The sequence below is a fragment of the Erinaceus europaeus genome, chromosome 2, assembly GCF_950295315.1.
Source record: "Erinaceus europaeus chromosome 2, mEriEur2.1, whole genome shotgun sequence".
Taxonomy (NCBI): Eukaryota; Metazoa; Chordata; class Mammalia; order Eulipotyphla; family Erinaceidae; genus Erinaceus; species Erinaceus europaeus.
The window spans coordinates 52,442,943-52,587,121 of NC_080163.1; the positions used below are offsets into that span (position 1 = coordinate 52,442,943).

Below are 144,179 nucleotides of genomic sequence, written 5' to 3' on the forward strand. Positions count from 1 at the left end.
CGGGAGGTGGCGCAGTGGATGGAGCATTGGACTCTCAAGCATGAGGTCCTGAGTTCAATCCCCGGCAGCACATGTAACAGAGTGATGTATGGCTGTTTCTTTCTCCTTCTATGTTTCTCACTAATAAATAAGTAAAATCTTTAAAAAATTAAAATAATGATAAACAACAAGGACAACAAAAGGGAAAAAAATAACCTCCAGGAGTAGTGGATTTGTAGTGCAGACACCAAGCCCCAGCAATAACCCTGAAGGCAAAAATAAATAAATAAAATTTAAATTTTATGTACATCTCATATGCCTCACTGCTCTGAAATGGCTTTTTCAGATAAAGTAAGGCAGAGAGAGGTGGAAAGAAAGCACAGCATCCAAGCTCCAAACCAGGTTTGCACATGGTGAAGTAGCAAACAGTTCAAGTAAGCTACTGCCAGCCTATGCATATATATTAATAGATAGATAGATATACAGATAGATGTGTGTATTTTTTTCATTATGTCATTTAGGCTTTTTTAAATTTGTATATAAATCTTTTATTAATGTCAACGTAATAATTTTCAGATTTATCAGCTTTCACAAGTAGATTCTTTTTTTTTCCCTCTTCTCTCTCTGGGTGTGTATATTTATGCATTTTTAATTTAACTAATTAGTTTATTTATTGTGTAGAAACAGAAATTAAGAGAGAAAGAGAGATGGAGAGAGAAAGGTATTTGCAAACTGTTTCACATTCATGAAGATTTCTCCTTGCAGGTGGGGACCAGTGGCTTGAACCTGGGTCTTTGCACATTGTAACATGTCAGCTTTACCAAGTGTACCACTGCCTAGCGCGGCCCTCGTTTAATTTAATGATGGCCTGGCTCAAAGTATGAGCTCAATAAAAATTTTTCAATGAGGGGCTAGGTGATGGCACACCTCGTTAAGCACACATGTTACAATGTGCAAGGACCCAGGCTTGAGTCCCCTGTCCCCACCTGCAGAAAGAAAGCTTTGTGAGTGATGGAGCAGGGCTGCAGGTGTCTCTCTTTCTCCCTCTCTGTCTCTGCTGTCCCTTTCAGTTTCTGGCTGTTTATATCCAATACATAAATAAAGATAATAAAATTATTTTTAAAATAGTTCAATGAAAGGGAGGAAGTTGGGGCCAAGTGGTAGCACACCTGGTTGAAAACAAGGATCAGGGAAAGGCTTTTCAAGTAGTGAAACAGTATTGCAGGTGTCTTTCTGTCTGTCTCCCCCACCCCTTCCCTCTCAATTTCTCTGTCTCCATCCAAACTAAATAAATAAAAAATAATAATAAAATAATTTTAAAGAGAAAAGAAGAAGTTAATGGGCCAATGAGATAGTTCACTTGGGTAGAGCACTTGCTTTGTTGTTCGTTTACCAGAGCACAACTAAACTGTTTTGTGTTGATGCTGGGGATTCAACTTTGGAACTTTGGTGCCTCGGGCATAAAAGTCTTTCCACATAATTTGCAGGCTATCTCAACAGTCCCAAACTCTTGCTTTGTCATTCACATGACCTTCATTCCAGCACAGCTACCTTGGCCCAGAAGGAAATTTTCCAGCTGTCTTTCTATCTGGGAAAAAAAAAAGGCTCCAGTAATGAAGCTTTATGATGGGTGGGTGGGTGATGAAGGAAGAGAAGAGAAGAGGAGAGGAGAGGAGAGGAGAGGAGAGGAGAGGAGAGGAGAGGAGAGGAGAGGAGAGGAGAGGAGAGGAGAGGAGAAGAGAGAGAAGGGAAGGGAAGGGAAGGGAAGGGAAGGGAAGGGAAGGGAAGAGAAGAGAAGAGAAGAGAAGAGAAGAGAAGAGAAGAGAAGAGAAGAGAAGAGAAGAGAAGAGAAGAGAAGAGAAGAGAAGAGAAGAGAAGGGAAGAGAAGAGAAGGGAAGAGAAGAAATGGAGAAATGCAAGAAGTTAAGAAAGAACCCTGAGGTGGGGTGGGAAGAAGGAGCTTCAGGCAACCTACCCAGTAACTCCGCTGCCTGTGGGCTCTTAGACCTACAAATAGTTCCATCATTTTCTATACCCTCTACCTGTAGGTAGTAGCTGTTGCAACATCACTCAGAAAAAGCCCAGGTCCAGCAATGTCCCTTCCTGGATGGCCCTTCAGCACCCTTTTATTTATTTATTTTAAGATTTTATTTCTTTTTTTATATTCATTTATTTATTTTCTCTTTTGTTGCCCTTGTTTTTTTCTTGTTGTTGTAGTTATTATTGTTGTTGTCTTTGTTAGATAGGACAGAGAGAAATGGAGAGAGGAGGGGAAGACAGACAGGGGGAGAGAAAGACACCTGCAGACCTGCTTCACCACTTGTAAAGCGACAACCCTGTAGGTGGGGAGCTGCGGATTCAAACCCGGATCCTTATCCCGGCCCTTGCGCTTCGCACCACGTGCACTTAACCCGCTGTGCTACCACCCGACTCCCTAGATTTTATTTCTTTATTCGTGAGAAAGATAGGAGGAGAGAGAGAAAGAACCAGAAATCACTCTGGTACATGTGCTGCCAGGGATTGAACTCAGGACTTCATGCTTCAGAGTCCAATGCTTTATCTACTGTGCCACCTCCCATACCACTTCAGCACCCTTTTATAGCCATCCATAAGGAAATTTATCCCTCAGAATTTTTTTACGTGAAAGGGTTTTTTTTTCCTTTAAATGTTGTTTTTAAATTTTTTTAAATTGGGGAGTCAGGCAGTAGCCCAGCGGGTTAAGCACATGTGGCGCGAAGAGCAAGGACTGGAGGAAGAATCCCAGTTCAAGCCCCCAGCTCCCCACCTGCAAGGGAGTCACTTCGCAGGCAATGAAGCAGGTCTGCAGGTGTCTGAATTTCTCTCCCGTCTTCCCCTCCTCTCTCTCTTCATTTCTCTCTGTCTAATCCAACAGTGACAACAACAATAATAATTACAACAATAAAAATAACAAGGGCAACAAAAGGGAATAAATAAATACTTTAAAAAAAACAGTCTTTAAAAAAAGTAAGAAAAAAATTTTAATTGTTTTTATTTATTCGGTAGAGACAGCCAGAAATCTGGAGAGAAGGGAGTGATAGAGAGGGAGAGAGAAAGACACCTAGCCCTGCCTCACCACTCACAAAGCTTTCCTTCTACAGGTGGGGACAGGGGGCTTGAACCTGGGTTTTTGAACATTGTAACATGTGTGCTCAACCAGGTGTGCTACCTCCTGACCCCTAGCCCTCAGAATTTAAGTCTCCTGTTTACTTACCACTGGACTATAAACCTAATCAATACTATTTGGCATCATTGATTCATTAGCTTCCAGTGCACATTTGCAAATGAATTTTCCATGCAGCAAATATTTATTGCACTCCATGTTAGGAACCTGATTTAGGGTTAAGACATGCCTGGGAAATGGTGTAGTGGATAAGCTATTGGGCTCTCAGATATTCAGTCCCAAGTTTAATTTCTGGCATTGCATGTGCCAGAGTAATGGTCTGGTTCTTTCTCCTCCCATGCTCTCATTAATAAATTAAAAAAAATTTTTTTCACCAGAACAGTACTCAGCTATGGCTTATGGTGGTGCTGGGAACTGAATCTGGGCCCTTAGAGCCTGGGGTGAGAAAGTGTTTTTTTTTTGGGGGGGGGGCAGATGGTGGCACACCTGGTTGAGCACACATGTTACAATGCTCAAGGACCCAGGTTTGAGCTCCCAGTCCCCACCTACATAGGAAAAGCTTTGTGTTGAAGCAATGTTGCAGGTCTCTCTCTCTCTCTCCCCCATCACTCACTCGCCTCTCAATTTCCAGTTGTCTCTATCAATAACTAAAAAAGATAATGCCAAACAGATTAAAGAATTTTTTTGCATTACCATTATGCTGTCTCCTTAGCCTATAAAATATATTTTTCGATTTCTTTATTGGGGAATTAATGTTTTACATTCAACAGTAAATACAATAGTTTGTACACGCATAACATTTCCCAGTTTTCCATATAACAATAAAACCCCCATTAGGTCCTCTGTCATCCTTCTTGGGTCTGTATTCTCCCCACCCACACCAGAGTCTTGTACTTTGGCGCAATAAGCCTATAAAATATTTTTATAAAATAACTTTTTAAAAAAGATACACCAGGGAACTAAATAGATATGGTCCAGGCCCTCATGGAATTGATGATCTAAAGGTCATCTGCAGCTGGGGAAATGGCTCAACTGTTAGATAGAAAACCAGACTTCTTTTAAATTTTAGTTTTATATTACAGAATTACATGTCAGTAGGGGTTTAAATCCACACCATACCCACCACCAGAGTTCTGAATCTTCAGTCTCCCCACTGCAGTCCACCACAGTTCCCCTAAATTTGTAGGCGTGTTCCAACTGTCATCTCTACAACTATTTGTCCACATGTATACACAGTTGCCACTTTTTTTCCTAATTTAATTCTCTCTTCCTCTCCAAGCCACTCATGACAGCAGAACTACCTCCATATGTCTCTCTCCTTTTCCTTCTGTCTCTGGGTGCTGATGGAGCTGGAGTGCAGAGTCCTTTTATCTTCATCCTATCACTTCTCCCCCCTCTGGGAGTATGGGTCAAGGTTGATTATGGGGAGCAGGAGGTAGGAGTTCTGGCTTCTGTAATTGCTTCTCCACTGAGCATGGGTGTTATCAGGTCTATCCATACCCCCAGCCTGTTTCTATTTTTCCCTAGTGGACCAGAGCTCTGGAGGTGCCAGGGTCCAGGACACATTGGTGAGGTTGTCTGCCCAGAGAAGTCAGAATGGAGTCATGGTAGCACCTATAACCTGGTGTCTGGAAGGTGGCGTGAACTAAGTCATATACTTCAAGTTCCCAGTTTGGTCCCCAATACCTCATGTACCTGAGTGTTGCTCTCACTTCTCTCTCTCATGCAAAAGGACCCAGGGTCCTGAGCCCCCAGCCACACATGAGACCACACAAAGTGAAAACTCCACACAAGGTGAAAACTTCCTAAGTGGTGAAGCAGTGCTTCCTTCTCTCTCTGTTTCTCCCTCTCTTTTACCTTCTAACTGGATCCTTACACCAGTCCTTGCACTTTACACCACATGTGCTTAACCCGCTGCACTACCGCCTGACTCCCCTAAGCCCCTTAGTTTTAATTGTGCCTGCACAATTTCACCTCTTTGGGATGCTTTCCCAAAAGAAGGCCATCATCAGTTAGAAGGTAAAAAGTTAGAAGGTAAAAGAGAGTATGGATCGATCTGCCAATGTCCATGTTCAGTGGAGAAGCAATTACAGAAACCAGACCTTTTACCTTCTGCACCCCACAATGACCTTGGGTCCATACTCCCAGAAGGATAAAGAAAAAGGAAGCTATCAAGGGAGGGAATGGGATATGGAGCTCTGGGTGTGGGAATGGTGTGGAAATATACCCCTCTTATCCTATAGTTTAGTCAATTATTTCCATTTTATAAATACAATTTTTAAAATATATATATATACACACATATATATATATATTTCAGATAGAGACAAAGAAAAATCAAGTATGTGAGAGGGGAGGAGGAAATAGAAAGCAGGGGTAGACAGCATAGTGGTCATGCAAAGAGACTCTCATGCCTGAGGCTCTGAAGTCCCAGGTTCAATCCCCCACACCATCATAAGCCAGAGAAGATCAGTGCTCTGATAAAAAATTTTAAAAATGAACTAAATTTTTAAAAAGCATCTATGTATTGGATAAAGACAGAGAAATCCAGAGAGAAGGGGGAGATGATAAGATAGATACATCTGCAGGCTGTTTCACGAGTCACAAAGCTTCCCCATTGCAAGTAGGGACCAAGGGTTTGAACTGGATCCATGCACATGGTAATATATTCTCTTTACCAGGTGCACCACCACCTACCTAGTCCTGTACTGTGACTTTTTAATTGATGACTATCAATTCTTTGCTAGGTTCTGAGAAATATCCTCTTTATATATGTGAAATTATTTTTACTTTATTTTTATTTCTGATAGAGACAGTGAAATTTAGGGGGTAAGGAGGATAGAGAAAGGGAGAGACAGAGAGACATCTGCAGCTCTACTTTATCACTTGTGAAGCTTTCTTCCTGCAGGTGGGGACCAGGGGCTTGAACCAGGTCCTTGCACACTATAGTGTGTGCACTTAAGCAGGTGTATCACTGCCTGGCCCTGATATGTGAAAGTTTTAATAGAAACGTGTATAGTGGGTAAGAACTCAGGTGCTGGTGCTGGGTTATGGCATACCTGGTTGAGCACACATGTCGCAATGCGCGTGGACCCAGGTTCGAGCCCCCATTCCCCACTTGCAGGGGGAAAGCTTTGTGGGTGGTGAAGCAGTGCTGCAGGTGTCTCTCTGTCACGCTCCCATCTCTACCACCCACTTCCCTCTCAATTTCTGGCTTGTCTCTATCCAATAAAAAAATTAAATAACCCAGGTGCTGAATCAGACCGAGTTCATCATTTACTAGCCACATGACCTCAGGCAATTCAATTATCCACTCTGTAAAACAAGGGTAATAATAGTAACTCATAAGATTGCTATGAGTATTAAAGAAATAATATGTGTATAAATCACACAGATGCATATATGCCTGGCATGTAGTAATCACTTTAAAATGTCAGCTATTTTTATTATGATTTTAGGAAACTCAGTTTATAAAAATTAGTCTGATTAAATAGACTGTGTGTTCCTGCACCCCACAATAATCTTTTCCCCAGTCTAAGTAAGCAAGTTATTACCATATGCATTGCATGGAATCTCTTTGTCAGTTCTCAGAAGAAATCACACTTCTAAATTCCACAACAGAACACACTGCTTGTTTTATTTATTTTTCAAACTCACCTCACCAGTCAGTCCACTCAATTTAACTGAGTCAGCATTTCTAAATTTAGATCCATTAAACTATAATAAGTTTAACCTGTCTCCGAGTTCGTTCCCATTTATTTTGCATGCCTATTTACCTACCATTAGATGACACAGTTCTCAGACAGAAGACACGTGGACACTTATTTTGATGTGTTTGTTCCAAAAGCATATGGCACCCAATGAATATCACTATCACTTTTTTTTTTTTCTTTTAACCAGAGCACTGCTCAGCTCTAGCTTATGGTGGTGTGGGGGATTGAACCTGGGACTTGAGAGCCTCAGGCATGAAAGTCTCTTTGCATAACCATTATGCTATACCCCCACCCCACTGTCACTTTTCTACCCTCTTAGATGCCTTTTACTTACTTTTTTCTTTCCTTACTTTTTTATAAGACAGAGATAAATTGAAAGGGGAAAGGAAGATAGAGGAGACAGAAAAATAGACATCTGCAGATCTGTTTCACCACTTGTGAAGCATCCCCCTTCAGGTGGAGAGTGGTGGCTTGAACCTGTGTCCTTTCACATAGTAATATGTGCACAACTACCTAGAGAAAGTGCACAATCACCTAGCCCTGACACTTTATTTTTATTTTATTTTTTAAATTATTTTTATTTGTTTCTAGTGCATGTGCTGCTGGGGATTGAATTCAACCTCATGTTCAAGAATCCAATGCTCTATCCACTGTACCACCTCCTGGACCACCTGATATCTTTTATTTACTTAATAATTTAATTTAATTTTTTTTCAGAGCACTATTCAGCTCTGCATTATTGTGGTGCTTGAGACTGAACTTGAGACTTTCGGTGCCTCAGGCAGGGAACTTTTTTTGCATAACCATTATGCTGACTTCTTAGCCCAACTTTTTCCTTTTTATTTAAAAAATAATATACATAATTTTGGATAGAGATAGATAAATTGAGAGGGGAGGGGGAAAAAGAGAGAGAGAGAAAGACCAAGACCTACAACACATTTTCACCACTCATGAAGCTTCCCTTTGCAGGTAGAGAGTAGGGTTTGAGCCACAGGCATGAAAAGTTCTGTGCATAACCATAATGCTGTCTCTCTGGGCTCAGTTTTTTTTTTTTTTAATGATACAGTAGGGATAAGGAGGAGGAAAAGGAAGAGTCTTCATAGGATTTGAAGGCTTATCTGATCCTGAGGTGATCCTATGTACACCACTTGATTATAGGAGAGCAGAGAAAAGCTGTGTGCTGTGACTGTGCTCACAGGCTCTGGAGGAAGATGTTTGGGTTTGAGATTCAGTCCCATACTAACTCTATTCCTGCAGCCTCTGGCCTCTTGATCTCCCTCATATATAAAATGTGGATGGGGGAAGACAGTATAATGGTTATGAGAAAAGACTTTCATGCTTGAGGCACCAAAGGCTCCAGGTTCAATCCCTTGCATTACCATAAGCAAAGATGAGCAGTGCTCTGGCAATGAATAAAAACATAAATAAATAAGAATAGGGACCAGGTAGCACAGGGGTAATGCACTTTCATGTTTGTGGTTCCCAAGGTCACAGACTGAACCTCCACCAGTACCATATGCCAGAACTGAACAATGCTCTGGTCTCTCCTTCTCTAACTCTCTGTCCCTCATAAAAAGAAATGAAAATTAAAAATAAAATAAAATTTTTAGTCTTTTTTATTGAGGGGGTTAATGCTTTACAATGGATTCATTATTCATTACATATGCATATAATTTCTAGACCTCCGAGGTTTTCTCCCTTCCCAGAGTCCTTTGTTTTGGTGATAAATAAATAAATATTTTTACAATGATTTTATTTTATTTGACTTTATTTTAAACAATTTATTTATTTATTTATTCATGAGAAAGGATAGAGAAAGAGCCAGACATCACTCTGTTACATGTGCTGCCGGGGATTGAACTCAGGACCTCATGCTTGAGAGTCCAGTGCCTCATCTACTGCACCACCTCCCGGATCACTATATATAATTTTAAAATATATTTATTTATTTATTTATTCTTTTTTGTTGCCCTTGTTTTCTTGTTGTAGTTATTGTTGTGCTATTGTTGTCGCCGTTGTTGGATAGAACCGAGAGAAATTGAGAAAGGAGGGGAAGACAGAGGGGGAGAGAAAGAGAGACACCTGCAGACCTGCTTCACCATTGTGAAGAAGTGACTCCCCTGCAGGTGGGGAGCTGGGAGCTCTAACCCAGATTCTTCCTCCGTTCTTTGCACTTCGCACCACTGCGCTTAACCCGCTGCGATACTACCCAGCTCCCTGTATATAATTTTTTACCAGAATATTGCTCAGCTCTGGTTTATGGTGGTGCAGGGGAGTGAACCTGGGACTTTGAAGCCTCAAACATGAAAGTAAGTCTTTTTGCATCACCGTTATTCTATCTACCCTCCCGTAATTTTTTTAAATATTTAATTAATTTATTTGATAGAGACAGAGAAATCAAGAGGAGCCTGAGGAGATAGAGGAGAGGGACAGAGATACCTGCAGCACTGCTTCACCACTTGTGAAACTTTCCCCTTACAGGTGGGGGCCAGGGACTTGAACCAGGGTCCTTGTGCACTATAGCATGTGCACTCAACCAGGTGAGCCATCACCCGGCCCCCATAAAATATTTTTTTTAAACATGCATAATAGCCTAGGAGGTGGTACAGTGATAAAACTATAGACTATACTTACCTGACAGGGGAGATACCATGAACACCAAGGTAGTTTTCCCAGGGCGAGGTTTATCAATTGTACTCCGGATGTGCTGACCCTTGGGACTTCCCCAATGTGGGAAACTTGATTGCATAATTTGTGGTAGTGTTCACATTCTCCCCTGATTAAAAAATAAATAAATAAAATTCTAGACTTAGAACATGTGGTCCTGAGTTCAGATCTCTGACATCATATAAACTAGAGTATTGCTCTGGTATCTCTCGGTCTCTTTCTGTGTGTCTGTTTCATGAAATAAAATAAATCTCTAAAAAATATATCAAATGGGAAGGTGGGTGGTAGCGCAGAGGGTTAAGTGCACGTGGCGCAAAGCACAAGAACCGGAATAAGGATCCAGGGGAGTCACTTCACTGATGGTGAAGCAGGTCTGCAGGTGTCTGTCTTTCTCTCCCTGCTCTCTGTCTTTCCCTCCTGTCTCCATTTCTCTCTGTCCTAACAATGACGACATCAATAACAACAATAATAACTACAACAACAATGAAAAAACAACAAGGGCAACAAAAGGGAAAATAAGTAAAATTTTAAAAAGACTAAGAAAAAATATATATCAAATGATGGAGCTGGGTGGTAGTGCACCTGGTTGAACACATACATTACATTACATACATTACATACCAGGATTCTGGTTTAAGCTCCAGTACCCCCCTGCAAAGGGGAGTCTTCAAAAGTGGTGAAATTCAGGTGTGTGTGTCTCCCTCTCCCCCTATATCTCACCTTTCCCCCCTCAATTTATCTCTGTCTATCTAAAATAAATAGGGAGATAATTTTTTTTAAAAGGGCGGTAACGCAGTGGGTTAAGCACACATGGCACAAAGCACAAGGGCCGGCATAAAGATCCCGGTTTGAACCCCCGCTCCCCGCTCCCCACTTGCAGGGGGTCGCTTCACAAGTGGTGAAGTAGGTCTGTAAGTGTCTATCTTTCTCTCTCCCTCTCTGTTTTCCCCTCCTCTCTTGATTTCTCTCTGACTTATCCAACAACAGTAACAACAATGATAAACAACAAGGGCAACAAAACGGGGGGGAAGCCTCCAGGAGCAGTGGATTTGTAGTGCAGGCACTGAGCCCCAGCAAAAACTCTGGAGATTTAAAAAAAAAAAAAATCAAATGACTGTGGTCCAGGAGGTCTATTAGTGAATGAAGACTTGGACCCTCAGGCATGAGGTCTCGAGTTCAATCACTGTCAACACATGTACCAGAGTGATGTCTAGTTCTTTCTCTCCTCCTATCTTTCTCATTAATAAGTACATAAATAAATAAAATATTTTTTTTTAAAAATGGAATGACCCAGGAGGTGGCACAGTGGAGAGAGCACTGAACTCTCAAGCATGAGGTCCTGAGTTGAAACCATGGCATCTAGTATGCCAGAGTGAGACTCTGATATTCTCTCTCTCTCTCTCTCTCTCGCTATCTAATGTTAATAAATAAAATTTAAACTGGGAGTTTGGTGGTAGCGCAGCGGGTTAAGCACAGGTGATGCAAAGTTCAAGGACCAGCTTAAGGATCCCGGTTCAAGCCTCCGACTCCCCACCTGCAGGTAAGTTGCTTCACAGGCAGTGAAGCAGGTCTGCAGGTGTCTGTCTTTCTCTCCCCCCTCTGTCTTCCCCTCCTCTCTCCATTTCTCTCTGTCCTATCCAACAATGATGACATCAGTAACAATAAAACAACAATAATAACTATAACAAGGGCAACAAAAGAGAATAAATAAATATTTTTTAAAAGATATAAAAAATTAAATTTAAACTTCAAAAATGTTTTAAAATTATTTCTTTATTGGTAGAGACAGAGAAATTGATTGGTAAGGGAAAGAGAAACGGAAAAAGAGACCTACAGTAATGCTTCACTACTCATGAAGCTTTCCCCTACAGGTGGGGACTTGGGGGCTTGAGATTATACTAACTGGGAGCACATTATAGTATGCCTGGCTCCTTCAAAAATATATTGATGCTAGAAAAACCTGCCTCTTAGACTTGCTGCAAGAATAAAACAAGCCACAGTAAGCAAAGTGACTAGCACAGGCATGGGTAGGAAGAGAATAACAGAATTCGGTGTGATTAGTGTCATGGTCTAGATATATGTGGTAACATCCCCCCCACCCCCAGTCACCACCAAATTCGTATAATAAAATATTAACTTTGGGGCCTGGGTGGTGGCTTATCCATTAGAACACACAGATTACCATGTGTGAACATCCAGGTTCAAGTACCCAATCTCTACCTACAGTGGAGGAAGCTTCAGGAGCAGTTCTGTTAGTGTCTCTTCTTCCCTGTGTCTTCTCTTCCTCCCTCTCCCTCTCCCTCTCCCTCTCCCTCTCCCTCTCCCTCTCCCTCTCCCTCTCCCTCTCCCTCTCACCCTTTTTTTTCTCGAGGGTTATTGTTGGGGCTCAATGCCTGCACTATGAATCCACTGCTCCTGAAGGCCATTTTTTCCATCTTGTTGCCCTTGTTGCTATTGCTGTTGGAGAGGACAGAGAGAAGTTGAAAGAGGAGGGCAAGACAGAGAGGAGGAAAGAAAGATAGACACCTACAGACCTACTTCACTGCTTGTGTATCGACTCCCCTCTGCAGGTGGGGAGCCGGGGGCTCAAACCAGGATCCTTACACCGGTCCTTGTGCTTCATGCCATGTGCGCTTTATCTGCTATGCTACCGCCCAGCCCCACTTCTCTCCTTTTTAAAATTATTTATTTATTTATTTATATTGGATAGAGACAGAGAGAAATTGAGAAGGGAGAAGGAGATAGAGAGGGAGAGGGAGAGAGAGGACAGGGGTAGATAGTATAATGGTTATGCAAAATGACTCTCATGTCTGAGACTCTAAAGTCCAAGGTTCAGTCCCCACACCACCATAAGCCAGAGCTGAGCAGTGCTCTGGAAAAGAGAGAGAGAGAGAGAGAGAGAGAGAAAGAGAATCTGCAATCCTGTTTCACTACTTGTGAAGTTTGCCCCCTGCAGGTAGGGACCAGGGACCTGAACCTGGGTCTTTGTGCACTCTAATGTGTGCGCTTAACCAGATGATACTACCTGCCCCCCCTTCTCCCTCTCTATTTTTTTCTCTCTGTATCTCACATCTATCAAGTTAGTAAAAAAATGAAATTTCAACTTTTTAACACCATGTTACCACTCTGCTCTAGCTGTTGATAGTGCTAAGGGACAAAATCTGAATTTTTTTTTTTTAAATCAGAGCTACTCAGCTCTGATTTACGCAGGTGGGAGGGATTGAATCTGGGATCTTGGAGCCTCAGGCATGAGAGTGTACATAACTATATGCTATCTCCTCTGCCTAAAACAGCCACTTAACTAATGTAAATTATTAGTCAGAATAACATGGGCCAGGAATAAATTGATATTTTAATTATGAAGACTTTTATATTAACCAAGCTAACCAAATTAGAGAAGTTACACTTTCCCAGAACACAAATTTGGAGAAATCCTAGTTGCCTGGATTTTTTCAAAGTAGTGATATTTGTAATTTTTAAGAATTAGAAGTCACTCACTTATGCTAAGCCACTCCAGACTCAGGAGTGATAAACTTCAGCCTGCCACCCTGTCAACATTCCACAGAGTATTTTGGGTCATGTCATGGGTTTATATAGGAAATGTGACACTTGAGTCATCAAAATTCTGCTTGTAGTTCCTAAATAGCTTACCTGTCCAAACTGCCACCACCATTACATCACCATTGTGAAGAGTCCAAGGGTTCCTTACAAAATAGAAGGGAAGGGGACCAAGCACACACATAGTACAATGAGCAAGGACTCAGGCTTAAGTGCCCACTCCCCATCTGCCGCAGAGATGCTTCGCAAGCAGTGAAGCAGGTCTGCAGGTGTCTTTCTCTCTACCTCCCCTCCCTTCTCAATTTCTCTCTGTCCTATCAAGTAAAATGGAAAAAAAAGAAAAAAATAGAAGGAAGGTGGAGTCAAGATAAAGCTCACCAGTAGAGTGCACACTTTGCCATGGGAGAGGACCCAGATTCAAGCACCTTGTATCAGATGGGAGCACAATACTCTAAAGGTGCTGGGCTGTCTCTCCTCTCTATATACTATTCCATTTACTCCTGTTTCTCTCCCTCTCTGTCTTTGTCTTGAATTTAGAAAAAGGAAAAAAAATGGCCAGGGAGATGGCAAACTGAATTAATGGTTGATTCTCAAACAAGCATAAAGTCCTGAGTTTGGTCCCCAGCAACATACTCTAGTTCTCCCTCCTCATCCTTGTAAATAGATAAATCTTTAAAAAAAAAAAAAAAAAGAGGAATGTAGCTGAGTAAATTACTCTGCCACCAAGTTTTAGATGCTACCATGATGCCAACATGGTTTCCCTAGGCAGACAACCTTACCAATGTGTCCTGGAACCCCACCTCTCCAGAGCCCTGACACACTAGGGAAAGATAGAAATAGGCTGGGAGTATGGGACAACCTGCCAACACTCATTATCCAGCAAAGAAACAATTACAGAAGCCAGACCTCTCACCTTCTGTATCCCATAATGATCCTGGGTCCATGCTCCCAGAGTGATGCAGAATAGGAAAACTTCCAATGGAGGGGATGGGATTCTGAGGTCTGGTGACAGGAATTGTGTGGAATCATACCCATTATCTTGTCAATCATTATTAAATCAATAAAAAGTAAAAGTAAAATAAACCATTAAAGAAAAGGAAGGGGGATGAGTGGTGACACACCTGGTTGAGTGCACATGTTACAATGCTCAAGGACTCGGGTTCGAGCCCCTAGTCCCCACCTGCTGGGGGAAAGCTTCATGAGTGGTGAAGCAGGACTGCAGGTGTCTCTCTGTCTCTCTTCCTTTCTATATTCCCCCCTTGATTTCTGGCTGTTTCTATCCAATAAATAAGTAAATAAAATTAAAAAATGTTTTTAAAAGGAAGAATGTGTGTGTCAAAGCAGAACTTGGACTGGATTTGGTGTATTGAACCAAAGTAAAGGACTCTGGGGCAGTGGGGAGGGGGAGTGTTCAGGTCCTGGAACAGGATGACGGAGGAGGATCTAGGTGTGTGTGGGGGTAGAGTGTTATGTGAAAAAGTGAGAAATGTTACACATGTACTAACTACTGTATTTTATTGTAGACTCTAAACCATAGAGAAAAAAAAAGAATGTGTATGAGGGAGGTGGGTATGTACAGGGAGTAGTGGAATTATGCTGGTATCAAAAAGAAAAAAAACAAAACAGAAAGCAGGACACAAAAGAAAGGGAGGAAAAAAGGAACAGGAAAAGATAAGATAATCAATAACATATTATTAGAATTCCAATTTGGTGATTATATTTTTCAAATATATTTTATGCATTTATAATATTTAGTATCCCCATTTTAAAGTGAAGTTAGAAATTAAACTATAAATTGTGGCATAATTATGGCCACACCTTTTTTTTGTCTCTTAATTGACTAGGATACTGAAACACATACACACGTGTGTGTGTGTATACATATATATGTACGTATGTATATGATTTATTTTAATTACTCAATAAGAAAAAGAGAAAGTCTGGCAAAATACCTCACTTGAATAGTGTGCTTGCTTTGTTATGGATATGACCCAGGTTCAAGCCTCATACCACACTGAAAGAACCTCTAGTACTAAAGTATTTTCTTCTCTATCTTTCTCTTTCTATCTGACAAAAGCCAATCTGGGGTAGTGATACCCAATAATGAGAAAATAAAAATAAAAAATGAAGTGAGGAGAGGAAGGAAGGGATAGAGAGAGAGAGAGAGAGAGAGAGAGAGAGAAGGAGAGAAGGAAGGAGGGAAGGAAAGAGAAAAGAGAAAGAGAGAGACCAGAACACCATTTGATCATATACAGTACCAAACATTGAACTTCTTGGCATCACTGGTTTTTTGTTTTTTTGTTTGGTGTGTGTGTGTGTGTGTGTGTGTGTGTGTGTGTGTGTGTGTGTTTTAACATGATTCACAAAATTATGGGATAACAGTATAATCCCACACCATTCCCACCACCAGAGTTCTGTGTCTCCATTCCCTCCATTGAAAACTATAGTAGTTCTCTCAGGCCACAGATGTGGATTGACAGTTATTTATATGACTACATGTCTATATTTATATATATTTGCTCTTTTTTTGTCCTATGGACCTGACTTCTCTTCCTTTCTGAGTCACACTTACACTACACCTAGTACTACTTCTGAATGTCCTTCTTTTTTCCTCTTCTCTCTCTGGGTCCTGATGGAATTAGAATTCAGATGACCCTTTGGATATCTTCCCCTAACATTTCTCTCCCTCTGGGAGTATAGACCAAAGTTCTTTATGAGTTGCAGAAGGTGAGAGTTCTGGCCTTGGTAATTGCTTTTCTGTTGGACATAGATATTGGTATGTTGATCCATATCCCCTGCCTGTTCCTATCTTTACCTAGTGGGGTAGAGTTGTAGAGAGGTTCCAGAGCACATTGGTAAGATCGTTTGCCTAGAGAAGTCAGAATGGAACCATAGTACCATATGCAATTTGGTTGCTGAAGGACAATAAGATATAAAGCGGGACAAACTGTTTAATAAACAGGAACCAAATGTAGCAATAGAACAGATGAGATTAGAGATCCTGGGGTGGAAAGAAGCTAAGAAGTCTATTTTAGGTATGTTCCTAGGGGCCCATGACTTCAGTAGTGTTTGCCTAACCTCAGAAGCTAACATGCAGGTGGACTAAAAATATTGTCTGGGAAGATTAACTATTTTTTTACATTTTATTTGATAGGACAGAGAGAAATTGAGAGGGGAGGGGGAGATAGAAGGGAAAAAGACACCTACAGACCTGCTTCACTACTTGTAAAGCGACATGCACTGCTAGGGATCAAACTCAGGATCTAATGCTTGAGAGGTCAATAGTTTACCCACTATTTAACCTCCCATGCAGAGGTTATTTTATTTATTACATTCAAGAGAGTGTCACATAGTTCAGGAGGTAGTACAATGGATAAAGTGTTGTACTCTCAAGTATTAGGCCCCTAGCTTGTTCCCTATACCTGAGTGATATTGGCTCTCATTCTCTCCCTTTTACCTCTCTCATAAACAAACAAATAAATAAGTAAATAAATAAATAGCCAGGCGATGGCTCTTCTGGTTGAGTGTACATATTACAATGCTCAAGGACCCAGGTTCAACCCCTGGCCTCCACCTGCTTCATAAGTGGTGAAGCAGTACTGCAAGTGTCTCTCTTTTCCTCTCTCTCTCTTTCTCTCAATTTTCTCTTTCTCTATCCAATAAAAAAATAAAATATTGGGGTCTGGGCGGTAGCGCAGTGGTTTAAGTGCACATGGTGCAAAGCACAAGGACCAATGTAAGGATCTTGGTTCAAGCCCCCAGGTCCCCACCTGCAGGTGAGTTGCTTCACAGGCAGTGAAGCAGGTCTGCAGGTGTCTGTCTTTCTCTCCCCCTGTCTTCCCCATCCTGTCTCCATTTCTCTCTGTCCTATCAGCAATGACAGCAATGATAACAACAATAATAACAACAACAATGATAAATAACAAGGGCAACAAAAGAGAAAAAATGGCCCCCAGGAGCAGTGGATTTGTAGTGCAGGCACTGAGCCCCAGCAATAACCCTGGAGGCAAAGTAAATAAATAAATAAATAAAATATTGAAAATAAATGAAAAAAAAATTTTTAATATGTCACATGAGTGAGAAAGAAGTCAGAGCAACAGTTTGATATACTTGGTGTTGGGGATAGAACCAGGAACCTTAGGCATATAATTTCACTGCCCTACTAGTTATCTTCCCAGTCACTGCATAATAATAATAAATAATAATAATAATTTATTGAATATGTTTCACCTAACATATAGATGTTTGTTGTCAGTTCCTTCTGATAAAAAAAAGGTCAATACTAGGGCTTCTCTGCTCCTGGCCAGATTTTTCAATTATATGGGAGAGACAGAGAAATACAACATAGAGGGGGCCAGGCTCAAACTGGGCAAAGCAGGCACTCTCCCAAGTGAGTTATCTTTTTACAGTCCCCAAATGTATGCCTATATTTTTCTGTATCCTCCACGCCTATTGCAGTGCTTTGCATAGAATAGATTGTCAATCAATATTTTTTGGAAGAAAAGTTGAATGCAGTAAACAAATGCAGTTAATCCATGCAAAGTTGTCTTGGCCAAGTACCTGGCACAAAAAGGGTATATGTTGTTATTATTACTTCATGTATTCAAATCCCAAGGGATTTATTCAATCTAAAGAAGACAGGACATTTCTTTTTTTTTAAATTTTTTATTTAAGAAAGGATTAATGAACAAAACCATAAGGTAGGAGGGGTACAACTCCACACAATTCCCACCACCCAATCTCCATAACCCACCCCCTCCCCTGATAGCTTTCCCATTTCTAATAGCAAAGTAATCACAGGACTAGAGTCCAGTCAGCCCACTACTTTTGTTTCTTGTTGCCAACAAAAAAATTAAAAAGTCACTACTACAGTGAACCTTTGTAAATTTCTCCTGTATCTCTTTCTAATCTATAAGGATGAGAGACCTGGATCCTGATGCCGGTCTAGTAGAAATCGACAAAACCTTTCAAGAATGCACCAGTGCCAGGGAAGTAGATGACTTTGACATCTGAAGTTCCAAAGTCTCAGGTTCAATTCCCTGCACCATCATAAGCTAGAGCTAAGTAGTTCTCTGGGGAAAAAATCCAGAAAAACAAAGAATGGGGGGGGGGGGAGGATTCTATGTGCAAACCCACTCCTTAACTCTGGCTTATGGTGCTGTGGGGGGACTGAACCTGGAACTCTGGACCCTCAGACTCCTACGTGGTGGCTACAGGATTGAACCAGGTCTTCATGCATGGTAAAGTGTGTTGAGCTATATCCCGGTCCCCAGTCCACACCATCACTCTGATTTCATTTATTTATTATTACTTTTTAGCAGAGCACCATTCAGTTGTGGCTTACAGTGGCGTGCTTTGGTGCCTCAGGCATGAAAGTGTTGAGTAAAACTGCTATGCTACTTCCTGTCTCATCATTCTCGTTTGCTCCTTTTATTGTTTTTTTGTTTTTTCCTCTTTTTCTTTCTTCTCCTTTTATCTTTACCAGAGCACTGCTTAGCTCCAGCTTTTTATGGTGGTACTGGGTATTGAACCTGAGACCTTTGGTGCCTCAGGTATGAAAGTCATTCTTGTTTTCAATGATATTCAGAGGACCAAGAATCAAACCCAGGGGATTAAACCCTACTGTTGACTCATCACCACAACCCTACAATTTCTGTTTATTTGCTTGTTATATGAACAGAACACCACTCATCTCTGGTTATTGGTGTTGATGGAGGTTGAACCTGGGACTTACCTTTCACATGCAAGACTGTAATTTTTTTTTTTCCTCCAGGGTTATCACTGGGGCTCTGTGCCTGTACTATGAATCCACTGCTCCTGGAGGCAATTTTTCCCATTTTGTTGCCCTTGTTATTATTGTTGTTGATATTGTTGTTGTTATTGTGCAGTTAGATAGGACAGAAAGAAATCAAGAGAGGAGGGGAAGATTGAGAGTGAGGGAGAGAGGGACCAGGTGGTGGTGCACCAGATTAAGTACATACACAGTGGTGTGCTGTTGTTTTTGCCGGGCTGGCTTCACGGGCGGGTAACAGACGACCAGGGACTCATGGCTGGGTTGTACGCAGTATTTATTTATTCATGCAGGACGCAGTGCAATCTACACCAAGCTAAGCTAAACTAAAAACTACAAACAATCTTGTCCTTATAAATATACTAGCCCAGTAGGGTGGGAACAGGATGCGAGGCAGAGAGGGTGGAGAGAAAAGTGACTGGTGAAAATCAGGGTATGACAAGGAGAGGGGGCGGAGCAGGTGAGAATTCTACCACTAAACCACCAATGCCCTGGAGGGAAGGTGGTGCTTGTTAACAGAGGTTATGTAAATAGAATGAAGTGGTTATGTAAATAGAATAGTGTTAAGCAGGGGGGATTAAACTAATGAAACAGAAGGGGTTTTTAGAAGCATACCAACAGTGTGCAAGTACATGGATTCAAGCCCCTGACCCCCACCTGTAGGGGGAAAGCTTCATGGTGGTGAAGTAGGGGTGCAGGTGTCTCTCTGTTTCTCTATCTCCTTCTCCCCTCTCAATTTCTTGTTGTCTCTATCTAATGATTAATTAATTAATTAATTAAATTTATAAAAAGAGAGAGGGAGAAAGATAGACACCTGCAGACCTGCTTCACCTCTTGTGAAGCGACTCCTCTTCAGGTGGGGAGTGGGGGCTAAAACCAGGATCTTTACGAAGTCCTTGCACTTAGTGCCATGTACACTTAGCCTGCTGCGCTACCACCTGGCTTCCAAGACTGCAATTTTTCTTTAAATATTTATTTTAGGTGCTGGGTGGTGGAGCACCAAATAGAATACAAACATTACTATAAGCCAGGACCTCGGTTCAAACCTCTGGCCTCCACTTGCAAGGGGAAGGCTTCACAAAGCATGGAGCAGTACTGCAGATGTCACTCCTTCTCTCTTCATTTTTCTCTCTCTCTCTCTCTGTCTTTCATCCTCTATCAAAAAGAAAAAAATAAGTGGTCCAGGAGGTGGTGCAGTGGATAAAGTATTGGACTCTCAAGCTATAAGGTCTTGAGTTCGATCCCCAGCAGCATATGTTACAAGAGTGATCTCTGGTTCTTTCTCTCTCTCCTCCTATCTTTCTCATGAATAAATAAAATCTTTAAAAAAAGAAAAGAAGAGAAAAAAAGAATAAAATAGCTTCTAGGAATGATGGAGTCCTGCAGGCAGCAAATCCCAGTGATAACCCTTGTGCCAAAATTTTTTATTTATTTATTATTAGTTTTTATTGTCTCCAGGTCTCACTGCACTGGGATGACAGAGAAACTATGAGAGAAAAGAGGCAGTGAAAGTATTAGTCTCTCAAGAACAATGTCCTGAGTTCAGTCCCTGGCACTGCATATTTCAAAGTGATGCTCTGGATTTCAAAGTGATATCTCTGTGTCTTATCTCACTTGTATTTTTTAAAATATTTATTTATTCCCTTTTGTTGCCCTTGTTTATCATCATTGTTATTATTGTTGTTGTTATTGATGTCATTGTTGTTGGATAGGACAGAGAGAAATCGAGAGAGGAGGGGAAGACAGAGAAGGGGAGAGAAAGACAGACACCTGCAGACCTGTGAAGCGACTCCCCTGCAGGTGGGGAGCCGGGGGCTTGAACCAGGATCTTTACGCCGGTCCTTGTGCTTTGTGCCATGTGCATTTAACCTGCTGCGCTACTGCCTGACTCCCTCTTGTATTATTTTTAACCTGTTACTGGTCAACTCCGGCATATGGTGGCAGTGGGGATTGTTCCTTCTACCTTGGAGACACAGGTATGAAAGTCTTTTGCATATCCATTAAGCCACTTTCCTTACCCTAATAGATTATCTATTGTGATAAAAGAGAAAAGGAGAGAATCACATTATCACAGTATCCTGGGGATCCTACTTGGAATCTCACACCCTCAGATATTGCCCGGCCACTGCAAAGCATTTTTTTTTTTAATTTGAAAATGACTTTACTAAGACAATTAAATATTTTTAAATGTGTATAAAACTAAACAAACATCTGTCCTATTGAGAGTCCTTTAAGTTCTATTATACATAATATCTGTTCTTAGATTTCCTTCAGCCTGTGCTTTGTTTGCTTGTTTGTTTTTTATTACATTTCTTCAATGGCATTGAAAGCTTAGTTCATGAAGACTCATGCACTGAAATTTACCCAGAAGTGCATCTGGTTGTGAACTTATTCTCTGTAAGCAGGATAAAATTTAGTCATACTGAAGTGATATCACTGAAAATGGTAAAGAACTCCAAAACCCTACCTCCTTATAAATACAGTTTATGGTTTTTTATTTATTTTAGAGGCAGAATTAAGAAGGGAGAGGGAGAGAGAAAGAGTGACACCTGCAGCATTGTCTCACTCCTTGTGAACCTTTCCCATAGCAGGTGGGGATTGGGGGTTTGAACCTGGGTTCTTACACATTATAAATTGTGCACTCTACACCACCACCTGTTAACACTTTTCATAGCTTGCCTTTTTTTCCCACCTGACTTGGATGTTCCTCTCAGGGAAATCAACTCAGGTGACATTAGTTGAAAGAATTTGAAGGCAAATATTTTCATTTCAGCCACTTGAAGCAAAGAATAACTAGAAAAGCCAACAACCAGAGAAGGAAAGGATTAGGAAAAGAAATATTTGGAGTAATGGAAACTTCGAAAAGCAAAGCCTTTTTGTTGTTGTTGTTGTTATCTATTACTATTGTCTACTATACAGGGGTAGTGAGAACAAGAGGCAACACATTGCTAAACTACCTAGTAAATATCCAGCACAACATATGTACTCAGCAATGTTGGCTAGGCTAGGATGATCATTTTCAGTGCTTGACTGCTACACTGAATTTCTGAAAGGCGATAAATGCATGAAGTTTTCAAACTTGTGTCTCTGTATAGCCCATATTATTGAAAATAATGCTTCATTCATTGACTGCAGATGAGTCCATTCTGTGTATGTTACTGATGAAAGTATATGGAAAATTCTGGTCATGGCTACTGACAAAATCTGCACAAACTATGAAGATATGAAGCAAGCCAGGCTTGAGAGTGGGATTGATTATTATGTGCCATTTACCACGGAAGAGCAATTCTTCTACACATATTATTTTATTAAGATACAGTTTTGTGGTCTGGGAGGTGGTGTAGTGGATAAAACATTGAGCTCTCAGGGATCAGGTGGTGGCACACCTGGTTAAGTGCGTGTGTTACAGTGCACAAGGACCCAGATTCAAGCCCCTGGTCCCCTGCTTCACCACTCGTGAAGCTTTCACTCTGCAGGTGTTTGTCTGTCTCTCTCTTTCCCTTCCTTTTCAATTTCTGTCTGTCTCTGTCCAATAATAAATAAATAATGTTAAAAAAAAACCATTGAGCTCTCAATCACAAGGTTATGAGTTTGATCCCTGGCATTCCACGTGCCTGAGTGGTTCTCTGGTGCCTCCTCTCTTATTCTCTCTCTCAATAAAAATAATACATATTCTTTTTTTTTTTTTACATTTATTCCCTTCTGTTGCCCTTATTGTTTCATTGTTGTTGTTATTGATGTCGTTGTTGTTGGATAGGACAGAGAGAAATGGAGAAAGGAGGGAAAGACAGAGAGGGGGAGAGAAAGATAGACACCTGTAGACCTGGTTCACTGATTGTGAAGCGACCCCCCTGCAGGTGGGGCTCGAACCGGGATTCTCCTGCTGGTCCTCGCGCTTCGAGCCACCTGCACTTAACATGCTGTGCTACTGCCTGACTCCCAAAAAATATATATTCTAAGGTGGGAGAGACAGCTTAATGGTTATGCAAAAAAGACTCTTATGCCTGAGGCTCTGAGGTCTGAGATTCAATACCCTATACCACCATAAGCCAGAGCTAAACAGTGTTCTGGTAAAAACAAATAAATATTTTAAACAAAGATAATGTTTGGAGATCTATGTTTACATTCAAGGCATTAATATTGATACTAAGATATATATATTTATTATCACCAAAATAATTTATTTTTGTTTTTTACCAGAGCACTGCTTAGTTCTGGCTACTAGTATTACTGGGAATTAAACCTGGAACGTCTTGAATGTAAGTCCTGTGAAATACTGCTGTACCATCTCCCTAGCCCTTAGAAAAACTATATGGGGTGGGGACAGGTGGTGGTGCCCCTGGTTAAGTACACACATTAATTATTATAGTGCGTAAGGACCTGAGTTCAAACCCCTGATCTTTACCTGTAGGATGAAAGCTTTACAAGTGGTGAAACAGGGTTGCAGGTGTTTCTTTGTCTTTCTCCCTTTCTATCTCCCACTCCCCTCTCAATTTCTCTCTGTCTCTATCCAATAAAAAATAAATAAAATGTGAGCTCAGACCTACAGGGATGCAGAGGTTACATAGGCTGCTGTGCTGAATTGGGCCCCAGATCAAACCAGTGGGGCTTACAGTTAACAATATTTATATACTTTTCCCATATCTGGGAGCTAGCTACTCTCTTCCCTGATCCAGCTTTTTAGTCCTTTTTCAATTTTGACACCATCTCCCTAGACAATACCTTGGGTCCACCTGCATATTAGTTGTCAGACTCAGGCAAAAACTAGTAAAGTTATGGGCCCCTTGGAATATACCTAAAATAGACCTACTAGCTTTTTCCAAAATGGAGACCCTAAATTTTCATCTGAAATATTCCAGACTTTAGGTTCATTATTAGTCAATAATTTGTTCTGCTTTATATCTTAACTCTTTTTCAGCCACCAGGTTCCAGATGTCTGTCCAGTTTCCAGGTTGATGCCAACCTGACTTCCCTGGGCAGACAACCCCACCAAGATGTCCTGGAACACTGCCTCCCCAGAGCTCTGCTTCACTAGGGAAAGAGACAGGCTGGGAGTATGGATTGACCTAACAATGCTCACGCTCAGTGGGGAAGCAATTACAGAAGCCAGACCTTCCACTTTCTGCACCCCATACTGATCCTAGGTCCATGGTCCTAGAGGGATAAAGAATAGGAAAACTTTCAAGACAGGGGATGGGCTACAGAGTTCTGGTGGTGGGAATTGTGTGGAAATGTACCCCTCTTATCCTATAGTCTTGTCAATTATTTCCATTTTATAAATAAATTAAAAAATGTTAAAATAAATAAATAATATATATACTTAAAAAAACAATATGGGCAACGAAAGAAGAGTTTGGCGCCATGTCTCACACCATTTTGTTGGTACAGCTTACCAAGAGGCCAGAAGGCAGAACTTATGCAGACTACGAATCTGTGAATGAATGCATGGAAGGTGTTTGTAAAATGTATGAAGAACATCTGAAAAGAATGAATCCCAACAGTCCCTCTATCACATACGACATCAGTCAGTTGTTTGATTTTATTGATGATCTGGCAGACCTCAGCTGTCTTGTTTACCGAGCTGATACCCAGACATACCAACCTTATAACAACGATTGGAATAAAGAGAAGATCTACGTGCTTCTTCGTCGACAGGCCCAACAGGCTGGGAAATAAGCTGGAAGCATGAGGGGCATGGGGTTGGGTTCAGAACACAGATGTGGACAGCCTCCTATAGTGAAGGTTTTGTATTACGGTAACCCTGTTTCCATTGTGGTACATTCTAACCAATACAGACTGTGTTAGAGAAAATGTGAGGATCTTGTTCAAGCTAAAGTCCTCTTGCCCCTTTCTCCCACTTTTTTTTTTTTTTTACTTCAATCATTTCTATGATGTTTTAGATGGAGGTGATTCTTTGTCAGTTTATGTTGGTTCCAGTCCTTCCAATTGTTCATATCTACTATAATACTCATTACATTAACCCTTCTACAAGGTGGAGTGGGAGGTGGGGGGGTGACAATAGTTCATTGTGTCCTCAAGCTAAAAGTGTTAGTGGAAAAACAAATAAATGTTCTTTAGTTACATTTAAAAAATAAAACAAAACAAAACAAAAAACAATATGGGGGGGGGCCACAGTGGTATACTTGGTTGAACATACATGTTATAATGTGCAAGGTCCAAGGTTTAAGCCCGCAGTCCCTACCTGCTGGGGAAAGCTTAAGGATCAGTGAATCAAAAACTGCAGTTCTCTCCCCCTCCCTCCCCATCCCACCCCACCTCAATTTCTCTATGTTCTATCAAATACATAAATAAATACATAAGTAAATAAATAAATAAATACTTAAAGAAAAAAGAAAAACGATGTAAAGGTTTTGCTATTTGAAAATATATATATATATATAGGGTAGTTATGGCCCATGAGTGGCTAGAGCTTTGGACTTAAAATCATGAGGTCCAGTGGGGTAGATATCATTATGGTTATGCAAAAAGACTCTCATGCCTGAGGCGCTGAAGTTCTAGGTTCAACCCCACCCCACCCCCCACAACTCTAAACTTGCACTGATCAGTGCTCTGGTAAAAAATAATTAAATGGGGCCGGGTGGTAGCACACCTGGCTGAACGCACATGTTGCAGTGCACAAGGACTGGGGTTTGAGTCCCCGGTTCCCACCTGCAGGAGGGAAAGCTTTATGAATGGTGAAGCAAGGCTGCAGGTGTCTATCTCTCTCTCCCTCTCCCCTCTCGATTTCTGACTGTCTTTATCCAATAAATATAAATAATTTTTAAAAAATGTTTAAAATAAATAAATAAGATAAAATAAAATAAATTCAAAAGCATGAAGTTGATTCTGATCACCAGTATGGCTATGCTAGTGATGCTCTGGTTCTCTTAATCCTCCTCACTCTCTTGTTACTAAATAAATAAAAACCATTTAGGGGCTGGTTGCCAGGTGCAAGGATCCAGGTTCAAACTTCCACTCCTCAAATGTAGGGGGTGAAACTTCATTAGCTATGAAGCAGGGCTGTAGGTATCTCTAAATTTCCCTCTCTCCAACCCCTCTCAATTTCCCCCTCCCTGTACTATCAAACAAAAATAAATAAATTTGGGGCCAGATGGTGGTGTGCCAGGTCTAGAGCTCACACGCTATAATGCAGAAGGAACTGGGTTCATGCCCCAAAGCCCACCTGTAGGGGGAAAGCTTCATGAATAGTAAATCAGTGCTATAAGTGTCTTTCTGTCTCTTCCTCTCTATCTCCCCACTTTCCTTTTAATTTCTCACTGTCTCTCTCTAATAAATAAGTAAATAAATAAATAAAAAAATATTTTTAAAAAGTAAAAAAAAAAAACTTTAGGAGAGAGAGAAGAGAGAAAGAACCAGTCAGTGTGTTACTCTGGTCCATGTGATATCAGGGGTCAACCTTGGGACCTCTTTTTTGAGAGTTCAACACCTTATCCACTGTGCTACCTTCTGGACTGCTAAATAAATAAATCTAAAAAAAAAAGAAAAAAAAAAAAGGAAAGGAAAAACAAAGAAAAAAGAGAATAAAAACCCAAACCCAAACATCATTACTATAACCATGTCTATTCTGCTCCCTGTAATGTGTTGGCTATAAGATGTGATTGGTCTCAAAAAAAAAAAAAAGTGCTTGGTCTCTAAGGAGATGGTAACTTTGAGTTGGTTGGTTCTACACACAGCAGAACTCATATATTACCATGCACAAGGATGGAGTTCAAGCCCTTGCTCCCCAACTGCAGGGGTGAAGCTTCACAAGCATTAAAGCAATGCTATAGGTCTCTCTCTCTCTCTCTCCTTCTCTCCCTTCTCCCCCCTTCCCTATCACTTTTTGTCTCTATTAAAGAAAAAGGAAGAGTTGTAAAAATGTATGCTACAATAAAGGGAAAAAAGGATGCTGAAATTTTTGCAGAGGAGTGACTTATTGTGATAAGCATACTTTTTTTTTTAACTTTTATTACACTATCACGTTTTGCCTAGTTTCAGGCCTAGACAAATCACTTTTACATTTCTCTATTTTAGATATCTGTATTATTATCATCTCTTCAGTGGAAATGGAAAGAAAATGTGCATAAGCGTGCTCGTCCCAGGCTTGAGCCCAAAGGAAAATTTAGTACTGTGGTTTCTTTCCCCCTTTCTTTCTTCTTCTCTGTTTCACTTTTTTTTAATTTCTTTATTGGGGAATTAATGTTTTACATTCAACAGTAAATACAATAGTTTGTACATGCATAACATTCCCCAGTTTCCCATATAACAATACTGTCTCACTTTCTCTATCAGAAAAAAATCATCCCAGAGTGGTGAAGGCCCAGAGATAAATAACTAAATAAGAAAGAAAATATGAATAAGTATGAAGTAAAAAGAAGAGAGAGGGACAATAAAGTAACAGTTGACTATGAGACAGCTGTGAACACTCAAACACTAGTAGCTACTTCTGCTCCATAAAGACATGTGATACTGGGGTAATTCAGTCTCTCTGGGCTTTTTTCATTTGTAAAGTTTTTTTTTTTTTTTTTTTAAAACAAAATCTTTTTAGTTATTATTGGATAGAGAAAGGGAAATTGAAGGAAGGGGGAGGTAGAGAGGCAAAGAGACAGAGAGATAACCTGTAACACTGCTTCACTGTATATGAAGTTTACCCCTGCAGGTGTGAATTAGGGGCTCAAGTCTGCATCCTAGTGCAGTGCAATATGTGCGCTTAACCAGGTGTGCCACCACCTGGCCCATTTTTTTTTGGGGGGGGGGAGGTGTTGTCAGCATGGGGGATTAATAAACTGGTTTCTGGCCTTTAATTTTGTAACATGTGCACTCAACCAGGTGTGCCACTGCCTGCCCCTCTAAATATATTTACTTATTGAATAGAGACAGAAAAATCCAGAGGGGAGGGGAAGATAGAGAAGGAGAAAGACAGATACTTGTAGCATTACTTTACTGCTTGTGATGCTTTCCCCTTGCAGGTGGGGGTTGGGGGCCTGAGCCTGTCTCTTATTTATTTTATTTAAAAAAATTAGGAGCAGGCAGGGGTAGATAGTATAATGGTTATGCAAAGAGACTCTCATACCTGAGGCTTCAAAGTCACAGGTTCAAATCCTTCACACCACTATAAGTCACAGCTGAGCAGCATTCTGGTTTAAAAAAAAAAAATTAGAGACCAGGTGGTGGCATACCTGGTTGAGTGCACATGCTACAATGCACAAGGACCCTGTGCTCTCACCTGCAGTGGCAAAGCTACACAAGTAGTGAAGCAGTTTTGCAGGTGTCTCTCTCTCTCTCTCTTTTTCTCTATCTCCCCTACCCCCTCTCGATTTCTCCCTGTCTCTACCCAAATAAATACATAAAATATTATTGTTACTATTTTTTTTTTATAATGAGGGCACTGCTCAGCTCTTGTTTATGATGGTGCTGGGAATTGAATTTGGGATCTTGGAGCTTAAGGCATAAAAGTCTTTTCGTATAACCACAATACCATCTCCCCAGCCCAGCTAGTTGGTTTTTAAGTACATTTTTTTAAAACTTATTTTTTATTTTATTTATTTATTCCCTTTTGTTGCCCTTGTTGTTTTATTGTTGTTGTTATTGATGTCGTTGTTGTTGGATAGGAAAGAGAGAAATGGAGAGAGGAAGGGAAGACAGAGAAGGGGAGAGAAAGATAGACACCTGCAGACCTGCTTCAGTGCCTGTGAAGCTACTCCCCTGCAGGTGGGGAGCCTGGGTCTAGAACCGGATCCTTAAGCCGGTCCTTGCACTTTGCATCACCTGTGGTTAACTCGCTGTGCTACAGCCCGACTCCCTAAGTACATTTTTGTCTTTATTTATGTAAGGAATCCATACATAAACTGTGGCCAGCAAGATAAGTCCTGTTTTTGTACATCTGCCAGGTAACAATCACTTTTACACTTCAAAGTGGATAAAAACCTAGTATTTCTCCCCCCCCCCTTTTTTTCATTTTGTGGAGTTGACCTTGTACATGTATAGCTTCACTGCTCTGGGGACACTTTTTCATTTAAGCAGACAGAAAGAGGGAGAGACATCTCAGTACTAGAGCTTTCCCTGGTGTTCTGATAGCCCCATGGAGTGCTGGTTCAAATTTGCTCCTTTGACTCTACAGATACATCTATTAATACCTTGAAATTCCCACAGAGGAATGACTTATTGACATAAAGGCAATTCCTGTTTTCTTTCTTCAGGACTAATATGTTCACGAGGCTTGAGGATCTGGCAGTTTTTATCCACTACACCACCTCCCACCCAGGCTGCAGATATTTCTTGGTATGTGACATTTATCTAAATAAAAAAAAAAAAAAAAGTTGAAACACTGGGGCTGGGTGGTAACAGACCTTGTTGAATGCACTTCTTACAGAGCACAAAGACAGAAGTACAAGCCCCCAGTCCCCACCTGCAGGAAGAAAGCTTCTCTACTAGAGAAGGAGTGCTGCAGGTCACTCTATCTCCTTCTATATATCACCTTTCCTTGAAATTTCTGGCTGTTTCTATATAATAAATAAAGATAATTAAAAAAAAAAAGAAAAAGAAAAAATTCACTTGTTTTATTGGGACCCAGTCACAGTTGTTACCTATGACCAGTTTCATGGCAAGACAACAGATTTGAATAGGTGCCAGAGAAATCATGGCCCACAAACCAAAACTACTATCTAAACCTTTGCAGAAAAAGTTTGTCTATACCTGTTCTATGTACATGTAGTCTATCTGCTTAATTTGGGTTAACTCTTTTATATGAGGTGTGTGCTCAACAGGTTGTTTTTTTTTTCCAAAATGTAATTATTATGATGCATAATTCCATAAACTGTTCAGCTTTTTAAGAAGAAAAAAGCTGTTTTTGCTCTAGTGGCTTACACAGGACTGGCATACTGCAGGTGCTCAGTACTTGTTGATTAAATATTTTAACACCAGTGCCAAGTGAGTAATCAAAAGACTCCAAAGGAATTAATTTTTTCATTTACTATGAATTAAAGTGCACATTTTGGTAATTTCGATTTAAAATTTAAGAAACTTTTTTTTTTTTTTTTTTTTTGCTGACTTGGAAAAAAGCCTCTTCCGAATTTTAGATACGCAGGAGAAAAAAAATACTAAAATAGATGTTTCTCTTAAGTAAAGCATATATTTAAAGTACTAGTAAAATTTGAAATGGCTTCAGCTTTTTATATCCATGTGCGCCACGTTTTAAAAAGGACGATTGTTGGAGTCCAAGGCATGGTTGTCAGTAACATTCCTCATAATTTAAGCACGGTGGCAAAAAAAAAAGAAAAAGAAAAAAAAAAACCACCATCATGAGCGCCGATCTAAATGAATGTAAAAGGCAAAAAAGTAAAATTTTGCATTCTGTGCAGTGTGTCGAACGTGAAGGCTTTGCACGTTGTGTTGCAGATTTACTACCGCTGAGTCATTTCGGGACACCAGTGTGTTTCCTGGAATAAAAAAAAAAGAGAGAGAGAGAAAGGAAGGAACCAGGCTGAAGGGCTCGTCGGGTTCCCCCCAGGCAATCCGTACGGGCAGCAAACACCGGTATTTCGCCGCGGATGGCGGCGTGGTCTAAAAAAGGTGACGCGTCCCCTTTAAGAGGCACAGCACCTTCTCCAAGATACCATCTTGCACCAAGAGTTCACGTAAACTCTCTACCTACCTTGCTAAAAAAAAAAAAAAAAAAATCCCTCCTCTTTAACTGGGTACGACCGGCCGGCGGGGGGCGAGCGAGCCTTTTGATTGGCTATGCGCGCACGGCCCTCTCTCTACTATTGGTTCTCACACACGCCAATAAGGTGCTATCTCCCGCCCGCCTGAGCCGTCGGGCTAGATTGAGTGAGGGCTCTTGGGTTAGTTCCTGTTAGGCCCCAGCCGGGCTAGTAGGTTGAAGTCTCCGAAGATGCCTAGTGGATTGAGGCGCCGGGAGCTGTGAAGAGAGGGCGTGAGGCAGCGGCGGCGGCGGCGGCTGGAGAGACCCGCGGCGGGGCTGAGGAGAAGCGGCGGCCGAGCCCGCCTCCCCTGCACCATGCTCATAGAGGATGTGGATGCCCTCAAGTCCTGGCTGGCTAAGTTACTGGAGCCGATGTGAGTGAGCCGGGGGCCGGAGGCCGGGGGTCGGGGGGCCGGCGAGCGTGGGCGTTGGGGGGGGGGCGACCGGCGGGGGCGTGGGGGAGGGGAGGCGGCGTGGGGCGGCGGCGTCTCCCCGGGAGTCCTCGCCCCATTGTGGGGGTGGAGGGTGGGGGGGGACCGCAGAGGCGGGGCGGCCGCGGGACCCTGGGGCCGGGCGGGGCAAAGGGCAGCGCGGGTCTGGGGGCGAGAGAGGGAATTTTCAAATCTTGCTGAGGGCGCGGGGTGGGGGGACGGACGGACGGACAGACAGCGAGTCTGTTGAGGGACTTATTTTTAATTTTGTGTGTGTGTGTGTGTGTGTGTGTGTGAGAGAGAGAGAGAGAGGGAGAGAGAGAGAGAGACAGACACTGTGGCCGGAGGGCTCCCCAGATGTCGGGGAGGTTCAGAGCAACATGATTCCCTGGGTGAAAAAGCTCGAGGATTCGGGGGTGTCTGTGTGTCTGTATGTCTGTGTGGTGGTGGTGGTGGTGGGGGGGGACACGGGGGCAGAGAGGACTGCGCTTTGGGGTTCAGAGGTCTCAAGGAGCAGCAGTGCTGAAAGGCTGGGGGGAAACACCCGGGGAGCGGGGGGGGGGCATTTAGGAATTATCAAATAATTGTTATTGACGAGTCGAGAGAGCTCAGAGTTGATCACTTTTGTTTTGTTTTTAAGTGAGTTTCTATTGGGTCACTGAAAAAATTTTTTTTTTTTTAAGTCAAGAGAAGAGGTACAAGGGTCTGTGTGCACTTGTGTTTTGTGAGGTGGAGGCCCGCTGAGGCCGGGCGGGTGTGTGAGGTGGAGCTCGGGATTGAACCCCGGACCTCTGGGGCCTCAGGCAGGCAAGTTGTGTCCCTCGCAGGTTGAAGCTGCTGCCGAGGGCCCCTCTAGGCATGAAAAGAGACAGGTGTTGGGAGGGATGAATGGAGTTGAGAGATGAGTCTTCCTGATCATCTTTGAAAAAACTGAGGATGTTGGGGTACAGGATAGTGGTTTGAGTTGTCCCTGGCCCAGAAGGTGGCAGCAGTGGACTCTGTGAAGCATGAGGTGCTGAGTTCAGTTCCCCGCAGCAGCACATGTACCGGAGTGATGTCTGGTTCTTTCTCTTTTCCTCCTTTATCATTAATAAGTAAATACAATCTTAGAGGAGAGAGAGAATGAGAGATGTCAGTCTTTCAAAAATACCTCGGGTAGTGTTGGTTGTAGACTTGGTGAGACTTAAAAGGGGTAGAAGAGCTAGTACTTTTTTTTTTTTCTTAAAGATTTTACTTATTTATTAATGAGAAAGATAGGAGAGAAAGAACCAGACATCACTGGAAATGTGCTGCCGGGGATCAAACTCAGGACCTCATGCTTTATCCACTGCACCACCTCCCAGACCACGAGGTAGCCGGTAGCCGTGTTTTTGTTTTTTTCCTTCAACTTTAACTTGACAGGACAGAGAGAAATTGAGAGGAAAAGGGGTTTGAGAGAGAGAAGAAAGAGACTTGGCAGCACTGCTTCATGGCTCATGAAGCTTCCCCTCTGCAGGTGGGGACCAGGGACCTGAGCTCTGGGGTCCTTGGGCATGGGAACGTGGCATCTAAGTAGGTGTGCCACGGCCTGGCCTGAGATAAGAGTGTTTTATAATGATTTTAAGGGAGTAGCATGGTAGTGGTTGTTTGGGACATGGTAGGTCATCTTAGTGGTCATCTCTGAAACATTTCTTCCAGTGGGGAAACTGGAGGGAGAATCAGAGATAATCGTCAACCCTCTTGAGGGAGTAGGGCAAGTGTGGGAATCATTTCCTGACCATCTTTCACTTCTATTTTGTTGTAAGATTTATATTTTCTTTTCATAGGTTAAGCTATTTATTAACAGGAAAGATTGCCTGTATTGTATTGCCTGGGATGGAACTCAGGATCTCATACATACCTGAGTATCCACCACCTTGTCCACTGGGCCTTAAAGACGGATGCATTTATCTGTTTATTTACGAGAGAATTCGAGCATCATTCTAGCATATGTGATGCCAGGGCTTGGACTCAATACCTCATACTAGCAAACCCTTTTCTCTACCCACTGGCTTTCCTCATTTCTGCTTCTATATCCTGTGGAACTTTTGGCTGAAAGAAAAGGGGCTGCAGAAAAGATGAGTCAGTAGCCCAGGAGGTGGCGCCATTGCTGGAGTGCTGAACTTGAAAGCATGGGGTCCTGAGTTAGATCTGTGGCATCATGTGGGCCATAGTGATGCTCTGGTCACCCCTCTCTCTCCTCCTTTCCCAAGTTAGTCAATCTTTTATTTTTCTTTCTTTTTAAATTTCATTATTGGGGGATTAATGGCATACAGTCAACAGTAAATATTTTTCTTTTAAGTAACTGCTCAGAGTACCGCTTGGCTCTGGCTTGTGATGCAGGGGATTGAACCTGGGATCTTTGGTGCCTCTGGCATGAAAGTCTTTTTGCTCAATAAATCTTTTTTTTTTTTTCTTCCCCAGTAAATCTTACACACACACACACACACACACACACACACACACACACACACATATATATATATAGGAAAGTTTTTGATTCTTAAGGTCAGGTTACTTTAGTGGGAAAATTTGAGTTTCTCCGCAGCAGAAATAAGGGGAAATTTGCGAGCTGTAGAGTGAAGTTGGTACTGTAGGGAGACAGCTACTTCCCTGTTTATCTATTTCCTGGTCCTCCTGAGAAATCTTGTTAACCAACTTTCATTGTTTTGCTGCTGTGGTTTCTTGGGGTGGGAAGAGTGTCAGTCACAAAAGTAGTCCAGTGTGTGGGCCTTGTGAAGGTAGGACGTGCAGGGGAGGCTGTATTAGAAGTTTATATCTGAAGTTGCATTTGCATTTAAGGTTGAGGATCGTATTTATAAAGCACAGGAATAAATACAGGTGGTCTCAGGGTTTCTGAATTTCACATTTGTGACTGTTAGTGAAATGATTCTGGGTATACCTGACAGCTTTGTAGAATATGGTCCTTGTGAGTGCATGTATTAGTTTGATAAAAAAAAATGTTTTGAAAAAAAATGTTTCGGGACTGGGAGATAGCTCACCTAGTAGAGCACACACATACTTATATGCAAGGACTTGGGGTTTGAACCCTTGCCTACCACATGGGAGAACTACACAATTGGAAACCTTCATGAGAGTGAAACAGTGCTTTGGTGTGTCTCTTATCCCCTCCCTCCTTCTCCCCCTGCTTCCCTCTCTTTTCACCTTTTTTTTAAATTAATTTTTTATTGCCCTTGTTGTTGCCCTTGTTTTATTGTTGTAGTTATTATTGTTATTGATGTTGTCATTGTTGGATAGGACAGAGAGAAATGGAGAGTGAAGGGGAAGACAGAGGGGGAGAGAAAGATAGACACCTGCAGACCTGCTTCACTGCCTGTGAAGCAACTCCCCTGCAGGTGGGGAGTGGGGATGAACCAGGATCCATTATGCCCGTCCTGCGCTTTGCGCCACATGTGCTTAAACCTCTGCGCTACTGCCTGACTCCCTCTTTTCACCTTTTATCTGGGGAAATAAAAAAGTACACCAGCTAAGTCCTGGCAGCAGGAAAAAAAGTTTTGGAGCAGGATGGTGATGGACTGTTGATGGTGAGAAATAATGAAATTGTATTAGAAGAAAAAAAAGGGCTGTGTCTAAAAAATTCTTCACTAAGACCCAGTAGGTGGCACAGTGGATAAAGCATTGGACAAACGAGAAGTCCTGAGTTTGATTCCTGGCATTACATGTGCCAGAGATGCTCTGGTCCTTTCTAACCCATCTCATTGATTAATAAGTAAAGTCTTAAAGGTTTTTTTTTTTTTTAACTAGAGCTCTGGCGTATGGTGTTACAGGGGATTGAACCTGGGACTTTTGGAGCCTCAGGCATGAGAGTCTTTTTGCATAACCTTTATGCTATCTAACCCCACCCACAAGTTTTTTGTTGTTGTTGTTTTGTTTTGTTTTTATTTGTGATCTGGGAGGTGGCATAGTGATTAAAGTGTAGTACAATAAAGCATGAGTTTGAATTCAGTCCCTGCCATTACTTGTATCAAAGTGATGCTCTGATTCATTCTTTCTCTTAAATAAATACAAAAAAAAAGTTAGCTTATTTGGATAGTGTGCTGCTTTGCTATGTCCTCAACCCAGGTTGAACCTGACCTGTGTTTTGAAGGAAGCTTTGGTACTGTGGTCTCTATAATCCAGGCCCCTCCCATAACCCCCCACCCCCCCTTCTGAAGAAGTCAATCCTAAACAGTAAAGTCTCAGAGATCACCAAAAGTAAATAAGTAGATAAATAGTTGTTTTGTTTTTTTGCCTTCAGGGTTATTGCTGAGGCCCAGTGCCTGCACTTTGAATCCACTGTTCCTGGAGGCCAATTTTTCCCTTTTGTTGCCCCCCCCTTTTTATCATTGTTATTGCTGTCATTGTTGGATATGACAGAGATAAATGGAGAGAGGAGGGGGTATAAAGAGAGGGGGAAAGAGACACCTGCAGACCTGCTTTACCACTTGTGAAGCGACCCTCCTGCACTTGGGGAGCCGGGGCTTGAACCGGGATCTTTATACTGGTTCTTGCGCTTCACACTATGTGAGCTTAAATTGCTGCATTACCACTCGGCCCCCAGATAGGTTTATTTTTATTTTTTATTATTTATTTATTTATTTTCCCTTTTGTTGCCCTTGTTTTTTTTTTGTTGTTGTTGTTAATTGATGTCGTCGTTGTTAGGACAGAAATGGAGAGATAATGGGGAAGACGGGGAGAGAAAGATAGACACCTGCAGACCTGCTTCACCACCTGTGAAGTGACTCCCCTGCAGGTGGGGAGCCGGGCCTGGATCCAGGATCCTTACCGGTCCTTGTGCTTCGCGCCACCTGCACTTAACCCACTGCGCTAACGACTCTCATAGGTTTATTTTTAATAATTACATTAATTTTATTTTAAAAATATTTACTTTTGATGAGAAAGATTCCAAGAGAAAGATAGAGTAAAGCTCAGCTCTGGTTTATGGCGGTGCTGAGGATTGAACCTGGATCCTCAGTGCCTCAGGTATGAAAGTCTTTTTCATAACTATTATGCTGTCTTCCTAGCTCTATTTTAAATAATAATAATACTACTAGCAGAGTACCAGAGTATCACTCTGGCACATGTTTTGCCTGAGATCAGACTTAGTATAAGTCCAGTATGTTAACTACCGTCCAGGCAAATTTATTTTTACCAGAGCACTGTTAAGCTTTGGTTTATGGTGGTGCTGGCGATTGAATTTGGGACCTCAGAATACTCTGGTGTGAAAGTGTTTTGCATAAAAATTATGCTCTCTGTCCTATTTTAATTTTTTATATTTATTTTTATATTACAGAATTACATGTCAGCAGGGGTTTAAATCCACACCATACCCACCACCAGAGTTCTGAATCTTCAGTCTCCCCACTGCAGTCCACCACAGTTCCCCTAAGGTTGTACACATAGGCCAACCATCATTTCTACAGCTATCTGTCCACATGTATACATAGTTGCCACTTTTTTTCCTCATTCAATCATCTCTTCCTCTCCAAGCTACTTCTGACAATAGAACTACCTCCATATGTCCCTCTCCTTTTCCTTCTGTCTCTTGGTGCTGATGGAGCTGGAGTGCAGAGTCCTTATCTTCATCCTGTCACTTCTCCCCCCTCTGGGAGTATGGGTCAAGGTTGTTTATGGGGAGCAGAAGGTAGGAGTTCTGGCTTCTGTCATTGCTTCTCCACTGAGCATGGGTGTTATCAGGTCTATCCATACCCCCAGCCTGTTTCTATTTTTCCCTAGTGGACCAGAGCTCTGTAGGTGCCAGGGTCCCGGACACATTGGTGAGGTTGTCTGCCCAGAGAAGTCAGAATGGAGTCATGGTAGCACCTGTAACTTGGTGTCTGGAACATGGCATGACCTAAATTGAGACAAAATAGTTAATGAACAGGAACCAGAAAGTGGGATTAGAGTGGATGAGATTAGGAACTTTAGGGTAGAAGAAAGCTAGGAAATCCATTTTAAATGATTTATTAATGAGAAAGATAGGAGCAACAGAGAACCACATATAACTCTGGTACATGTGCTGCTGGGGATTGAATGCAGGACCTCATGTTTGAGAGTCTAACACTTTATCCACTGCACCACCTCCCAGACCATGGGAGTGCAGCACTTTATTCACTGTGCCTAGTGGGCTGCTAAAAATTTTTTTTTTTTAATTTATTTTCCGTTTTGTTGCCCTTGTTTAACATTGTTGTGGTTATTGATGTCATTGTTGTTGGTTAGGAGAGAGAGAAATGGAGAGAGGAGGGGAAGACAGGGAGAGAGAAAGAGACACCTGCAGACCTGCTTCACTGCTTGTGAAGCGACTCCTCTGCAGGTGGGGGGGCTCGTCCTTGTACTTTGCGCCACGTGCACTTAACCTGCTGCGCCACCGCCCGACTCCCTAAAAAATTCTTTTTTAAAGATAATTACTGGACCTGGTCTTGATAGCTCACCTGGTTGAGTACATCCTTTAGATTATCATGTGTGAGGACTGGGAGTCCAGTCCCTGATCATCACATGGGAGCACCATGCAAAGGAGAAGATTCATGAGCAATGTAGTGGTGCTATGTGCCACTTCACCCCCTACCCCCCTTCCTATCATACTCTTATAATGGGGGGAAGGTCTACCAGTAGCAGTGGAGTTGAGTAGGTACAAAGAGCCAATGAAATCCTGGGAACAATCAGAAAAGAGAATTATTAATTGTTATCATTGCTCCTGCCTGCTAACTTAACAGATAGAATGATACCACAGTCCTGAAGCTTCTTCCCCCAGTGCTATAGTACTCCCGTGTGGTATACTGGATGCTTGAACCTGGGTCTTGTGCAGGCCCCTTCCCAAGTATGCTACTAGCCATCACAAAGCAAATTAATCTTTAAAAAAAAATTTTTTTTTTTATGACAGTGAGATGGAATAAGAGGAGACTAGAGCTCTGCTCAACTCTGTCATAACCAGACATTGAAACTCTGGGCTTTTTTTTTGTTTGTTTGTTTTGTTTTAAACCTCTGGGGTTTGGAGCCTGTAGGTTTTGTGCTATAAGAAGCTGACTTTTTTCAGATAAGGGAGAGAGAGGGAGAGAGATATAGAGAGAGAAAGAAGAAGAGTAAAGATAACCACAGCACTGAAGCTTCCATCAGTGTAGTATGGGCCAGGCTTGAATCTGGGTCATATGCATGGCAAAACTGCTTCCTCCCAAGTGAGCTATCTTGCTGGAGCGAGTGAGCTCTAGAAATATTAAATGTGTTAATTTTTTGCTATCTTAAAGATGAGGGTGGACAGAGAACTAGCCTGACAGGTAATGCATGTGCTTCTCTGTGTGTACATGGCCAAGATTCAAACCTTTGTACCACATAGGAGGTAGCAGGGGGTGGTCAGATTGTGAGGGGTCTAGTTCTGTGTTTTCTCTTTCTCTCTGATTGAAAAGTGGTCCAGAAACAGTGCAGTTGTGCATGTATAAAACCCCCTGCTCATCAAAGAAAAATTAAAATAATTTTTTTTTTGGGTCATCACTAGGGCTTTACTACTCTGGGCCAACTTTTTTTTTTTTTTTTTTTTAAGTTTTATTTATTTATTGGATAGAGACAGCCAGAAATTGAGAGGAAGGGGAAGCTAGAGAGGGAGATAGACAGAGAGACACCTGCAGCTGCGCTTCATCACCCATGAAGCTTTACCCTGCAGGTTTGAACCTGGGTCCTTGTGCATTGTAACGTGTGCTCAGCTAGGTGCTCAACCACCTGGCTGGACCAATTTTCTTTTAGCTAGAGAGTAACAAGTATCTCGAGAAGAGTTACCTTACAGGCCCTCATTATTTTTTTTTTTCTTTTTCAATTTTGGTTCTGCAGATTACCTGGATCCTTGGGCATGTATATTTTAAATCTCTACTAGGTGACAAGTTTTAGCATTATAAACAGAAAACACAAGGGCATAGAAGATAACTCACCTAGTAGAGGAGTACATGTATAGCACCAAGTGGAGATGCCAAGTTTTACTCTCGGGCATGAAGTCCCAAGTTTGATCCTTAGTGTCCATGTGGAAAAAAAAAAAAAGTCCAAAGGCTGTGTCTTCTTTCTGCCTATGCTCTATGCCTATGCAAAGAAAAGCACACCAAGCAAAGCAGTGTAATACAGGTAGATGACCCCATTGGCAATCAGAAAAAACAAAAAGACAAATACCTAGGAGCTAGAAGGGGCCACACCTGGCTAAACTGACATGCCACAGTGTGCAAGGACATGGGTTGTAGCCTTCTCTCCCCTCCTTACCTACGGGGCGGGGGGGGGAAGCTTCACAAGTAGTATGGTAGGGCTGCAGATGTCTCTCTTACTCTCCCTTTCTGTCTCCCCTTTTCCTCTCAACTTTGCTCTGTATACAATAAAACCAAACACTATCCAGACTTGAACTTTTTGTTGTTGTCTCCTGGGCTTCACTGCTCTATTTTTTTTTTAATATTTATTTATTCATTCCCTTTTGCTGCCCTTGTTTTATTATTGTTGTCATTGTTGGATAGAATAGAGAGAAATGGAGAGAGGAGGGGAAGACAGAGAGGGGGAGAGAAAGATAGACACCTGCAGACCTGCTTTACCACCTATGAAGTGACTCCCCTGCAGGTGGAGAGCTGGGGGCTCGGACCAGGATCCTTACGCCGGTCCTTGCGCCACCTTAACCTGCTGCGTTACCACCTGACTCCCCTCTGGTCTGGAGCAAGACAGGTGGAGAGAGAAAGGGAAAGAAATCACAGTCCTAAAGCGTCCTTTACTGCAGTGGGGGCTGGGCATGAACCTGGGTCATGCACATGGCAAAACAAAGCATTATTCCAACAGTAAAATTTTTTTGCTTCATTTTTTTTTTTTTTACAAGAGCACTGATCAGCTTTGGTTTATGGTGATGTGGGGATTAAGCCTGGGACTTTGGAACCTCAGACATGAGAATTTCTTTGCATAACCATGAATGCTTTCTACCCCGTCCCTATTTGTGTTATTTTTAATTTATATGACATCAGTGTACATTACTAATAGAATTTTAGGGTGAGGAGATAAGATAGCACAGGGGTTATGCCAAAGATTTCATGCCCGAGCTCCTAGCTCAGTCTCCTGTATAACTTTAGATAAATCAGAATTGAGCAGTGTTGTGTTAGAAATAAAGAAAATAAGCAGGTCTGCAGGTGTTTATCTTTTTCTCCCCTTCTCTGTCTTCCCCTCCTCTCTCCATTTCTGTCTTATCCAACAATGGCGACAACAATACAACAATAAAACCAGGGCAACAAAAAGGAATAAATAAATATTTAAAAAAGGAAATAAAATAAAAGGGGCCTCTAAGCTAATACAGTGGATGAGGAGTTGGACTTGAAAGCATAAAGGGAAAGGAGGGGAAGGGAGGGGAAATCTGGCTGTCTCATAAACGTCTTTAAAAATTTCTGGGGAGTTGGGCGTTAGTGCACACGTTAAGCACACATGGTGTGAATTGCAAGGACTGGCATAAGGATCTCGGTTCCAGCCTCCGGCTCCCCACCTGCAAGAGAGTCGCTTCACAGGCAGTGAAGCAGGTCTGCGTGTGTCTTTCTCCCTCTCTGTCTTCCCATCCTTTCTTCATTTCTCTCTGTCCCATTTAACAATGACGACATCAGTAACAACAACGGTAAAAAATAAGGGCAGCAAAAGGGAAAATAAATGAATAAATATAAAAAAATTTCTTGTGTCTAGTTTCACACCTATATGTGAGTCTGTAAGATGCACCACCAACAAAATTCCAGTGAAATTTTTTTTTTTCCTTTTTTGCCTCTAGGGTTATTCCTGGGGCTCAGTGTCTGTACTATGAATCCATTGCTCCTGCGGCCATTTATTCTATTTTGTTGTTTTTGTTCTTATTGCTGCTGTTTTGTTGGATAGGACAGAAAGAAGTTGAGAGACGAGGGCAAGAGAAAGACACCTACAGACCTGCTTTACTGCTTGTGAAGCAACCCCCTCTGCAGGTGGGGAGCCAGGGGCTCAAACCTTATGCTTTGCACTGTATGCCCATAACCCACTGCGCTACCGCCTGGCTCCTTTTTTTCTTCTTGACAAGAGTACTAACTACTCAGATTTGATTTATTGTGGTGTTGGGTATTGAGTCTGATACCCTTTGGTTCCTCAGGGTAAACGTTTTTTTTTTTTTGGTCACTATGGTTATCTCTGGATTTCTGAGCCAGTGCTATGAATCCACCACTCCTGGTGGCCATTGAGAGGGGAAGGGGAAACAGAGAGAAAGATAAGACTCCCCTGCAGTTAGGGAGTGGGGGCTTGAACCTATGCTAAATTGATGCTCTGGTTCTCATATATATATATATATTTTAAAGAACTTTCTAAAATATTTTACTCCTAGTAGTGTTATTTCCTATGAGGTAGAGAGCTTACTACAAGAGAAGCCAGTGTACTACTGTACTACCACTACACTACCTCACCAACCTTAGAATAATGGTCTTTGTTTGCTTTAACATATGTGGTGTGGAGCCAGAGGCCTTATCCTGCCGGTTCTGTGCTCTGTCACTGAATTTACCTTTCATGTTATTATTATTATTTTTCTTCAGAGTCATTAGTGAATTTGGATAGGAGCTTTCTGGATATATATTCTGAAACTGCATAGATAAACTAATTCTCTGCTCTTTACTATTTTGTTTATTTTAATGAAAGAGAGATACAGAGAGAGAGAGAAAGAGAGACAGAGATCAGAGCACTGCTCAGCTCTGGCTTTTGATGGTATTGGCAATTGAACCTGACACCTCAGAGCCTTAGGTATGAGTCTTCCATAAACATACTGTCTCCTCAGTCCTAAAATGTTTGTTTCTTGGAAAGAGACAAATTGAGAGGGGAGGAGGAAATAGATCAGCAGCGCCACTCCTGCTTATGGAGATTTCCTCTGGCAGGTGGAGACTGGGGGCATAACAGGTGCACTATACTGGGTATACCACCATCTGACCCCATTGTAATTTTATTTATTATTTTCCCTTTTGTTGCCCTTGTCATTTTTTTATTGTTGTAGTTACTGTTGTTGTTATTATTGATGTCACTGTTGGATAGGAGAGAGATGGAGAGAGGAGGGGAAGACAGAGAGGAGAGAGAAAGATAGACACCTGCAGATCTGCTTCACCACTGGTGAAGCGACTCCTCTGCAGGTGGGGAGCTGGGTGCTCGAAACTGGGATCCTTAACGCCGGTCCTTGCACTTTGTGCCACCTGCACTTAACCTGATGCGCTACTGCCCAACTCCCCCCATTGTAAGTTTCATGAGTAAAGTTTTCTTTGAAATATAATAAGATTAGGGTGGGGGAGATAATAAAATCGTTATGCAAACAAATACCTGAGGCTTCGAGAGGTCTCAGGTTTAAAAACCTGTACTAACATAAGCCAGAGCTGAGCAGTGCTCTGTTAAAAAAAAAAAAAAGAGTTTAGTATTTCCTTTTTAAAAGAAACTTATTTGTTTAATAGAGACATAAATTGAGAGGGAAGAGAGAGAGAGAGAAAGGGAAAGGTAGTGGGCCATGCTTCAACGCTTGATGATTCCCCTTCCCCCTTGCCAGGTAGGAACTGGGGGCTTGAACATAGGTTCCTATGCATAGTAACCTGGTGCGCCACTATTCAGCCCCTTTATTTTTTATTTATTTTTAATATTTCCTTTTTGTTGCTCTTATTTTTTTTATCGTTGTAGTTATTGTTGCTACTGATGTCATCGTTGTTGGATAAGAAAGAGAGAAATGGAGAGAGGAGGGGAAGACAGAGGGGAGAGAAAGATAGACACCTGCAGACCTGCTTCACTGCCTGTGAAGCAACTCTCCTGCAGGTGGGGAGCCAGGGGCTCAAACCGGTATCCTCATGCCAGTCCTTGCACTTTTCGCCACCTGCGCTTAACCCACTGCGCTACCGCCTGACTCCCTCCCTTTATTTTTTAATGAGAGAGACCAGAGCACTGATCAGCTGTGTTTTAAGGTGGTGCTGGGGATTAAACCTGTGACCTTAGATCCTCAGGCATGAAAGTCTTTTCTTTTGCATAACCATTTTGCTGTCTTCTCAGACCTTTTCTTGGTTGTTTTGAATTATATGTTTAACTTAAAACACACATCATCCCTTTTCTATTAGTTTCTAAAATTTATCTTTCTTGTCACTGGGGCTGCTCTAGGCTGACTTTTTCATCCAGAAAGACAGAGATACCAGCACTGAAGTATTCTGTAGTGCAGTAGGGTCTGTATATGACAAAGCAAGCACAGTATGTGTGTGAGCTATCTTGCCAGCTCACTTCATGTTTAAAAATTTTTAAAAATATTCTTTTTTCGATTTATTGCAATATATAACACACACACAACACAGTCACATATATTTTTGTTCCTGTTATGTTGTCAAGGGAGATTATTTTTTGTTTAGGTATCCTAAAATGTAACAAATGATTTGCTAAGTGGCTTATATTTTAAGTTTACTTTGTGCATATTCTAATTTTAAGGACATATTCCAGGCAGATTGACATGTTGCTACAACATAGCATTTCAGAGCAGTTGTTAGGCTTTCAAGTAATGTAGTTACTGTGGATACATTGGAATCAAGCTCTGGGTGGGCAGATGATTTCCTTTTGCACTTTCTTCTTTAGCTTTTATTTATGGTTAATCAGTTTTAACTTTTCATTAAAAAGTCTGCATACTTTAGTCATTTTTAAGAATGCTATGGGGAGTCAGGCAGTAGCGCAGCGAGTTAAACGCACATAATGCAAAGCGCAAGGACCGGCTAAGGATCCCAGTTTGAGCCCTTGTCTCCCCCCTGCAGGGAAGTCGCTTCACAAGTAGTGAAGCAGGTCTGCAGGTGTCTATCTTTTTCTCTCTCTGTCTTCCCTTCCTCTCTCCATTTCTGTTTGTCCTATCCAACAACGACAATATCAACAACAACAATAACTACAACAATAAAAACACAAGGGCAGGGAGTCGGGCTGTAGCGCAGTGGGCTAAGCGCAAAGCACAAGGACCAGCATAAGGATCCCAGTTCGAACCCCGGCTCCCTACCTGCAAGGGAGTCCCTTCACAGGTGGTGAAGCAGGTCTGCAGGTGTCTATCTTTCTCTCCTCCTCTCTGTCTTCCCCTCCCTCTCTCCATTTCTCTCTGTCCTATCCAACAACGACAACAACAATAATAACTATAACAATAAAACAACAAGGGCAACAAAAAGAAACTGAAAGGTAAAGGAAAGATAGATACTTTTAGGGGTCCCAGGTGGTGGTGCCCCTGGTTAAATGCACACATTACAGTGTACAAGGACTCAAGTCATGCCCCTGCTCCCTACCTGCAGGTAGAAAGCTTCATAAGTGGTGAAGGCTGCAGATGTCTCTCTGTCTCTTTCCCTCTCTGTCTCCCCCCTCTCCTCTCAATTTCTCTTTGTCTCTAATAAAACAAATTTAAAACTCAGAGAGAGAGAGAGACTTGTAATGCTTTTACCCCTCATGAAGCTTCTTCCCTGTAGGTGGGGACCAGGGGCTTAAACCCCCAATTTCACTGTCACATGTGCCACATGTGCTTAACCTGCTGTGTTACTTCCCGACTTCCTCTTACTTACTTTTAAAAATGACTTACTTATTAATCCAAAAGTGAGAACCAGAGCATCACTCTGACATATCCTATGTTGATAATTGAACTTGGGACCTCTGTCATACATGTTCAGCACTTCACCTCCAGGGCCACTCTATTTATTTAAAAGTATTTTATTTATGTTAATGAGAGAGACCAGAACCCTGGCTTATAGTGGGGATTGAACCTGGGACCTCAAAGCCTCAGGCATGTGAATTATTTGCATAACCATTATGCTATCGCCTGAGTTCCATTTTTAAGGCTTATTTATTTGTGAGGAAGAGTTCTCTGAGAGAGAGAGACAGACAGACAGACACACACTCTCTCCTACACATCCTCTGATTAGTGATGCTGGGGCTTGAATCAAGGGCCTTATGCATGGGAGAAAGACTCTTTAGATGTTGAGCCACCTCTCTGGCAACAGTATTGTCAGCACCAGAGAATGAGCTTAGATACGTGTCACCATTTCTGAGGGGCCTCCTAGGTTGGTCTTTTCATAATCCTTCTGCCCCCCCTGCACATGTCTTTCCCTACCTTCTCATACCACCCCCCCCCGTTATTATCTTTATTGCATAGAGATGGCCAGAAATCCAGAGAGAAGGGGGAGATGGGGGAGGGACAAAGGGAGGGAGGAAGAGAGAGGGAGAGGGAAAGAGAAAGAGAGGTTTATAGACCTGCTTCATAATTTGCAATGCTTTCTCCCTTGTAGGTGAGGACTGGGGGTTTGAACCCAGGTCCTTGCACATTATAACATGTGTGCTGAACCAGGTGTGCCACCACCCAGACCCTGACTTTTTCATTCTCTATCAGAGGGTGAAGGAGAGACAGCAGAAAGTTAGGACACCCTAGTACCAGTCTTAACTCTGTATGCTGCTGTCCATGGTGTTTCCTGGGCTTGAGCCCGGCCTCACACAAAGGAAGAGGCTTACTGACTACAGAGTGAGCTAGCTATCTTTAGGCCTGGCCCTAGTGTAGTCATTTTTTTTTTTTTTTTGGGTCATCTTTGGGGTTTTACTCCTGGGCTGACTTTTTACAGATAGAGGGAGGCAGAGAGGGGAGAAGGAAAACAGCACAAATCTTCCTATAGTGTAGTGAGGATCAGGCTACAACCTGAGTTGTACACATGTCATAGTAGCTCACTATCCAAGTGATATTTTTTTAAAATATAGTTTTGACCTCTAGCTTTGCAAAGTACGGTTGGTTTCATCAGTGACATCATTGTTTGGAAAAAAATGTTTAAAAATGTTTGTTTTCTTTATCTAGCTGTGATGCTGACCCTTCAGCCTTAGCCAACTATGTTGTAGCACTGGTCAAGAAGGACAAACCTGAGAAGGAATTGAAAGCCTTTTGTGCTGATCAACTTGATGTCTTTTTACAAAAAGGTAATTATTGTGGGCCTCAAATATTTGGGTAAAAATTTAAAAATTAAAACTTGATAATGAAATCTGGAGTCATAAGCTTGAATAGGAATAAAGTGGTCAGAGTTGTTTAAAGACTTAAATATTCCCTCTCATGCTTAATTATTTATCACATTTTTGGCAGAACTATCACTCCCCCCCTTTTCTGCTTCTTTCTTTTATGGAGACAGTGATAACTGTAATCCTTTTTAGGTGGCTGTGTTCTTTGTAGTTTATGGCAGAGCCTTGTTGATGTTTGGGTGTAACTATTTTTAATTGTTTACTAACACTAGAGGGGGAAGAGATAAACCTAGTATCACTGTTGTATATGTGGTGCCAGGGATTGAACACAGAACCTCATTTTTGAGGCCAATGCTTTATCTACCTTGCCTCCTTGATTAAGAATAATAAAGCTGCTTACTCTTACTGTCATTAGGACAATGAAGCTATCCTTTTCCCTTCTCCTTGGCTGGGGCTTAAGAAGTAGACTTCTCCTCTGTGTCCATCTTCTCATGAACTTACTCCTTTTCATATTCTACAGAGGATTCCTTTTTTTTGCTTTAAAAAACCTTTTAGTCTATGGCTATACCACCCTGAACATGCCCGGTTTCATCTAAAAAAAACTTTAAATATTTTTTATTGGTGATTTAATAATGATTAATAACAATTGTAGGATAAGAGGATTCCAATTTCATAAAATTCCTACCACCAGAGTTTCATAACCTATCCCCTCTATTGGAAGGTTCCCAATTCTTTTATTGTTTTTAATTTTTTTAAAATATATATATATATTTTTTTCCCTTTTGTTCTTGTTTTATTGTTATGGTTATTGTTGTTGTTATTAATGTCATTGTTGTTGGATAGGACAGAGGAGTGGAGAAAGAATGGGAAGATAGAGAGGGCAAGAGAAAGATAGACACCTGCAGACCTGCTTTACTGTGAAGTGACTCCTCTGCAGGTGGGGAACTGGGGGCTTGAACCAGGGTCCTTAACGTCAGTCCTTGCGCTTGTGAAGTGATCGAGACACCCCTCCCACCCCCCACAGGTGGCGAGCCAGGGGCTTGAACCGAGATCCTTCTGTGGGTCCTTACACTTTGTACGATGTATACTTAACCCCATGCGCTACTGCCTGGCCCCTTAGCCAAAATTCTTTATGGGGTGCAGAAAGTGGAAGGTCTGACTTGTGTAATTGCTTCTCTGTTGACAGTTGATCCATACCCCCAGCCTGTTTTTATCTTTCCCTAGTGGAGTAGGGCTCTGGGGAGGTCAGATTCCAGGACACATTGATAAGGTCATCTGCCCAGGGAGGTCAGGATGGTGTCATGGTAGCATCTGCAACTCAGTGGCTGAAAAGTGGTAAGATAGAAAGCAGGACAAAGTGTTTAATAATCACTTACTTAAAGGTAAGAGTAGAGCAGATGGAACTAATGGTCTCTGTGTGAGAAGAAGCTAGGAAGTCTATTTTAGTTATATTCCAGAGGGCCCATAACTTTAGTAGTTTTTGTCTGAGCCCTAGGAAGATGGTGTCAGAGTTGGAAATAGAACTAGAGAATGGATCAGGGTAGAGAGTATCTTCCCAATATGAGGAAAGTATATAAAAACTGTTAATTGTAAACCCCATTGATCTGACCTAGGACGTGCATATATATAATATATATTTAGCACAGGAGCCTGTGTAACCTCTGTATCACTGTTAGTCTGAGCTCACAGTCCATGCTCGCTGCTAGGAACATTTCTAGGCTGCACTCATTTCAGGATTAGTCTTCCTTAAGTGGCCCAGCCTCCCTTCAGAGAGTGGGGCAGTCCCTACCATTGCTGTTCTACATTGAGGGCAAGGTCCTGTAGAGGCCCACAAGAGGGTTTATGATGATGATCCTAAAGGAGATGACCAGTGATGATGGAAAGAGGGATCAATTAGAGGTTTAGGCCATATATATATATATATATATATATATTTATTTATTTATTTATTTATTTATTTATATATATATGAATCCAAGGATTCCCTGACTGGAGCCCCAGATGATGGGGTGGTCTGATAGTGACCAAAAGGGCTATCATTAAAGTGTGCTGGTCTCTTGCCCTTGTCCAGCTTTCTACAAAGGATTCTACCTGAGAGCATCCCATGCTGCTTCTCTGACTTCATCTACTATTCTCCCTCTTTGTACTTTTTAAGACATAATGCACCACGGAGCTATTTTTTCTGTATGGCAAAAGCATGTTCTCTGCACAGGGCTTTTGAACTGTCTTTACCCTTGCTTGGAACTTGGTACTCCTTTGAGGTTTCTTCTTTCTTCTTAAATGTCATCTTCGTCTTATAAATAATATAGGCTGGGGAGATAGCATAATAGTCACTCAAAAAGACTTCTCACGCCTGAGGCTCTGAGGTCTCAGGTTCAGTAACTACCAGAGCTGAATAGTACTCTGGTTAAAAAATAATAATTACCACCTGCAGGGGAGCCGCTTCACAGGCGGTGAAGCAGGTCTGCAGGTGTCTTATCTTTCTCTACCCATCTCTGTCTTCCCCTCCTCTCTCCATTTCTCTCTGTCCTATATAACAATGACGACATCAATCACAACAACAAAAATAACTACAACAATAAAACAACAGGGGCAACAAAAGGGAATAAAGTAAGTATTTAAAAAATAATTAAAAAAATATATATCTGTACTATGAATTTCCCATGTCCCTCTTCATTCTTTGTCTCAGCTTTGCTTTACTTATTTATTTTGCTTTATATTTTATTATTTTTCTTTTTCCTTTTGTTTCTATTTTTTTTCTGTTTTTTTGTTTATTTTTGTTCTGTTTTAAATATTTATTCCCTTTTGTTGTTTTATTATTATAGTTATTGATGTCGTCATTGTTGGATAGGACAGAGAGAAATGGAGAGAGAAGGGGAAGACAGAGAGAGGGAGAGAAAGATAGATACCTGCAGACCTGCTTCACCGCTTGTGAAGCGACCACCCTGCAGGTGGGGAGCCGGGGTTCGAATCAAGATCCTTATGCCGGTTCTTGCGCTTTGCGCCACGTATGCTTAACCGGCTCTGCTGCCGCCTGACTTCCTTTTTTTTCTTTTTTGTTTTAACCAGAACACTTCTCAGTTGTTTTTGATGGTGCTGGTGATAGAACCTAGGACATTTGGTACCTTAGGCATGAAAGTATTTTTGCATAACCATCATGCTATATTCCTAGCCTTATTTATTTTTCATGGCATGCATCTCAGACCCTGTGTATTACATGTTTGTCTTTTCACCTGTGTGTTTCTCGCCCTTCCTTCCTTTCCCCTGATTCCTATTGATATTTTTTTGTCATGAGTAGAGAGTTGGAACCTATAGTGCTTGGGTGTGTGTTTATTTTTTTTTCTTAATTTGGTGCTGGTTCTAAGAGTCCACTGCTCCTGGTGGCCATCCCTCCCCCCTTTTTTCTCCTTCTTTATTGGATAAGGGAACAGGGAAATAGAAGATAGAGATGGACTGATTGACTTTTAGCACTGCTTTACCACTTGTGAAGCTTCCCTTTGCAGGCAGGGTCTGGGGGCTTGAACCTGGGTCCTTTAGCACTGTAATGTGTGTGCTTTATCAGGTGTGCCAGTACCTTGCGCCCCATATTGAACCCGGGGTTTTAGTTCTGCTCCCCACCTGCTAGGGGCAGGGTAGGCAGGGTAGGACTTTACAAGTGGTGGAGTAGGTCTAAAGGTGTCTTTTCTCTCTTTCTCTCTATAATTTGCAGGGACTGAGATGCATGTCATGAAAAATAAATAAAATAAGGCTAGGAGTATAGTATAATGGGTATACAAAAAGACTTCCATGCCTAAGGCACCAAAAATTCCTGGGTCAGCAACTCCCCTGCAGGTGGGGAGCCGGGGGCTCGAACCAGGATCCTTACGCTGGTCCTTGCACTTTGTGCCACGTGTTCTTAACCTGCTGTGCTACTGCTCGACTCCCATGATGGGTAGTTTTTATCTTTTCTAATCACTAGCCTCTATCAGCCTTTGAACCCTTAAATATACCTAGTGTGTGACTCATGATCTGTTTTTTTTCCCTTGATTCCAGGACTTCACTGGACCTAGTGCTTCCACATTTCCACTGCTCCTGTAGACTATTTCTCCCTTTCCACCCCAGATAGTTTGAAAGGCAGAGAGAGAGAGGAGAAGGAGAGGCAGGATGGAGGGGTGGGGGCAGGAATATACACCAGTGTACTGCTTCAGCACTTGTGAAGCTTCCTATTTGCTTGGTCCTCCCATTATTGACCAGGGGCTCAAACTCAGGTCCCCAAAAACATAGTATAAAGTGTGTGCTCTAGTGGGTGAGTCATTTCCTGGCTTTTGGGAACTGATTTTTAAGTTCAGCTTTATTTTAAATTATTATTGGTGATTTTTAAGACTAAAATCACAGAAGTATAGTTGCACACCACACCCAGCACCAAAGGTGTGTGTGTGGCTGGCTGGCTGGCTTTATCTATCTGTCTGTCTCTCCTTCCTCTCCCTCCCTCCCTCCCCCCCTCCCACTGACAACCCCTATAGTTTTCAAGAACTGTTTGGCTACTTTTAAAACTATCCTGGACTGGCAAAATAGCTCACTTGGATACTGCTGCGTCTTTTTCATGCACTTAGGTTCAAATCCAATCCCCACTGTACTGGAGGAAACTTCAGTACTGTGGTGTCATACCTTCATGTAGTAGTGAAAGCCCAGTGATGACAAGGGGGAAAAAAAAAGACTATATTCTATAAACAGTCTCATGTAACTAGTACTTACTGTATTAGAGAGCATAGTTCTGTAGATTTTAATGTAAGTTTATATTACATTAACATTCTTTTGAGTAAATATATTCTTTTAAATATGCTTAAAAATACAATCTGAGGGGCCGGGTGGTGGCGCACCTGGTTGAGAGCACATGTTACAGTGCTCAAGGACCCGGGTTTGAACCCCTGGCCCCTCACCTGCAGGGGGAAAGCTTTGCGAGTGGTGAAGCAGGCCTGCAGGTGTCTCTGACTCTCTCCCCTATCTCCTTCCTTCTCCATTTCTGACTGTAGCTATCCAATAAATAAAGAAAATAAAAAATCAAACAAAATCTTGAGTATTATTTAATATTAAATTTTGATGGTATTTCTATTTTTTTTTTCCCTCTTACTTCTTCTGGGGTTATTCCTAGGGCTTGGTGCCTTTACCATGAATCTACTGCTCTAGAAGCTTCTACCCCCCTTTTGTTGCCCTTGCTGTTTTTTTGTTGTCCTTGTAGTGATTATTACTGTTATTGATGTCATTGTTGTTGAATGGGACAGAGATGGAGAGAGGAGGGGAAGACAAGGGGAGAGAAAGATAGACATTTAATGCAGACCTGCTTCATTGCTTGTCAAGTGGTCCCCTCCCCCTGCAGGTAGGGAGTTGGGAGCTGGAACCGGAATCCTTAAACAAGTCCTTGGGCTTCTGATGGTATTTTCATTGCATTTGCGTTAAGCATTTCCAATTTTTAGGACTAAATTAGCTATTACATTGTTTTAATTGCTGGAGATTGAATTGAGGAGCTTATATATGCAGAACAGAACTATTTTCTCAGCCCTTCTATGTTCATTATAAAAAAAATCTGTATTATTTTAATTACATAAAATTCATATGAGAGAGTGTGAGAAGTCAGTGTCGTTCTGTCACATGCAGTACTGGAGACCAAGCCTGTCACCTTAGGCCACCTAGTCCTGTGCTTTAATGATCCCCTCTCTACGTCCCACAGTGTCTTTTTTTTTTTTTTAAGAACTTTTAATTTAATTTTATTTTTAAATCAGTTCTCTCCCCCTTTTGTCGCCCTTGTTTTCTTATTGTTGTTGTAGTTGTTGTTGTTGATATTGTTGTTGTTGGATAGTACAGAGAAGAGGGGAAGACAGACAGGGAAGAGAAAGATAGACACCTGCAGACCTGCTTCACTGCTTGTGAAGTCACCCCCCTACAGGTGGGGAGCCAGGGGCTCGAACCGGGATCCTTACACGCGCCCTTGCACTTTGCACCATGTGCACTTAAGCCGCTATGCTACCACCTGACTCCCGCATTATACTTTTACTGTGTTCTTTGCTTAAGGCAGAACCAATGAAAGTTATTTAAATTTGAGTTGAATAATAAAATAATTTTTTTGACATTTACAATTTAATAAATTCATCTGGTTCTTTCATTGAATTAGTCTAGAAAATCACAAATTATAACAGTAAGTAAAACATATACAAAAAACTTTCATATTGCTCTCATGTCACTTTTTTCCGCTTTAGAAGAGATCTGTCTGTTAATGAGAGATAGAACCAGAGAACCAGAATCAGAGCCCATGTGGTGGCCATATATCAAATCTTAAGCCAGCTTGGGACCTTGTGGCTTATGAGGTGGCACAGTGTAAGAGTGCAGGACTTGTACACATGAGGTCCTGGGTTCTATCAGTAACATTACATGTGCCAGAATGCTGCTCTGGTTCTGAATCCATTTTAAAAATAAAACAAAAACAGCAGTCCGGTGGTAGCGCACGTGGTGCAAAGCGCAAGGACCGGAGGTGGGATCTGGGTTTGAGCCCCCGGCTCCCCACCTGCAGGAGAGTCGTTTCACAGGCGGTGAAGCAGGTCTGCAGGTGTCTATCTTTCTCTCCCCGTCTCTGTCTTCCCCATCTCTCTCCATTTCTCTTTCCTATCTAACAACGACAACATTAGTAACAACTACAATAAAAAAAAAAAAAGAGCAACAAACGGGAAAATAAATAAATATAAAAAATTTACAAAAAAAGAACATAAAAAGAAAAAACTAATACAGCACATGGGCAAAGTTCAGCCTTGTATCTTTTATACCACCTTCTGTGCCACTCTCATGGCATTCTTTTTTTTTTTTTCCCAAATATTTATTTATTCCTTTTGTTTTATTGTGATAGTTACTATTGATGTCGTCGTTGGATAGGACAGAGAGAAATGGAGAGAGGAGGGGAAGACGGGGGGGGGGGGAGAAAGACACCTGCAGACCTGCTTCACCGCCTGTGAAGTGACTCCTCTGCAGGTGGGGAGCCAGGGGCTCAAACCGGGATCCTGACACTGGTCCTTGTGGTTTGCTTTGCGCCACCTGCACTACTGTCCGACTCCCGTGGCATTCTTTTTTTTAACTGATTTTAAAATACATTTTTTGGGGTGGTGGTGCACCCAATAAAGCGTGAAAGGATGCTGGCTCCCCACCTGCAGGGGGCGAAGCTTCACAGGTAGTAAAGTAACAAGTGTCAGTGTGTGTCTCCCCCCCATCTCCTTCTACCTCAAGTACCTTCTCTAATAATAAAGTAGAAATTTTGATTTATTAAAAAATAAATTTAAAAATTGGGTTTATTCACTGATTTGAGGAGAGGAAGAGAAGCAGAGTATCAGTCTGGCACATCAGAAACCAGGAATTATTCACTGATTTGAGGAGAGGAAGAGAAGCAGAGTATCAGTCTGGCACATCAGAAACCAGGGATTGAATTCAGGACTTCATGTTTGAGAGTTCATGACTCTTTATCTACTGTGCCACCTCCTGGGCCTCTATTGCACCAAACCAATGGACTTCGGGAAGGGATAGGGTGGAAGCCCTAGTGCATGACGGGGGAAAGGCAGCTAAGTTGGGGGTGAGAGTGTTTTATAGATATACTGGGAGGTGAGAAATTGTACTCATGTGCCAGCAATTGTACTCTACTCTCATTGAAAGTCACAAAATAGAGCAGTTAAGAGTAAAGCACATACACAAAAACTTTTAATATCATTCTTGTTTCTTTTTTTCTTTTTTTTTTTTTTTTTCCTGTTTTAACAGAGATCTGTTAATGAGAGGGAGAACTAGAGCACCACTGTGGCACATGTGGTGGCCATATACCAGATCTTCCAATGAAGTGATTTGGCAAGAAAACAAAATTAGAGTAGTTATTTTTAATTATTATTTTAAATACTTATTTACTTGTTGGAGAGAAATCTAGAGGAAAGGGGAGATAGAGTGGGAGAAAGAGAAAAACACCTGCAGCACTATTTCACCACTTGTGAAGTTTTCTCCCCATATGTGGCAACCAGGGGTTTGAACTTGGGTCCTTTTGCATGGTAATGTGTGAATTTTACCAAGTGTGCCACTGCCTGGCTCCTTTAAATAGTGCTTTTTAGTAGGTGGTGCGGTTAGTGCGAAATAACAAGGTATGCAGTCAGAAGTCTTTTACTTGATAATCTGTTTCCTTCTCACATATATTATACTATTTTTTAAAATGCAGATTCTTTAAATATACACCTAGTTTCTGGATTTTGAGATCTTTTGGTATCTTTACTCGTTGTTGTAGCTACTGTATATGTTGTATGGTAGCCCCATAGTTTAAATGGTCTTTTATTTAGGGAATTCGACTCACTGTTATTCTTTTACAATTATATACCACACAATTATTCTTGCATATATTACCAACTTGCATGCATACAATTAAGGAATTAAAAAACCCAGAACTGGGATTCTTTCCCAATAGACTTCTTTTTAATTTCACCAACAGTGTGTGTTCTGCCATTTGAGTATGTTGTTAAACTTTTTTGTTTGGATAATGCTTTTTATTTCTTTTCTTTAGAAACTTCAGGTTTTGTGGATAAACTATTTGAGAGTCTTTATACTAAGAACTACCTTCCACCTTTGGAACCAGTTAAACTTGAGCCAAAACCACCAGTACAAGAAAAAGAAGAAATTAAAGAAGAGGTAATACAGAATTCTTACTTGTTTGGGAAGGTTTTCTTAGATTATGTTCCCAGTATCATTGTTCAGATTTATCTTTCAGAAGCATTACTGAAGCTTGGGTCTTGATACAGATTTTTTATCAGGGATCCTTGGACTTAAAATTGTAAGAAATTCAGGTAGCTTTGTTTATAGAGATGTAAGAGTTTTTTTTTTTTTTTTTTTTTTTTTTTGAGAATTAAGTTGTTTTTTTTAAACTAGAGTTTTGTTTCACTCTGTGGTGGTGTTAGCAATTGTATAAATATTACACTATTTCCCCAGCCCATTAAGAGAAGTTTTATTTATTTTATTCTGTTTTTCTTTTTTTAAAAAAATATTTACTTATTATTTATTAACTTTTTGTTGACCTTGTTTTATATTTTTCTATGCAGAAATGCCTCATGACTTTTCCAACAACCCAGTAGTTACTTTTAGAGAAAGAAACTTAGTTAAATAGAAAAGCTAGACTAAAACTGAGTTGATAATGAAATCAAGTGAGATCATTTACTAATACACTTTTATTCACTACTTTAAAAAGATATTTATTTATTTATGAGAGAGGAAACTAGAAGCAGAACATCACTCTGGTATATGCCATGCTAGGGATAGAGCTCGGGACCTCATGCTTGTAGAGTCCAAAGCCTTACTTACAGCTGTGCCACCTTCTTGATTGACTATAATCAAAAATCTTAAGTTTTTCCTGGAGCTAGTATTTTATGCACATTTTCATTTCCCTGGTCACTTTTTGTTTCACTTGGAGATAAACACAAGTAGCAGTGCTGTAGCACTGAAGCTTTTTATTGTGCTATAGCACCTCTCAAGTTGTGTTTGGGCTTCAACCTGGACTGTTTGTGTAGCAAGGCATGCGTCCTGCCCAGTGAATTACCACTCTGGCCTCGCATGATTTTCAGACTACTGATTTAATAGCAAGCAAGGGGAGGAAGAGAATTAGAACTATTACATCACTCTAGCATATTTAGTATAGGGAATCAAACTCAGAACCTTACCCATTCAAGTTCAGTGCTCTACCTGCTGCACCAACTCCCAGACCACAGTTGTAATTTTAAATATGGCTGTCAGCCTAGAAATAAGGGACAAAAAACTCTTACAATGTTGGCATATAATAGCATAATGTATAGTTATAGGGTCTGGAGAGGTGCCTCAGTGGTAGTGTGCATGTGCACTTAAGTGCAATTCCAGGCAGCACATAAAAACAAGAAAGATGGGTGCCAGGAGACAGCACACCTAGCTGAGTGAACGCTTTACCATGCTCAAGGACCTGGTTTTGACATCTCTCTCCCCATAGAAGGACAGTACAAAGACAAGGTTTTAGAAGTGATGGAGCTGTGATGTGCTGTTTCCCCTTTTGTCTTTCTTTCCTTCTGTATCTGTCTGAGAAAAAAAAAAAGAGGAAAAAAGTGCATTATTGGATGGTGTAGCAGCACAGGCATGAAACCCTGGCAAGACAAAGAAAACAAAGCAAAAAGAAAGCCATGGAGTGTCATAAATGACTGAGTGATTCTCTGGTCTTCCTTTCTGTCTCCCTATACCTTCCCCCAATAAAAATAAAAAAGAAAATCATAAAACCAAACAAAACAAAATTAAAAAAAAAAAAGAAGAAGAAGAAGTTTGTACACAGTAACTTAATTGACCTAAGAAGGAAACTTTTTTTCAGGGGGAGAGAAAAAAAGAGAGTCAAGAAGACATAGATTATAGTACCTCTCTACCATCCATGGGGCTCCATCTGGTGCTTTCATGATATTAGAATTTGAGCCCAAGTCCTCACACATGATACTATGCTTTCTTCCCTACCCATGAGTATAATTTCTTAACTCTGATAGTTGTCTGAACACTACTGCCACCCCCAACTTAACTTTCTTCACCATTGTGCTTTGAGTTCTCAGTATATCCTTGTGATACCAGAGATAGTACTTGATACCTCATGCTTGAGAGTTTTTTAAAAAATATTTTAAAATTATTTTTATTTATTGGATAGAGACAGCCAGAAATTGAAAGGAGGGGGAGCTAGACACCTGCTGCTCTGCTTCTCCACTTACAAAGCTTTCCCCTGCAGGTGGGGACCAGGGGCTTGAACCCCGGTTCTATGCGTGCCGTAACGTGCACTCAACTACGTGCACCACCACCTGGCCCCTCATGCTTGAGAGTTTAACATAGTATCCACTGTGTTGTTTCCTGGGACACTTTAATATTTTAATGACCTGAAAGTTGGTGCTGGACTCAAGCATTGGGTCCAAAGTGTGTAGGATACCAAGGAATGATCCCAGGAGTAATGCCCTGTTCTCTTACCTTTTTCTCTATTATTAATAAATAGTAAAAAGTCTTCAAAAGTTAATATTTTAAACTTGATATTTATTATTTCTTTTTATTTGTGTCCTGTTGCTCCAGAAAGATTATTAGGTATCATAATTTATAAAGGGATATTTTCTGATGTTTTCTTATAGGTATTTCAGGAGCCAGCAGAGGAAGAACGAGATGGCAGAAAAAAGAAATATCCTAGTCCCCAGAAGATTCGTTCAGAATCTAGTGAACGAAGGTTTGTTTATCTTTAATTAGGAAGATACTGATACTCACTTTTTAGTTACTTTAAGAACCATTAAAGGAAATTAAAAAAAAAAAACAACGCTAATTTCTAACCACTAATATGATAGTGTTACCTTTCTTTGATTTTTCTGTTTTTTCTTTTTTTTTAAACCTTTGTCTTAGTTCTTCCTTTTATAAACAGTCATTATTATGTGTTTTCCCCAAGAGCTCAGAGGTGGGAGCATTCTCCTTAGAGAACATTAATGAAATGTTCCATTTGGTTAGGGGTGCTCAGTCTCAAAACCGTTTGTAGCATTATATCTTGCAAATAGTGAAGTTTATGTGTTGAATCACTAGCCCACCAAAAGAAAACTTGTCTTTGTTTAGGAGATCCTTGTTTCGAACATTTATTTCTTTTCTAATTTAAAATTTCTGTTTTCCTCCTACCCCTCTCCAGATTTTGGATTCACCTCTATTTTTCCCCACCCAGTGTAGTTGCGGGAATGATTTTTTTCTTTCTTTCATGTAATGGGTTAGAGGAGTAATGTGGTAGTTTTATAGCTTCACAGGCGTTATGAATTTTGATGAATCAAGGAAAGTGTTGCCTGCTACCAGTTTGTTTACAGATTTGAGTTCTGTAGTGTACATATGGCTTTTATATCCGTACATTATAGGACACGTGAGAAGAAAAGAGAAGACGGCAAGTGGAGAGACTATGACCGTTACTATGAGCGGAATGAATTGTACCGTGATAAATATGACTGGAGAAGAGGCAGGAGTAAGAGTCGTAGTAAGAGCCGAGGCCTGAGTCGGAGCCGAAGCCGAAGTAGGGGCCGCAGCAAAGACCGGGATCCAAATAGGAATGTTGGTGAGTTGGTCAGATTTCCCTTTAGAAGCTCTGAAGCTGCTTATCTTCCTTTATCAAAAACACATAAGAACAAAGTGTCTGAGCATGTGAAAATTGGACTTATTTTTTCCCTTTCTTTATTTAAAGACTTATTTAATGAGAGAGGGAAGGAAGATAGGTAGGTCAGAACATTGCTCCAGCATAAGCCAGGAGTAAAAATCCAGGATCTCAAGCCCCCACTGAGCCACTGTCCTAGCTACTAAGTATTGGTTTTATTACAAAGACAGGATTCTTTGCATAGAATGGAGTCAAGGAGTTTGACCAAACAAGAAGCTGCTCATAAGTGTACCTTATGACATGCCTTGATTTAAGTCTTTTAATTTATTTTTAAATTATGATTTAAATAAGTATCCTTTAATAATAAAGGATACTAGGAAGAGGATTGTTGCCCACCTTCCTCACCACCTCACCCTCCAGCTCTTAATTTGGTTTGTTGTCAGGTTGTGTAATATTTATAACATTAAAAAAAAAAAAAAAAGAATGAGTAGATAACTGAGAATCCCAACCACTGATATCCACGGATACCAGATTTTAAGTCAGTTCTTAGTGTTCTTATTAGTGGAGAAATCGGCCTTTATTATGTATTGATATTGATGTTATAAATAAAAAGGTGATTTTACAGAAGTTACTGTTAAAATTTGTCACTTTGTTAATGTCCTTTTGTACCTATTATTAATGAGAGCACTTTAAACCCAGGGTTTTTTTTTTTTTTTTTTTTTTAATTTAAACCAGAACACTGTTCTAGTGTGGCTTATGGGGTACAAGGGATTGCACCTAGGACCTTTGGTGCCTCAGGCATGAAAGTCTTTTTGCATAAATATTACTTAGTCTCCTCAGCCTGAGAGCACTTTGAAATATGCCCCATTCAGTACATTGACTTCAGTATTTTTCTTTCTTCCTTTGTAAGAAAATACAGTCTAAGAACATAAATATGTGATCTATTTTTTGTTACTATCTTTAAGCAGAGCACAGGGAAAGATCAAAGTTTAAGAGTGAAAGAAATGACTTGGAGAGCTCCTATGTACCTGTATCTGCACCACCTCCAAACTCTTCTGAGCAGTATTCCTCTGGGGCACAGTCTATTCCCAGCACCGTTACTGTGATAGCACCTGCGCACCACTCTGAAAACACAACAGAGAGTTGGTCTAATTACTATAATAATCACAGCTCTTCCAATTCTTTTGGCCGAAACCCACCACCAAAGAGGCGCTGCAGAGATTATGATGGTAAAAATTCTCTTTATTTTGTTCTTCTTACTATTCCCTAAGTCTAATAAATGTTGCTTCTATTGCATACTCTTAAAAATCACAGCCTAAACTTTGCTAGAGGTGGGTAAATGAGGAGGAGAATCTCTTGGCATTTTCTGCTTGTTTTATTCGGTTTAATAGTTAGACTCTAATTAAGAAAATATTCAGGTCAGACCCTTTAGTTTTTTGTTCTTAAAATTTAAACACTATAAGGTACTATAAAATTTGGTAGACACTAGCGGTTGTCGTTTGTGTGGTGTGTAGCACTGGGAATTTGTTAGCATGTGTAAATCATGATTTTAAAGTGAGTATGTTTTTTTTGTTTGTTTTGTTTTAAAGTATCTTAAACATGTAGAAGCTGACAATATAATTAACCCTAGTCCAGTATGCCAGTGACATTTCATTAACACTTGTATAGATACTATGCATATATACATTATGTAGGGAATATAATCAAATTATAATTCAGAAGTCTTCTCATTCTTATCCAGGCCTCCTATCTCAGAGATCTGCTTCCCAAGAACAATTTCTTCTATAACTTTACCAAAACAGTCTATGCATGCATGCAGAAACAAATACATATAGTTGCCTCTGCTTTTTAAAGATAAATGTTTACCTACTAATCTCTCTCTTCTGAATTATGTTCTATTCATTTAGCAATATTTTATTTTATTTTTATTATTTGATAGAGACAGAAGTTGAGAAAGAAGGGGGACGTAGAGAGACAGAGAGACACCTGAGGTCCTGCTTTACCACTCGTGAAGCTTTCACCCTGCAGATAGGGACCAGGGGCTTGAACCTGCATGCTTGTGCACTGTAATATGTACACTTAACCAGGTATACCACCGCCTGTCCCCACAATATTTCCTGATAGTGATTTATTTATTTAGAGACAGGAAGGGGGAGTGAGAGAGAGACAGACAGACAGACACGGATAGACAGACACACCACAGCTCTGAAGCTCCCTTTAATGCAATTGGGGCCAGGCTCAAATTTGGGTCATGCACTTGGCAAAGCAGCACAAGCACACTACCCAGCTGAGCTTTTTGCTGCCTCCGTAATCATCTTACTAGTTAACACATAAAGAACTTCTTTACCTTTTTTTTTTTTTTTTTTTTGCCTCCAGGGTTATCAGTGGGGCTTGGTGCCTGCATTATGAATCCACTGCTCCTGGAGGCCATTTTTTCCCTTTTCTTACCCATGTTTATCGTTGTTGTTGTTATTATTGTTACTGTTGTTGGGTAGGACTGAGAGAAATCGAGAGAGGAGGGTAAGACACGGGGAGAGATAGAGATAGACACCTGCAGACCTGCTTCATTGCTTGTGAGGCGACCCCCCCCTCCCCCGCCCCGCAGGTGGTGAGCTAAGGGCTCGAACTGGGATCTTAGCTCCGGTCTTTGTGTTTTGCATCATATGCACTTAGCCTTCTATGCTACCACCCAGCCCCCCTTCCTTACTGTTTATTTTATTTTATTTTTTTTAGGTTTCTTTTCTATCTGTAGATTAAAAAAATGTGTTTAAATCTTTCCTTTTTGATGCACTTTTAAATGTTTTATTATTTTGCTACCATTTACAGTGCTGTAATAATGTCTTGGGACATATTTATTTAAATAGTTTAACAATTCAACTTGTAGATGTGGCAAGATGGTAATTTTGGTATAATGTGGTAAAAATAGGTAGTTGAAGTTTTATCTAAATCAGCTACTTTTATTCTCTCCCATCTTTCCCTTGATCTCTCTCTTTTTTAAACCAAACCAGAGCACTGCTCAGTTGTGGCTTTTGGTGGTGCAGGGGGTTGAACCTGGGAGCCTCAGGCTTGAGAGTCTGTTTGCATAACCATTATGCTACCTCCCTTACCTATATCTTTTTTTTAAACCAGAGCATTGCTCAACATTGGTTTATGGTGGTATAGGGGATTGAACCTGAGCCTTAGGCAAGAAAGTCTTTTTGCATAACCAGTATGCCGTTTGTCCCCACCCTTTCCTTTCATCAACTTATTTGTAGGTATTGTGGTTTTTTTTGTTTTAAGATTTTTATTTATTTATTAATGAGAAAGATAGGAGAGATTGAAAGAACCAGACATCACTCTGGTATATGTGCTGCCGGGGATTGAACTCAGGGCCTCATGCTTGAGAGTCCGATGCTTTATCCACTGCGCCACCTCCAGGACCACTTTTTTTTTTAAACCAGAGCACTGTTCAGCTCTAGAGTCTGGGGATGTGGGGGATTAAACCCGGGACTTTGGAGCCTTAGGTGTAAGAGTCTCTTTGCATAACCATTATGTTATCTACCTCCATCCTTAATATTTTTTTTAAAATACTGGAGTTATTATTATGAAAAGTTATTAATAGTAGGTGGGTTAATCTTATATTGGTTAGTTGCCTGCTCTTTTGTGTAGTAAGTAGACTGTACACTTACCTCAGAATAATGTTAAGAAAGATTTCTTAACAGATCAGACTGGCATATTTTTTAAGGACTTGTTTCTGAACTCTAGGTGGATCATAAATAGTACCTTTAAAAATTTTTTAAATTTATTTTCTTATTGGATAGGACAGGGAAGAATTGAGAGGGGAGGGGGGATCCAGAGTGGGGAGAGAGACACGTGCAGATCTGTTTCACCACTTGTGAAGCTTTCCCCATGCCGGTGGGGAGCAGGGGCTTGAACCTGGGTCCTTACAACATTTATACTAACATGTTCATTTAACCAGGTGTGCCACACGCCCCCTTTTTAAAATTGAGGCAATCTTGGCTTACAAACTAAGTTTCAGATGTACAACTTTACACTTTGTAACTATAAATACCATACCACACCTCCCCTTAAATTTCTAGTTACTGCCTACCACCTCCTCTATCTATATCACACCTCTCCTCCACTTTTCTTCTTCCATGGTGACCAATTTTTTTTTTTTTTTTTTTTTTAATTCTTACAGAAAGAGGATTTTGTGTCCTTGGTGACCTTTGTCAGTTTGATCATGGAAATGATCCCTTGGTTGTTGATGAAGTTGCTCTGCCAAGCATGATTCCTTTCCCTCCACCTCCTCCTGGGCTTCCTCCTCCACCACCTCCTGCAATGTTAATGCCTCCAATGCCAGGCCCAGGCCCAGGCCCAGGCCCTGGACCTGGTCCAGGCCCAGGCCCAGGTCCAGGTCCTGGACACAATATGAGACTTCCTGTTCCCCAAGGACATGGCCAGCCTCCACCTTCTGTTGTGCTTCCCATACCAAGTAAGTATATATTTATTGAATATGCATTTCTTTATTGGAGAATTACATTTAGAAGAACACATCTTCTTAAGTTGACTTGACACTAAATTTAAATTTTTAGGGGGGAGGGTAAGGGAAGACCTGGGAGGTGGTACAGTGGTAGAGCTCTGGTCTAATAGACTAAATGAGGTTCTAGTTTCTACGCCCAGCACTGCATATGTCAAAGTGAGACTCTGGTCTTTGTCTTTCTCTTCTCCCTTTCAAAAACATTTATTTATTTTTACATATGAGAAAGTTTCACATGAGTCAGAGAAAGACAAGTCAGAGTCCAGCATGTGATGCTGAGGATTGTTTGAGGAATCTCAGGCACTTAAGTCCAGTGTTCTACCACTTGAGCTGTTTTCCCTAACACACACACACACACACACACACACACACACACACACACACACACACACACACACACACACACTCTGTCTCTGGTTTTCTCTGTCTCTGTCTCTCTCTCACACACACTCTTCTCCCTCCATCCCCTCCATAATAATAATAATAATAATAATAATAATAATAATAATTTTATATATATATATATTTTTTTAAAGCTTGGTAAGATAGCAAAATTGGGAATGCACCTACTTAGCCATGCATGCAACCCAGGTTTGAGTCCTGGACCCCATGGCAAAAGAAAGTCCAGTACTGTGGTGTCTTGCCAAGCCTCCTTATATCTGAAAAAGTTGGCCCAGAGTGGTGAAGCCATGGCAAGGACAAATAAAATTTTGGAGCAACCAGGGAAGTAGTTCAGCGGTAGAGTGTAGGACTTGTCATTTGTATGGTTCGTCCATAGTTTGTTTTTCACCAGAGCATTGCTTAGCTCTGGCTAATGGTGGTGCTTGGGATTAACATGGGACCTCTGAACCTCAGGCATAAAAACTTGGTGGAACACACTTTACTCTTTACTCTGGTGATGATGTGTGGGCCACAGGCATCATGCAAAGGTGAAGCTTACTGTGAGTAGAAGGGTGCTGTAGTGTCTCTTACCTATCTGGGAGCAGTGGAGTTGTCCACACACTGGTGTCCCCTTAAAATCAGTGGATCTTTTTCCCCAGAGTATTGCCTAGATCTGGTTTGTGATAGTGCTGGGGATTGAACCTGGAACTTTAGAGACCTAGGTGTGAAAGTCTTTTGCATAACCTTAAAAAAAAGTCAGTATTGGGTGCTAGGTGGTGCTGTACCTTGTTGAGTACACATGTTACATTGTACAAGGCCCAGGGTTCAAGCCCCTGGTCCCCACCTAAAGCTTTGCAAGTGGTGAAGCAGTACTACAGTGTCTCTTTCTGTCTTCTTCTCTATCTTTCCCTTCCCTCTTGATTTCTGGCTCTCTCTATCCAATAAATAAATATAATAATAATAAAAGGCAATATTTAAAATGAAATTGCCAGTGCCAATATTTTAATGAACTTTCCCAGCCTTTAAATCTCTTAAAAATAATGATATAAGTGTTTAAAGTTAATTATTTTATTATAGAATGTTTTTTAAGTATACAATGAGGTAGAACAATCATTTCTACCACATGTTCCATCCATACAGTTTGAATTGTTATCAATATTTATTTTTTACTCATTTACCCTCCCTCTCATTTTCACATACACTTTTTTATATTTGCTTATTTTCAGAGATACATATATTAATCTGAATCTTTGTTTATGAGTAATGTATATATATATATATTTTAAATTTATTTCTTTATTGGGGAATTAATGTTTTACATTCAGTAGTAAATACAATAGTTTGTACATGCATAACATTCCCCAGTTTCCCATTTAACAATACAACCCCCTATATATATATATATTTTAACTGCTACGAGAAGTTATTGCTTGGGCTCAGTGCCTGCACAGTGAATCCATTGCTCTTGGTGGCTGTCTTTTCTTTTTCTCTTTCTCTTTATTTAGAGATAGAAATTTGGGGAGAGAGAAAGAGAAAACACCTGCAACACAACTTCACTGTTCATGAAGTTTCCCCTCCTTCAGGTGGGGGACCAGGGACTTAAACCTGTGTCCTTGTGCATGGTAATCTGTGCACTCAGTTGTATGTGCCACTGCCAGTTCTTTATTATTATTTAGGGTCAACTCCCCCCCCCCCATGGAGATGTACTACCTTAGAGTTGCCAGTCTCACCCAGTTTTCTACCTCTCCCCATTGTTTTTTGTTTGTTTGTTTTAGAGAGAGAGAGATGAAGCACTGTCTCATCACCAGCTCCTCCCTGGTGCTGTCTTTTTATGGTGCTCCCAAATTGTGCAGAGGCTCAAATCTAAGGGCTCATGTACAATAAGATAATACTCTGTCCTAGTGAGCTGTCTCCCAGCCCTGCTGCAGCTTTTTTTTCTAAACAATCAGTATGCTACTCACGAAAATTAAAGTTAAGAAATGTTGAAAATGATAATTTAAGAAACTTTCTACTTTTTAATGTGTCAAGGGGGAATGAGCCAAGGATTTTATGGATATGCAATAACTTGGATAGTGAAAGAAGCCTGTCTAGATGTTATTTCAGTATGAGATCATCTTATTAAAATTTAAACTCAAAAGTGAAACAAGACGAACAAGAAACCAAAATAGTTAAATTCCAGATGTTATTTCTCCTCAGTCTTCTGCTATAAATTATTTTAAACAGAAAGATTGAAACAATTGTACATTGGCTACAAATACGTTAACTATTTATTTTCTTCAGTCAACGTTAATTTTTATTGTCATGTAGCCTTCTACTCCTGAATTTTGATTCTTGCAGATACCAGTACATCTAATGTGTTTATAGAATTGGCCATCATCCCATAAACTTAATTCAACTTTTTTCCCAGCTAAATCCTACCCCCCACCCTTAGAAGCAGTAATTTCTTTGTCTTTTTTTTCCCTTTTTTTCCCCCACTCTCCCTCTTTGGCCTACATTAGTTTTGTTTAAAACTGAAATGCTGTTTAGATAATCTGCATTTATGTGGCCTAGGTGGTGGTGAGCCTGGTTCAGTGCTCATATTACAGTGCTCAAGGACCCAGATTTAAGCCCTTGGTCCCTATATGGGTGGGGGGGGCACTTCAGGAGTGGTGAAGTAGTGCTGTGGGTGTCTCTTTCTCTCTCTTTCAATCACCCCTCCCCTCTTAATTTCTCTGTCTATTAAAATATATGAACAAATAAAATAATAACTGCAGTTATGAATTTCTTTTCCTGAACTTTAATTCTAGTCTCTGCCAAAGTTTAGATAGACATATTCAAGTTAGTATATTGAGTACTTTTTCAGGTAGAAACTACTAACGCCCATCTCTCATTTTTGTCTGTAGGACCACCAATAACACAGTCAAGCTTGATAAACAACCGTGACCCGCCTGGAACAAGTGCAGTGCCCAATCTTGCACCAGTGGGAGCAAGACTACCTCCTCCTTTACCCCAGAACCTCCTTTATACAGTATCAGAACGTAAGTGAATGTTTCACCTAGAACTCCTGGGTTGTAGAATAGCCACATTTTTTCATATCATACGTTAAAAAAATGTAATTTATATCCTGATGCACTGTGCCATGTAAAAACTATTCACAAGGCTTGATACTATATGATTCTGCTATATAGTTCAAATTTCAAATTTCTTGTGTGATAATGATCAAGAATAAGTTTTCTGTGTTGAAGAAACACTGTTGTAGTGTTAGCAACTTGTACTTTCTTTTTTAGGAACTACATTTGAAGCGTCTCTGCAAAAAGTACTCCTTTGATAGAATTTCTAAAATATAAGACTATCACAGTAGGTCAGATAAAATATTCCTAGTGAGCTGAAGATAGCGTGATTTAAATTATTGATAGAATATTTAGGACTGACAGATACCTTGCTTGGCAGAGCACACCCTCACTATAAGTGAGGCCTTAGTTTGAGCCCTTTCCACATGTAGGAGTAATCTGAATGTCAGAGTGGCACTGTGATGTCTTTTCTCTGTTTCTCATGTCTTGTCATTTTCCTCCTTGAAAATAATGACCAAAAAAAAAAACAACACACCAGGACTGGGAACTGTCTTTAGCCAGTAGTATTACATATGCCACAGGTTCTATGTTCATTGCTTGGCACTGGATGTTAAAAGTAACTAATGAATGTTTTACAAACTTTTATATTACTGGTTAGACTGTGACAGTTAATTTTTTAAAATTTTTAAAATAATTTTTTAATAATTTTCTCTTTTCCTTAAAAAAATTTTTTTTTTACTTATTTATTACTGGATAGAGATAGAAATTGAGAGAGGAGAAGGGATAGAGAGGAGAAAGAGCTTTCCCCCTGCAGGTGGGGACCAGGGGCTTGAACCTGGGTCCTTATGCACTGTAGTGCGTGCTCTCAACCAGGTGCACCACCACCTGGCCCAAAGAGTTAATGTTTACCTGTATGTAAACATTGTTTTTATTTAAATTCAAATTGTCTTTTTAATTTATTTTTAGTTTACTAAAACTTTTTTCTTTTTCGTTTTCTCTCTTTTTTTTTTCTCTTCTAGTTTACTAAAACTTTTAAGAAATTCCTTTCTTCACAAATATAGAAGTAAGTGTGTTGATATCAGATTGCAGGGGAGGAGGCAGGGACCCAGGTTCAAGCTCCTACTTCCCACTTGTAGGTCTCTTTCTCTTTCCCTCCTATCTACTACTTCTCTCTCAATTTATCTCTGTCCTATCAAATAAAGTAGAAAGGAGAAAAAGAAAAAATGGCCACCTGTAGCAGTGGATTCATCGTGGAGGCACTGATCCTCAGTGATAACCCTGGTGGCAAAATAATCAGACTGTGAGATTTTCTTTATAGAGCCAGATCACTTTATGAATATATTCATATTCATGTAACAGTGTTTATCATGAAGTTTGTTCTGCCGACTAAACATCATCTCTGTCTTACAGAGAAATGATTCAGCAAAGTAATTGAACTCAGATTAAAATCCTGTTTCCCCATTACTTACTGCCAATTGTCATTTCTGTTTTTTCTTTTTTTTTTTAAATATTTATTTTATTTATTTATTCCCTTTTGTTGCCCTTGTTGTTTTATTGTTGTAGTTATTATTGTTGTTGTCGTTGTTGGATAGGACAGAGAGAAATGGAGAGAGGAGGGGAAGATAGAGAAGAGGAGAGAAAGATAGACACCTGCAGACCTGCTTCACCGCCTGTGAAGCGACTCCTCTGCAGGTGGGGAGCCGGGGTTCGAACCGGGATCCTTATGCCGGTCCTTGTGCTTTGCGCCACCTGCGCTTAACCCACTGTGCTACAGCCCGACTCCCCATTTCTGTTTTTTCAGCTTTATCTTCTGTAACATGGAAATAAGAACATTGCTCATGCTGTTAAAGTTGTTTTGGGTAATAGAGAAAGCAATATATTTCAAGCATCTAAAGCAGCACCTGGCATCTAGTGATTTATATAGTAGGACTATTGTATACTATACAATAGTATACTATAGTTACAGTTTTTTATGCCCACATTCTGTAGTCAGCCCACCCATCCCATTCATCCATCCATCCCTCTCCCCTCCTTTCCACGTACTCTTCCTCTTCCCAATCCTTCCCTCTTTCCTTCCCTTCTTCAATACCACCCCCCCCCTTTCTTACCAGAGCACTACTCAGCTCTGGCTCCTGGTAGTGCCAGGGATTGAACCTAGGACCTTGAAGTTTCAGGCATGAAAGTTTTGTTTTTTTTCTGGTACTAGTTAACTCCCCCAGCTTTTTTGAATTACATTTTTTTAAAATTTATCTTTTCTGAAATCTGAATAAAATGTATTACTTTTCCTTAGCTCTTCCCTCATCTCTCCTTATTTTCTTTGTCAGTGAAAATTTCAGCTACCTAATCATCAATTGAAATCTAGATGTGGCTGACTCATTTCTTTGTTTTTATATCCAATGAATTAAATATTTTCTCTTTGTGCTTAAAATATCTTTTCTCTCTATTCATACAGTGATTTCTGCCCTTGTCCACATTGAATTACTTCACATTTGGGTTACTCACACAACCTTTTTTTCCCCCCACTTCATTTTATTGAGGAAACAGACCTAGGTTCTGTCATATACAGTTTTTTTCTTTTATCCTACCAAGGTCCCAAATTTCCAAGTACATGAAGAATATTCCTTTTTTTTTTTTTTATATAAATTCTTAACAAAAACCATTTACTAATAAATGAGGTATAATTGCATTACACCTACTATTTAATTTTAATATGTATGTAATCATATTCAGCTGAACCTTAGAAAAGAAACATCTGACTTTCTTGTTTCATACTAGCACTTAAGTCTTCTAGTTTGGTGCATGTTTCACATCTCATTTTGTATTTATGTGAAGTTTTAAACATACATAGAAGTAAAGTTGTCTAATAAACTTCCATATTCTCATATCACAACTTCAAGATATATTAGTACTGTTTCATTTTGTCCCCTTAAATCAGCTCAACATTTATTAATGTCTTTGGACTTAAAAAAAAAAGCTGCATTTTTATCTGAGGGTGTTGCAAGTGGCATATTTTCATACTGTTAATATTAGCATTGTGACTCATAACAAAAACGCCATTTTATTTTTAATTTTTAAAATTGGTAATTGCTATTTATTTTAAAATTGTTAAATTCAACGTTGCAGCTCACTGTGAAGGTTCCATTTTTACTTTAGAGAAATATGGAAGTTATATTTATTTAATCCACTTAGTTACTACTCATTAAGGTAGCAAATATTTGTGTGCCTGCTAATGTACCAAGGATGTACTAGGAGCTAGTGTACTAGGAAATAGAAATCAAGAGGCATGGGGGAGAAGATGGGGGATAGGGGGGTGGGGAGAGGCAGACCTGCAGCATTGTAACGTGCATTTAAATTTGTGCGCCACAGCCCAATCACTAGCCCTGCAAAAGTTTTAATTACAAGATATTTTATTGCCATTTAAATTCATACCATAGAAAATGTAAGTGAAGGACAGCAATTATACTATTGAGAAAATTTTTATAGAAAACTCAAATTTGGATTTTATGGAGGCAAGACTGGGAGTCTGCTCAGTATCAGGTACAGAGAATATACAGATAAATAATTAACAAGAAGCTAAAAATCTTGTAGTGGGAAAGAAATAGGTGTTTATAAACTTGCAAAATCCAAAATACTATTGCAGTGTATTTTACTAAGTGGACAGAATACTTGAAATGCCAGTGACATACAAAGAAAATAATTTTGTCAAAAGTAAACTTCATCAAGTCTTTAGTTATGATTTGTTCTGGAATAGAACAATTGAATGTTAAAAGAAAAATAGTTTCCCCTTTATTAAACTGAGTGGGGTTTTTGTGGTTTCTGATAGTAGTGTTTAAGTATTAATAGCAAATGTTCATAGAAAAAAAAAAAAAAAAGGAAATCAAGGGCCATGGGGGTAGATAAGCCTATTGGTTATGCAAAGAGACTCTCATACCTGAGGTTCCAAAGTCTCAGGTTCAGTCCCCTGAACCACCATAAGCCAGAGCTGAGCAGTGCTCTGGTAAAATAATCAATGTTAACAGTTAAAAAAATCTGTTTGAAATTTTGTTCTGGTTGAGCTAAAATGTGACACATATTCTTGAAGGAGACTTTGAGGAGATGTGGGGACGGGAAGTGAGTGACTCAGTGGTAGAGCATATGCATGCATTGCACCTGTGGGTCTCTGGATTGATTCTCAGTATTGCATGAAATGAATGGGTTCTGTTTACTCTAATAGGAAAATGAAGCCAAACTAAACTACAATGAAATGTACAGTGAGATTAACTAGATGGGAAGATAGCAATATCATACAGTTAAAAAACATTTTACTCAGATTTTCAGCCACTGACTGTATTTTTACCATTTTCACAGGATCTTTTTAAAGTACATTCTTTCTGCCTTAAATTTGGTTTGTCTCTTCTGCTACTTTGAAGAAGACATGCATATTAGAAATATTTTATAATTGTTAAGTTTATTGTACTAGTTTTGTGGAAAAAATTAAAAGATAAGGTCTGTACTATCCTTGATAAGATTGAAGCTGTTAGTCTTCAAATGAATTTATGTAATTTTTCTCAAAGTATATTTCCTACTACCAGCTATTTAAAGCTACTAAAATGCTATATAAGCATTAGTAGTTCTTGTTATCCTAAAAAAGTGCTTCATCTAATTTTTGAATGTTTGACATTTCTCTATGCCAAATCATACTCAAATCACTATTTAAAAAAATTTCTTTGTTGGGGGATTAATGGTTTACAGTTGACAGTAAAATGCAATAGTTTTTACATATATAACATTTCCCAGTTTTCCACATAACAATTCAACCCCCACTAGGTCTTCCTCTGTCATCATCATGTTCTAGGACCTGAACCTCCCCCTACCCCAGAGGCTTTTACTTTACTTTGATGCAATATACTAACTCCAAATTGCTGTATTTTTTTATAGTTTTTCTTCTCTGGTGTTTTACTTGGATTTGCGTTGCATTAGTTGTTGTGTTACTCATTTCATCATCTTACAGTATGCCATCCAAAGAAAAAAATTTGTCAGTGGGTTATTTTATTCCTTTAAATGATTTTGTTCCTATTAGAAATCTGGGATCATTTATCTCTTGGAACTTTTGAATGTGTGCCAGGGACTTTGGATTCTTATAGAAAAGATAATATAACTGGTAAATAGGATCAATATTTGTAAGATAATGTCATTTTAGTTTTTCTAAATTAAACTTTTAGTTCAAATTTTATTTACTTATTTTCCCTTTTGTTGCCCTTTTGTTTTAGTTGTTATTGATGTCATTGTTGTTAGAACAGAGAGAAATGGAGAGAGGAGGGGAAGACAGTTTATTATTGTCACATACCCAATCATTGCTACTTCCCAGTTGTATTGTAATGAAGCTGGAAAAAGCTTACAACCCAATATCACAGAAAGCTAAATTCTGCTATACCAGCTTTTACATCTATAAAGAATCTTGCATTATTGCCTGGGGTCTGTTAAATCAGTCTCTTTCTTTCCAGAGAGTGCCAGCCTTTCATACAACTGGAAGTGGGAGAGGACAGGAAAGTCAGGGACTGGGTTTTGGACATTCAGGTGAGGGAATGGAAGACTCCCAAACCTTTGCATCTCCCCCTCTTCTCCCAGTTTTTTCTACCTTTAGAGCTATCCGCTCCTCAGAACTCCCTCCTAGAACAAAAGTACATAATGAGCTCTAACCAGTCTTTTCCTGTGTTAAAAAAAAAAAAAAAAGAATGCTATCAGCTAGGTGGTGAGGTTGAATTTCTTTTATTTCCAGAATCTGTTTGAGCATACTAACTGCTTTACTTAAATTTAATCCAATTTGTCAGTGTCTGGCCACGCCCTCTCCCCAGGTCCATTTAAAATAGTCCAAACCTAGTCTTTTGTCACCCAACTTCAACAAATGTCCTTGAGGATCTGGCTCAAAAACACATTAAATTTAGTTGATATGTTTCTTAAATCTTAATGATTTCCCCTCCATACTTTTCCCCTACCATGTTGTTGAAACAGATCATTTATCCTGAAGAATTTTTTCATGTTCTGGACTAAGACACATTGTATCTCCTGTTGTCATTTAACACATTTCCCAATCTCCTGTATTTCCTTGAAGTTGGAGATTTAAGTGAGAGACTTCACTTTTCTGGACTTAAATTTATTTGATGTGGCTGTATACTTCCTATTGCAACATATCATGTGCATAATATCAAGTTGTCTCCTTTTTTGTTATACTTATTGACCAGTATACAAGTGTATTTTTCCTGATAGCCTTAACAAATTTAGTAACATTGCCTAGACCTGTTGCTTCCTTAGGCTCTATGAAAGTGTTAAATTCAATTCTATAATTTCTTCTACATTTATTGACTATGCTCTACAGATAGTCACTTGGTTACTGCAGATAGTCACTTGTAGTGTAATTTTTTATAAGAAAATAGGAATTATGTATTTACTGTTGAATGTAAAACATTAATTCCCCAATAAAGAAATAAATTAAAAAAAAGAAAAAAAAGAAAATAGGAATTATATTTGCTTTCTTTTATTGGGGGTCAATAATTTACAGTGTATTCTTTAACATAGGCACAACCTCTTTTTTTTTTTTTTTAAGAATTTGAATTCAAACTATACTATAAATATGCAAAGAAACTGGGCAAATACTGCCATTGAGACGAATGGTCATAAATTACACTTATTAAAGCTTCTTTGATGATAAGGTGGAATTACAAGGCACAGCGTCTCTTTTAATGATACTTTTAAAGATGCAATGATTCTCCCTTTGGAAAACAGCAGAAACCCAACTAGTTTTGAAAGTTGGCTTTCTGCTGTTTTCCAAAGGGAGCATAATAGTGTAATTTATGACCATTCATCTAAATGACAGTATTTGCCCAGTTTCTTTGCATATTTATAGTATAGTTTGAATTGAAATTCTAAAAAAAAAAACAACAAAGAGGTTGTGCCTATGTTAAAGACTACACTGTAAATTATTAACCCCTCAAAAAAGTAAAAGAAAGCATGGATTTGACCTTATGGAGTCTCAACATTTTTAGTTCCATTAGTTCATTTTGATGTTTAGATTGTCTCATTTGTGACCCCAGTAGAGATCTCTCTCTTTAGTGATTCCTACAGGTCATTTTAATTTTGACATGCTCTTGTTTGTGTCTTGCTTTGGGGAAAAAGTATACTACCATGTGGCTTATGGACCTAGAATATCCTTTTTATTTAAGGAGCCTTTTTTTTTTTAAAGAATTTTTTTAAATAATTTTTATTTATTTATTTATTTTCCCTTTTTTGTTGTCCTTGTTTCACATTGTTGTGGTTATTGATGTCGTTGTTGGTGGATAGGACAGAGAGAAATGGAGAGAGGGGGAGAGAAAGACAGACACCTGCAGACCTGCTTCACCGCCTGTGAAGGGACTTCCTTGCAGGTGGGGACCTGGGGCTGGAACCGGGATCCTTCCGCCGGTCCTTGCGTTTGCGCAATGTGTGCTTAACCCGCTGCGCCACTGCCCAACTCCCGAGCCGTTCATTTTTTAAATAGTATTCAAAGGCATTAGTATGCATTGTTTAAGAAAATCAGACTTCATTTGAATAAACACTCATCTTTCTGATGATGAGTGGCTGAATGTATGGTCTTTTTAAAAAGATATTATGTAAACTAATTTGAAAGTTATTAAATAGACTTAATCCACTGAGTTCTGTATTCTAAGTTTACACAAGGCACACGGATTGAGATTGCACTTCCCATTTTTCTCTTTAAAAATTATTTTTATTTTTACTATCTTTTTAAATATTCCCTTTTTGTTGCCCTTTTTTATTGTTATTATTGATGTCTTCGTTGTTAGGGCAGAGAGAAATGGAGAGAGGAGGGGAAGATGGGGAGGGAAAGATAGATTCCTGCAGACCTGCTTCACTGCCTGTGAAGCGACTCCCCTGCAGGTAGGGAGGGGTGGGGGGGGGCTTGAACCGGGATCCTTATGCCAGTCCTTGCGCTTTGCTCCATGTGCTGCACTACTGCCCGACTCCCTACTATCTTTATTAATTGGATAGAGACAGCCAGAAATCTAGAGGGAAGGGAGTGATGAAGAGGGAGAGAGAGACACCTGCAACCACTCGTAAGCTTTTCTCCTGCAGGTGGGACTGTTTCTTTCTAAATGTTTAGCCACAGTATACATTACTTCATTCTGTAAGAAATTATCATTATTAAAGTTATTTCTGGGTTATAGAAGAGACATCAGATTGGTTTTATAGTGACTCTTTTATGTGAATTTCTAAAAGATTGATGCCTGTGTGATCTATCATCTTTACTTTTTACATGCAAAGACAAAGGTATCAAAAGTTTAGCCTGTCTGTTTCTTTTACTGGGAAGTTCAGTGTTTGCTTTGTGGCTTTCCTATTATGGTATATTGAAGATTTATTAGGAAATTTGCAGTTTTTATGGCCATTTAATTATCTGCAAAGTTACAAATTTGCTTTATTTTTGTCTTGTCATCAGGTCTATGGCAGACTTTGCTTATAAAATATTAAGTCTTATGAATAGTTCTCATGTGGAATACTTTTCAGTGAAAAGGGAACTATCAAATGACCAATCAATAGGAAGTTATGCATTATGATTTCTTGCCATTTTTTAAATCCTGTTCCGTAAAATTTAACTTTCTTGCATCAGTACATATGAACTGTACATGTGCTTTCTTCAAAAAATGGTTCTTAATGTCTGAGGTAGTTTCATGTGTATAGTAATTGACCTGCTTATATGGACTTTTGTCTTTTTCTTTTCTTTGTTTTTCTCACCTGTGTGTTGAATAACATTTTTTTTCTTTTGAATATTTCTTACTCTTAGTATGCTTATGTTTTATTCTAATTCCTTCATTCTCCTTTTTTTATATTCCTAGTTATGGGAGTACAGTTTGTACAAATCTGAAGATGTTAGCTTAGGGAGAAGTATTAATATTTTTCTATGGAGCCCTAGTCTTCAAATTCACAGGTTTCATTGCATGTAAAACTCATTATATATATATGAATAAAATCAGGGTTCCTTTGAAAACTTCATATGGTTAATCTTTTGGATAAAATCAGCATTATTCCATTTAAGATTTAAGAAGATGGAGAACACTAATTCATATATCTAATTCTTCCTCTTTATACTTCAGTACATCCTAATCATAGGTGCATGTCTATTTCTTGAGTTAGAATCTCAGTAACATCTTCCTTAACTACTATTCTTGCTGATGTGATTTCTCTGTTCTTGACTCCAAGTCTCAGCAAGAGTATCATTACTTAAGAGGAGCTCATGACTTTCAATCCCAGCTGCCCTCCTATTCTTTCCTCTATAGGACAGCCCATGTACTCTCGTGAACATGGCGCTGCTGCATCTGAGCGACTTCAGTTGGGGACACCGCCTCCTCTGTTGGCAGCTCGTTTGGTGCCACCTCGAAACCTCATGGGATCCTCCATTGGGTACCATACCTCAGTCTCCAGTCCCACCCCTCTGGTCCCAGGTAAGCTTTGCTACAGATGACCATCCACCACTCTGATCTCTTGTAATGTAAACTGACCAGTCTAAGAGGTGGCCTGGCATCCTGATCTGTTGTCTCAAATTCCCATTCAAACTCCTACTGAATTTTGTTTTCTGTTCCTCTGCTTCTTTGTCCCTAGTGACTACTAGATGATTAGGCCTCATGTGTGTCTATCATCTCTTGTGTTCGCTGTATTTACTTTCAGTACCTTAGTAACACAGTCATGCTACTTGAACAAGTTTATAATCTGATAGATGAGAAGAGAATATTTATTTGAATGTTTGCTAATGAGTATTTTTTTATAAGAAAAACTAAGTATATTTTTCTTTTCAAACAAAACCATTTAGTTTCTTCTGATCATTGGATGAGTGTGTCTTTTCCCCCTTTGCCTCTCATATGGACTATGTTCAGTGAGATTCTTGAAAACTTTTCCTCTTCTATTGAGTAATACAGTCTGAAGATCTTTGGAGCTTTGTGGCTGTCTTACAAGGTTTTAACATGTCTGTCTCACTTTGGTTTTAGGTCTCAGTTCATCATCATTAGCTAAAGAACTTTTTAAGTTTCTAAAAGTTTTGTGTATTTCTAGGAATCATAGAATAAGGTTATCTGACTTACGTAATATTCTTTATAAGTTAATGTGAGATAAACTGGATTTTTCTGTCGGCTGTTAAGTGGTAAATTGAAAACTTTTAAAATCATAATTTGCTGATCTTATTATCTGAATCATAGAAGTGATTGACCAGCAATAAAGATAAAATCTACTTTATCTTGTAGTGTAAATGGCATAAGGAATTGTATATTGTATTGAAATGTACTATACAAATGACATAAGGAATTTTTCTACTGAGGATAAAAAAAGAGACCCAAGGACTTCTAAATCACAATTAAAAAAATATTTATTAACAAAAGAGTAAGAGAACCAGATCATCATTCTGGCTCATACAGTGATGGGGGTTGAACTTGAGACCTCATGCTGCTGCTCCCCCCATTTAATATTTATTTACTTACTTTGGATAGAGACAGAGAGAAATTGAGAGGAGGAGGGGGATATACAGAGAAAAACAGGTACATGAAGCACTACTTCACCACTTGTGAAGTTTCACCCTCTGAAGATAGGCACCGAGGACTTGAGCCTGGGTCCTTACACACTATAATGCATGATCTCAACCAGGTGTGTGACCACCCGGGCTCCTCATGTTGTTGCTGCCGCTGTTCCTTTTATATTTTTGCCACCCGGAAAATCACTGGGACTCAACACCTGTAGGACTCTACTACTCCTGGTGTATTTATTTATTTATTATTGGATAGAGACAGAGAAATTGAGAGGGGTAGGGAAGATAGAGAGGCAAAGAGACAGATACCTGCAGACCTGCTTCACCGGCCGTGAAGCTTTCCCCCTGCAGATGGGTTTGAGGGACTTGAACCTGGGTCCTTCATTGCACGGTATAGTGTGTGCACTTAGCTAGGTGCACCACTACCTGGCACTCTTTTTTTTTAAAGACAGAGTGAGGGAGAGAGAGAGAGATAGGGAGCTTTGAGAGATACTGTGGTATTTTTAAAAATTTATTTATTCTCTTTTGATGCCCCTGTTGTTTTATTGTTGTAGTTACTATCGTTGTCATCATTGTTGGGTAGGACAGAGGGAAATGAAAAGAGGAGGGGGAAGAAAGATAAGACACCTGCAGACTTGTGAAGAGACTCCCCTGCAGGTGGGGAGCTGGGGCCTGGAACCAGGATCCTTACTCTGGGATCCTTGTGCTTTGCGCCACCTGCGCTTAACCTACTGCACTGCTGCCCAACTTCCACTCCAGTGCTTTTTGAAATGTGTGCTTCCTACATGTGTTCCTGTATGGTGAACCAGGAATCAGATCTGCTCCTTGAATCTAGAAATGTTTGTTTTACTGGGTAAACCACCTCTGTGCTCTGAGACTTCATTTTTAAAAATAGGGAGTCGGGCGGTAGTGTAGCAGGTTAAGCGCATGTGGTACAAAGCTCAAGGACCGGCTTAAGGATCCTGGTTTGAACCCCCGGCTCCCCACCTGCAGGGGAGTCATTTCACAGGTGGTGAAGCAGGTCTGCAGGTGTCTATCTCTCTCGCCCTGTCTTCCCCTCCTCTCTCCATTTCTCTCTGTCCTATCCAACAATGACGACATCAATAACAATAACCAATAACTACCACAATAAAAACAACAAGGTAAACAAGAGGGAAAATAAATATTAAAAAATAAAGTTTAATCCTGTAACTACTGTACCACTTCCCAGGTCACTCTAAATCACAGTTGTAAAAGCCATATCTTTAATCAATCCTAACCAATTTTAAAAATTTTGTGTAGGACTAAAATGATTTATACCATTTGGAGAGTGACAAATTAAAAAAATGAAAATTATTTGTTATTGAAAGAAGATGCTGGGAATCGAATTTGTTTGAGAGTACTGGACTGTCAAATCCAAAATTTAAAAAACAGTAACAGAATAGCCATATAGCTTTAGAATTCTAAAGATTATATTTTAGTTGTAGAGAAAGTACAGGAAACATGATACAAATGACATTGTTGAAGGAGGAGGGCAAGAGGAAATAATGAGTGTGTGTGTTTTCATGAGCTCGTGCTGCTGACTGAACCCTGGGCCTCAGAGATGTAAAAACATGTGCTCTACCACTGAACATTGACCGCGACCATTATTACTGTTATAAAGTTGATTTTACTTAGCTGTTGTCAATAAAATATTTCATGTACGAAATTATCTCTCCATTTTGAAATACTGTTAACCAAAGTGACAGATTAATCTGCGCCCCTCCCCCCACCCCCCACTGAAGAGTGCCTAGAAACTGGTGAGATATGATAGTTAACAGACGAATTTGAATCAGTTATTTACGGATGATGTGTATGTGAAAAATTTCTTTAAAATGCACACTAGTTTGGAAAAATTAACATAGGATAAAAATGATTAGGTAATTGAATCAAGACACTAATTGGTATTCAAGAGCGAATTTGTATATCTTATATTTGTAACGTGAGAATTTTTATTTCTTATACTTCGAATTGGTAATACTTTAATTCAAAGAACATCAGAAAAGTGTATTGTTGTATATGTTGGAGAAAGTTCATTTTTTTTTGTAGTTTATAATAATGAAAAATAATATAGGGAGAGACCAGAGTACTGCTCACCTCTCGCTTATGGTGGTTCTAGGGATTGAACATGAGATTTCAGAGCCTCAGGCATAAAAGTCTTTTTGTGTGATCATTATGCTATCTCCTCCACCCTTATTCTTATTTGTTAATGTGATTTGTTTTGTTTTCTCTCAGATACGTATGAGCCAGATGGTTATAATCCAGAAGCTCCTAGTATTACCAGTTCTGGTAGATCTCAATACAGACAGTTTTTTTCAAGAACACAGACACAACGCCCAAATTTAATTGGTTTAACATCTGGAGATATGGATGCAAATCCGAGAGGTGAGAATACTTTGAACTTTTTCTGCTGCTATTGTATAAGTCTTGTATAGCATTTCTGATTTTACTAAGTATAATAGTACTTACGAACTACCTCTTTGAAGAAATTTTTTTGTAGAATTATTATTTATTTATTCATGAAGAAGATAGGAGGAGAGAGAAAGAAAGAACTAGACATCACTCTGGTACATGTGCTGCCAGGCATTCAACGCAGGATCTCCTGCTTGAGAGTGAGTGCGCCACCTTCTGGACCACAAAGAGAATTTTCAAAAAAATATTTTATTTATTCCCTTTTGTTGCCCTTTGTTGTTTTTTATTGTTGTAGTTATTATTGTTGTTATTGATATCGTTGTTGTTGGATAGGACAGAGAGAAATGGAGAGAGGAGGGGAAGACAAAGATGGGGAGAGAAAGACTCCTGCAGACCTGCTTCACTGCCTATGAAGTGACTTCCCTATAGGCAGGGAGCCGGGGGCTTGAACCGGGATCCTTACTCTGGTCCTTGCATTTTGAGCCATTTGCACTTAACCTGCTGCACTATCGCCTGACTCCCCACAAAGAGAATATTTAGCAACCTTATCTTCAAATTTTATTTCAAAACTATAATTAGAATATGTTTGTTTTTAAATGAAAATACTAGTGTTGTTTAATTGCTTTTTTTTGGTAACTCAGGCTGTTTTAGCAATCTGCTGGACAAAATGCTAAGTGTAGCAAGATAAAATAAATAAAAGGTGTCTTGCTTTCAAAGAACTGATCAGTTAAGAATCCTCTTTGGGGGGGGTCAGGTGGTAGTGCAGTCGGTTAAGCACACATGGCGCAAGGACCAAGATAAGGATCCTGATAAGAGCCTCTGGCTTCCCACCTGTGTGTGGGGTGGATTTGCTTCATGGGCGGTGAAGCAGGTCTGCAGGTGTCTATTTTTCTCTCCCCCTCTGTCTCCCCTCTTCTCTCAATTTCTCTCTTTCCAATCCAACAACAACAACAAGGGCAACAAAATGGGAACAATGGCCTCCAGGAGCAGTAGATTCATAGTGCAGGCACCAAGCCTCAACAATAACCCCGGAGGGGAAAAAAAAAAAAGAAACCTCTTTGTATCATAATAGCTGTGTTTCACACTTTAATAACAAGATTTATCTGTTTCTTATGAACTAGAGTTTCACATGAAAGAAACTAAAGCACTGCAGGGCTTGAACTGGGAGCATCAATACAGTTAAAGTTCTGTATTTCTCTCTTTTCTTCCCTCTCCCCATCTCTCTCCCTCCTCCCCCCTCTCCACCTTCCTTTCCTTGATTCTCACCCCCCCTGGTTTATTTTCATAATCAGCAGAGATTAGAGCACTGCTTGCTTGACCCTGACATATGGAGTACTGAGAACTAAGTCTGGACCTCAGACACTCCAGTCTAATGTGCTTCTACGTGCTCTCCCCCAGCCCTTCTAGTTGAGTAGTTTTTGGTCATTGCCAGGGCCACTTTTTTTCAGGTGAGAGAGACAGACAGACAGACACCAGCTCTGGCATATGGTGGTACCGGAGATTGAATCTAGGCCCTCAAACTTACATGTTTTGGTGCTCTACCACTGTTGTCTCCCTTGCTCATCTTTTCTCTCCCTCTCTTTTTCTTTTCTTTTTGGGTCTCTTTTCCCACTTAAAGGCATTTAAAATTAAATCTAAAATATCATGACACTTTGTAGTTTGTAGTTTATAGCTGACAATAAGATGTAGTCTTCAGAGACTGGGTGGTGGACCACCTGGTAGAGTGTACACATTCCAGTGTTGAAGACCTGAGTTCAAGCCTCTGGCCCCCCACCGGCAGGGAGGAAGTTTCACAAGTGCTTAGAACAGTGCTCCAGGTATTGTTCTCTCTCCATCTCCTTCCTTTCCTCTCAGATGGTAGTGCAATGGGTTAAGCACACATGACATGAAGTTCAAGGACCAGCATAAAGATCCCAATTCGAGCCCCTGGCTCCCCACCTGTGTATGTGTGTTTGTGGGGTCGCTTCACAAGTGGTGAAGCAAGTCTGTAGGCATCTTATCTCTCTCCCCATCTGTCTTCATCTCTCTCGATTTCTCTCTGTCCTATCCAGCAACAATGACAGCAGTGGCAACAATAACAAGGGCAACAAAATGGGAGAAAATGGCCTCTAGGAGCATTGGATTTGTAGTGCAGGCACTGAGCTCCAGTGATAACCGTGGAGGCAAAATAAATAAAGCTTGGATATTGTTTAAATTATTACTATTGTTCATCATTGGTGCTTTACTGTACCAGGTCTGTATTTTTTCACATAGAAAGACAGAAACAAAGCTGGAGAGAGAGCATAGTGACTATCATGCCTTAAAACCTGAGGATCCAAGGTCCCAGGTTCAGTCCTCATAACCGCCATAAGCCAGAGCTGGGCAGTGCTCTGGTCTTTTCTCTTTGTATCTCTCTACCCCCCCCCAAAAAAAAAAAGGGGGGGAGAGAGGGGTAAAAAAATCCATATCACTGAAGCATTCCTTAAAACATTGGGGACCAAACTTGTACCTGGGATGTGACCAGGAGAAAGCAAGTGCACCAACTCTTAAAAAAATTTATTAATAGGGACCAAATGGTGGTACACTTGGTTAAGCGCACACACTATAGTGTGCAAAGGACCCAGGTTCAAGCTCCTGGTCCCCACCTGCAGAGGGAAAGCTTCACGAGTGGTCAAGCAGGGCTACAGGTGTCACTCTGTCACTTTCCCTCTTTGTCTCCTCCCCTCTCTTTTCTCTCTGTCTCTATCCAATAATAAATAAAAATATTTTTTAAAGAAAATTATCAATATTTTATAATTTTTATTATTATATGATTTATTTATTCTTACCAAAGCACTGCTTAGTTCTGGCTTATATGAACACTGGCAACTAAACCTAGGACCTTTGGAGCCTCAAGCATGAAAGATTATACCATTTGAGCTATCTTATTGACCTTGTGTATTCTGTGTTAAAAGAAGGAAAAGTAGCTGGAGAAATAGCTTAACCTCATGCCTGAGGTTTCCAGTTCAATCTCTAGCATCCTATGTACCTGAGGGATACTTTGCCTTTATCCCCCTTCTATCTCTCTCTCTGTCTCTGTCTCTCTCTTACACACGCACACGCACACACACCTTCATGTGTGACTCTCGCCTGTTATAAATTAATCATTTCAAACAAAAGAAAACCAGTGCAGCACTTAAAGAAAAAGGAGGCAATTGATATTTACTGAAAAGAAAATTTATGTTTGGTGCTATTCACAAGTGTTGGTCTTGGGGCTTAGATACTTTGTAATTTGAAATTCTCCAAATATGATGCATTGTAAGTAAATGCTACTTTTTTTTTTCTCTCCCAACAGCTGCTAACATTGTCATCCAAACTGAACCACCAGTTCCTGTTTCAATTAATAGCAATATAACCAGAGTAGTTCTTGAACCAGATAGTCGAAAAAGAGCCCTGAGTGGTTTGGAAGGGCAACTCCCAAAGAAACCTTGGCTGGGAAAGTAAGATAATTTTCTAAATTACTGACATTTAATTGGTGTTTTTCTTACTCTCTTGTGTTTGCTTTAGTAAACTTGTAAGAGGTGTCATTATTAGACTGCTTTAAAAGTTGTAGTGGTGAGAGTTGGATGGTAGCGCAACAGGTTAAGCACATGTGGTGCCAAGCACAAGGACTGGCCTAAGGATCCTGGTTTGAGCCCTCGTCTCCCCACCTGCAGGGGAGTCGCTTCACAGGCGGTGAAGCAGGTTTGCGGGTGTCTTTCTTTCCTCTCTCCATTTCTCTCTGTCCTATCCAACAATGACAACATCAATAACAACAATAATAACTACAACAATAATACAAAACAAGGGCAACAAAAGGGAAAATAATAAATATTAAAATTTTTTTTAAAAAGTTGTAGTGGTAGCAGAATACTCATGGTGAACATTAGTAATTTTTTTTTTTTTTTGCTTTGTGTTTTTAAATTTTTTCTTGTATCTGATAGGACAGAGAGAATTTGAGAGGGGAAGGAGAAATATGGATAGAAACAGAGGGAGACATGCAGTACTGCTTTACTGCTGTCAAGCTTCTCTCTTGCAGGTGTACACCTGGGTCCTTGCACATGGTAATGTGTGTGCTTAACCAGGTGTGCTACTCTGGCCCTTATGGATATTAGTAGTTTGTACTTGTTTGTTGACCTAACCCGATTATTAAGAATTACTGAAATCTTGGGAAATGAATAGGAAAGAACAGTAGTATACCATTTAAAAATAAAATAAAAATATTATTCTACCCTTGCCTTAATCTTAGACTCCTTAATAATCATGGCATATTTTTTAGCATACATTTTTGAATATAATCTCTTGGGCTTTTACTTTTTATGATTGTTAAGATTTTCTTTTCTACTTATTCTGTTTCCATGTGATAAGGATGATATGAATAAAGCTGCATTCTACATCGATGTACCTATTGACTGGCATTAAGGCAAGAGGTTTAACCAACATCGACTAATCTTTCTTTCAGGCAAGGGAATAATAATCAGAGTAAACCAGGATTCTTGAGAAAGAATCAGTATACAAATACCAAATTAGAAGTCAAGAAAATCCCTCAGGAATTAAATAATATTACCAAGCTCAATGAACACTTCAGCAAATTTGGAACTATTGTTAACATCCAGGTAAATGTGACTGTGTTGGTGACAGAATTCATGTCTTTCATGCTTATGTAAAAGTACTCCTGTTATCTCAGCTTGCTTAAATGAGCTAGTGATTAGTCTTGGTTGAGTGCTAACTGTTCTAAATATCACTATATATCCGTATTGCCACTTTTATGATAGAATTGAATTTATTGTGATTTCATTTGCTTTTTAAATGGAACCTCTTCTTAACAAACAGCAGACTAGTTAGAGTATTTTTGCTCTAATTTTAATTTCTGGACAAGTGAGCTTTTTCTGCTTTACAAGAATTCTAACTAAGTAAAATAATGTTTTAACTTTATCTACTAACAGATTTTTATATTTAGGGAATGAGAGACTGACTAAAGATGGCTTTAAACTTAAGAATTTTAGTGGACCATGCTATTTTTAGTGTACCATGCTGAAGTAAATCATGTCTTTAACATTGCTATCTACTTCTTAAATTTATGTAATTGTGGTTGAGAGTTAATCTGTAATTGAAGTTATCTTATTTTTTGCACTGCTCAGCTTAGATTTATTGTGGTATGGGGAATGAATCTGGGACTTTGGAGGCACAGGCATGAGAATTTCTTTGCTATCTTATGCTATTTTCCTTGCCTGAAGGTTACTTGACTTTAAAGATTTATGTGTTACTTAGAGTAGAAGGAAAGAGAATCAGAGCATCACTGGCACATGCAATGTCAGGAATCAAATTTGGGACTCATGTTTAAGAGTTTAACATTTTATTCAGTGACCACCTCTGGATTGCTGGAAGACATTTTTTTATTATTAATTTCTTTATAGGGAATTAATGTTTTTACATTCAACAGTAAATACAATAGTTTGTACATGCATAACATTCCCCAGTTGGAAGACATTTTTGAATTGGAATCTGCACACAAACAAGCAAACAAGTCAGTATGGCTTGGGAGGTGGCACAGAGGCTAGAGTGCTCACTAGTTTGAATTTTGTCTCATCATCTCTGATATTTAGTATTGCTATCAAACCAAACTATAATATGTAAAATTGAGTTTAAGAAGGAAATATTGGGGGGTGTCCAGTTGGTATAAATGGGGTTCTGGTTTAGGTGTAGTGCTGGCTTTATTTCTCATAAAACAATTTTTCTCCCATTTTTTAAGAGAAGATAGTATTGTAGGATATAGTATTTAAATAATTATTTCTGAGAGACTCTAAGCAATATTTATTTTTTTCTAAATGCATAGTAGTACATGTTTAATTTTATAGATCATTGGAAATACATGAAACCAAAGAAGGACTGGAGAGATTTCTCAGCGGTACATCTCCAGACTTAGGTGCCTGCTAACCTAGAGGATCCTTTTTTTTTTTTTAATCTCCTTATTGGGGGATTAATGGTCTGCTGTCAACAGTAATGTACAGTAGTTTGTACGTGTGTAACAATGCTCATTTTTCCACATAATAGTTCAACCCCCCCATAGGTCCTCCACCCCAGAATTTTTTACTTTGGTGTAATGCACCATAGAGGGTCCCAATTTTAATTCCAGCATCCCATCATATTCCAGAGCTGAGCAGTGCTCCGGTATCTCTTAGATAAGTTATTTTTTTAAAAAAAAAATGCAAATTACGTTTATTTTACCACTTAGCAATGACAATCATTAATTTTTGGTGAAAAGCAATAATTGTATTATGATGAATACACCTGGACATCTGCATTCTGTTTAAAAGTGCTTCACAAACTTAAACACACAAATGCAGTTAGTCCTTTCATAACTACTTTCTTTCTCTGAAATCTTTTCTAATTAATTCCTATGCTACTTAGAAAATTTTAGATGGATTAGTGTAGATGACCGTATCACTTAGTTGATTCAGATTGCTATAAGAAATAATATAGACTAGTTGGCTTAAACAACAACTGATTTGGGATAGATGCCCTAGATTGGCTTGTATAGAACATCTGGCCAGTTGGCCATAGACAGCCCAAGAAATCATCTGGTCTGACCCTGCTGAGGAAATGATAGGTGGAACTTGAAACTCAATAAATATAGGAGTTTTTTTTTTAATAGCAACACTAAAATAATTAAAATTTTAAAAAATATTTATTCCCTTTTGTTGCCCTTGTTTCATTGTTGTAGTTATTATTGATGTCGTTGTTGGATAGGATAGAAAGAAATGGAGAGAGGAGGAGAAGACAGAGAGGAGGAAAGAAAGATAGACACCTGCAGACCTGATTCACCGCTTGTGAAGTGACCCCCTTGCAGGTGGGGAGCCGGGGTCTCGAACCGGGATCCTTACACTGGTCCTTGCGCTTTGTGCCACCTGCGCTTAACCCGCAGCGCTACCGCCCGACTCCCTAAAATACTAATTTTTAAGTTGATATTTTTGTTTGACCGAAATGATACTATTTTTACTTTGGCAGAAATAAGACTTCCCAACAGAAACAGGACTTCTGTTCTTGATCATGGTGCTGGTCAATTTATTTCCTGATAAGAGAATTTTCTGACTTGCAGGGGTGTCTCTTTTTGCTGTGTCCTCATTGTGTGGAAGGAGAGGGAGAAAAGGAAAAGACAGATCTTATAAAGCCACCATTTCCAGTGTTGGGGGACTAGAGCCCCTGTTTATGATCTCATTTAATCCTAACTACCTCCTAAAAGCCCAATCTGTAGATAACAGTCATTTTGGGGTGGGCTTCAGCAAATTAATTTTGGGGAACTGTGCATAGTAATGGACTATAATTTATTGCTATTTTGTTGAGATTTTACTAGTTTATAGAAAAATGATACTGTGGTGGGTGGGGTAGATAGTATAATGGTTATGCAAATAGACTCTCATGCCTGAGGCTCCAAAGTCTCAGTCTCAGGTTCAAAACCCCCCACCCGGGAGTCGGGCTGTAGCGCAGCAGGTTAAGTGCAGGTGGTGCAAAGCACAAGCACCGGCATAAGGATCCCGGTTCGAGCCCCAGCTCCCCACCTGCAGGGGAGTTGCTTTACAAGCGGTGAAGCAGGTCTGCAGGTGTCTGTCTTTCTCTCCTCCTCTCTGTCTTCCCCTCCTCTCTCCATTTCTCTCTGTCCTATCCAACAACAATGACAGCAATGATAACTATAACAATAAAACAACAAGGGCAACAAAAGGGAATAAATAAATAAAATTAAAAAAAAAAAAACCCACCCCCCACGATAAACCAGAGCTGAGCTTAAAAAAAAAATAAAAACGGAAGAAAAAATGATACTGTGGGTAAACCTTTCATATTTTTATGGTATATTCCTGAGTTAAAGGTATTATTAGGACTTTTTATTTGAACTGCCAAATGATTCTCCAAAAGAATTGTGCCAATACTTTCAAATGCAGTATATGAAAGCTCTTCCATCACTATGATACAAATAAATTAAATGAATTAAAAAAAAATTTCAGGGAGTCGGGCTGTAGTACAGCGGGTTAAGCGCAGGTGGCGCAAAGCACAAGGACCGGCATAAGGATCCCGGTTCGAACCCCGGCTCCCCACCTGCAGGGGAGTCGCTTCACAGGCGGTGAATCAGGTCTGCAGGTGTCTATCTTTCTCTCCCCCTCTCTGTCTTCCCCTCCTCTCTCCATTTCTCTCTGTCCTATCCAACAACGATGACAACAACAATAATAACTACAACAATAAAACAACAAGGGCAACAAAAGGGAATAAATAAATAAAATATTTTTAAAAAAATTTCAGTTGGAAAATTTAAAAAATTAATTTTGTAATTTTTTTTTTTTTTGTAACTTCTACATGGTCAGTTTTTAGTTCTTTGGGTTTACCTGTACATGTCCTAGCTAACTTCTGTAAGTACATTTATAGTAATGCATTTAACTTTTATTTTTTTTTTTTAACTTCTTGACAGGTTGCATTTAAGGGAGATCCTGAAGCAGCTCTAATCCAGTATCTGACCAATGAGGAGGCACGGAAAGCCATTTCCAGCACTGAAGCAGTTCTAAACAACCGGTTCATTCGAGTCTTGTGGCATAGGGAAAATAATGAGCAACCAGCACTACAGTCTCCAACACAGCTGCTTTTGCAACAGCAGCAAACACTTACTCACCTATCACAACAGCACCATCACCTGCCACAGCACCTTCAACAACAGCAGGTGTTGGTAGCCCAGTCTCCTCCCTCAACAGTCCATGGAGGTATCCAGAAGGTAATTTAAAAAAAAAATTATTTATTTAAGAAAGGAGACATTAACAAAGTCATAGGATGGGGGGGGGGGGTTACAACTACACACAATTCCCGCCACCCAATCTCCATATCCCATCCCCAGTAGCTTTCCCATTCTCTATACCTCTGGGAGCATGGACCCAGGGTTGTGGGTTACAGAGGTGGAAGGCCTGGCTTCTGTAATTGCTTCCCTGCTGAACATGGGTGTTGACTGGTTGGTGGGTCCATACTCCCAGTCTGCCTCTCTCTTTCCCTAGCAGGGTGGGTCTCTGGGGAAGCAGAGCTCCAGGATGTATATTGGTGGGCAGAAGGTAATTTTGTGTTTCAGAAGGATGTAGATGTTCGCTGTTCATTACTTGTAGATCAGCAGTTCCCTCTCCCTGAATGATTTTTATTTTATTATTATTATTTTTTCTTTTCTTCCTCTGAGCACTGCTGGCTGATGGTGGCGCTGGGGATTGAAACTGGGAACTCTGAACCTAGGCTTGGAAGTTGTTGGCCTGACCATTATGTTGTCTCCTCAGCCTTAGATCAGCAATTTTCAGTTTATGCTTATTGGATCTTCTGTATCAGAGACATTCATCTTGATCTATAGGCTAGTGTTATCTAGTCTCTAAGAAGCTTAATATATATACATGAAATTTCTTAGGCCTTACCCAAGTTGAATCACTATGGATAGAGCTTAGAATCTGTGTTTTAAGATTTCTAGGTGGTTCTTATATACTCTTAAGATCTGAGGAATGTTTTTTTACATCAGAATCACTTATTTGGGTACCAGTTTCCAGGCCTTACCTTACCAAACCTATAGTCAGTAGCCAGATATGGGAACCATAAATGTGTGTGCTTAAGAAATGCTCTTCAGTAATTCTTCTCAGAATTAAAGTATAATAGCTGTTTACCAGTAAACAACTGAATCTGGAATGTCTTCATAGTTTCATGTTAAAATCAGCGATCTTAATCCTTTTTTTCCTATGTTTTCCCTTGTAGAAAAATACTGTTCCATTTAAAATTGAAAGGAAGTTCCAGGAGAATGATATTTTGTTTACTATAGTCATTCTCTGCCTACTGCCTAAAATTGATCGTAGCACGTAGTGTTCAAATATTTGAAAGATTAGCTTAAACAAGGAAAGAGTAAGCTAACCCAGAGCACTTCAGATGTTGATACCCTCCATCAAGATGACCTGTTATTTTGATTAAGTGTATTCTGATTAAAATACATATAATGGGTATATAGCTTATTGTATGAGGTTCTGGGATTTGATCTCTGGCACCAAAAAATAAATAGTAAAAATGAAAAAGTTTTTTTATATATATACTACAGAATCCCACTGTTCTAGGTTTTTTCTTTTTCTTTCTTTTTTTCTTTACCAGAGCACTATTCAGCTCTGACTTACGGTGGTGCAGGGTTTGAACTTGGGACTTTGGAGTCTCAGGCATGAGAATCTGTTTACATAACCATTATGCTGTCTACCACTCACCCCTTACAATTCTGTTCATTTGCACCTAACACTACATTTCCTTTTGTCTGTGTCCCACTTAATGTTAGGTCCCAAACATCATTGCTTCTTTAGATAATAGCTAAATAGTGTGTATAAGAGTGGTTGGTGGGGGCCCAGGTTGTGGCACACCTGGTTGAGCGCACATGTTACTGTGTGCAAGATCCTAGGTTCGAGCCCCCCAGTCCCCTCCTGCAGAGGGAAGGCTTCACAAGTGGTGAAGCAGGGCTGCAGGTGTCTCTCTTTCTCTCTCCTTCTCTCTCACCTCCTCCCCTCTCAATTTCTGACTGTCTCTATCCAGCAAATAAATAAAGATTAAAAAAAAGTGGTTGGTACCCTCAATTCTGTGATTCATTAGATTGTATTATGTTAGGGTAACCCACTATTGCGTTATGTTTTGAAAGTGACCATACCATCCTGCTTTTCTTACCAAGATGATATCAATTAAAGCCTTTGAAGCTTTCAAAAGCATTACACATGAAGTGAACATTAAAAACTATTCACTATATGGATATATACACATAGATACTTTCTGTTAGATGTTTCATACTTCTGATACAAGTATGTATGATAGTCATTTGTATACCATCATTTCAACACACACACACACACACACACACACACACACACTCACACACTTTTTTTGTTTGTTGCCAGAGCACTGCTCAATTCTAGCTTATAGTGAGTGATGCAGGGGATTAAACCTGAAACTGGAATGAGTCTTTTGCATAATTGTTATACTATGTCCACCACCTTCACAAAAGAAAAATTAATGAAGCACTTTTCATTATCTTCCTTCAGGGGAGCCACTACCCTAAATTTATACATAATAAAATCATTAAAACTTATCAAAGCCTGAAGATGGCATAGTGGATAGGGCCCTGAACCATGGAAACATGATGTCCTGAGACATTCCATGTGTCAGAGTGACTCTGATCCTTCCTTTCTCTTCCACTATTTTGTGTTCATAAAATAAAAACTTTTAACACACATGCATGTATTTTATATATGCAGATGATGAGCAAACCTCAGACATCAGGTGCATATGTTCTTAATAAAGTTCCTATTAAACATCGTCTTGGACATACAAGTGGAAATCAAAGTGATGTGCACTTACTGAATCAGTCAGGTGGTGCTGGAGATGATTGCCAGGTATGTATTTCTGTGAACTTCAGATAAATGTAGAATTCTTTAGTGGCAAAGAATTAACAACTTGATTATTAGTATAGATTTATAATTTATCACTTTCTTTATCAAGGTAAGTATGCTAGCTTTATTTCCATTATATTTCCTTGTTCTGCCAGATTTTTTTTTTTTTAATTCACAACTAACTAGGAATTTGAGGGTTTTTTTGTGTGTGTGTGTGTGCTTTCAAGGATTATCACTGGGGCTCAGTGCCTGCACTATGAATCAACTGCTCCCGGAGGCCATTTTTCCCCATTGTTGTGCCAGGGGCCAGCCCCAGAGGTTATTAGAGTATACTGAAAGATGAGGGGCGTCAGCAAAAATGAGAGGAGAGATAATGTCAACTGCTTCAAGAGCAGGAGAGAGACACCTCGGCCGTGCTCAGGCAGAACTTTATTTTATAGTCTCACAAGGTTTAGATCATTAAAACAAAAATCACCAAGGTATAGATTATTAAAATAAAAATCACCAAGGCTTTGGTCACTAATACATAAATCACCAAGGCTTTGATTATTAATACAAAAATCACCAAGGCTTTGATTATTGAAACAAAAATCACCAAGTAAGAACAGCACATGAAGGGAACATCTCCTGCTTTGTGGAACATTCACATTCCAGGGGCACTTTTCTCCTTAGAGATCACATCACAGTTTCTATGTCTTTTGTTACTCCTGTGCCTGTGTGCAAGGCAGATGTCCTATTGATTAAGATTAATATTCTACTTGTATGTTTATGCCATTCTCTTGCCCCTATGCATCAGAAGCCATGGTTCATAGAAAGTTCAAGCTTGTTATGTTTCTAGGGACCTTAAACAAATTGAGCAGCTCATTTTTTCATAAAATCTGTTCCATTGTTTGATCAGGGAGTTTTGTTTTGTTCCTTACTGAGAAGGCACTAAGGTGATGCTGACCTGGCCAGCCTCTTCATAAAGTTAAGCTCTCTAACTGGAAACCATTCTTTCTTGTATGCTCACTATGTGACCTAGGTTCTTCTGTATTATAAGCAAGTGGGAGCATAGTGGTGGGTGGTAGATTAAAAGGCCCATTGTATCTAGGTGGGTACCATAACTTTCCACTTATTAATTATGCTATGTAAAGTGGCCCCTTCACTGTGGGAATCACCAATCTTTCTCTATATTTTAGGGGGAATACTAAAGGAAGTGGTGTAGATAAAGGGGAAACGATTCTTCCTCTTGGAGTCTCCTGAAAAATTCTACATTACTGATATTGCTTGTTCCATTATGATCAATCTTACAGTCACTATTTTTGTTATTGGTCAGGCTCTGAGCCTGGCCATAGGTAAATATTATTAAAGCCACACAGAGCTTAATCCCAAGCCCATACATGGCAGAAGGTAAGATGGTTTCAGTTTGGCCTGGCGAGTCCAGCTGTGCTGAACTTCCTGCGAAGCTGGTACTGTGTCAGGCAGCTCGCATGGTGATACCTGCACCATCGCTCCCTTTGTAATTTGGTAAATGAAACTTTCTTTTTTTTTTTTTTTTGCCTTTTTTTTTTTTTATTGTTGTAGTCGTCGTTGTTGGACAGGACAGAGAGAAATGGAGAGAGGAGGGGAAGACAGAGAGGAGGAGAGAAAGACAGACACCTGCAGACCTGCTTCACCGCCTGTGAAGCGACTCCCCTGCAGGTGGGGAGCCTGGGTTCCAACCGGGATCCTTATGCCGGCCCTTGTGCTTTGCGCCACCTGCGCTTAACCCGCTGCGCTACAGCCGGACTCCCTAAATGAAACTTTCTTGTTTCCATATAAATGGCTTTGATGCTACGACCTAGCACTCACTAAGCTCTTATGGTTATTTTTTGTTCTAATTTAAATCATTTAAAATGATTGATTATCGCTAAGCAAGCTTCCTAGAGTATCTATTGTTTCTAAAAGGTCAATTTCTATGAAGCAAATTAACAGTACTCCCTATTCTATAAGCCCCAAGGCTGTGGTAAAAACCCACTGCTTTCTATATATTTTCCCCTAACTTTTTCTGCCTGGGGTGTAGGTACTGGGGTTATAAGGGGGGGGGGGGGCAAACAATTCCTTCACAATCAGCTTATCTGATAATTGGCCAATTATGTTTTAAACCTCTTTAGTCTGGGGGTCTTTAAGGGTTTGGTTTGTTTTGTTAAATAGCATTCCCCTTAGGAACTTTCTTTTTCCTTAGGTGTCATTTGGAAATAACCAATAAATTTTATAAAATAGCTAATAATACCCAATGCTAACAATATGAGTAATAGAACAAAAAGGTGGAGAAGTTTTGGTTCAGTCCAGGGCCTCTGGCCTTTCAGAGGCCCCCACCATGCTCGGACCTTGTCAGATAGCTGGTGTGACACTGCTTTCACCATTGTTGCCCTTGTTATAGCTGTTTTTGTTGGATAGGACAGAGAAATTGAGAAAAGAGAAGACGGGGAGAAAAAGATAAGATACCTACAGACCTGCTTCATTGCTCGTGAAAGTGACCCCCCCCATGGGTGGGGCTTGAACTGGGATCCTTGAGCTTCGCACCATGTATGCTTAACTACTGCCCAGCTCCCTGGAATTTGAGATTCTTAGCCATTAATATGCATTTTTCTTTATTGGTCCTTTTTTTTTTTTTTTTTTTAACTTATACGGAGAGAAAGACCAGAGAACTGCTCAGCTCTGCTTTATGGAGGTGCTAGGTATTGGATTGGGACTTTTGGGCGTAAGCATGAAAGTCATTTCCATAACCATTATGCTGTTTCCCCAACTGAACTGCATTCCTTACTAAGGATGTGCTGCTTTGCCATGTGTGCAACCCAATTTTGAGCCTGACCACCACTTCACTGAACAGAGTTTTGATACTGTGCCTTCTTTCGCTTCCTCACTCCTTGCTTTTCTCTAACTGAAAAAGTTGGCCTAGAGAGATGAAACCGAGATGGTGACCAAAATCAAAGGGGATCAAGGGCAGTGGCACACCTAGTTAAGCACTCATAGAACTAAGCACAAGGATCTAGGTTCAGGCCCCTGGGCTCTCCACCTGCAGGGGAAATGCTTCACAAGCTTTGAAGCGTGTCTACAGATGTCTTTCTCCCTGTCTCCCCCTCTTTCAATTTCTGTCTGTCCTATCCAATAAAATGGAAAAAATGTTCGATTGGTAGTGCCAGCACCGACCCTAGTAATAACTCTGGAGACAAAACAAATAAAATATATGTATACACAAATACGTATAAAGAAAAATATGTGATTGTAATCAGAGACTAAATGTTACTGTTAAAATTTAAAATTTGTGGGGGATGGCCAGTAGTTCAGTGGGTTAAGCACACGTGGCACAAAGCACATGGACCGGCACACAAACAGAACCGGCTTAGGGATCCTGGTTCGAGCCCCCAGCTCCCCACGTACAGTGGGGGTCACTTTACAAGTGGTGAAGCAGGTCTGCAGGTGTCTGTCTTTCTCTCTCCCTCTCTGTCTTTCCCCTCCTCTCTCGATTTCTCTCTGCCCTATCCAATGACAGCAACAATAATTATAAACAACAAAAGCAATATATTAAAAAGGAAAAAAATAGCCTCCTGGAGCAGTGCATTCGTAGTGCAGGCACCATGCCCCAGCAGTAACCCTGGAGGAGAGAGGGAAAAAAAAAAAATTAAAATTTGTGTTTGGCTCTTAGTGACAGTTGAAGTTACATATGAGAAAATAGGTTTTGTAACTAAAGCTTTTTAATGTAAACCTAGAAATACTTGATCTTTCAAAAAATTATTCACAGTATTTCTAGACTATGGTGACTGTTGTTGGGGTGTGGGGATTAGCACAGAACTTTGGTGGTAGGTGTGGTGTGGAAATCTTAAAAGCCATTATCAGTTGCTAATATCATTAAATAAATTATTTCTAGCATCTGACCTAATCTCTTTTCTGCTTTATAGATATTTTCAAGTCCAGGACATCCAAAAATGGTTTACAGCACCTCAAACTTAAAGACACCTTCAAAACTTTGTTCAGGGTCTAAATCTCATGATGTTCAAGAAGTTCTTAAAAAGAAACAGGTAACAGCTTTACTTCTCCACTCCATAACGATGTAAATATTCACTGAATTAAGCAATTAATTTATCCTTGAACAGTTTAGTTGTTAAGGAGATACGTTATTTAGCTGCTTCTTGATATAGAATAACTGGAAAAAAATATGAAATTTTTTTTCATTTGTTTTTCTGTGACTATATCAAATATATATATATACTTTTTTTGCCAATACAGGGCATAGAACTTTGATGCTCTGGTTGGAAAGAAATGTGGTTTTGACTTACATACACCATGGTGTGGGGTGTGAAATCATACCCCTGAAATCTTATATAAAAAACTACTAGATCACTTATCAAAAATGAAAAAAAAAAAAAAAAAGTAAAGCACCATCACCAACAACACAAAAAGCATACAGTGAGCTTCCCTTTGGAGAGAAACACTTGTCTCCTCTTTCCTGTGCACCCCCCTTCCACTTTTTCTCTTTTTACCTTAGCACTGCTTAGCTCTGCCTTCTGGTGGGGCTGGAGATTGAGTTTGAAGCCTCAGACACTAACGGTTTTTTTTTTTTTTTTTGGTTGTTGTTTGTTTTATATAGCCATTATACTATCTCCCCAGCCCCATGAGAAGCAGGTACTCTTTTAATTAGTGGCTTAATAATGATTTACAAAATTGAGAGAACAGGGCTATGATTCTATACTATTCCAATGAGCAGAGTTCTGTGTCCCCATCCCCTCTTTGGAAACTATAGTGCTTCTCCCAAGGTCACAGATGTGGGTTGACTTATTTCTTTTTTTAAATTTAATTTTATCATTTATTTTCCCTTTTGTTGCCCTTGTTTTTTAGTTGTAGTTATTGTTGTTGTCGTTGTTGGATAGGACAGAAATTGAGAGAGGAGGGGAAGACGGGGAGAGAAAGACAGACACACCTGCAGACCTGTGAAGCGACTTCCCCTACAGGTTGGAAGCCGGGGCCTCGAACCGGGATCCTTACACTGGTCCTTGTGCTTTGCACTACGTGCACATAACCCACTGCACTACCGCCCGACTCCCTATTATTTCTATAACTATATTTATATGTTTGCCCATTTTCCTATGTTCCTGCCTTCTCTTCCTTTCTAAGTCACACCTATACCGATCGCTACTTTCAAATGTCCTTTTTTCCTCTTTTCTCTCTGCATCTTGATGGAATTGGAGTTCAGAGCCCTCTGGTCATCTTCCTAACATTTCTCCTCCTATGGGGGTATGGACCAGAATTATTTGGGGGGTTCAGAATGTGGGAGTTCTAGTTTCTGTAATTGCTTCTCTGTTGGACATGTGCATTGGCATCCATACTCCCAGCTTGTGTCTGTTCCTAGTGGGAAAAGGCTCTGGGGAGGTGAGATTCCAGGGCACATTAGTGAGGTCATCTGTCCAGGGAGTTCAGGACAGAATCATAGAAGCATCTGCAACTTGTTTGCTAAAAGGCAGTTAAGATATGGAGTGTGACAAAATGTTTAATAAACGACCAAAAAGTCGGAATAGAGCAGATGAGAATGGGGATCTTCCGGTGAAGAGAAGCTAGGGAGACTATTTTAGGTATGTCCTAGGGGCCCATGACTTAGTAATTTTTGTTTGAGCTTGATAGCTAACATGGAGGTGGACTAAAAATATTGTCTGCGAATATAGTAGGTCAGAGTTGAGAAAAGAACTAGCAAGCTGGAATAGAGTACGGAGTAGCTCCCAAACTAGAAGAGATTATATAAATACAATTAACTGTTTGCCACAGCATTCTTACTCAAGGCTCATATATAATCACATTTGGTGCAGGAGCTTGTGTAACCTCTGAGTCTCTGTCAGTCTTAGCTCCATGGTCACATCTGGGAACATTCTAGGCTGCACTCTTTTCAGGACCAGTCTTTTCTCTAGTGGTAGAGTAGGATGACCCAGCCTCCCTTCAGAGAGTGCGGCAGTCCCTTCCATTTCAAAGCAGACATGCCTGTTACATTGTTTTCACTTTTGATTCCTTTCTGACTGTAAGCTAGATAATGTTTCACATTATAACATTTCTTTAGTTACATATATAATTCTTAGTTTTATTATTAGTTTTGAGTAGGATCTGTCAAGTAAGATATTTATTATTGTCTTAATGCAATTGGATATTTAATTAACAGATATGTGAAGCAACAGTTTCCTACTAGAAATCTATAGGTTTAGCTATTTATACCCAATAACTGTGCTTCACTTTAATTTTTAAACAAAACAAGGATTTGATTTATTACATTAAAAGACTTTTAAAAGTGTTCCACAATTTTGAAGTTATTTTTAAAGATTTTATTTACTTATGAATGATAGGCAGAGAAAGAGAATCAGGTAACATTCTGGTATGTGTGCTGCTGGGAATTGAACTCAGAAACTTATGCAAGAGAGTCCAGTGCTTTATTCACTATACCACCACCCAGACCACAAAATTACTATTGTTTGACTAGAGTGTCACTTATCTCTGGTTACTTGCTACATTTTGATTGGAAGGAAAATTTATCTTATATAGGAATGACTTAGAAGAAATAAATTGAGAATATGTCAATAGAAAATATCTTTGGCAAATTTTCTTATATAATACTAATTTTTCCCTATCTGTTCATATAGGAAGCACTGAAACTACAACAAGATATGAGAAAAAGAAAGCAAGAAATGTTAGAAAAGCAGATTGAATGCCAAAAGGTAAGATGAGCTCATTTTAGCTTGCTGGAATTAATGTATGTGAATTTTGTAAAGATATTTCTAGTAGTAAAGCTATTATGAGTTATTTATATTAAAATTTACTATTACTTGGTTTTGGCTTATTTTGTAGATGTTAATATCTAAACTAGAAAGAAACAAAAATATGAAACCAGAAGAGAGAGCAAATATAATGAAGACTTTGAAAGAACTTGGAGAAAAGATCTCACAATTGAAAGATGAATTAAAAACATCTTCTGCAGTCTCCACACCATCTAAAATAAAGACAAAAACGGAGGTATGTACATTTTTTTTTAGTAATAATTTTTTTTTTTTTTAACCAGAGCACTCATCAGCTCTGGCTTATGGTGGTGCGGGGGATTGAACCTGGGACTTTGGAGCCTCAGGCATGAGAGTCTGTTTGCGTAACCATTATGCTATCTACCCCCGCAGCATTTTTTTTCTAATGCTGTAGTAACTTGTAAGTAAAAACATCACTCCTGATATTCAAATAGTACTACTGATTTTTGACATGAGTTAAAATATGTCATGTTAGTTGAAAAGAACGTTTCTTAAATCCATTTAACACTAATTTGGTACTGAAGTTGAAAAAGGAAGTCACTTGAAACAAGTTCAAATTTGTTAATTTCCATTTGATTATGCACTCTAGGAGAATTCTTATTTTACTTAGTGGTTCCTTTATTTAGTTTTTTTTTTTCTCAATTAAAAAAAAAACTATTTCATGAGAAGGAGACAAAGACACACACACCAGAGAACTGCTCAGCTCTGACTTATGGTATTGCTGGGGAATTGAATCTAGGACCTAGGAGCCTCAGGCATGAAAGTCAGAACCATTAAACTGTCTCCCCATCCCACAATTTTCCTGTGGGATTTTACATTACTTTCCAACTGCATGAGAATTGGGAATAACTTTTTAGTGAGATGTATAGTTTATGTATAATATATTACATTTGAAATTGATTTTCTGTTCTATAGGAGTGTAAAGTATTTCAATAAAATTGTTTAATAAAAATGTTAGTTTCATTGAAATGTCACTTGATTGTAAACTGAAACATTTGCACATTAAAAAAAAGGTGGCATTTGGAGAGTGGAAATCTCATATAGCTATGTCACCTAAAAACTGTTAATTTATCTCCTACCCAGAGAGTAGCAGTAGTTAATAGGATTGTATTTGAAAGAATTATGTAACTAAAATATTAACATCTTTACTATTAATGAATTTTTGCCATACAATTAACTTTGCATCAGTATGTTGCATTTCAAGTAGCTTATTATGTGAAAATTACTTTTCAGCTCATCTCAGCTAGCATTCTGAGGTCTGATTTTTAAGCCACTGAGGAGTAATATTGCTTATTATTTTTAACTAATGTTATAGTTTCTACTTTCAGTATTAATGCCTGTAAAATTACTTTTCCTAAAACAACTTTGTTTGTTGCATCCTCTTATTCTCTGAAATATGTCTTTCCAGATCCATATATCTGGAAAGATAGCTTTTAGGGTAAAATGTGTGCCTGGCTATGTGCTTGACTCACATGAGAATTCCAGGACACCTGTTCAATACTGTAGTTTCACTGTCTCTGCCAGATTGGGCGTGTGCAAAGACAACCCAGGAATAGGGAAATTATACATGCATAAAGCTCTGGCTCTACTAAAGAATAAAAATATGTGTTCTATAACATTGAATGAGATCTTTACATTATTCAAATAATGGACTATTTAAAATAATCCATTTTTATTCTTAATTTTTCCAAAGGCACAGAAAGAACTATTAGACACTGAATTGGACCTTCACAAAAGGCTATCCTCAGGTGAAGACACAACTGAATTGCGGAAAAAGCTCAATCAGTTACAGGTTGAGGTGAGATTTAAGAGTCTTTTGCTAATCCACTACATTTACCATCTCAAACGATAATTTTCTCTTCTATTTTCCAAGGTTTTGTTTAATGATTTACATTATATTTTACTTTGTTGTTGTTTGCAGGCTGTACGACTAGGTATTTTATCTGTAGGTAGAGGAAAGACCATGTCTTCTCAAGGTCGAGGAAGAGGCCGTGGTCGTGGAGGAAGAGGAAGGGGCTCACTAAATCACATGGTTGTAGACCACCGTCCCAAAGCACTGACCGTTGGGGGATTCATGGAGGAGGAAAAAGATGAATTACTTCAGCATTTCTCAGTAAGTTTTTTTTTTAATATATATATTTTTATATTTATTTTTATTTATTTATTCCCTTTTGTTGCCCTTGTTTTATTGTTGTAGTTATTATTGTTGTCATTGTTGTTGGATAGGACAGAGAGAAATGGAGAGGGGAGGGGGAAGACAGAGAGAGGGAGAGAAAGATAGATACCTGCAGACCTGCTTCACCGCTTGTGAAGCGACACCCCTGCAGGTGGGGAGCCAGGGCTTGAACCATGATCCTTATGCGGGTCCTTGTGCTTAGCGCCACCTGCACTAAACCCGCTGCGCTACAGCCTGACTCCCTCTCAGTAAGTTTTTAAAGTAGCAAGTACTCCTTAAAACTCTGTAGTTGGCATTTTTTGCTGCATTCTGTATAAATATGAAATGCTTTATAGATTAGAAAATTAAGTTGTAAAAACATGGATATTAGTCATTTCTTATTAATATATTTGAAGGTCAAGAGGCAGCACTTGTTCTGTAATTCTATAATATTCCACGTAAATGCATTTATAGTGACATGTTGTTCTGCAGCTATATTTGATTCTGTGTTTTAGTGTTATTACTTGGTTATTTACTAGGTGTTTATAACCAGTGCATGAATATAATCTGGGATAGAGCCAAAATTCAAAGGAAGAACGTATTAGGATGAGAGATATTTTTAGTTTTAGTCTATATATACTGATGACCACTAATTTTCGGTGAACATATAAATACAAATTTGCTCTAGGCCAGAACTATATATACAGAATCCAGATCATTACTCTGTATATGTAGTTCTGGGACTCAAAAGTCAGGGCCTCACTTACTTCATTTCATTTTTTTAAAGATTTATTTTACATGGCATAGAGTTTCCCATGAGAGAGGAAGAGAGAAGTAAGGACACTACCCTGGGCTATATGCTAGAATTTGAACTAGGAGCCACAGACTTACCCAGTTGCTCTCATTTAGCATTATTTGTGCTAGGGTATTTTCTTTTTTAAAGAATTTATTTATTTATTCATGTGAAAGAACCAGACATGATTCTGGTACATGTTTTGCCGGGGACCGAACTCGGGACTTCATGGTTGAGAAGCCAATGCTTTATCCACTGTAGCACCTCCTAGACCACCTGAGGCATTTTCATAGATAATCATTTAACCTTAAATATCTGTATAAAGTGCATCTGAAATCCTATGTGTACGAATGGGACAACTCAAGCATACAGTTAATAATGGTAAAACTAAAATAATACACAGTTGAGGGGCCGGGTGGTGGCACACCTGGTTGAGCACACACGTTACAGTGCACAAAGACCCAGGTTTGAGCCCCCAGTCCCCACCTGCAGTGGGAAAGCTTTGCAAGCAGTGTTGCAGGTGTCTCTCTGTCTCCTGCCCCCACCCCTTGGGAGGGAGGCCTCGATAACTACTATTAATCCCACTGCTCCTGCTGATCGTTTTACCCCCCCACCTTTTTTCTTTTTGTCTTAGAGAAAGGAAGACACAAAACAGATACTTGCAGTACCTGTTTCACTCACTCCCTACAGGTGGGGTACAGGGACTTGAACCTGGGTTCTTGTGCATGGTAATGTGTCTGTTTATAACCAAGTGTGTTACCGCCTGAGGTAGGAATGAATTTTTTCACCCCAAAACTGGGGTAAAGGTGAATATAGTTATACTGAAAAAATTTTATACTTTTGTAATGTTAAATTAGTTAAATAAGGTGTAAATATGTGAGATGACAGATAAGAAAGTTTCCAACAGTACAGAAGTGAAATGGTAAGTGGTGAAACCATTTGGCTTTGTTTGGACTCAGTGATTAGACTGTGTGTGTGTTAAAGGATAGAATAAGGGCAAAGAAGTTCTATTCACTTTACTTGATGCTCCCTTCTCGAGTTTATTGAAATATAATTGAATTATAACACTATTAGTTTAAGGTGAATAACAGTGGCATTATGTATTATAATGATACTGTGAATATTGCTAGAGAATATTCATCACCTGTCACAATTTTTTCTTGTGATGAGAACTTTTAGAATCTACTCTCTTAGCTGCTGTATTTTTAGAAGGTAGCAAACGATTTGATACATAAAGACTTGAACAAATTAGACTATATAATTTAAGCAGATTTTTAATTAAAAGAGACTTTATGTTTTCTAGTCATCTTTAGACATTGTAGAGTCTACCTTATATATTCTCCCCAACCCACTACACATTTCAAATAACATATATTGAAGAAATCATTAGCCTGACTGTTTTTTTAAAAATTTGTTTTAGAGTACAAACCAAGGGTCAAAATTCAAAGATCGTCGGTTACAAATATCATGGCACAAGGCCAAAGTGCCTTCTGTATCCACTGAGACTGAGGAAGAAGAAGTCAAGGAGGAGGTAAATTTAATGACTGAAAAATAAGACTTGAATTAGATTGCTTTCCAATTGTAGTTTTATTGATATTAAATGTAAATATAAAAACTAAATTATTTTATGCATATGCTTAAGTGTAATCTAGAAGCTTATTGTTGAAGAATAAGAACAAGTAAAGAAATGTAAAAAAAAAAAAACACTTGGTGTCAGAGAAACTATTTGCGGGGGCCAGGTGGTGACACACCTGCTTAAGTGCACATATTACAATACACAAGGACCCAGGTTCGAGACCCTGCCCCCACCTTCAGGGGAAAGCTTTGCAAGTGGTGAAGCAGGACTGTAGGTGTTTCTCTGTCTCTGTTTCTCTATCACCTCTTCCCCTCTTAATTTCTGGCTGTCTCTATCCAGTAAATAAAGATAATTAAGAAAAAAAGAGAGAGATAAACTATTTGCATTTGTTTTTACTCAATCTGGGTTGTAGAAATTTTTATTTTGGCATGAGGATATGGATTATATGACATGAACAAACTAAATTTTGGTCTCTTTAGCTGTTTGTTTATTCAGATTCCTTAAGTAATAGATTTGAGATTATTTTCCTTTTTTATACAATGGGTTAAAACAAGAGTGTGAGAAATTGTACATAAGAGAAAAAGAAAGCTAATGACCTATACAGGTACTAAATAATATAGTCCTTTGAAATGTACATGACAATCTGTTGTCTTCTCTTTTTCGTTTAAAATGAACAGAACATTACAAGTTATACCTGATTTATTATAATTTTGTTTTAAAATGATGTTTTAACATTTATAGTTGACCAAGTCATTTATTTATTTATTATTGAATAGAGATAGAAAGGGGAGACAGAAAGAGAGACACTTAAAGCACTGTTTTACAGCTCATGAAGCTTCCCTCTTGCAGGTGGGATCCAGGGGTTTGAACGAGGTCCTTCCTGATTGTACTATGTGTGCTTAACTGGGACGTCACTGCCCAGCCCTTGTCCTTGCTCATTGTGACATGTGTGCTCAACCAGGTGCACCTCCACCTGGCTCTGCTCAAGGATCTTCTTACTCACTGAGTAATTCGACATAACAAAAGCAGAAACACTTGTTTCCTTTTCTTTTTCCTTTTCCTTTTCTTTACTTGCCAGAGCACTGCACAACTCAGGCTCATGGTGGTGGTGTCAGGGATTCAACCTATTTTGGAGCCTCAGGCATGAAAGTCTTCTGCATAACCAATATGTTATATTCCCCACCCAACATGCCACTATTTAAAAAATTTTGGGGGAGTCGGGCAGTAGCCCAGTGGGTTAAGCGCAGGTGGCACAAAGCACAAGGACTGGCGTAAGGATTCAGTTCGAGCCCCTGGCTCCCTACCTGCAGGGGAGTCGCTTCACAAATGGTGAAGCAGGTCTGCAGGTGTCTATCTTTCTCTTTCCCTCCTCTCTCCATTTCTCTCTGTCTTATCCAACGATGATGACGACATTGATAACAACAACAATAAAACAACAAGGGCAACAAAAGGGAATAAGTAAATAAATATTTTAAAAAATTGTATTAGTGATTTAATATTGACTTAAAAAATTATAATAGGGGTATAATTCCATACCTTCTCCATCACTAGAGCTCTGTGACCCCATTTCCTTCATCGGAAACTGCATTACTTATCCCAAGATCACAGATATGGGTTGACTATTGTTTCTGTAACTATCTATCTATATTTATATATATATATATTTATATTTGCGTCCCCCTTTTTCTGTTTTTCTTTTCCTAAGTCACACCTACTACTTCTGAGTGTTGTTTCCTCCATCCCCCCAGGTCCTGATGGAATTGCAGTTCAGAGCTCTCTAGTCATCTTTCCCTACACTTCACATTTCTAAAAGAAGAAAGTCTCGGGCTGGGTGGTGGCACCCTTGGTTGAATGCACATGTTACAGTGCGCAAGGACCTGGGTTTGAGCCCTCTGCTCCCCACCTGCAGGGGGGAGGGGAAGCTTTGCGAGTAATGAAGCAGGTCTGTAGGTGTCTCTGTCTTTTTTCCTTTCTATCTCCCCTTTCCCTCTCAATTTCTGACTATCCAATAAATAAAGATAAATAAAAACAAATAAAGAGGGAAGTCTCAATTCATTGGGCATGTTTTGAATGTCCATGTTATGGAGTAAGTTAGTATATTCTCCATTCACAGGTAATGAGTATTACAAGAAAAGATTTAGGGGTCTAGTCACTCATACCTCCTTACTTAAAGCAAATGGAATAAAATTGAACTTTACCAAACACTGTACTTTATAGTTTTTTTTCCCTTTAATTTTCCCTAAAGAACACTATATTACTTATTTCCATGATGACTTTAGACTGGAAATCTGTTTAAATTAGCTTATTTAGTAGGAAAGAATACATACACACAAATATATCCATATATATAATGTTTTTTGTATTGAAAAATGAGTCGTTTTTTTTTTTAAAGAATTTATTCATGAGAAAGTTAGGAGGGAAGAGTCAGACATAATTCTGGTGCATGTGCTGCTGGAGATCGAACTCGGGACCTCATAGTTGAGAATCCAGTGCTTTATCCACTGCGCCACCTCCTGGACCGCCTTTTTTTTTTTTTGGGGGGGGGGACATTTCACTTAAATATTCTTATTAAGAGGGTGATTGAAAGTAAAGTATAGTAGTCTTATATTAAAAGATAGTATTAGGGCTGGGGGGACAGTGTAATGGTTATGTAAAATGACTTTCATGCCTGAGGCCCCAAAGGGCCCAGGTTCACCCCCCTGCAACATTAAACTGGTAAGTAGTACAAACAGTGCTCTGGCTTTTCTCTTTTATCTCTCTCATGAAGAAAAATAACATACATACACACATATGTGTGTGTATATATATATATATATATACATATATATATATGTATATATATATATATATTTAAAAAAACAAAATGATAGTGTACTTCCAGAATGGGAATTGTGCAAAAGAGGACTACCAAAAATATTTGAATGAATCACTTTGTAAATCCAATGTGGGCTTGGTATGCTGGTCTGTCCCTTGGTTTCTAAAATGCCATATCTAAGTAACTAATTAAATTTTACCTTTTCTTACTTAGGAAACAGAAACCTCAGATTTGTTTCTGCATGATGATGACGATGAAGATGAAGATGAATATGAATCTCGTTCATGGCGAAGATGAAATCTATTGCGAGCTGTGTAATTTTTAGGAATATTGTTTAGAAGAACAGCTTTTTAAAATTATTTAAAGAAGTCAATGAGCCAAAAAAATTTTTTTATTTTTCTTTTCAACACAGTAGGTTTAAAGACAGCAAGTTTGCTATTTAAACACATCTCATAACTGTTCATGATATTAAAGCACCAAAGGCCTAGTGACTTTTACACACTTGTGAAGATCCACAGGAATGACATGAATAATCTCTAGAGCCTTATTTCCCACACCACCTGTTTCTCTTGCTATTGGTGTTGGATTCTGATGTAAATGACAGGGTGTTCAGAAATTTTATTTTGATTATAATTTGCTGATAAAATTTCATTAAATGTCAAAATTGCCTGTTATCTCTTAACTCTCAACTATTATGGATGGGTTGTCAGACAGTAGAAGATATTTGTAATTAAAATGCCCTTTTACTTTCAAGAGTTCTTGAAAGAAAAGTAAATTTGTTTTATTTATTTATTATTAGTATTATTTTTAAACTGTGGAGCAGCCCAATTTGTATTCAATCTGAATTTTGGTGGAGGTTTTGAGTTCAGTAGTAAATGCCATTTATAGACTCTATTCGTAAATGCTGTAAGGCATTGGTAGTTAGTTCCATGATACTTCTATTCTTTCATAGTAGTAACTCTCCTGAACTTCTGCTATTGCTATTTCATGAGCTTTGATACAGTTGGTCCTTTTTATTAATAGTCTTAAACTATAAAAGGCTTTGACTTGTTGCCCCTTTCCTCATCCTATTTTCTTCTGCCCTTTAAATTCATAGATCTGATTTACCCAGTACTGAAATAAGTAATTCTCTCGGGCCACTAAAAGTCAATCCCTAATAAAAAGTTTAAACCAGCACCTTGATATATATGTGGTATTTTGATGAGAATAATGGAAGGGTTTGTAGAAGAGAGAAGGTCACTGGCTTTCCCCCCCCTTTTCTTTCCTTTTTGTTTTGTTTCAAGCTAGTTATAATAACACAGGGGTTAAAAGTTCTTTTTCCTAAGTTTAAACCATGATGGTGCAGTGACTAAGGGAAGGGTTGGGGATGCTATTAATAAATGGGAGTCATAACTTGACTTTGATCAGATGAACTTATATTTTCATTATTTTATAGTTTATCACTATCCATGAACATCCTTGAGTAGTCAATTCCCATCACTGTGTGCATTTTTACTGTACACTGTATAGAGTCTGTTAAGTAAATCTATATGTAAATTTATGTCCTTGTGTTCTGAATGTTAGATGGAAAAGCAGAGGAGCAACACTACACTGTATTTACCCCTGGGGGAAATATGATAAATGTATATAGGATGTCAGTTTTCCCAAGCATATGCACATCTATTTTATGTATGCGTGAAGTGAAATTTTAAACTTCTTGTTGGCTTCAGAAGATTCATTGTGATTACTACATTAAGGATTTTGTTTCTTGAGATAAAGATGTTTCTCAAAATATAAACTATTCACTAAGAAACATAAAATCATCAGAAATCTAGATTTACTGAGCTACAAGAAGTCCCATGTTCTGTTGTCTTTCTTTGCATTTCCCTGGAATGATATGTCAAGCCAGTATCATTTTTAAGTTTATGAAATTTTCTTTTCATAATAACTTCCTCTTTCAAGATTATTATTACATTTCTTATAACACTGAAGCTAAATAAGCTTATAAAAGAAGGAAAATATTACAGTGGGGTACCTAGAATAAGCAATCTTGCTCCTTCCTCCTCCATCATCTCTAATGAAATTTTCTTGATGTCTGTGACTCAGTCGGTATATATTTTGAAAGATTCATTGTGGTGAATATTTTGAGTCCTGACAAGTTTAAACGTGATAGAGGGAACAAAGGATTTATATATTTTTTGTACAAAGTTTTTCTTAAACTGTATAATTTTGTAAATAATTTGTTTTTTTCTTTTTCTTTTTTTTTTTTTTTGTGTGTGTGTGTACTAAAACTACCAGCGTATAGATTTCAATAAGAATTGTTGTATTTTTGTATTTGGAAACTGAAAATTACAGTAAATTAATGGAGCTGTAAGAAAATTTTCAGTAGACTGACAGTTCAACAGAATGAGATTCCTTTTCATATGATTTTTTAACCTAAAATTAACATCTTAACTATACTCTCCATTCAGAGAATTGAGGATTTGTTTGACTTTTCAGTTTTTGGGGAGAGGAAGATAAAAGAGACGGCTTTAAGAACAGATACTTGACATTTGAGGCCTTAGTATAAAATCAGTTTTTAATAGATCTTAAATAGGAGTAAAGTGCTTCAAGAAAGCTTTTTTTTTTTTTTTTTTTAAATATGGCTAAATAGAGTATTAGACATTTTAAATTAAAGTTATATAAAGTAGTTGAATAATTATTTTTCCCCTTTGGATTATTATTATTTTTAACCCCCATCATCAATATAAGTATTAGAGTTTCTCTTAAAGGCATGTAACTACCATGACTTTTTTTCTTGTATATTTCCATTTGCAGAAATAGCATTTCACATATGAGGCAAATTCTATACTTGTAAATTTGTATGGTATTTATAAGAAGTTGATGAACAATAACAGCTACCAATTTGGTCAGGTTAGTCTGGTTTGCTAGAGAATTATTGCCCAAGCATAGAAACATAACCCCAGGAAATGCAGAATTTCCTTCAACTTCTTCATATTATAACACTGGGAAAACATCACTGGCTGAGATGATAAATTAGAAGACAGTCTTGGTAGGTTCATGGTGGTGGATCATTATTTCAAAAAGAAGGAAAAAAATCATGTGAAAAGGAATAGTGGTTCCTCTTGATGTATAGTATGCCTGTATTATAGTTTTTACAAAATTGTGAACTTGTGTAATAGTATAATAGATATTGTTGAATTTCTAACTGTTTATACATTTAAATTCATATATGTAATGTTTTGTTTTATTGATTACAATCTGAATTTCTAAGAAGCATGTTGACTTTTGCAATAAAGATGCAATATGGAATGGTTCACAATTGGAAAAAGAAAAAAGATGAAAGTATTACAAATTTAAAAGAATTTGAAAATTTTATGAACCATTCCAAAAATTATAACAATCACTAAAAGAGCTGTAATTCTGGCTTGTTCTGGAAAGTGTGTGTGTGTGTGTGCGCGTGCACGTGTGCGTGCGTGCGTGTAAGAATGGATGAGGAATGGACATGTGTGTCTTTTTAACTTGGATTCGTCTACATGAAAGGATGTCATTAAGTTTGAATTTTGGTGCTGAAGTCACTGGCTATTGAATATTCATTAGAGTAACTCAAGGTAATATTGAAAATGAAAAAAGATACTAAAGTGTTGCTAGTAAGTAACTTGATAGCTATATTTCTTTGCTCATAGGTGGGTCTTCATAGCCCAGATATGAAACAGTTTTTTTCCCCAAGTAATGGTTTTACAAAACAGTTGTTGATACACAGGTACAATTTCTCATCTCTTTCACCACCATTGTAAAACATGAGTTTTAAAAAAGATTTATTGATATTTATTAATGAGAGGAGAAGGGAAGAAGAACCAGAATATCACTGGCATTTGTGATGCTGGGGATTGAACTCAAGCTTGAACAGTCCAATGCTTTATCCATTGTTGTTACCTTCTGAGCCACAAAATAAAATTTTATGAAAGCAGTTATTTTATTCTTAGAGAAGACTGAAAATTTACTGGGTGATTTGGCTACTGAAGGTAGATGAAACTACAGGAGTGGGTGGCCCCACTGTTGGAAAGCCAAGATTCGCAGACTTGTAGGTAGTAGAACTTTTGTCTCAAGCTTTATTTCCTCCTGGCTGAGGGTCTTAGTGAATATAGATGGCTACCATTCTGCCCGCCATTTGACAGAATGACCTTGTCCTGCAGGAGCATCTTTGGCGTCACCATATGAAAACAGTTGCTTTAATATTATCTTGAAGATACTCTCTGCCTGCCAACAGTAGAAAACACAGTTTTTTTTACATGGAATAGAGAGAGAAGGGAAAGAACACCTTGAAGAGATACATCAGTCTCATATGATGAAAAAAATATATAAATTTCTTCTAATGAGATACAGACCAGAGCACTGCTCAGCTTTGGCTTGCGGTGGTGCTGGGGATTGAACCTGGGAACTCAGAGCCTCAGGCACCAATGTCTTGCATAACCATTATAATACCTTTCCAGCCCATAATGAATATTTTTAAGGACTTATGGAAGGACCAGGTGGTGAGGGAACAGGAATGTCACAGGTAGGGACCTGGGGCTTGAACCTCAGTCCTTGTTCATGGTAATGTGTGCTCTACCAGTGCACCACTACCCAGCCCCGAAAAGAACATCTAAAAATATTAGTCACTTTACAGGGGGGAGTTTGATTTATAAGATTGCAGTCACAGGTAAAGTTTTACATCTCTTCATGCTAGGTGTCAGTACACCACGTCTTCCACCAGCTTCTGTCCTCCATGGGACACCCACCTCCATTTAGTTTTACTCTTTTTTTTCCCTTTGTTTTGTAAGCCCTACCTATGAACAATGATCATCCAGTGTTTATCCCTTCTGGCTTATTTCTCAACATGATTCAACTTTCATCCAGAGAGAAATTTTCATCATACCTTACAGCTGAGCAATATTATATATGTGTATGTATATTATGTGTGTATTAACTATAATTTTCTAGAACTAATGTATATTAGAAACATATAGGGTAAATTATATATCACAACTTCCTTAACCACTCATCTATTGTTGAATATTTGGCTTGTTTCCAAATTTGGGTGGTTGCAAATAGTACTGGCATGAACACAAAGGTGTAAAGATCTCTGGGTGTCAGTTTTTATATTACTTAGATTCCTAGAAGAGGAATTGCTAAATTGTATGGTAGGACCATTTTCATATTTTGAGGAATCCAGACTTTTTCACAGAGTTGGACCAATTTACATGCCCACTAACAACACAGCAGGGTTTCTTTTCCACCTTGTCCTCATCAGCATTTGTTTGTTCTTTTTAATGTATGAGTCTCACAAGTGTGAGGCAGTACCTTACATTGATTTACATTTTCCTATTAACCAGTGACTGAGCACTTTTTTCCCCCCAAAGCTTGTTGGCTATCTGAATCTTTGTTGAAAAGTCTGTTCATGTTTGCTTCCCATTTTTTTTTCTTGCTAAATTTTGTGAATTCTTCATATATGTTGGTTGTAAGCCCTTTGATGGATAGCATGTAAAAAGTCTTTTTCCTATTCAGTAGGATGTCTGGCTTAGTGATGGTTTCTTCTGCTGTGCAGAAGCTTTCCAGTTTGTAGGAGACCTGTTGGTTCATATTTGCTTTTTTTTTCCCCCATACATACAAATCTGAAGACATTTCCATAGCAGACATCTGTTATGCCAATGTTTTCTTCTATGTATTTTATGTTTCTGGGCAAATCTGGTCCAAATTTGAGTTGTCTTTTTTGAGGGGTGATGTGTGATGGTCCTGTTTCTTGTGTATATTGTAACCCAGTTTCCCCAACATTATTGAAATGATTCTCCTTTTTCTACTTAATGTTCTGGGTCCCTTTGTTACATATTAACTGTCCATAAGAGTGAGTGAGTAAGTGAGGGAGTGTGTGTGTGTGTGTGTGTGTGTGTGTGTGTGGTTTATTTCTAGGCTTTCAGTTCTATTCCATTGATCTATGTATGTATGTTCCAGTACTACATAGTTCTTGTTATTACAGCCCTGTGATATATGTGAAGTTAGGAAGTGTGATGTGTCTATTTTTTCCTATCAGGATTGCTTTGGCAATTCTGGGTCTTTTTTGGTGCCAGATAAATGTCTATATCATTTGTCTTATTCCCTTAATGAACTTAAGAGGAATTTGACAGAGATTGCATTGAATCTGTATATTGCACTGGGTAAGATTGTCATTCTCACATTTTAAATTCTAATCCACAACCTCTGTTTCTTCTCATTATTTTAATTATTACCAGAGCACACTATTCAGCTCTGGTTTATGGTGGTGCAGTGGATTGAACCTGGGACTTTGAAGCCTCAGGCATGAGAGTCTTTGCATAATCATTATGCTATCCCCCTTATCTGTGACTCATTCATTCACTTTTTCTTTTTTACTTTTTTTTTTTTACTTAGTGATTTAGTATTGATTTACAAAACCATAAGATAATGGGTCTAATTCCACACCATGCCCACCACCACAGTTCTGTGTTCCCATTCTTTCCATTGGAAACTGCATTAGTTCTCCCTAGGTGACAGATATGGGTGGACTATTTTTTTCTTTATTATTATTATTTATTTATAAAAAGGAAACATTGACAAGGCCATAGGATAAGAGGGGTACAGTTCCACACAATGCCCACCACCAGAACTCCGTATCCCATCCCCTCCCCTGATAGCTTTCCTATTCTTTATCCATCTGGGAGTATGGACCCAAGGTCATTGTGGGATGCAGAAGGTGGAAGGTCTGGCTTCTGTAATTGCTTCCCCGATGAACATGGGTGTTGAAAGGTCGATCCATACTCCCAGCCTGCCTCTCTCCCTAGTGGGGTGGGGTTCTGGGGAAGCGGGGCTCCAGGACACATTGGTGGGGTCATCTGTCCAGGGAAGTCTGGTTGTCATCATGCTAGCATCTGGCACCTCATGGTTGAAGAGTTAACATATAAAACCAAACAAGTTGTTGACTAATCATGAACCTAAAGACTGGAGTAGTGCAGATGAAGAGTTGGGGGAGGGGGGGTCTCTGTTCTGTAGATAACTAGTAGGCATATTTTAGTTATATTCCAAAGGGCCTGTGCTATATTAGGTTTTTTTCGGTTTTTTTTTTTTTCTTTCCCTCAGCCTGAAATCTGATATGCATTTGGGTCCTAATTATTGTCTGGGGAGATGATGTCATGGCTGGAAAAAGGACCAGAAAGCTGGATCTGGGAAGAGAGTAGCTCTCTAATATGGGAAAGGGGTATAAATATTGTTGACTGTAAACCCCATCGATTTGATGTGATCTGGGGCCCATATTCAGCTTAGAAGCCTATGTGATCTCCCTGTAGATCCAACCTCACATTCTGTGGTCATGAGTAGGAACATTCCAAGCTGCCCCAATATTAGGACCCATCTTCTTCAGGTGTAGCATAGAGTATGTTGTCCAGCCTCTCTTCAGAGGATGGAACAGTCTCTACCATTGTTGATCCAAGTTGAGGACAAGGTCCTATGGGGGTCCACAAAGGGTCTGGTTTTGTTCTTCCTGATATAGATGACCGGTAACAATGGAGAGAAGGATTTATTTAAGGTCTAGGCCCAACATGTCTGTTTGGGAATCTCAGGACTCCATGACTAGGGGCCCAGGGTGGAATATATATAAAAATCCAAATTTTCTCTTCCTTTCTAAGTCACACCTACACCTATTACTAAGATACCTGAGTGTCCTTCCTTTTTTGTCCTCTTAGGGTCATGATGGAATTGGGTGGGGTTCAGAGCCCACTGGTCATCTTGCCCTAACACTTCTCCCCCTCTGGGAATATGGATCAAAAATTATTTTTGGGGTGCAGAATATAGGAGTTCTGGTTTGTGTAACTGCTTCTTTGATGGACATGGGTGTTAGCAGGTTGATCCATACCTATTTGTTTTTTACTTTTTTATTCATTGGATTGACAGCCAGAAATTGAGAGGAAAGGGGGTGATAGGGAGAGACAGATACCACTTGGAAAGCTTTCCCCTTGCAGGTGGGACGAGGGGCTTGGACATGGGTCCTTGCACATTGTAATGTGTGCTCAACAATGTGCACCACCATCTGGCCCCTCCCAGCCTGTTTATATTCCTAGTGGGATAGGGTTCTGGAGGGCTGAGATTCTGGGACACATTGATTAGGTCATCTGCCAAGGAAGTTCAGGATGGAATCATAATAGCATCTGTAACTTGGTAACTAAAAGGCAGTAAGATATAAAGCAAGACCAAAATGTTTAATAAACCAAAAAGGAATAGAACAGATGAGAATGGGGATTTTAGAGTGGAAAAAAGCTAGGAAATCAATTTTAGGTATGTCTCTCCAGGTCCATGACTTTAGTAATTTCTGCTTGAGCTTGATAGCTAACATGGAAGTGAGCTAAATATATTGTCTGGGAAGATGTTTGAGAATAGAACTAGAAAGCTGGATTAGGGCAGAGAGTAGCTCCCAAATATAAGGAACATATATGAATACTATTAACTGAAAACCCCATCGCTCTGAGCCTAGGGCCCATATCTAATCATATTTAGCATAAGAGCCTGAGTAACCTCTGCATCCCTGTCAGTCTGACCTCACAGTCCATGGTCACAGCTAGGGACATTCTAGGCTGCACTCATTTGAGAAGTATTTCATTGTGTATACATACCACAATTTACTCAACCACTCATCTGTTGTTGGACACTTGGGTTGCTTCCAAGTTTTGGCTATTACAAATAGGGCTGCTATGAACATAGGTATACACAGATCTTTTTGTATGGGTTTGTTTGGTTCCTTAAGATGTATCCCCATGAGAGGAATTGCTGGATCACAGGGTAGGTCCATTTCTAGCCTTCTGAGAGTTCTCCAGACTGCTCACTGCAGGGGTTGGAGCAATTTACATTCCCACCAGCAGTGCAGTAGGGTTCTTTTGTCCCCACAATCTTTCCAGCATTTCACAGAGTCACTTCACAGGCTACTAGTTCTTCAAGCAGTATTTAGGGTAGGAGTACTTAATTGTTCAAAATTGCTTATTCTTTATTTAGCTGTGAGATTTTGATTCATTTTCCCAATATTGAATTATCTAATGAACTAATAATATAGATTATTCCCAATTCATTTGGTTTCCTGAGGATGATTTGACTTCAAAATCAGTGCTGTGACATGTTCAGTTTGAGTTCTTAGACCAAACACTTCCTATTTCCTTATGTAAACATTTCAGTTCCTTTAGGAGCTATAGGTTCTTCTTGTTTCGATTTTTTTAATTTTTAAAAATTTTATTAGTAATTTAATACTGATTTACATAATAACAGGGCTACAGCTCTGTACTGTTCCCACCACCAGAGTTCTGTATTCCCATTCTCTCCATTGTAAATGTTCCAAGTTTGTAACTGAGCCTGTAGAGGGCTCCAGAAGGCAAAATTTAGTTAGCAAGGATGACATTTTACTGTGAAAAACACCTTTTTGCTTGGCTAGCCAACACACATGCACACATGGAAGCCTGTTTAAAAAGCATCACCTTTACCACCCACACTTCATATTTTTTCTAAAAAAGAAAAGTTTTTTTTATTTTTCGTTTCAGCGTAGGCACCACATGGGGTAGAGTGGTACTAGGACTTCTCTCTTACACACATATGATTTAACTAATGAAACAAATCTTAGAAAAATGTATTATGTCATTTAGAATGCTACTTCTGAGGGACTAGGGTGACAGACTACTGCTCATGTATTCAAAATTGAATACAGCTAGGAGTTTTTTTTTCCTTTCACAGCAACATTAAGTGCAAAATTTTCGTCCAGCACTGGTGCAGCGGGTTAAGCGCATGTGGCAAAATTTTCACTTGATAATTAACTCTGTATGGCCTGTGAATGGTACTATAAGTATCCAAACAACCCGTGGCAGAAAAGAGGGAAGTTCCCCATCCCTGATTGACTATAATTCACACTATGTCTATGAAGTATACAACTACTGCCAGTAGTGATGGTCCAAATCTCTAAATGAAAACAGGAAAGATAACACATACTGTGTACTGTTCTTACATTGCTGAAGGTTTTCTCACCATGTCTAATATATCAGCTAGGCTCTCTGCCCCCCACACCACCCCCCAGATATGGCATTTCTGAGAAGTGAATAGGAGCCTGCAACTCACAAATAGTTTTCCAAAAATATTAGGAACTCACTATAGAGGCTTGCCATAAAAATACAGTCCTTTCATAAATGGTCTAGTTTCTAAGTAGATTTTAATAATTTACTTCAATCTTTAAAGATGTTACTTTGGCTATAGTTGATTTATCAATAATAGGCACTTGAAAATATAAAAGTAAGAGTGAATGAAACTCCTTTGACATACTTGGGGCTCTAGGAAACTGCACAGTACCATTCTGTTGAGATGGTGGCAAATAATTTTCACATGAGTGGCTAAAGTGCAGAAATGTATAATTTATTAGGATTTAAGTAAATCACAAAGGTAGAACTAATTGGCTGAAATTTCTCAAAAGATAAAAAAGTGTAAGTCTAAGAAACTAAGTCCTGTATATAAAATTCTTCCCACCTTTAATATCTCAAAGCAAAGCATGTTGCTAATATATTTTTAACATTTGTTGACAGTAAAATGATTTTTAATCACTTCATTGGGGAAATAATGATTTTTTTTCTTCCACCAGTGTTCTCATAACTCCATTGCTACCAAAAGCCATCTTTTAAATTTTCTTTTCATATTTCTTTCTCTCTCTTTTTTTTTTTTTGGATAGAAATTAAGAGGGAAATAGATACTGATAGAAAGAGAGACACCTGCACCCCGGCTTCATTGCATAAAGCTGGGGAAATAATATTTTTTATTTTTTATATTTTTTATTTATTTATTACTGAGTAAAGACAGAGAGGACTTGAGAGGGGAGGGGGAAACAGAGGGAGAGCATTACCTGTAGCCCTGCTTCAACACTCTTGAAGCGTTCCCCCCTGCAGATGGTGACCAGGGACTTGAACCTGTATCCTTGTGCCCTGTAATATAAGTACTTAACCAGGTGCACCACCACCTGGCCCCAGGAAATGATCATTTACAAGATAGTTGTTGCCACATGAATACAGTTTCATATCTCCGCATGACAGGTGTCTGTGTATCACTCTTCCCATAAACTGAGGCTTCTTCCACTATCTTGAACGGGATCCCAAAAACCCTACCATCGTTTTTCCCTCTGGCTTTGCTACAATAAACCACATCTAACCATAATTCTACCTTGTAGATAGTAAAATAATTTTAAAAGACTTATTTATTCAATTATTTTTATGAGAGAGGAGGCAAGGGCACAACTAAACTTGGGTCCTCTGGGACCACAAACACAAGACTTATCTTCTATTGCTGACAGCCCAGTCCCTCAGAAGTTATCATTTTGAACGATATAATTCATTTTTTTATATTTATTTTATTTATTCCCTTTTGTTGCCCTTGTTGTTTTATTGTTGTAGTTATTATTGTTGTTGTTGTTGTTGGATAGGACAGAGAGAAATGGAGAGAGGAGGGGAAGACAGAGGGGGGAGAGAAAGATAGACACCTGCAGACCTGCTTCACCGCCTGTGAAGCGACTCCCCTGCAGGTGGGGAGCTGGGGTTCGAACCGGGATCCTAATGCCGGTCCTTGTGCTTTGCGCCACCTGCGCTTAACCCGCTGCGCTACAGCCGGACTCCCCGATATAATTCATTTTTTAAAACAAGAAAATACTTTTTCTAAAAACATACACAGCTGCAAGAGAACATGTGTTTTTTTGTTTGTTTGTTTCCCTAATGGAACACCATATTATCTATGGAAATAGTCCCGGGAGTCCCATGGTAGCACAGTGAGTTAAGTGCAGGTGGCGCGAAGTGCAAGGGTCGGCGTAAGGATCCCGGTTCGAGCCCCTGGCTCCCCACCTGAAGGGGGGGGTCGCTTCACAGGCGGTGAAGCAGGTCTACAGGTGTCTATCTTTCTCTCTCCCCTCTGTCTTCCCCTCCTCTCTCGATTTCTCTCTGTTCTATCCAAGAATGATGACATTAATAACAATAACTACAACAACAATAAAAAACAAGGGTAACAAAAGGAAAAATAAATATAATAAGAAAATGAAAAAAAAATAGTCCCAAGAGCCCATAAAATATTTTCTGGGTGGCCCAAGAGGTGGCACAGTAGAGAAAGCAACTGAACTCTCAAGCCTGAGGTCTTGGGTTCAGTTCTCAGTATTGCATATACCAGAATATTGCTTTGGTTGTTTAAAAAATTTTTTAAAATTATTTTTTATTTATTTATTGGACAGAGACAGTCAGAAACAAAACAATGACATGTCTCTATAAACAAAACAATGACATGAAAATCAGTTTTATTCACTGAGAATATATCCTTTTAAACAAGTTAATGGCATACATATAACTATAAGAGAACACTGCTATTCTCAGCACTTTTTGTCTAGGAAATTCAGTATACTACATGAAAGCATCAGTAAATTAAAATATGTAAACTTATTTATGTACAACAGAATTTTCCTTCACACTGGGGTTAAAAGGAAGGAGGCACCAGAAATATTGAAAAACACAAAGAAGCAAGGGAGAAATATTGTAGGATTATCATAATTCAGTTTGCCACAGGGAAAATACTTAAGATAACGTTGAAAATAAAATAAACATAGATTATGATATAGCCAAATTATTGTGAAATGTATCAAATTGGCTGGCTGTACATTGTAGAGGTCACAAAAATATTACTTTAAAATGGTTCCTCACAAATTAGCATATATAAACTCTGTTCTTTATGATTTTTCAATATGCTACCTAAAAACATCGTGATGCTCCCCAAGGGAGTCTGAGTCCAATTCCAGGTAGATGAGACAGATGGAGTCAGAATGGCATTGTTTGACAGACACTAATTTAAAGGACCAGTGACATTCAACAAACTTGCAATATTCCCTTTTATTAGAAACAGTAGAACACAGAGGTTAAAGGCATAAGTTCTGAAATGAGACCCATATTCAAACTCTGGTCCCACCACTAAAGACTGATCTCTGGAACAATCCACATGTAATCTTGCCAAAACTACTTTCAAAGTTGAGCACTTCATAGTGCTGAAGAGAGTACTGCAGGTGTCTCTTTCTCACACTCTGTCCATATATATATATATATATATATATATATATATATATATATATATATATATATATCCCTCCTTTATAAACTATTCTCTGTCCCATCAAATAAAGAAAAATATGGCCACTGAGATTGGATTTGTTGAGCACCAGTATTAACCCTGGTGACAAGAAAGTAAATAAGTAAATAAATAAAGTAAGTAAATAAATAAAAATAATTTAAAAGTTAAGATATTTGAAATATGATTAAAAAAATGTGTTGTATGGCCTGGGAGGCTGCCATGACCTGTAGCATCCACACTTGCATGCATGAAGGAGATGTTTGGAGTTCAGTCACTGGCATCATTGTTGCACATGCCAGAGTAATGCTTTGGTTCTCTTACTCCTTTTGTTCTCCTTTTCCCTCTCATATTAAAAAAAATAAATCTTAGGGAGTCAGGTGGTAGTGCAGCAAGCCGGTTAAGCGCACGTGGCGCAAAGCACAAGGACCGGCATAAGCATCCCAGTTCGAGTCCCCGGCTCCCCACCTGCTTGTAATGCTTCCTAAGGATTTTTTTTTTTTTTTTTAATCAGAACACTGCTCAGCTCTGTAAAGTGCTGCCAAGGATTGAACCTGGAACCTCAAAGCCTCTGGTATGAAGGTCTTTTATATAATTATACTATCTCTCAGGTTAAGGTTTATTTTTTTTAATATTTATTTATTTATTTTTGTTGCCCTTGTTGTTTTGTTGTTGTAATTATTATTGTTGTTCTTATTGATATCATTGTTGGATAGGACAGAGAGAAATGGAGAGAGGAGGGGAAGACAGAGAGGGAGAGAAAAAGACAGACACCTGCAGACCTGCTTCACTACCTGTGAGGCGACTCCCCTGTAGGTGGGGAGCCCGGGGCTCAAACCGTGATCCTTCCACTGGTCCTTGAGCTCTGTGCCACGTGCGCTTTACCCGCCCGCCGTGCTACCGCCGGATTCCCAGTTTTTAAATTTTTTAAAAATTACCTTTATTTGTTGGATAGAGACTGTCAGAAATCGAGAGAAGAGGGGGAGATAGGGTGAAAGACAGAGACACCTGCAGCACTGCTTCACCACTCGTGATGCTTTCCTTCTGCAGGTGGGGACCGAGGCTTTGAACCTGAGTCCTCCTGCACTGTAACACATGCGCTCAAACAGGTGCATCATCACCAGGCAGGCCCCTTACACATTTTCATTTATAAAGAAAAGGTGCACATTTAGAAAAATAAATGTCAAGGGTCGGGCGGTAGTGCAGCTGGTTGAGCGGAAGTGGCGCAAAACTCAAGGACCAGCGTAAGGGTCCAGTTGGGCCCGGCTCTCCACCCGCAGGGGAGTCGCTTCACAGGTGGTGAAGCAGGTCTGCAGGTGTCTATTTTTTTCTCCCTCTCTCTGTCTTCCCCTCCTCAATTTCTCTCTGTTCTATCCAACAATGAACGACATCAACAACAACAATAATAACCACAACAAGGTTACAACAACAAGGGCAACAAAAGGGGGGGGGGATAGCCTCCAGGAGCAGTGGATTCATGGTGCAGGCATTGAGCCCCAGCAATAACCCCGGAGGCAAATAAATAAATAAATAAATAAATGTTTAGAAATTGTCGTTTTGAACAGCTTAACAGGTAATTTAGGTTTTGCTGCAAAATGACACAAAACAAACAAACAAAAAAAGTGTGAGAAGTTTCATTAATCAGCTATCATTTCTATGTTCACTCCCCTACCTGCTTTTCTTTCTTGAGCATGTAAAGTGCTTGTAATCCTATTTCAGACTAAATGGCATTCTGCCTTGTGAGAATTTACGTGTTTGTACAGGCCCTGCAACAAAATAAACATTCCTTGATGTTAGAAATGGGGGGGGGGGGTTTGAGAAGCTGGCAGTATCGCAGTGGGTTAAGCACACATGGAGTGAGGCCCAAGGACCAATGACGAAGGACCAAGGACTGCTGTAAGGATCCCGGTTTGAGTCCTCCGCTCCCCACCTGCTGGGGGTGGGGGTGGGGGCGGGTGTGTGTGTGTCACTTCAGAAGCAGTGAAGCAGGTCTGCAGTTGTCTTTCTTTTTTTTTTTTTTTAATAAAATTTTTTAATTAATTAATTTATTTATTTATTTTCCCTTTTGTTGCCCTTGTTGTTTTTCTTTTTTCTTTTTTCCTTGTTGTTTTTTATTGGTGTTATAGTTATTGTTGTAGTAGTTATTATTGTTGTTGGATAGGACAGAGAGAAATAGAGAGACAGGGGAAGACAGGGGGAGAGAAAGACACCTGCAGACTTGCTTCACCTCCTGTGAAGCGACTCCCCTGCAGGTGGGGAGCCAGGGGCTCGAACCGGGATCCTTATGCAGGTTCTTGTGCTTTGCAACACGTGCGCTTAACCTGCAGTTGTCTTTCTTTCCCCCTTTCTGTCTTCTCTCGATTTCTCTGTCCTATCCAACAACAATAATAATAACAAAGTCAACAAAAATGGAAAAAATGGCTTCCCAGGACCAGTGGATTCCTAGTGTAGGCACGGAGCCCCAGAATAACCCTGGAGGCAAAAAAGTAATGTGTGGGGGGAGTGGAGGGGGGAGTAGAATGGTGGTGGGGTGGGGATACAGCATAATGGTTATGCAAAATGCCTTTCATGTCTGAGACTCTGAGGTCCCAGCTTCAACTCCTGTCACCAACATAAGCCAGAGCTGAGCAATACTCTCCCTGTTTCTCTTTCTCATGAAGAAAATTAAATAGGGGCCAGGCTGTGGCACACCTGGTTAAGTACACACACTAGAGTGCACAAGGACCCAGTTCAAGTCCCTGGTCCCCACCTATAGGGAGAAAGCTTCACAAGTGGTGAAATAGAGCTGCACATGTTTCTTTCTCTCTTTCTTTCTTTCTTTCTTTCTATCTATCTATCTATCTATCTATCTATCTATCTATCTGTCTCCTCCCTCTCAATTATTCTCTGTCTCTATTCAATAACAAATAAATAATTAATTAATAAAAATTTAAAAAATGTGTAGCGGGAAATAGGGAAGTGACAGCGTGGGCAGGAAGACCCACATAGAATGTTGCCATCTGCCTGAGAGGCTCTCTGAATTCAGTTGGTTTGTGTTCAAAAAGCAGTGCCAGCTACATGGCTTGACGACTTGTGTTGTTTAATAAAACATAGACGTGACACAGAAAGCCTTGGCTGCACCTTGGGTTTGATTTTGCTAGTACTGATAATGGCGGATGCGCTTTGCTTGGTCTCGGTCTGCTTCCCCTGCATTTGGAACGATGAGCTAATGTGCTACTCCAGAGAACTTGGCTCTAGGTAATCACCTCTCCTTTCTCTGTGGTCTTTCTAGTTTAATTGCACAACCTAATGACTGGTCCAGGGATGAATGATGTTGAAGGTGGGGAAGCTGAATGGCGGGGCAGAGAGGAGAGGGTGAATGCTAGAGCTGAGCAGTGCTCTGGTCTTTTTATCTTTCTCACTGTATCTCTTTGTATCTTTCTTAGAAAATAAAATTTAAAAAATTCTACAAAAAAGAGAGAAAGCATGTGAGTGTGAGAAGCTATGTTACAAGGTGTAGCCTCAAGTCTACCCTCAATTATGGGAGCAGGTCTTTCATAAACATTAGCAGTCTTTGTTTTTATTTATTTATTTTAATTAAAAGTTTTATTTATAAAAAGGAAACATTGACTACACTATAGGATAAGAGGGGTACAACTCCACACAATTTCCAACATCAGAACTCTGTATCCCATCCCCTCCCCTGATAGCTTTCTTATTCTTTAACCCTCTGGGAGTATGGACCCAGGGTCATTGTGGGATGCAGAAGGTGGAAGGTCTGGCTTCTGTAATTGCTTCCCCGCTGAACATGGGTGTTGATAGGTCGATCCATACTCCCAGCCTGCTTTTCTCTTTCCCTAGTGGGGTGGGGTTCTGGGGAAGTGGAGCTCCAGGACACATTAGTGGGGTTGTCTGTCCAGGGAAGTCTGGTCGGCATCATGCCAGCATCTGGCACCTTGTGGTTGAAAAGAGAGTTAACATACAAAGCCAAACAAATTGTTGACCAATCACGGACCTAAATTTAGGCTGGAATAGTGCAGATGAAGAGTTGTGGGGGGGTCCTTCATTTTGTAGATAGCTAGTAGGCATATTTTAGTTATATTCCAAGGGCCTGTGGCTATACTAGTTTTTTTTTTTTCTCCTTTTTCTTTTTTCCCCTGAGCCTGAAATCTGATATGCAGGTGGATCCTACTTATTGTCTGAGGAGACGATGTCATGGCTAGTAAAAGGACCAGACAGCTGTATTTAAATTTTTTTATTATATTTATTTATTGGATAGAGACAGCCAGAAATTGAGAAGAAAAGGAAGATAGAGAGGAAGTGAGACACTTTCAGCATTGCCTCACCACCTGAAAAGCTTTCCCCCTGCAGGTGGGGACTGGGGCCTCAAACCTGGGTCTTTGTGCATTGCAACATGTGCACCCAACCAGGTGCACCACCACCTGGCCCCTTGGCAGTCTTTAAATTCCAGCAAATAATTTGAGACACACAAATAAACTATGATGTAATGTGGAGGCTCCTGCCTTTCAATAGTAGCTCCTAAGTCTGACAAAAAAAACCTAAAGTTTTTAGAGCAATTGAAAATACATAGGGCAGGGCCCGGGTGGTGGCACACCTGGTTGAGTGCACATGTTACAATTCACAAGGACCCAGGTTTGAGCCTTTGTCCCACTTGCAGGGGGCAGGTTTTGAGAGTGATGAAGCAGTGTTGAAGGTGTCTCTGCATCTCTCTCTCTCTCTTTTACTTTTTTAAAATTATCTTTATTTATTGAATGGAGACAGCCAGAAATCAAGAGGGTAGGGGAGATAGGGAGAGAGAAAGAGAGACACCTATAGCCCTGCTTCACCACTTGCAAAGCTTTCCCTCTCTTTTTCTTTCTTTATTTTTTTTAAGGAATTTTAAACTTTACTAAGGAAAAACTAAGAACATTCCTATGTCAAAGTACACAGGGGGAGAGAGATCTTGAGAGTCCTTGATTCACATGATGGCAGGCTCACCTAGGCAGAGAGAGAGAGAAAGCCATCTCTCTTTCTATCACCTCCTTCCCTCTCTATTTCTGAATGTCTCTTTCCAATAAATAAATAAAGATAATAAAAAAATACCCATAATATTAAAAAACAAACAAGCAAACATAGAAGCTGGTGACAAAGCTCAGTTGGATAGTGTGTTGCTTTGCCATGTGCATGACTTGGGTTACCCAGACCCCCACTGCTTTGGAGCGACCTTCAGTATTGTGATCTCTTTCACTCTCACTGACTCTGTCTTTGTCTTTATCTGGAAAATTCATCTCTGAACAGTGAAGCCCTAGTCATAAAAAAAACAAACAATAAACTAAAAACAAAAACAGGGGTTACTAAGTTAGGGAGGTGGCTCAATGACAGAGGGCTTGCATGTGATAAGATCTGGGCTTGAGCCCTGGCATTGCATGCACCCCAGTTATACCCTAGTCTCTCTCCCTTTCTCTCTCTCTCTCTCTGTCTCTCTGTCTCTCTCTCACCTATCTGGTTCACTCACTTTTGTCTTTTATAAAAATAAATGGATATTTTTACTTCTGTGGGAAGTAAAAGCAAACTGGGTTATTAATGTGTAAAAGTCACCCGTATGCATCTCCCAATCCAAACCAAATAATATTGCATCTGCCGATCACAACTTAACCAACGCAACGATTGCCACCTCAACATGCTTCACCTCAGACTGTGTCCAGAGACTTCAAGTGTGGAATGACAACCCTTCAGCTTCATTACTCGGGTGAGACCTTTCCTTTTATAATACACTCTAATTTCATCTCAGGTAGTTCCTTTCTAACAAAGTCCCATAACCTAGATATACACCAGTTTCTGTGAGAGAGAGCTTATGTGCACACGTATCCATAAACTACTGCAAAATATATACCTGAAAGCAGGACTACACTAGAGTTTGCAGTGAGTACCTCCCTAACACTTCCTCTCCACCATTCCAAGCTTTGGATCCATGATTGCTCGACAAATTGTTTGGCTTCGTATGTTAACTCTCTTTTCAATCACCAGGTTCCAGATGCCACCAGGATGCTGGCCAGGCTTCCCTGGATTGAAGACCCCACCAATATGTCCTGGAGCTCAGCTTCCCCAGAGACACACCCTACTAGGGAAAGAGAGAGGCAGACTGGGAGTATGGACCGACCAGTCATTGCCCATGTTCAGCGGGGAAGCAATTACAGAAGCCAGACCTTCTACCTTCTGCAACCCTCAATGACCCTGGGTCCATGCTCCCAGAGGGATAGAGAATGGGAAAGCTATCATGGGAGGGGGGTGGGTTATGGAGATTGGGTGGTGGGAATTGTGTGGAGTTGTACCCCTCCCACCTTATGTTTTTGTTCATTAATCCTTTCTTAAATAAAAAATTAAAAAAAAAAGTCACAGGTTTCAAGGTATCATCTTGGAAAATTCCCTTAATTATTTTAAAATTATATTACTGTTTATTTATTATTGTATAGAAACAGAAATTGAGAGAGGAGGAGGGGGAAGAGAGGAAGAGAGAGAGACACAGCCCTATTTTATCACTTGTGAAGCTTTCCCCTGCAGATGTGTGCCAGATGGGGCTTGAACCTGGTCCTTGCACTGTGTAATATGTGTGCTTAACCAGATGCACCTCCACCTCCTGGCCCACCTTCTTGGAAAATTCTATTTCAGTAGTCCTAGAGAAGGAAATTAGAGTGCTCTATCCTGCTACCTCATCTTTTCACCAGAGCACCACTCAGCTCTGACTTTTGGTGGTGCCAGGAATTGAACCCAGGACCTCTCAGGTGCAAATTCCTATGTGATACCACCGAGCACTGTCTTCTCAGGCTGATTTTTTTGTTTTCTTTCTTTTGTCACCAGTGCTTTGTTTGCTCCTAGCTGAGTCCTCCCACCCCTCTTTCTCCCCTCCCAGGTAGAAGGTGAGAGATAGAAAGGGAGGGAGGAAGGCAGACAGAGGAGAGACACTACATCTTCCCCTTTACATAGTGTTCCCATATGGTGACTGAGTGCTTGAACCTGGGTCCTCATGCATGGTAAAGTGTGTGTTCTACCAAGTGAGATTTTTTTTTTTTTTACCCCTTCCTTTTTTCCTTTTAGTGTGTGTGTGTGTTTTGAGAGTGCTCTATAATCTGTCTATGTATCTTATCTTTTTTTAAATTGTTATTTACTTATTGGATAGAGATAGCCAGAAATCAAGAGGGAATGGGGTGATAGAGAGGGAGAGAGACAGAGAAACACCTGCAAACCTGCTTCACCACTTGTGAAGCTTTCCCTGAAGGTGGGGACCAGGGGTTCGAACCTGGGTCCTTGTACATTGTAACATGTGCACTTAACTTGGTGCACCACTACCTGGCCCCTATATATGTATTAATCTATTATCACCTGTATGTTGTCTATCCATCCATCTATCATCTATCTACCTATCTTCTTTCTTATCTGTTTGCCATCCATCCATCCATCCGTCATCTATCCATCTGCACATATATAGTACCTTTAAACTACCATCTATAATATCTATCTGTCTGTCTATCTATCTATCTATCTATCTATCTATCTATCTATCTATCTATCTATCATCTATCATCTTTAAACTTCCCCAAGTCAATCTGGCATGCAGTAAGAAAAGAGCTTCCTGGGAGCCAGGCAGTAGCACAGCAAGTTAAGCACATGTGGCGCAAAACACAAGGACCAGCATAAGGATCTCGGTTCAAGCCCCCAGCTCCCTACTTGCAGATGAGTCACTTCACAGGTGGTGGAGCAGGTCTGCAGGTGTCTATCTTTCTCTCCCCTTCTGTGTCTTTCCCTCCTCTCTCCATTTCTCTCTGTCCTATCCAACAACGACGACATCAATAACAACAACTACAACAATAAAACAAGGGCAACAAAAGGGAATAAATAAATAAATATTTTAAAAAAGAAAAGACCTTCCTAATATCAATGTATATCTTGATGACATGTAATTCTCAGGCAGAAAAGAGGCAACCTTTTCACAGTGGGATGAGGACACATCCCCTGGGCTTCTTCGGGTACCAGGACTGAGTGCTGCACACACCACTGAAAGGACCTAGTCTCCCAATTTCCAGTGTGGTTGAAGAAGAGTGCTGGAAAAAAGAGGTTGAAGGATAATTTCCTGTGGCTTCCATTCTGGTTTCCACCTTAATACCAACCTTCCTTCAGACTTGAAAGGAATTGGTCTCTGTTCAAAGCATCATTCATTCCCAGATCATAAGATGCAGAATATGGGTCACTGGTTGAGGTGGGGCTCACCACTGCCCTGTCATGGAAGCTGTGACTATTAAGAAGGTAAATTCTGCAGAGGCTACCTACCCCCCACTGTCATTCTCATAAATGATCACAGGAAGGCTGCCTTGAAAATAATAGTAGTGCACAAAAACTGAGCACAAATTATGGATTTCCTAAGAGGTTTTTTTTTTTTTTTTTTGCCAGCAGGATTATGACTGGGACTCGGTTCCTGCATGACAAATTCATTGTTTCCAGAGATATTTATTTATTCATTTATTTTTTAAAATATTGTTATGACACAGAGAGAGAAATAGGTCAAGAATCATTTTGGATTTGCATATGATGATCATGTCAACATTTAAATCTTACCATACATTTAACTTTCACCAAGAAAAAGCTACTCCTGGGGCCAGGTTGTGGTGCATCTAGTTGAGCACACATGTTACCATGTGTAAAGACCTGGGTTCAAGGGAGTTGGGCGGTAGCGCAGTGGGATAAATGCAGGTAGTGCAAAGCGCAAGGACCGGAGTAAGGATCCCGGTTCAAGCCCCCGGCTCCCCACCTGCAGGGGAGTCACTTCACAGGCGGTGAAACAGATCTGCAGGTGTCTGTCTTTCTCTCCCCCTCTCTGCCTCCCCCTCCTCTCTCCATTTTTCTCTGTCCTATCCAACAACAACCACATCAATAACAACAATAATAACTACAACAACAATTAAAAAAAGACAACAAGGGCAACAAAAGGGAAAAAAAAAAAGAACTGGGTTCAAGCCTCAGGTCCTCATCTGTAGGGGAAAATATCCATGAGCAGTGAAGTGGTGCTACAGCTTTGTCTTTCTCCCTCTTCCTCTCCCACTCCCCACTTAATTTCTCTGTCTTTATCCAATAAATAAATTAATCTATTTAAAAAGAGACAAGGTCATTCTAGATCTGTCATTCTAACATTCTGTCATTCTAACATTCTCCCAACTGAACTATTTGCATGGACCAAGATCACTTTTAGAAAGCTTAGGGAAGGGCTTGGGGGGTGGGAATAGCACAGTGATTTATGGAACACACTGGAGGTACCCAGGGTTCCAGGTTCAATTCCTGGCATCACCAAAAATCAAAGCTGAGCAGTGCTCTGTTAAAGAAAAAGAAGGAGGAGGAGGAGGGGTGTCGGGTGGTAGCACACCAGGTTAAGCACAGGTGGCACAAAGTGCAAGGACTGGCATAAGGACCCTGGTTTGAGCTCCCGGCCTCCCCACCTGCAGTGGAGTCACTTCACAAGTGGTGAAGCAGATCTGCAGGTGTCTATCTTTCTCTCCCCCCTCTCCATTTCTCTCTGTCCTATCCAACAACGACGATGACATCAATAACAACAATTGCCGGGATAGCCTGAGGGTACTTCTTCCCGAGCTAGTGCTCTCTGGCTTGGAGAGAACTCAACTGGAGCTGATCTAGGCTGCTGCGTGGGAGAGGGATCAGGAACTCATGCCGCACTAACTTCCGCAGGAGATACACTCTGGAACTCTCGGAGCCGGAAAGCAATTTCCAAGTGTCTTTAATCAGAAGAACAGCTGTTTTTATACTCTCCAAGTAGGGTGGAAACAGGATGTGATATAGAGAGGGTGGAGAGAAAAGTGACTGGTGAAAATCAGAGTGTGACAAGGAGGGGGCAGAACAGGCGAGAATCCTATCACTGAACCACCAATGCCCTGGAGGGAGTGCTTTATGTAAATGTAAAAGTGATTTATGTAAATAGACCAAAGCTTTGGATCAGTAAATCCCTATATAGGCATATGGTTAAGCAGAAGCCAGGGGGAGGTGGCATACTACCCAACAAACAATAACTACAACAATAAAACAAGAGTAACAAAAAGGGAATAAATAAATATTAAAAAAATTTTAAAAAAGAAGAGGAGAATGCCAATATGATTGATTGTCTTTCTAAACAGCAATCTGTTCTGTTCATTAAAATTTTTTTTTCACCTAAAGAACCAAACACACCCATCTAAAAAGATTTGTGTATACATATGTTCATAGTAGCACAATTTATAATAGTCGAAACCTGGAAGCAACCCAGGTGTCCAACAACAGCTGAGAAAACTGTGGTATATATACATAATGGAATACTATTCAGCTATTAAAAATGGTGAATTCACCTTCTTCACCTCATCTTCGAGGGAGTTTGAAGGAATCATGTTAAGTGAGATAAGGATGAAGGATGAATATGGTTTGACCTCACTCATAGACAAAAGTTGAAAAATACTACTGTGGCGCCAACCTGACTTCCCTGAGCAGATTACTTCACCACTGTGTCCTGGAACCCCACCTCCCCAGAGCTTTAACCCATTAGGGAAAGATAGAAACAGGTTGGAGGTATGTATACACCTATCAACGTCCATGCCCAGTGGAGAAGAAATTACAGAAGCCAGACCTCACACCTTCTGCACCCCATAAAGATCTTGGGTCCATAATCCCAGAAGGATAAAAAATAGGGAGACTTCCAATGGAAGGGATAGGATATGGCACTCTGGTGGTGGAAATTATATGAATTGTAGCCCTCTTATCCCACAATCTTGTCTATTATTAAATCACTAAAAAAATTGAAAAATAAGAAAAAACAAAGCAGAACTTGGACTGGGTTTGGTGTGTTGCACCAAAGTAAAAGACTCTGGCGTGGACATCCAAAAATATTTGTGTATACTTATGTTCATAGCAGCACAATTTGTAATAGCCAAAACCTGGAAGCAACCCAGGTGTCCAACAACAGATGAGCAAGTTGCGGTATATATACACAATGGAATACTACTCAGCTATTAAAAATGGTGACTTCACCATTTTCAGCTCATCTTGGATGAAGCTTGAAGAAATCATGTTAAGTGAAATAAGTCAGAAACAGAAGGTTGAATATGGGATGATCTCACTCTCAGGAAGAAGTTGAAAAACAAGATCAGAAGAGAAGTAGAATCTGAACTAGAGTTGGTGTATTGCACCAAAGTAAAAGACTCTGGGCAGAGTGGGGCAGAGTACAGGTCCAAAAAGGATGACAGAGGACCTAGTGGGGTTGTATTGTTATGTGGAAAACTGAGAAATGTTATGCATGTACAAACTATTGTATTTACTGTCGAATGTAAAACATTAATTCTCCAATAAAGAAACTAAAAAAAAAAAAGACTGAAGTGGGGAGAAGGGTTCATGTCCTAGAATATGATGACAGAGGAGGACCTAGAGGGGGCTGAGTTGTTATGTGGAAAACTGAGAAATGTTACACATGTATAAACTACTGTATTTTACTGTTGACTAAACTGTTAATCCCCAGTAAAAAAAATAAAGATATGTATTTTATTTATTTTAATGAGAGATAGAGAGATCAGAGCACTGCTCAGTTCTGGTTAATGGTGGTGCTGGGGACTGAAACTAGGACCTCAGAGCCTCAGGTGTGAAAACCTTCTGCATAAACATTATGCTGTCTTCTGGTCCTATTCTTTTTATTCTTTCATGTTAGTAATAGCCTTTATCCACTAACGTCCTATTATTATTGCTTAATGTACCATTTTTATATTGGAAAAGTGAGTGGGACTTGCTCTAGGCATATGATTGTGCCTTACTGTTGAAATAAATATTGTTTTGGGGCAGTGATACACCCACTATTATTGCTTCCTGTCATTACTGTACATAAACATATCTTTTCTACCTGTACCTCTTTTATACTCACTCTATTCATAAAGACTGTCTTTATGAACATATGTCTATTTAGCTTTGGTGATTAGCAGAAACATTAGTAGATCTACTGTTTCAGAGCATAAATAATTAATGGGTGTTCCTCATTAATTTCTTCTGAAACTGACTCTAGCTGGACAATGGTTAGATATATTTCTTGAATTAAAAGCAGTGATAAGAAACAGAGTCTTTGCCAGTTTTATAAACACACCATTTAATTTTGAGGAAAAAAATATGACTTCTGAGTCCCTCAGTGTAAGTGATAAATAAAAGGAAACCTGTTTTTAATGTGGTGCAATATGTGTATTTTGTTTGCCAAGGTCCTTCTCTTAAAAGAGGTCTGCAGGGCACCAGACAGTGGTGCAGTGGGTTAAGGGCACATGGCGCGAAGCCCAACAACTGGTAAGGATCCCGGTTTGACCCTCTGGCTCCCCACCTGTAGGGGAGTTGCTTCATGGGCAGTGAAGCAGGTCTGCAGGTGTCTATATTTCTCTCCCCCTCTCTATCTTCCCCTCCTTTCTCAATTTCTCCCTGTCCTATTGAACAACAATGACAGCAATAACAACAACAACAATAATAATAACAATAGTAGGGATAAACAACAAGGGCAACAAAAGGAAAAAACAGCCTCCAGGAGCATAGTGCAGGCACCGAGCCCCGGTGATAACCCTGGAGGCAAAAAATAAAAAAAAATAAAACTTTTTTTTTTTTTTAAAAAGAGGTCTGCTCTAGGGTCTATTTCTCTAATTTTCCACAAAACTTTGTCCTCTAATTAAACAAATCCAGAACACAAGTATCACAGTATTTCTGCATTAGATTCCCTTTTCTCCCTTTGCTTTGTAATATAACTTCATTCCATTACAACTAGGGGTTCCTCCAATTTGTTATGCATACACTGCATACCCAGTATAGTTTTAGTTCTTCTCTTGCTGGTTGTTAATACATACCCCTTTAAGGTAATCTGTTCAAATTATTTGGAAGATCATAAAAATATAGGTTTTGAAGCAAATAGTCCACTCTCAGCAGAATAAAGAGATTTTTTTCTTTTAAAAATTATTATTTTTATGTCATTTGTTATATTTCCAAACATTTATTTCTAGAGGCAGACACTGGTACACCAAGTTGAATACCCTCATTAACAAGCACAAAGACCTGGATTGAAACCCTTGGTCATGAAGAAGTGTTGCAGGTATCTCTCTTTCTCTTTCCCTCTCTATTTCCTCCACCCTTCTCAATTTCTTTCTGTCCTATCAAATGAAAAGATAAAATTAAAACATTAATTAGTTATTATTATTTAATAGACCACTGCTCAGCTCTAGCTTATGGTGATGCAGGGGATTGAACCCAGGACCTCAGAGCCTCAGGTGTGAGAATCTTTTTTGCATAATAATTATGCAATCTCCCCCACCTTAAAAAATTCTTTCTTGGAGGACCTAGTCTCCAATAGGTTGAATTGTTATGTGGAAAACTGGGACCTGTTATGCATGTACAAACTATTGTATTTTACTGTCAACTGTAAACCATTAATCCCCCAATAAAGAAATTAAAAAATTCTTTCTTGGGAGTCGGGCTGTAGTGCAGCGGGCTAAGCACATTTGGCGCAAAGCACAAGGACCGGCATAAGGATCCTGGTTTGAACCCTGGCTCCCCACCTGCAGGGCAGTCGCTTCACAGGTGGTGAAGCAGGTCTGCAGGTGTCTATCTTTCTCTCCTCCTCTCTGTCTTCCCCTCCCTCTCTCCATTTCTCTCTTTTCTATCCAACAGTGACAACAACAATAATAATAACTACAACAATAAAAACAACAAGGGCAACAAAAGGGAATAAATAAATAAAATAAATATAAAAAAAGATTTAAAAAATTATTTCTTTTTTAAATTTTAAAATCTTCTTTTAAATTATTCTTTAAATTTTTTTTCTTTGTTAATTTGATAAAAACAACCTAAGTAGTGAAAAGCAATGTAAGGAAAATAACTTTTATTTCTTCAATGTTTTCTTAGCCAAACTGGTTCTTGAAGACTTATCCTAAGGCGATAATGCCAGGTATTAATGAGAAATGTTGTCAAGCTGTACTGCCGGCATTAGTAGACTGATAACTTAAATCAGAATATGGTGACACAGCTGAATAGATTCCATCTATTATACATACTATCATCAAAATAAAAATAGTTAACTTTTGGAGGACATGTTATGCATAGTGCTAGGTGGTGAATAATAGTTTTAGAGGTCCAGGTAGACGCCCAGTTAAGCACGCCTAGCACGAAGCAAAAGGACCTGCTAAGGATCCGGGTTTGAGGCACTGGCTTCCCACTTATGGAGGTCACTTCACAAGTGGTGTAGCAGGTCTGCACTTGTCTGTCATCACCATCATATTCTCTCTCTCTCTCTCTCTTTCATCTTCCCCTCCCCTCTCAATATTATCCTATAAAATGGAAAAAATGGCCACCAGGAGCAGTGGATCCATAGTGCTGGCACCAAGGCCTGGTGATAATCCTGGAAGCAAAATAAATAATATATTTTTTTGTAATTTAATTTATTTGTAAAATAAAAAATAGAAAATATTGACAGAACCATAGACTAAAAGGGGTGAAATTCCACACATTTCCCACCACCAGAGTTCCATATCCTATCCCCTCCACTGGAAGATTTCCTATTCTTTACCTTTCTGGGAGCATGGACCCAGGGTCATTATGGGGTGCAGAAGGTGGGAGGTCTGGTTTCTGTAATTGCTTCTCCGATGGACATAGGCATTGACAGGTTGATCCATACTCCCAGCCTGTCCCTACTTTTTTCCTACTGGGGCAGGGCTCTGGAGAAGTCGGATTCCAGGATACATTGGTGAGGTCATCTATCTGGGTGAGTCAGGTTGCAGATGGTAGCATCTGCAACTTGGTGTTTGGAATGTGTATTCCTTTGCTTCCTCCTTTCTTGTGGAACTCCATACAGTAATTCTTGTAAGGTGGGGTGGACTGTGGCAAATTCCTTTAGTTCTTTTTATTTATTTATTTATTTATTTATTTATTAAAGGATTAATTAATAAAACCATAGGGTAGGAGGGGTACAATTCCACACAATTACCACCACCCAATCTCCATTTCCCACCCCCTCCCCTGATAGTTTTTCCCATTCTCTATCCCTCTGGAAGCATGGACCCAGGGTCATTGTGGGTTGCAGAAGGTAGAAGGTCTGGCTTCTGTAATTGCTTCCCCGCTGAACATGGGCGTTGACTGGTCGGTCCATACTCCCAGTCTGCCTCTCTCTTTCCCTAGTAGGGTGGGTCTCTGGGGAAGCAGAGCTCCAGGACACATTGGTGGGGTCTTCAGTCTAGGAAAGCCTGGCCGACATCCTGATGACATCTGGAACCTGGTGACTGAAAAGAGAGTTAACATACGAAGCCAAACAAATTGTTGAGCAATCATGGACCCAAAGCTTGGAGTAGAGGAGAGGAAGTGTTAGGGGGGTACTCACTGCAAACTCTAGTGCACTTCTGCTTTCAGGCATATATTTTGCAGTAGTTTACGCATATGTGTGAATCCTTTAGTTCTTGAATATTTGAGAAAACCTTAATTTCTCCCACATATTGGAAGGATAATTTTGCAAGATACAGTATTTGTGGCTGGAATTCCCTCTCCTTTAGAACTTTGAATATGTCATTCCACTCTCTCCTTGCCTCTAGAGTTTGTAAAGAGAAATCTGATGAAAGTCTTATAGCTCTGCCTTTGTAAGTAACTACTTTCCTTCCCTTAGCAGCCAGCAAATTTTCTTCCTTGTCATTGACATTTGATAGTTTCATAATAATGTACTTTGGTGTTGGTATTTTTGTTCTCTTTTTGATCTGGGTGATCATTCTGTCTCTTGGATAAGAATGTTCTGATGGTTTCCTAAAATGAGGGAAGTTCTCAGCTAAAATTGCTCTGAAAATGGACTCTGGCCTTTGGCCTTGTCCTCCTCTTCAGATATGCCTATCACTCTTATATTCGATCTTTTGATGGAGTCTGCAATTTCACAGAGAGTTGCTTCAGTCTTTCTGAACCATTCCTCTACCTTGTCTTTGAATTGAAAGAGTAGGCTGGCTGTATCTTCTAGATTGGAGATTATTTCTTCTGATGGTGTAGATCTACTTCCTAAACCTTCTACATGGGCATGGATTGCAGTTAGGGTGTCTTTTACTCCCTGGAGTTCTGACTGAAGTTCTTCTTTCAAGACTTGAAGATTTTTAGTGATCTCTGTTTTAAGATCCTCTCTCATGTGTTTTAATTCCATAGTAACATGCTTTTTAAAAAATTTCTTTATTGGGGAATTAATGTTTTACATTCAACAGTAAATACAATAGTTTATACATGCATAACATTTCCCAGTTTTCCATATAACAATACAACCCCCACTAGGTCCTCTGTCATCCTTCTTGGATCTGTATTCTCCCCACTCACCCACCCCAGAGTCTTTTACTTTGATGCAATATGCCAACTCCAGTTCAGGTTCTACTTGTGTTTTCTGATTTTGTTTTTCAACTTCTGCCTGAGAGTGACATCATCCCATACTCATCCTTCTGTTTCTGACTTATTTCACTTAACATGAATTTTTCAAGGTCCATCCAAGATCGGCTGAAAACAGTCAAGTCACCATTTTTTATAGCTGAGTAGTATTCCATTGTATATATATGTATACCACAACTTGCTCAGCCACTCATCTGTTGTTGGACACCTGGGTTGCTAGTAATATGCTTTTTTAATTCTTGCTTAATTTTTTGGAGAGTCCTCATAATAAGCTCTGTGTAGTCTGTCTCTGAGAGTCTCTCTAAATCTATACTTCCTTGGATTTCCTCTGTTTCATTTCTGCCTGGCTGATATGGCATAGTTGACTATTTAGTTCTGTTTCTCTGCTTGAGTATTTTTTTGTGTGCTGGTTATTGATGGCCAGCATCTGATGCTATTGTGATCTCTAGGTTTCTCTTGTTTTTAAGATCTGTGGTGGGTGGGGAGGGTGGTTGCTTTGGGCTGTCTTGTGGTTAAAAATGCCCTGTTTTATGTTGTGTCCTTGCCTTATATTCAGAAGGCTAAAGCCCCACTGAGTCAAAGACTGAGAGGTTTTAAGTCCCTGTCTCTTTTCTTCCAGCCCTTAGGAACAATGTTTCTTGCTGCACTTAAAGGGAAATCGCCAAAATGGTGCAGCTCAGCACCCATGCTGCCCAGATCTCTGATTTGACTTTGTTATTCTTCAGCTCTCACCCTGCACACAAGCACCCACCTGAGGCTGCAGAACTTTCAGCTGTAGATTATGACTTCAGTTGGGTTTCTTGTTGTATTTATTTGTTGTCTTGGGAGGAGAGATGACTTGGTCCCAGTTATTCCATGGTCATGCCTCCCATAAATAATCAGGCATAAATAATATTTCTAGAGAATATTTTCAAATGTTTCATTTAATTTTCCAATAATTCTTTTTTAAAAAAAATATTTAATTAATTAATTAATTTATTTATGAGAAGCATAGGAGGAGAGAGAAAGAGCCAGACATCACTCTGGTACATGTGCTGCTGGGGATTGAACTCAGGACCTCATGCTTGAGAGTCCAATGCTTTATCCACTGTGCCACCTCCCAGACCACTTCCAATAATTCTTAAAGTGCTTATTATCATTCCTATGCTACAGAAGCGAAAACTCAAGCAGAGAGAGATTAAGTGACATGTTTGGGATCCCACAGTTAAGAAATGGCAGAACTGAGTTATGAATGCAAGTAAGAGAAAATTGGAAAAATTCCTGAGTTAAATGAAAAAAAAGCCATTAAGAAACTGATTATCAGGCTGGCGAAATGACTCACTTGGATAGTGTGTTGCTTTGCTGTGTGTGTGACCCAGGTTTGAGCAATGACCTCCAGTAGCACAATGAAGGAAGCTTTGGTGCTGTGATCTTTTTCACTCTGCTCCTCTGCCTCTGCTTCTCTATCTCTATCAAAAAGAAAGGAAGGAAGGAAGGAAGGAAGGAAGGAAGGAAGGAAGGAAGGAAAGAAGGAAGGAAGGCAGAAAGGAAGGAAAAGAGAAAGAAAGAAATTGGTTCTTGAACATGGTGGCAGAGGAGGGACTAGAGGGGTTCAATTGTTATGTGGAAAACTGAGAAACGTTGCACATGTAGAAACTACTGTATTTTACTGTTGACTGTAAATCATTAATCCCCCTATAAAGAATAGCTCAGCGGGTTAAGCGCACCTGGCACGAAGCACAAGGACCGGCTGTAAGGATCCCGGTTGGAGACCCCGGCTCACCACCTGCAGGATAGTCTCTTCCACAGGCGGTGAAGCAGGTCTGCAGGTGTCTATTTTTCTCTTCCTCTCTCTGTCTTCCCCTGCTCTCTCCATTTCTCTCTGTCCTATCTAACATGATGACATCAATAACAACAACAATAATAACTACAAAAAAAAAAAAAACAACCAAGGGCAGCAAAAGGGAAAATAAATAAATATAAAAATTTTTTTAAAAAGGAAACAAAATAGGATAGTATATATTTTGCATGACATAACGTCATAATCCAGTAAAATAAAACAAACACATTTTCTCTTAAAAAAAGAAAACAAACAAACAAACAAACAAAAAACACCTGGGAGGTGGTTCTGCCCATAAAGCACATACTTTAGCTTATATCAATCTTTAGGCTTGATTTCTGCTGCTATGTAGGGGAACTAAGGACAGCACCTAGGAAATTCCACAGGTGTTGGAATGGTGCTTTGGTCTCTTTCTCAAAAAAATGCAGAATAATAATTAGGTTGGGGACAGCTCAGCTGTACTGCAAATGTATGAATCTCGGGGTTGATTCTGTGGTACTGCATTAAAGAAAGAGAGGGAAAAAAGAAAGAAATGAAGAAAGGAAATAAAGAGGAGATTATCCAGTGTTCCCCATTTTAAAGCATTTATTTTATATGATTATTTATTTAGGAGTAAGGGAGACCAGAACACTCCTCCACTGTTTTATGCGGTTCTCGGGATTGAATCCTAGTGCTCAAGCATATAAGGCACACAGTCTACAACTGAGCTGCCTCCTCAACCCCTATGTGCCCATCTTGATTAAAAATAAAAAAGGTGGAAGTCAGGTAGTAGTGCAAGCTGGTTAAGCCCACGAGGCACAAAACCCAAAGACCGGCGGAAGGATACAGATTCGAGCCTCTGCTTCCCCTCCTTCAGTGGAGTCACTTCACAAGCAGTGAAGCAGGTCTGCAGGTGTCTATCTTTCTCTCCCCCCTCTGTCTTCCCCTCCTCTCTCCATTTCTCTCTGTCCTGTCCAACAACGATGACATCAATAACAACAACAATAATAATAACTACAACAAGGGCAATGAAAGAGAATAAATAACTATTTTTAAAAAGGTAGTCTTTTTTTTTTTTGCTAGTAATCATGGATCACATTTTTATAATTGAAAAAAGTGTATTTTACATTTGAGACACTATAATTCAGATGTGCAGGCTGGGTTGTATTTGATGTAAAGCATATCTACAGCTCACAAAACTGTACTACAATACATATTTAGTGTCTACATAAGGAATTAAGGAGGCTGGTGAAATAGCTCACTTGGATAGTGTTCTTTGTTCTAGACATGGCCCAGGTTTGAGTCCTGCCTCGACTGCTTCCATTGAAGGAAGCTGTGTTCAATCTCTCTCTCTCTCTCTCTCTCTCTCTCTCTCTCTCTCTTTCTTCTCTATCTTAAAGGGGAAAAATACATTAAGGTGACATTCTTTTGCTGTATAAATTCAGAAAAGAACAGGTCATTAAAAAACAGAGCTAGATAAAAAGAATTAAGCCCAAGTTTTCTGATAAACCCATTTCCACAAATGTAAGAATTGCTGCACAAAGAAGAAACAAGGTAGTGGCTCTTAAATGTCTTCCCAATTGCAGTGCACTCTGTAGGCGGTGGATGAGTTAGGTGAAGTCACACAATGGGAAAAGTACACTCACAATTTCATCTCAATATTGGTTGTTTTAATAAATGGTGCCATAAAGTTGTATTGAAGTGAGTATATATTATTAGTATCGCTTACCATGTTTATGATCTTCCTCTATGTCAAAGTGACATAAAAATGCAGAGTTAGTACCAATTAATATCCAATTGCTCATCAAACTTTAATTCGTATTTGCTTTCCCCTGATTGATACATCTTTTATAACTGAAAGGCTCCATCTCTTCATAGCATGTGCTATCACTCAAGGCCACTTGGTTTAATCACTCTGCAAACCAGCACTGCATTGTCTAATAATTCACCAAGATTTTGTCACAAGTGCCTGAAGTTATGACAGTCTCTTGGAAGGAGCCACAGTCTTCCTCAGAACATCAGGAATTATTAAAAGAGTGGATCAGATCTCTGGCACCGAAGCAATCATGTCTGACTGATTGATGGCTCAAGTGCTGGTTTTTCAGAGGCCTGAAGTTTACTTCTTTTTTTCACCCTGTTTTGGATTTGGTAGCCCAACTGCAGAAAAGAATTAGTAGTGCCAGACTGTGGGGGTAGGTTTGGGGGTTAGGCCTGTGGGTAGTTGAGAGGTGTGACTTATCAGCTTGGTCCTGCAAGAGAGGGACAAATTTTCAGTAGTTTCTCATTCATAGTCAATGTTTAATATGATTGAACCCATAGTTAAAGAACAAAAGTCAAAATGACTATTTTCTGTGTTTCTTTCTTTTTAAGTATTTTATTTATTTACTGGATAAAAACAGAAATTAGGAGGGAAAGGGGAGGTAGCGGGGGAGGAGAAAGGGAGGAAGGGAGAGAAAGAGAGAGACCTACAGCACTGCTTCACTGCCTCATTGCTTCTGAAGCTTTCCCCTTGCAAGTGGGAACTGGAGGCTCAAATTGGGATTCTTAGACATTGTAACGTGTGCCTTACCAGCTGCACCAATGCCTAGCCCAAGCATGTAAATATATATCAGAGAGATATTGAAAGGGAAGGGCACGAGAGAGAGAGAGAGAGAGAGAGAGAGAGAGGGACCTTTTTATTAAATCTTCTATAGACAGTGAATATAGAGCCATTCATGCAAGAGGCCTCATTTTGTCTGTTGTTGCAACAGCATGAAGGTTCTCCAGGGAACCACTGGGAATTCCCAGCTTGCTGGGAGTAACCTACAAGATTCAGGTTCTCCCTCTTCTCCCCATCAAAATGAGACTTGTCAATGACCCTGCTCACTGACATGCTTTAAAGACTCCTGATACATTATGGAAGAAATGCCCAAGGATCGTGAGATAACTCACCTGGGGAGGGTTGCCTGCTTTGCCATACAGGTGACCCAGGTTCAAGTCCCAGGAACACCACATGGGGGTGCTATGATATTGAGAGACATTTTGGTGCTGTCATATCTCTCCCTATCTCTGTGACCATCCGAAAAAAAGACAGCCTTGAATAGTGAAGTGCCCCTGATGTTAAAAAAAAAAAAAAACAACAGAGAAGGTGGGTTCATTGTTCTTAATAGCTGTGTAGTATTCCATTGTATATATATATATACCACAACTTTCTCAGCCACTCATCTGTTGTTGGGCATCTGGATTGCTTCCAGGTTTTAGCTATTACGAATTGTGCTGCTACGAACATATGTGTACACATTTCTTTTTGGTTGGGTATTATGGAGTCCTTGGGGTATATCCCTAGGAGAGGGATTACTGGGTCATAGGGAAAGTCCATGTCTAGCCTTGTGAGAGTTCTTCAGACTGCTCTCCACAGAGGCTGGACCAGTTTACATTCCTACCAGCAGTGCAGAAGGGTTCCTCTGTCCCTACAGCCTCTCCAGCATTTGTTGCTGCTGTCCTTTTTGATGTATGACATTCTCACAGGGGTGAGGTGGTATCTCAATGTTGTTTTTATTTGCATTTCTCTGACAATAAGCGACCTGAAGCAATTTTTCATGTGTCTGTTAGCCTTTTGGATCTCTTCTGTAGTGAATGTTCTGTTCATATCCTCTGCCTATTTTTGGATGGAATCATTTGCTTTTTTGTTGCTAAGTTTGCTGAGCTCTTTGTGTATTTTGGTTATTAGTCTCTTGTCTGATGTATGGCATGTGAAGATCTTCTCCCATTCTGTGAGAGGTCTCTTTGTGTGATAGTTTCTTTGGCTGTGCAGAAGCTTTTCAATTTAATGTAGTCCCATTGGTTTGTTTCTGCTTTAGTCTTCCTTGCAATTGGGTTTGTTTCATCAAAGATGTCCTTGAGGTTAGGTGGGAAAGTGTTCCACCAATGTTTCAATGTTTTCCTCTAAGTGTTTGATAGTTTCTGGTCTAACATCCATGTCCAAAAAACCAAACCAAAACAAAACACTAGTATAGCCACAGGCCCTTTGAAATATAACTAAAATATGCCTACTAGCTATCTAAAAAAAGGAAGACCCCTCCAACTCTTCATCTGCACTATTCCAGCCTTTAGGTCTGTGATTGGTCAACAATTTGTTTGGCTTTGTATGTTAACTCTCTTTTCAACCACCAGGTTCCAGATGCTACCACGATGCCGACGAGACTTCCCTGGACAGACAACCCCACCAATATGTCCTGGAGCTTGGCTTCCCCAGAGCCCTTCCCCACTAGGGAAAGAGAAAGACAGGCTGGAAGTATGGATCAACCTGTCAACGCCCATGTTTGCTGGGCTAGCTTCGCCGGTGGGAGAGAGACAACCAGGGACTCATGGCTGAGCTGGGAACCCAGTTCAATCTTTATTGAAGAGCGGGGATGCAGTTCAACAGTCTAATCTCTAATCACAATTCTGTCCTATATATCTCCTGAGGTGGAAGTGTCAGGTCAGAAGAGGATGTACGTAGGATAAGGTGTGGGGAGAAGGAAAAAGCACAGGAACCAGTGGGGATTAAACCAGTGCAGGTCTCAAAACAATGATTATGTAAATAGACCACAGCATCAAGCAATACAACAGAAGGGGTCTTAGAAGCAGAATTTAGAAGCAGACCAACACATGTTCAGTGGGGAAGCAATTACAGAAGCCAGACCTTCCACTTTCTGCATTCCACAGTGATCTTGGGTCCATACTCCCAGAGGGTTAAAGAATAGGAAAGCTATCAGGGGAGGGGATGGGATACAGAGTTCTGGTGGTGGGAATTGTGTGAAGTTGTACTCCTCTTAACCTATGTTTTTTTTCAATGTTTCCTTTTTATAAATAAAAAAAGAGAGAAAAAAAATTAAATGGCTTAAAATATAGACTCTCTTGAGAAAACTCTCAAAGGTGTAAACACTCCACACAAAAGAGCCTCTTGGTCAAGTCCTGAGTTCAGCAAGGAACAGGTGGCTTATGGGCTGGTGTCTGGTCTGTGGAACTCTTCAAATAAAGAGATCAATGGGCCTGGAAATGCCTTAGCAGAAAGCACTCATGCTTCCCCACACAGAAGCTCCAGTGTTCACTCCCTAGCACCATATGGGAACACCATGGACAGAACTAGAGGGAGCTCTATGGGTGTTCGAACAGGAGACCACTTAAAAAAATGGATATCGGGAGTCAGGTGGTAGCTGAGCTGGTAAAGCGCAGGTGGCGCTAAGCTCAAGGACCGGCATACGGATCCTGGTTCAAGCCCCCGGCTCCCCACCTGCAGGGGAGTCGCTTCACAGGCGGTGAAGCAGGTCTGCAGGTGTCTGTCTTTCTCTCCCCCTCTCTGTCTTCCCCTCCTCTCTCCATTTCTCTCTGTCCTATCCAACAACAATGACATCAACAACCACAATAACAACAACAATAGTAACTACAACAATAAAACAACAAGGGCAACAAAAGGGAATAAATAAATAAAAACATTTTTAAAAAATTGAAAAAATGCCCACCAGGAGTAGTGGATTTGTAGTGTTGGCACCAAGCCCCCGCAATAACCCTGGAGGCAAAAGTTATAAAAAAATGGATATCAAACCATCTTATGGTGTATATTCTACACCAATGCTATAGGGAAGGTAGGGCTGGATGGATGTTACAATCCCTGGGCTACTCTGGTCCTTCCATCCTATTACCTGAGAATGTGCATCTTTAAGAGGGAAGAGGCAAAGAGAGAGTGTCTAGACCAAACCAGAAGCTTCCCTCCTCTTCCAAGATGAAGTAATATGACATGGCATTGAGGGTAGGAATCCTGGAGTCAGATAGGCCTACTTTCAGGCACAGGATCCTCACCTTCTAGATCCAACCATCAGACATTGGCTATGTTTTTCCCATTGTTATTGCTATTATTACTGTTGGATAGGACAGAGAGAAATTGAGAGAGGAGGGGAAGACAGAGAGGGGGAGCGAAAGACAGATACCTGCAGATCTGTTTTACTGCTTGCGAAGTAACTCCCCTGCAGGTGGGGAGCTAGGGGCTCCAACTGTGATCTTTGAGCCAATCCTTGCACTTTGCACTATGTGCACTTAATCCAGTGTGCTAACCCCCTTTTTAAAATTGTTTTTTAAAGTATCTTTCTTTGTTAGAATTGATAGAACAGAGAGAAATCAAGAGGAGAGGGGAGGGGGAAAGAGAGAGGCACCTGCAGTACTCATGAAATTTTTATTTATTGATTTATTTTATTATCTTTATTGGATAAAGACAGCCAGAAATTGAGAGGAAGGGGGAGGTAGAGAGGGAGAGAAACAGATACCTACAGCACTGAGTCACCATTCCCAAAGAATTCCCCCTGCAGGTGGGAACTGGGAGCTTGAACCTTGGTCTTCGAACACATTATCGTGTGTTCAACCAGGAGCACCACCACTGGCTTCCTCATAAAACTCCCCCCCACACACACACTTGTGAAGCTTCCCCTTTGTAGGTGGGGACCAGAGGTTTGAACCTGGGTCCTTGGGCATGGCATTGTGTACACTAAACCAGGTACACCAACATCTGGCTAAAAAGTCTAAGGCCCAAGTTTCTTGGCTATCCATGCAGGACGATCAGGATGGACTGCTCCTGTAACCCTGGGACGAGGTCTGAATGACATCACCCTCTGCAAGTCTTGGAACTAAGCTTGGCCCAGCATAACTGTTTAGTAAACAGATCCAGGTATTATTGAAAAGCAATTGGTTGTTGAGTTCAAGCCCACAGAGGGATGTCAATTGGGGGAGATGATTTTACACACTGCTCCTTGCTGGGACAACCCAGCATCGCTGCCAGAAGCACACTGTATCTAAGAAAACCAAGAGCCAGTACTTGCTTTATATTTATTTATCTATGTATTTATTTATTTATTTATTTTCCAGAGCACTGCTCAGCTCCAGCTTATGATGGTGCTGTGGACTGAATCTAGGTAGAACTTCTAGTGCCTCAGGCCCGAGAGCCTTTGTTTTTTTAAATTGTTTCTTTTTAATTTTTTAAATATTTATTTCCTCTTTTGTTGCCCTTGTTTTTTATTGTTGTTGTAGTTATTATTGTTGTTATTGATGTCATCGTTGTTGGATAGGACAGAGAGAAATGGAGAGAGGAGGGGAAGACAGAGAAGGAAAGAGAAAGATAGACACCTGCAGACCTGCTTCACTGCTTGTGAAGCGACTCCCCTGCAGGTGGGGGGCCTGGGGCTCAAACTGGGATCCTTATGCTGGTCCTTGTGCTTAGCGCCATATGTGCTTAATATGCTGCGCTACATTATTGCTATTTGCCTAGATTTTTTTCTTAAGATTTTATTTTTTAATAAATGAAAGAGAAAGTGGACCACTTTTATGTCCTGCCACCTTCAAGTTGCAAACTTTACCATGATTCCATCCTGACTTCTCTGGGAAGACGACTTCACCAATGGATCCTGGAGCCTTGCCTCTCCTGAGTTCTTCCCCACCAGGGAAAGCTAGAAACAGGCTGGTGATATGGATCAACCTGCCAACACCATGTCCAGTGGAGAAGTAATTATAGAAACTAAACCTCCTACCTTCTGCTCCCCAAAAACAATTTTGACCCATATTCCCAGTGGAGGAGAAGGGATAGGAAGAGGATAAGAGGACCCTGGGGGTTGGGCGGTAGCGCAGTAGGTTAAGCTCACATGACGCCTGTTGGAGCCCCTGGCTCCCCACCTACAGGGGAGTTGCTTCACAGGCGGTGAAGCAGGTCTGCAGGTGTCTGGTCTTTCTCTCCCCCTCTCTGTCTTCCCCTCCTCTTTCCATATCTCTCTGTCCTATCCAATAACGAACGTCATCAACAATAACAATAATAACCACAAAGAGGCTACAACAACAAGGGCAACAAAAGGGGAAAATGGCCTCCAGGAGCAGTGGATTCATGGTGCAGGCAATAACTGAGCCCCAGCAATAACCCTGGAGGCAAAAAATAAAAGGGGGGCCTGAAGTCTGGCTCCATCAGGACCTGGAGAGGGAGAAGGGGAAAGGGAGGGACATTTGGATGTACTAGTAATGAACCTGGAAGAAAAAGGGGGCAATTATTTACAGATGTAGACAGATAGTTGTAGAGATGACAGTTAACCCATGTCTGCAATCTTAGGAGAACCGCTGTGGCTTATAATAGAGGGGTTGGGGATTCAGAACTCTAGTGGTGGAGGGGCTAGGCGGTGGTGCATCTGGTTAAGCACTCACATTACAGAACTCTGGTGGTGGGAATGGTATAGAATTATATCCCCTGTTGACATATAATTTTGTAAATCATG

The 144,179-nt window shown here is 39.8% G+C and overlaps 2 protein-coding genes and 1 pseudogene across 5 annotated transcripts; all 3 read left to right on the plus strand.

The window, feature by feature from the left end:
* Positions 1 to 9,460: 9,460 nt before the first annotated feature.
* LOC132537100 (U1 spliceosomal RNA) lies at positions 9,461 to 9,605 on the plus strand (annotated as a pseudogene).
* A 14,587-nt stretch (positions 9,606 to 24,192) lies between these two features.
* LOC103123315 (enhancer of rudimentary homolog) lies at positions 24,193 to 24,720 on the plus strand. The gene has a single exon (XM_060186403.1). It carries the CDS (start codon positions 24,212 to 24,214, stop codon positions 24,524 to 24,526), a length of 315 nt encoding a protein of 104 aa, XP_060042386.1. The 5' UTR covers positions 24,193 to 24,211; the 3' UTR covers positions 24,527 to 24,720.
* Positions 24,721 to 30,642: 5,922 nt separating this feature from the next.
* On the plus strand, positions 30,643 to 107,958 carry RBM27 (RNA binding motif protein 27). Of its 4 annotated transcripts, none has more exons than XM_016192883.2 (21): positions 30,680 to 30,928; positions 45,813 to 45,931; positions 54,519 to 54,643; positions 57,121 to 57,212; positions 57,874 to 58,067; positions 59,069 to 59,332; positions 62,284 to 62,577; positions 65,886 to 66,020; positions 75,359 to 75,523; positions 78,847 to 78,996; positions 82,337 to 82,481; positions 83,483 to 83,636; positions 87,479 to 87,775; positions 90,303 to 90,440; positions 94,358 to 94,477; positions 97,076 to 97,150; positions 97,281 to 97,445; positions 98,922 to 99,026; positions 99,150 to 99,341; positions 101,597 to 101,707; positions 104,781 to 107,958. In XM_016192883.2, the coding sequence occupies exons 1-21, from the start codon at positions 30,870 to 30,872 to the stop codon at positions 104,862 to 104,864; spliced, it is 3,183 nt and encodes a 1,060-aa protein (XP_016048369.1). In that variant the 5' UTR covers positions 30,680 to 30,869; the 3' UTR covers positions 104,865 to 107,958. The 4 variants fall into 4 exon arrangements, with proteins under 4 accessions (XP_060036341.1, XP_016048369.1, XP_007534025.1 ...); XM_007533963.3 differs by having other exon boundaries at positions 59,072 to 59,332; XM_060180358.1 differs by lacking the exon at positions 75,359 to 75,523 and having other exon boundaries at positions 30,643 to 30,928; positions 59,072 to 59,332.
* Positions 107,959 to 144,179: the final 36,221 nt, after the last annotated feature.

Bases quoted from the DNA above. Each gene is read 5' to 3' on its own strand.
- LOC103123315 (XM_060186403.1), top strand. From the start codon at position 24,212: ATGTCTCACACCATTTTGTTGGTACAGCTTACCAAGAGGCCAGAAGGC.
- RBM27 (XM_016192883.2), top strand. From the start codon at position 30,870: ATGCTCATAGAGGATGTGGATGCCCTCAAGTCCTGGCTGGCTAAGTTA. The intron at 54,644-57,120 runs GTAATACAGAAT...GTTTTCTTATAG, and splicing joins AAGAAGAAATTAAAGAAGAG to GTATTTCAGGAGCCAGCAGA. The intron at 62,578-65,885 runs GTAAGTATATAT...TTTTGTCTGTAG, and splicing joins TGTTGTGCTTCCCATACCAA to GACCACCAATAACACAGTCA.